General features: G+C 35.5%; 2 protein-coding genes across 3 annotated transcripts; both read left to right on the top strand.

Annotated features, from left to right (window-relative positions):
- Window positions 1-64,030: 64,030 nt before the first annotated feature.
- LOC138693231 (uncharacterized) lies at window positions 64,031-107,541 on the top strand. 2 transcript variants are annotated; one of them, XM_069817029.1, is made up of 6 exons: window positions 64,031-64,103; window positions 70,264-70,425; window positions 77,544-77,724; window positions 82,833-83,516; window positions 91,161-91,367; window positions 97,508-107,541. In XM_069817029.1, exons 1-5 carry the CDS (start codon window positions 64,064-64,066, stop codon window positions 91,357-91,359), a joined length of 1,266 nt encoding a protein of 421 aa, XP_069673130.1. In that variant the 5' UTR covers window positions 64,031-64,063; the 3' UTR covers window positions 91,360-91,367; window positions 97,508-107,541. The 2 variants fall into 2 exon arrangements, with proteins under 2 accessions (XP_069673130.1, XP_069673129.1); XM_069817028.1 differs by lacking the exon at window positions 97,508-107,541 and having other exon boundaries at window positions 91,161-94,219.
- A 9,514-nt stretch (window positions 107,542-117,055) lies between these two features.
- LOC138693409 (uncharacterized) lies at window positions 117,056-137,728 on the top strand. The gene is made up of 5 exons (XM_069817356.1): window positions 117,056-117,120; window positions 122,665-122,807; window positions 128,760-128,937; window positions 130,897-131,589; window positions 137,389-137,728. Exons 2-5 carry the CDS (start codon window positions 122,666-122,668, stop codon window positions 137,582-137,584), a joined length of 1,209 nt encoding a protein of 402 aa, XP_069673457.1. The 5' UTR covers window positions 117,056-117,120; window position 122,665; the 3' UTR covers window positions 137,585-137,728.
- Window positions 137,729-144,179: the final 6,451 nt, after the last annotated feature.

The following is a 144,179-nucleotide window of genomic DNA, read 5'->3' as shown; positions in this document are numbered from 1 at the left end:
TCGTGCAAATGTTTATGAGGTATCAGAAACTTTACAGATACAAGCAGTGCATTTGTTTAGGGACAATTGTAGTACAAGAACAGATATGGGCAACTGTTTAAGACATTTGCATATTTTTTTGCGGGAATTTGTTTGTAGGTGTGGACTGGGTCTTACGAAAAGAAAAAGTAGTCTATAATCAGTAGGCTAAACTTAGCATGGTCTGTCGGTGATATAACTGAACCTCGAACTCAAAGACTCTCTTGCCTTAGTTCCGATACTCGGACGAGGAGAAGGGATTTTTTCGATAACTGTGATCAGATTGTGACGTCAGAGCACTTCCTGTTGAGAGACTTGAAGAACATCTCCGCGAGGTGGGAGGGGGTGCGCTGAAGTGACCGACATGATCCCATCCCCTGCGTCGTATTGAATTGCTTCCAGAATGCTGGGTGCCCGGACGTTGTGGGGCTCGTCTCGTGGACTTCGGCTCCATTTCATGTGTCGCTACAGTAGGCCAGCGTTTGTCAACTTTCTTCATAAAGTTTCTTTTGCTTATGGCAATTTAATACTTGGTATTTTTACATCAGTTTCATTGAAACATTTCTCTTCTTTGCTTCCTTTCTTCCTTTCAATGAACAATGCGTGATTAGTTTAGACGTTGCAATTAATTGCTGGAATCATCTTTGACTACTTACCCCATCATCATCATCATCATCATCATCATCATCAGCAGCAGCAGCAGCATCATTGGCATCACGGCCCTTGAAGTTTAGCCTTAGCCTCTCTCAGAACATCCGACCAATCACTCCTGTCCAATGCTCATGCTCTCCATCTTCTAATTCCAACTTTCGTTAGGTCAGCCTGAACATCATCCACCCATCTCATTTTATGTCGTCCGACTTTCCTTCTTCCTACTGGCAATGCATCTACAGGGACATCATTTTATTTTTACTAACATTTTTAATATTAACCTGTCTATACCTTTAGAGAACCGGAAACACCGCTTGATCCCCCCTCCAAGACTGGAGTTCGATGATACTGGCGTAAAACACAAATCACTCTACTAGGTATAGGAAGGAAGAAAAGTAGTTCATCCATTTACGTAAACTAGGATTTGAGTTTGATAATTTTCATTAGGTTTTTCTTTAATCAAAGTACAGTACTGTATTAAGAATAAGTGTTTTTACTCACGAAGTAAGTTATCCATGCGAACGTATTCATTATGCAGTGTATATTATACTGTCTACAGCACATTAGCGTACAATATAGAGAAAGAAGTTAAATTGAAAAATAATCATAATATGAATATTTAAACACAATTTTGAAAATGGTGGCCGTTCATTTCGATACAGGCTTCAGTTCTTTTGTGCATATTATCGCACTATAGACTATTGCATCTAATTCCAATTACCAGTTTCGTCCTTAGTACTAGTAACTCATGTTGAAATAATTCTGTACCTACTCTACGTACTGTAAATTCAATCTTCACTTCTGCCCGACCCGAAAATATAAAATTACTCAGACATGCTATCTACTGTCCGTCCAAGTGGTTATGCCGCAGGATTGTAGAAAGGGAGGAAATCACGTGACAGTTAATTACTTAACGAGGCCCTTTTATTTAAGTTAAATTAAACAGCTGTATAATATTACGTAAACTTCCAATTCCTAAGAGAAATTAATGTTTTCAGAAAAGAGCTAAGACAGCCCAGCTATTACAGAGGGGCGAGCAGAAGCAGGTGGGGGAAATCGGGATGCGACGTAGGCAAACGGACAGTACCTGTGCGAAAATATGATTCAATATTGAAAGCTCTTTCGTCACTGGAAAACGCGAACATATTTCTAGAACGTACTATACTCAGTAACTCAGTACTGCTTACTATCTGCGGTCTTGGTTCTGTGTGGAGTTGGAACTTCCTTAGTAGAAGGGGTGGGAGTGAAGTACATTCAAAAACTCAGGTACAATAAAAATTGAAGTAAAAATAAAATGATGTCCCTGTAGTAGAGCTTTGGGTGTGCGATTGTTCTCCATCCTGGCTACGTGTCCCAGCCACTCTAACCTTCTGAGTTTTATATCAACAATGTTAATATCTTTATACAATTCATATAACTCAGCATTTGTTCTGATTCGCCAAAACCCTTGCCCATAAGCAGGCCCAAAGATTTTTCGTAATACTTTCCTTTCCCAGGCATTTAAGATCTTTATTGCCCTTTCAGGTAGGGTCCAGGTTTCACTTCCATATACTACTATTGGTTTAATAATAGTTTTATATATTCTTATTTTGGCTTTTCTTGAAATACACTTGGACTTCATAGTTTTATTCACTGCCCAAAGACCTCGACTCCCAGCTGCAATCTTCTCTTTTATATCAGTCATAACATCATTATTGTCTTTCACCATGGAACCCAGATACTTAAAACAGGAAACTCTATCAAAATTAGTATCATTTAAATTAATCTTATTAGTATTGTCATTATTCATATTATACATGTATTTAGTTTTATCATTGTTAATTTCCAGACCGGATTTGATTACTTCAGCTTCTATTGGTTTGAGTATTTCATCCATTGTATTTATATTGCGTGATAAGATAACAATATTGTCCGCATATGCCATATATTGTGCCATTCTATTGATGATTGTACCTCCTGGGTTTATGGTTATCTTTTGAACAATTCTATGTAATCCAACATTAAACAACATAGGCTAGTTGATAAGGCATCACCTTGTCTAATGCCATTAAACGTTATAAAGCTTTCACTGCTTGCCGCATTAGAGTGCAATTGCTCCAAGACAGCAACGTGCATCATGAAGAACGTAGCAGTGCAGCGTGCACCATTATTTATGTTGCAAGTATTTGCTGCTTGCGACAAAAATTCGTTTGTAGCACATATTCCCAAGCCAGGAGGAGGAGCGAAGAATATGTCATGCTTCACAAAATGCGGAAATTACTATTTTTTTATATTGCATGCAACAACATTATTAGAACACACAATGCCGCTTGCGGTATTTAAGTAAGGCAAACTTGGGTAATTTCGCAGTACGCCTAATTTCGCAGTATCTCATATATTAATTAGTTGCGGAGTTGTCTGCGTTCGTTTGAGCTTACAAAAATTACAGATAAATGTCAGAACCTGTCGGGGATGTTTCATGCAGGAAGATCCCATTGAAACATATTCTGGCGAATGTTACATAACTATCTGCTTTAGTAGGTGTGTGTTTGCTGAGATATCGTGAGTGAATTTGCAGTGTTGTGTTTCTGGCCATTAGGGGAAAGTAGCCTAAATCGTACAGGCGCCGAAATCGTACCACTATTAATATGGAGGAAAGTATTGCTTGCAGGGACCATCTGAGGAATTTTCCATGAAATACAAATAGAAACTGATGCTCGTTAGGTTTTCCGCCTTTCACCCAAGACAACAGCTGTATTAAATCGTGTTTAATAGTAAGTTCTGATTTCTCATATAAGATTTTGTTACCCTTCCGTAAGCTTTTGTTAAAACATTGAGTAGTTTAATGAATGTGTTTTATTACACCTAGTATGTTAGATTGTTTGCATTATTTAAACGGTAAAAATGGTCACTGTAACAGCTTTGTTTAGGTTATAATCTGAAATAGTTTGTTTTGAGTGCTAGTTTCCTAAATTGTACCTCTGAAAGGTTGCTCATATCGTACCAGTACGATTTTGGCAACGTGAACAAATAACGTTAGGTGCATACTATTTTCAAATTCCAGAATAGGTAATGACCAAACGAGAATATAGATAATCGAAACCAAGTGCTTTACTTAAGGCAGTGGATGAATTTCGATCCAGAGCAGTGGGGTTGAATGAATGTTGCCGTAAGTACAAAATCCCAAAATCGATTTTCAAGCGATATTTGATGGGCAAAATGAAGAGAGGTCTGGATCGTCCTGCAAATGAATCCGTCAACGGGAGGAATACAGCTATATCAGGGAAATAGAAGAGGAATTGGTCTAACATATTCTGATGTTTGGAGAATATCTTTCTCAACTTACTACAAAAGACGTTAGGAAGTTTGGCTTCGACGTGTTAGAAGCACACCTTCCAAATCTGTTCAATAAATAATACGACTGGCGAAAAAGAAGTGCTATTATGGGTTCATCAGGAGGCATTCAAATTTAATATTTTAGGAGAAAAATATTACAGATAAATTCTGTAAGGTAAATTAACGTAAGCTTATCTATAATATTCAAATTTAAGTTTTCGGCAACTGGAAACTGTATCTGAATCGTTCTAAAGGGTTTAATAAAGTTAATGTTAAAGGGTCTTTTTATTGTTTGGAGAAGGTAGTCGACGAGTACTTCATATGCGCTTGATACATATTTAACGTTGACGAAACGGGTTTCTCCCTAAACCAAAGATTTCAGTTCAAACGAGAACGAGCAAAAGTGCTCAGTAAGTTGTTGTGCTAACTTCAAATCCCTATAAAAATCAATTGCAGCAGAAGAAACCGAAAGGAAAAACTTCAAGGAAACAAATAAAAAAAAGCAAATCAGCTATCAAGAAGAACGAAAAAATCATCTAAAATGATTGATTTTGATGTAAAAGAAGAGGACTGGTTTTATTTTATCTGTAAAGAAGCTGTCATTGAAGATATGATTCCTTGCTGTGTGCAATCAATGGGTGCATGAGACGAGCAGGAGTTTCTACGGCACAAGAAAGTTCTCATTTTGCCTGTGACATGTGTAACGACAGAATCTGACAAGTAGGTGTCTTTCATAATTGTGTTAAATATGATGTAATCTTGAGTGACCCTTCGTGTTTTCGTTTTATTAGATCTTGATAATAGCCTATTTAAGATTTATATATTACAAAAATCTTTGTACCTTAAAACATCTTTGTTTCTCATTTGTATTAATAAATGGTCATAGTAAATGACAATAATATAATTAAATAAGTTATTTTTTGAAGTGCTTATTTTGAAAATTGTGTATTTTACAAGTGGGTACGATTTAAGCAACCTCTAGGTACGATTTAGGAAACTAGGCGCACAAATCGTACCAATTGCAGAGTTTTAAATAATGTCTTTTAAAATAATTGATAATTAATTAAAAATGCTGAAAAAAATTTATTTTGTGTCCCAAAGTCCTGTCTCAATGTTTAACAGTATATGCAATTAAAATGCCTTCCCATTTAGAAATAACTAAAGAAAAACTGAAAAATTGTACGATATAGGCAACTTTCCCCTATATCGTCGAAATATTCAGAACTGTAAATATCACACTATGATTAATGAATTCTCCACATTCTTATGGTTAATTCAAACCCTTGATTGCTGTTTTATGTAATACTGTTTCTTTGTAATATGCTTTTGCCAGTACTTAATTTCTTAACTAGTTTCCACTAATTGTCGACAGAGCAGTTCGAGTGGCAAGCAGATCCTAACTTCCTTTAAGAAGCGCTATGAGTATGTGCCAGCGAAAAAATCTGTCCTATCATAGAGCAGCTGCCTCAACTCACTCGAATTTGAACGATTTTTTTATGATGTGCTAGGAAGTGTGTATGAGAAAGCAGAACCGAGTACCAAGCCTAATCTCATTTGGCATTTAAATGAAACAAGGTTTTAATTGGTTACCAAACCTAACAAAATTGTGTCTCCAAAAGGAGCAAAGTCTGTGTACCTTCAAACAATGACAGAGAAACGAGAAACAACAATTCTCTTGCCAGACGAAGCGGATTCGGATTAGGCCTAAATAGTTCTCATAATGATTTTTCTATCTTTGGCATAATATTTAATGCAGATATGTGTTAGGTAAATTTATTAATTTACAATTAATATGCAAGCCTTTTCCTGCTATTAGTGTTAATAATTGAAGCCCAGTTGTTCTACATTTATTGACTAGTTTGTTAATGTGTGTTCACTTCATATGTGTAAACATGTACTGATGTTTAGATTACATTAAAACATGTTTTGAACTAAAAAGAGTATTCTTGAAAATTGTACAAGTGTTACTGCGAAATTGTCCGAGCAGTACTGCGAAGTTACACGAGTTCCTGAAACACACACACATATCTTCTCATATTTTAGATAGAGATAATTCCCTGTTGAGATACACTTAAAAAGAAAATTTTAAAACCAACCAATAAAATGATGTCTAGTGATTGACTGCCACATGAAGGAGGTTTTTTTTAAGCATTTTTGGGTATAACTATAGACAGGAAACCTTAATACTGCGAAATTAGCCGAGTTTGCCTTACAGGTTAGTGAGTTGCAACACGTACGAAAGCAGCTAAAGAAAACATGGTGTGGTTAAATGAGAAAATTAAGAATTGTAATGACGATTACAGAAATAACATACTGTATTGTGAGATTTACGAAATGTTAATTACAGAAACTTCTTCTTTTCTTCTTTCTTTGTCGGTTTAACCTCTCCCTTTCCGTCTTTCACGTCACTGCGGGTAAGGGAGGAAGAATCACTGAATCACACACTAGACATGTCACAAGTGCGGGCCTCCTTAGTCATGTGATTAGTATGGAACAGGGCCACCGCAGAGACATCACAGAACAATCAAAGGACAAAGGACAAATATCCAGTCCCATGGACAGAAATAAATTTGTTTCATTGACCACGCCGGAAATCGAACCTCGGGCCGCTTGATGTTACAGAAACAGTAAATGAAAAGAGACGTGCTGACGTTTAGCAGCAAAATATGACTGTAGTATTAAAGAGGTTAAAATTAGAATTATAGTTCTTCGCAATTCATTTCATTTCCAGCGCAAAAATATTATGGAGAAACTTTCTGCTTCTGGGTGTCAAACCGTAAGAAAATTATATGTTTATGAAGCTTATTTCTGTAAACAACTAATTGGTTCCTTGGTGTAAACAATAACGTTGTATACTGTTTAGGTCAGACAATGTTGCAAAGAAGAAAATATTTAATATCATCGTTGTTCCTGCAATAACTCCTAAGTGACATATTTATCGATTTTCAGATTTTTGTTCTATTAAATAGCTTAAATAGTGATACAGCAAATAATAAAATCTCCTATACGTAGGGGAGAGTCGGGTAGTATCGGACATCGGGTAGTATCGGACAGTGCGTTTCTTTCATCTGCCACCATATGGTAGTACCTGAATGACATGACTACGTTTCTCTATGCGACATCACAGAAACATAACCATATCAATCAGGTACTATCATCGTGTGGTAGATGAAAGAAACTCACTGTCCGATATTACCCGATGTCCGATACTACCCGACTCTCCCCTAATTATATTTCTTTCTTTCGAAAACGTAAGAATTCACAGTCCCCTATGCACGGCTGCCATAGGATGAATAAATGTGTTTTTTCTTCCTACTGAAAAATTGTATATTTTGCATATAGGAGTTTTTGCAGGAACAACCACGAAATGCATCATCATAGGAAGCCTTGCATGAGTAACGCATCACGTATGTGAGTGTGTGCATTAATATACTACAAGCTAGCAATCCGATTGTTTCTTGTCATTTTCACTACACAAAGACAGTGTCACAAAAATTACACGTACTTTCCTGCCATTTGTATTGCGTGTTTCGTAACAATCCGGTTCTTTTATCATGTTGCGAATGGTATTTCTATTTCTGCAGTGCTTGGGAAAAGTGACGTAAGTCAGTTTTCACAATCCTTTTTTGATAATTTATTGACAACTTACACTGGTTTATGTCGATTTGATTTTTTTCTGTATGAATTATTGTAATGGGAGGAATACCTAGGTATTTTTTTATTCAAGCGAACAGTTGTTCCGTAAGTTGTCAATAAATTATCAAAAAAGGTTTGTGGAAACTGGCTTGTGTCACTTTTCCCGCGCACTACAGATTTATAATTCATTGTCTGTAATAATAATAATAATAATAATAATAATAATAATAATAATAATAATAATAATAATAATATGTGGATGCATAAGTAGGGTAAAATATAATATTGCAAGCAGGTACGCATGGAATCATTAAGTAACAATGATGTAACGTATTATATATACCCTCTGTGACATCATATAAAGTAGAAAGAACATTCTCTTAGTTTAAACAAATTTCATGTGGTCGTAAAAGATTTGCATTTCATAACCTCAGAATATATGTTTTCGTTCACTGCATCGGGATAGGTTTTGCTAATGAATTATTTGAGTGTATATATATAGTCTCTGTAACATCATGTGATGAAGGAAGAACATTTTCTTAGCTTAAACAAAATTTTATAGTAAAATATATGAATTTCATAATTTCAGAATGTATGTTTTTGTTCACTGTAACGGAGTCGATTTCGTTAAATGAATTAATTGCATATATTGTATATAAAGTATTTACAGTTAATATGTATCATATTTAGGCCTACTATTGTGTTCTAATAATAATAAATTTATTTTCCCTTATGAAAAGGTTGACAGATTTGGCAAAGCGTATTACATATAATTTGGAAACACACCTAAAAGGTAAAATGATATACATTTGAAACGATTAGGGAATCGAATATACAAAATGTCAGAAAAAATTACACCTAAGTAGCGTTTGCGCTCATTTACAGTTAAGAAAGGGGGGGAAATATCATCAGATAGGTTAGAATGATTTGAATGCCATAAGTTATACCGCGAGAAAAATAATAGTACGGATTTATTGGCATTGATATCTAAACCAATCAACAGCCATCGGTTAAGATAACTTGAAATTTCCATTATCACTCCCCTACAAATGATTTCTCAATATCTGAACCGATCCTTTGAGGGCACTAATGGCTATTTCCTTCAAAATGCTGTGTGTTAGCCCCAGATTTTTACATTTGTTGTCAATACTAGTTCAGTATTATTATCGATCTAATTATATTTTCTGTTATATGTAGAATTAATATTTTGTACAGGGCTAGTTTCGCAGTGTTGGTGCGTTGATATGGTTAACCCTTAAATTGGCAATGTATCCTATAGGATACAACAGGTTAATAGGCTATATGTCATGATTTTTATAGAACAATAGAAAAAAAATTGATAGGAAAATTAAAATTTCGCAATACTATAATATTGCACAACATATAAAATATGAACATTGCAATAGTTGTTTTCTTTACAGTCCGACACGGTTTAATAAACTAGTGTGAGAAATGAAGTTTTGCCAATTTAAGGGTTAAAATATATTTGGACTATACGCATGAAGAGAGATCTAAACCAAGCTCATCAGGTTGATCAGGAAAAGAGGGCCATTTATGAACCTTGTATTCCCTACCTTAGTGCCAAGTATAACATCAATTGGTCAGTGACAGGTTTATCTTTTGGTGCTCGGAGTTCTTTACCAAAATTTACATATAATTTTTTTAAACAATTATCAATATCATCTTTTGAAATTCAAAAAATCATCTCGCAAATTCTTAAAGATTCCCTGCAGATTATACAGTTTCATTTATACCACTCAGGAGGCCTTAATTAAGGATATGCTAATTTTAAATAAAATCTTTTATTTATAAGTATAATTTTATAGTCATCTTCTAAGATTTTATTTTATAATTGATAATCAATATTGCTTAATTATTACATTTTATTTTTATAACAATATTCATATTTAAATTACTGTTTGGGGTGGAAGTACAAAAATTAATCTTAGTCCGTTAAATTTACTACAAAAACGAATAATTAAAATTTGTTTGAAGAAACGTTTCGATTATCCAACTAAATTAATTTATTCTGAATTTAATGTATTTAATATTGAACAAATTTATAAGTAAACGCTGTTAAAATTTTATCATAAAAATCGTAATAAGTTTGTATTACAGACACACAATTATGACACAAGACGAAATATTAATTCAACATTAGTAGAACCTAAATGTCTCACATCTGCTGGTCTAAAGCATAGCATAAATTTTGGCCCTCGGTTGTACAATGCTTTAACTAAATTACACCCAGAACTTCTAACATGTAACCCACTAACATATAACAAGAAAATTAGAAACGTGTTAATATCTTCAATTTGATTAAATAAAGTTATAGCATATGTGTATGAATTAATGAACCTATATTATATTTGTATTCTATAATTTTGAAATATATATTAGTCCTACTTTTCACGTGCGATATTATTCTTCTCTAGTGTTAATATTATATTATATAATTCCATTGCTGCTGTAATTATATTTTAGTTCCTATTTTATTTTACTTATTTATTATTATTATTATTATTATTATTATTATTAATTTTAATATTATATCTGAACTGCGACCGAGCACGAGCGCTGCTCATCCGGTCTCAAATTTTGTTAATACTACTGTATCTTTTTTTTATATTGCTTGTATTATTTTATTTCTATCTCTCTTGTTTGTTTTGTAATTATATTCTTTATTCTGTATATTTAAATCCAAATAAAAAAAATATATATTTATTTGCTATTAATTTCCGGATCCTCGTCGTAATCCTTAATTAAGACCGGACGAGTTATTTCTCTCTATTATTATTATTATTATTATTATGTACCGAACCAGGTTATACTTTTCGTAGCATTTAGGGTCAGAGTTTGTTCCCTAAAACTCCAGGATATACTTTCCTAACTTGTTTGGGAACGAAAATGCGCTGCCTGATTATTATTACTTAAATATATAAGTTTACAATAGCACCTTTACGGGTATTCACATTGTGTAAATATTGTTACAAGAAATAAAATGGTTATGCTATGTTTAGCATTATTTTTGAAGCATCAGTTTCGTAGTACAGTGTCTTGTTTAGAAATTATGAACAAAATTAAGTAATATATTTGAAAATAAAGCCAAAGCGAAACTCAGATTCTTAGTCTACTTTTGTGGCAGCATGATCCATGGTAGTCTTTGAAGTCTCAACCTGCACAGAGCATCGTTTCACTTTAACCAGAGAGGCGATGTAAATCTGTCTGTACGGGCGCCGTCAGGGCAGGCTGTCGGCCACCAGTTTTTGTCCCATCTCAAGCACACGTGTTACACGTGTCACAAATCGCAGTTTTATTAAACTCGTCGATGTGCCATGGATCTCCAAAGTTTCGGCAGGCTAATAATTCTGCAATCATCTCCAGCGACTTACTGCCCAGCTTCTACATGTATAAGAGCACCGTTATATTCTGTGACATTTGTAATATTACGGAACTATATGAAGTATAGCTTTGTGAGTAGCCCAGTGTACCACTTTTACTCTCCATTGTGGATAAGTTTTCTCAGAACACTTTGTTGTTGAGTCAGTTCGTTCAAACGCCATGCAAGTCTTGACATTTTTGTAAGGAATCTGTCATTTTGCATCCGAGTTCTGTCAATTTATTGTAGATCATTCGGAATTAATGATTTGGGAATTGGGAGAAGAAACATTAACCCTCCGGCTGGCGCGGCGGCGCAGCACGGTGCACACCTTGCCGTGATTTTCCGATTGTATGTGGAGGGGATAAGTTCCTATTTCTTCTGCGAGCGCCTATTTTTCCATTCGAGTGTTCGCTTTGTATTAAAATATGTTGTTGTTGTTTTCTAATGCCAGGCATTTGACAATAAAGTCATTTGACCTCTTGCACTCCAATATTTTTCAAAGATATGTGAAAATGGCAAGTTGTAGCCGATTTAAGTGAACACCATATTTTAACGTTTTGGTGGCTACTTCATTCACACTCAACCCCCAGAATGTCTGGAGGACCACACCTGCTGTTGGTCCACGGGTCCATTGGACCTAGCTGGGACATCTTGTTGATCACCAGCTTTCCCTCCTTAAGCCACTGGAGGACGATTTTAGTGCCATAGCAGGTCAGCACTAGGAACAGAAAAGTAGAAAGTGGAGGAAGGAAAGGGAAATGAACCCCTAGGCCTCGAATGCTCTAATACTGTCGGGGTCGAAGAAAGGAAAGAAAGGAAAGGGTAAAGAGGGAATTAGGTATTGAATAGAGAAAAAATTATACCAAATTCGGTCATTAACTCATCAAGCTGACCAGTGCTAATTGATGAGTAGCCCCTCCCTTGTAAAATTATGCTTACTAACAGCTGCACCACGGGAAGGTAGGGATGGGACATTGGGTATTTGTCCAGGTTGGTTCCTTAAAGCCTTCAATGGGAAGGATTAATGGCTGTTCTTTGTAAGTGGAGTCCAGCCTTGTGTCTAGAGAGAAATCTAAACGGGCTTGGAGTAAACCCTGCTAGGAAAGCAAAAATCCCCTGGATATTACTGTTGTGACCCAGGGTATAACTTTCTCTGTAGGTCTGTGGTCTATGATAATTTTAGGAGATATTTATAAATATTGTAATGCGTTATAAAAGCCTCGAGAAGGAAGTTAATAAGTTGCAAAGAATGTATTGTCTGGCACAAAGGGAATTCGCTGACATAGATATAAACTCTGGTCAGATGTCAGAAGACGTTGACATGCACGTGGATAAGAATCACAGTCTTCAATAAATGTATTAAAATATAAAAATAATAATAAAGTATATAAGAACACTCCTAAAATATTCAGTTAACATTATAGAAAAGGCCGTTTTTAATGAAAAATTGTGTGGCGCAAAGTGTGTTCCGCGCGCCTGGTCGTGTTACCAGAAAAGACGCGCCCGCCGAAGGGTTAAAAAGCTACGCGAAAACGCGTTCTTTTGGAAGAGAGTTAGGACTGAGAAAAACTGAACATCTCGCCTCCAAGGCAGTTGGCCACTTATTTTCAGAGTTTCGTTGTTTCACTGAAGAACTCTAGTAGAGAAGTTTGAAATGTAAAACAGAAAACTGATGTAACTTAATAAAGTAATAACTACCATAAGGGATGGCGAAGAGGAAGATTTAAAAAGCCTTGCACACTGAAATGTACCGGGCTCTTTCACTTCGCGAGTGGAACTCGAGTAAACTCTCCCATGTATCGAAGATAAAATGTGAAATCCAAGGCTCCTCTTTCGAAGGCTTTAATTTGGAAATATGACGAAACTTTTGTGGGGAGGAGGATGTAGGTCTGAGGCCCAGTTTTTTTAGGCTCATCCCGACATTTACCTTAGCGCCTTACGAAAACCACGGAAAAACCATGACAGAATGAGTAGTATCAATTTAGGAAACTAGCCAATTGACTCCTTGGTGTGTGTATTAAAATAAGGCTCCATCGATCCTAAGGATATTATTTGGGAAGGGAAAGTGTTATTGTTGTTTGCCATGTTTGTGACGTAAACAGGAATGCGAGGTTCTGAAATTTGGTAAGTATTACAGGTCTGCAGCATATTTAACTGTTAAGGCGCAGCTTTGACTGTGTATGAAGATCGCGATTCGAACGCCATAGTCATTGAGATGATTTGTGTTTTATTAGGTGAAAATATAAAATCGTGCTCATGCCATGCCAAGTAGTTAAGTTATACGTATTTAACGTGATAGGTCGAAGTTTAGGGGGCGGAAAGGCCAGCTGTAAGAAACAATAAGGTGAAAAAATCATTGATAACTAAAAAAAAAAAAGTAGTGTTTTCCTTAGGCTATCTGTTCGACTGGCATTTGCCTACTATGCAAAGCTGAAATTGTTCGTATGTAAATCATAATTTTAATCTGTTATAACAGACTTTCTTAATTGCAAGCAATTTTGAACTTCATTGCATTTGTTTTTAAAATTATAATATACATGGAAAGAAGTGTCAAAGGATACAAATATTTGTAAATTATACAAATTTAAGTTTTAATGAAAATGCATTATTCACGTGTATACTTTTCTTTTGAAGAGGAGGATTAGGTCCGCTAACTTTATGTGTTCATGTATTAACAATTTTTATGGAGGTGCGAGATAACATTGTGGTGGTGTTTCTCGTGCAAATTCTAGTAAGGCTTCCATTCGTATTCATGCTGTCATTGTAGATTTTCGAAAACATCCATAAAGCTGTTCGTTTATAAGTTGCTCATTGAAATGTCGCTTTGCCTTAACATGTGACTTAACTTGGATGTTATTCGTAAATCCAGTGCTGACAGGTGGGCCATCCTGCCCAGCCCCGACAGAATCAGGTTTCAAGATAGGAGAAATGAGACAAAGATGGAGTGTGTTGGTGGAACGATAGAGGGAAACAGGAATGTCTCGAGATAAATTTTTGCAACATCTAATTTGTCCATCACAAATTCTATCAATCGATAATAGAATACTAGCGCTGTAGCTCCTAAGTCACAAATGCGGAGAGCTTGTATGTTTCTTTATGGGTCATTTCAATGTCGGGGAAAATGTCATCTTTGTCTGCTTTCCACCATTGGGCCTGTTTGTCTGTTATAAGCTCACTTTTATGACGATTATGAACTTGGCATTAAAAACTGATTTATTGGCCATGCTCAACTCCACCTTTTAAGAGGTTACATACACCTATGAGGGCAAAGAAAGTTATTTTATGCTCGACCATGCCGAAATGTAGTAATTACACACCTGGTAGCAGCCCTTTAATGGACCTCATTAAAGTACACCTATTCATTAAAGTTCAGGTGTTCCACCAATCAGAAAATACTATTGTAGCAATATGAAAGCGCAAGTATCGATTATTCTCGGATATGCAATCGAAATACAACTATTTTCGCAGCAGTTCTGCGACAATTTTAGTAGAAGCTGGCGGCGACATCACAACATTGAAACGTCACGGAGGCTGGAAATCCAATACTATCGCAGAAGGTAATGTTGAAGAAATAAAATTGAAATCTCAAATACAATATTAAACTCAGTCGAAAAAAACAACACACAAATTAACATCAATTCACCGTCATATTCCAGCCTTTCACGAAGCACATTCCCGCAAATTCATTTCACCAATTGCACAATAAATCACCTATATTTGAAATAAAGTCAGTTTTGTTACTATAATAATTAGCGTTAATTGTAAATAATATTCAAATAAATTCAATTTGTGATCTCGTTTTTCAATGTTTAATTCAATTTCAAGGTTATATCAAGATTAATGTTTATTTTACTCTCTAGATTCTATCAAGGTCAATGTCGACATTTGTTTCTCGGAAAAAATCAATACTTTCGCGTCTGCGCACATTTCACAATTTACGAGGTATTGCACAAGATCAGTTCCGCTCCTCAGTCAGATAAGAATAACATGAATACTTTCAAGTTAGAAATATGGTCGAGCATAAAAAGTCGTATGAAACTTGACTATAATGGTAATTAAGACGCTCGTATTAAAATTATGAAACTCGCTTGCGCTCGTTTCATAAACATACTCGCGTCTTAATTACTACCATTATACCCATAGGCTCGTTGCATAATGTACTATTTCATTATTTCTTATAGTAGTTTAACATAAACTTTCAGCTTTACATCTATGAAAGAAATTTTAAGATATCTATAATATTGATCAAGTAAAGCATTGAAATGTTCTGCCATGCAAACATAATACCAATTAGCAAATAAGTTCATCGCTCATTTCTTCAATATTGTATTTATCAAGACTTTTTAAAACATATCTTCCACCATTTTTTAGATAATTGCATGCCATTGTGCATTACCATTTTGTTTAGTAAGATCAAGAAACTGTAGGTCAGTGGTTGTCAGCACTCGCTGAAATGTGCAAAGGGTACGCGGTGCCGTCCCGTGCGCACCGTCGCACAACAGGGAGAGACAGAGAGCATACCCGCCAGCAGCTACGAGAGCACTATAGTGCACTGCGTTTTCCGCGGGTAAGAGAGGCTAGCCCCAGCGTGCTCTGTGCTGATGATCTCTGCTGTAGGTCAATCTCTATCCTATCTTATCATCCCAGAAATTTATATAAAAAAAACAAGAATAATTTCTTAAAAATTTAAATATAAGAATAAAAAAATATATTCCTCTTACAGTGTAGATATCTGGATCTTTTTAATGTGAATTTTACCTTTAAGCCAAAAACTAAAATATCAAAGCTCTTGGGAATAATTTTTCAAAAAGGAGTTTGGCGCAAACCGTAAAATGAAAATTTTGAAAATTCACAGTCCGAAAACTTTTTATGTAAGCAAACATTTTTTATTTTAATTGAAGCGCAATTTTCAGACACTAAGCGCATAGAATTGTATGAAAATAGGACTTACGGATGTGGAGGAAAACATTAAATTAAACGTATACATTTTTAATGGCGAACAAACGTAAAAAAGGTACACACACATTCATAAAGAAAGACGAATCAATATCTTTATCCTTGCTCAAAATCGAACCCAAGTCTTACTGGTTCATAATTAAAGACTTTAGCAAGATAAAATAAGTAATGATGTTGTTATTTTTAATATAAATACATAGTCGGTCGTACGCTAAAGACAACAAAAATGAGCACACATAAGAGAGAAAACATTTGTTGACATTACGTTAATGAAATGTTCTTCAATTGAAGAACTAACTACGTCGAAGAGCGGGTTTCAGCCTAGAATTTACTCGTAAGTAGACTTGTAGCGGTCGTTTCACGTCTCTGAGAAACGCTTATACGGAGTTAATATCGTAAACCTGCCCGTCGTTATAGTACGGTAAATCGCGATGACACAGCACGTACAGTCTGCTGCATTACACCTGGCGTAGTCATTTGGCCTCCGAACCAAACTGTGAAACTTGCTGGTTTGGTATCATCACAGCTCCAGATCAACTTTTACACATCACAACACAACATGACGCAAGTCATACGTACATTTGACCTATGCGTAGAATGCATTATTTGTATGTAATATCTCATATCTTGGGTAAAAGATGGTCACAAGTGAAATAACAGTGTTATCGAGATGAAACATAGTTCCTAATTTTATTTCACACTACATTGAATTTCATGTGTTTACGTTCTTCAAAATAATGCAGAAAATGAAACATTTTGCTACTGTAATTACTTACGACACTCACTTTATACTAACATAATATATACGTTCTAAATGTGTGTAAAACCAGGTGCAAATTAACGGGAGGGGGACGTGGGGGATTCCTCCCTATTGGAAATTTATTTCTTCTCTCATAAATTCCTATTAACATCCCTGCCCAGGGATAATTCTATCCCTCTCACAAAATACACTAAAATACACTATCTACCAAAAAGTAATTGGGCACCCAGGATTTTACGTGTTAGATGCCATGTTTCGGCGGCCACTATGCAATGGTATGCAGACAATAATGTTCACCGGTTGGACTGGCTTGCACAGAGTCCTGATCTCAATCCCATTGAGCATCTTTGAGACGAATTGGACCGGCGATTGAAGTTTCGGGAAATTCGGCCAACTTCCATTGTCCAGCTGAGTGCCATATTGCGAGAGGAATGGCGTCGCATTCCAGTGGATGTCCTACACAAACTAGTGGAGAACATGCCTGACGGGGTGGCTGCTGTTATAGCGACAAGAGGTGGAACCACGAGGTTCTAAAGGGGCAAAAAACAGTGCCCAGTTACTTTTTGGTAGATAATATATAATAATTGTTTTAATACGAGTATACTTTATAAAGTATAAAGAAAGCAAAGATAATAATATTGGTGTATTATCATCACCGGCAAGCTGAGAACAACTTAGAAATTTTACATCTTATCTTAAGCCTGCTCATGGGTATAATTATTTATTTATTTATTTATTTATTTAATCTGGCGGAGTTAAGATCATCAGGCCTTCTCTACCACACCACCAGAATACAAATAGACATATACAAGAAACAAATGCAGAGAGAAGAAGGAAATAAGAAATAGTAGTAAAATTGCAGATACAGATACAAAAAACATAACTGCAAAAAGAAGATAAAAGGATAAAATTACAATTGGTACAAAAGGTACTAATACAGAACATTGTTTACCTAATATATTAGTGATTAATAAAAAATTATTAAATATCTAGAAGTAAGTAGCTGAGTGTGTAAATGTAAAGCGGAACAGAACAGTAACAATTTCGAAACATTTGCAATGAGTTAGTATACTCAGTTACTGCATGGCACTCTACCCAGTAAGAAAATGCTTAATGGATTTGTTTTTGAACACTGTTTAATTCCGACAGTCTCTGATGTCACTGGGTAGGGTATTCCACAAGCGCGATAGCGAGATTGTATGTGATGATGAATAAGATTATGTCTTATGTATTGGTATGGATAGTATGCGGCTATTTTGCGTGCGTGTGAAGAGATTGTGATACGATGACAGATAACTGAAACGGGAGGCAAGGTAGGTAGGTATAGAGGTGTGAAGGACTTGGAAAAGGAGAACAAGGAAATGAAATTTATGATCAAGATACGAGACAAGCAACTCAGTGCAACCAAGCGTTGAGCCGTAATAATAATAATAATAATAATAATAATAATAATAATAATAATAATAATAATAATAATATGCATGATATTCTCTTTCTAGGATTCTATCCCCCTTCATCAGAAATCTTAATTCGTACCCTGCGTAAAACGGTTACTTAAATACGTACTCTAGGTGAGCGATATGCACTAGCTCTCCCACTAGCAGGACCTGGGAGTATCACCTTAATACCCCTTAAAATCAAGTGTACTGGCTCGGGCCCGCTACATTATTACCAAAGCCACAGTTTTTGGCGTGTGAAATAAATAATGAGAACGATAAGAGCGAAAATCTTATATTTGCCGCAGTCTGTGGGCGAGAAAGCTGACAACTTTGATTAGCAGATAGCTGACGTGTTTAGGAGGTGATATCACTCTCAGCCGAAGTGACAACCGATGCCACTGACTGGGCACTATACTAAAGGACACCCTAGAAACGGAGAGTGCGAGTATCTTGCCTTCGCTGCAGTCAGTGGGCAATAAGATTGACAACAGTGATTAGAAGATTGCTGACGCAACGTATATTTGGGTGATTCCATTCTCAGCTGCACTGGCAACAAATGCTTACTAACTGGGCAATGTACTCAAGGACACGCGCTAGAAACGCTAGCGCTGGCTGTACAAATGACGGCTCGGATTTACCTTCATCTTCATAATCTGTGCATTTTAAGTCTAGTTTAAGTTATATTGTCTTTATGCCTCCAACCAAATCTTTTAGGCAGAACTTTCATTGCTTTACATCTTTAAGAATTAAGGCTGGTTCACAATAAAACGGGGACGGAAATGACAACGAGAACGAGAACGGTAATAATGTTAAAATAAATGTTTTTAAATGTAACCATTCACAATAGTTAATTGTGAATGCTCACATTTAAATACATTTATTTTAATAATATTTTCGTTCTCGTTCTCGTTGCCGTTTCCGTTTCCGATTTATTGTGAACCAGCCTTTACTTTGAAAAAGTAATGATTTCCATAAAAGAAAAAGTCCAGTTGTTCTATATCAGACACTCAAGTGAAACTTGATGTCTCTCTTAAATGAGCATGTAATTACATTTTTCCTGGTAAAAATTTGAGGAATTATATTATATTCGATTAATTAACGATAAATCAATTCAAAGATGTTCCAGGAAATAAAGATTAAAATAATGTTTAAATTCCTTCATTCGTTATGGAACACAATATACTTCGTAAAAACAATGTTATAAAAGAAACAGTATCACTTATACAGTGAGCAGCAGCAGTAGTACAGGTAGTGGTATTGGTTATGGAGTGATTGTGGTAATATTTTATTTAACCAGTGTTTCAACTTAAGAAGTTATTCAACGTGGATATGTCATGGCCGACAAATTTTACTTACACCCCTCTATCAGAAGATAGTATACTGCGGTACTAGGTTGATAAGTGCTCTGTAATAGAGGCGAGGAAAATTTTGAAAAAACGAGGCACTTGCGCCGAGTTCGGTTAGTTCCCGAGACTGTTATGCACTTAACGCCCGTGCATTGCATATTATTTTTTGCACAATTATAATTTATATCTTTATTTTATTTATTATGTATTTTAGTTATGTATGAATTTTGAACTGAATGTTTGTCATTTTGTCAATAGCAATGTGTAATTATCCAGGTGACTGTGTTTTTATATTCTTTAGTTTTATTTGTTCGTTACGACCACAGTCTAGTATATACAGTCACGAAACTCAATACGTAGGAAATATGCATCCATAGATAGTTGCTAACCACTAGGATCGCTACTATCGTCTCATCACAGACAATGTGAAATAGTACCGACGCAGTCTATTGTTCCTAGTACCCTCAACAACTCAAGCTTCGTGACTGTATATACTAGATTGTGGTTACGACTGTCTTTTATGTATATGCATTGTTCAAATAAATAAAAAGGTATTGCAATATACGAAATTGAAGTGCCTGAATCTTTTGCTATAAATAAAGAGAATGACGGTCTTTATCCCATAACATATTTTAGTAGTTGTTCAAAATTAATGTTCAATTTTAATGTTAATAAATAAAGTTACAGCTTGTTCTGCCATAGCTCTTGTTCTTTTTTTAATTTACAATTGACTGTAAGTGAAGTTTGTAGAGAATTTACTTATAACACTGTGCTGTAAATAATTTACTTACTACACTATTACTTCCAGCGTTTCCGTAGTAACCATTGAAGGTGTTGTATTTTAAAGTTACAGGGCATGCAACAATGATGGTAAGTATGCAAAAAGAGGAGAATCGTAAACGTACTAGGCCTGCATAGGTCTCGCAGTTTTATTTTTCCGGAAGTCGGTCTTTAACATCTATAGTCCTCGATTGGATTTGAACCGCGAATCTCGGCTCCGATGGCGTACATTGTAGCTGGAAAACAAACTCAGATAGTGACAAAAAAGTGTATTGGTGATAAAGCATTACTCTGATTTACTAACACTTGTCAACGGGAAACGATTTGTGGCATCCAGACATGTGGCATATATGTGTGTGTGACAATGGGTTACTTTTTAAATTGGATCATCAATAATTTAATTCTATTAAAGCAAAACAGAAAATCGTGGTACTACTGGGTACAGTGTGTCCCCGGGCACTGCAACTTATTTGGCAATGAGCAGGCCGATGCTTTGGCAAAAAAGGTGCTAAAATTTTACAAACATCTCCTAAACCAACACCCTTCCAGACAATAAAATTGTACGTCAAAGAAGTTGCCCACAACATGCACTCCCATGAAATTGCAGAAAAAATATATGGCAAACACTGGAGAAGGGACCTTCTATCAATACCTAACAGTCCAAGAAGATGGCAGTCACACATTTTCGCCTTGCTTGGCGCAGCATCTCCACCGTTTCGGTATTTATCAAAATCCAACCTGTATCCTTTGTGACCTTCAAGAAGCGAGGAATAGGGATCATCTCCAACGCTGCCCAGCTCTAAAATCACTGACAGAATGTGCCAGATACTGGGAAGCGAGATTTTGTTTAGTTCCTTTATTAGATTTAATTTTAAGTTGTATCAAGTTATATTGTTTTAATTTTGAGGTTGTGTTTAGGTCAAAGATAAGTTATCTGTGTACCTGTCATTCGAATAGATAGATAGATAGATAGATAGATAGATAGATAGATAGATAGATAGATAGATAGATAGATAGATAGATAGATAGATAGATTAGATTAGATTAGATTAGATTAGATTAGATTAGATTAGATTAGGATAGATTAGATTAGATTAGGATAGATTAGATTAGATTAGGATAGATTAGATTAGATTAGGATAGATTAGATTAGATTAGGATAGATTAGATTAGATTAGGATAGATTAGATTAGATTAGGATAGATTAGATTAGGATAGATAGATAGATAGATAGATAGATAGATAGATAGATAGATAGATAGATAGATAGATAGATAGATAGATAGATAGATAGATAGATTAGATTAGATTAGATTAGATTAGATTAGATTAGATTAGATTAGATTAGATTAGATTAGATTAGATAGATTAGATTAGATAGATTAGATAGATTAGATTAGGATAGATTAGATTAGGATAGATTAGATTAGGATAGATTAGATAGATAGATAGATAGATAGATAGATAGATAGATAGATAGATAGATAGATAGATAGATAGATAGATAGATAGATAGATAGATAGATAGATAGATAGATAGATAGATAGATAGATAGATAGATAAATTCTTAACTACTTTAAATCATGCAACATTGTATAAATCTAAGTCTCCCCTCTCCAAGATCAAAAAAGTATTTCGGGTGTGATCACACCTCACACAGTGCTCCTCGTTAGCTTTTACGACACAGGAACAGAAAAGTTAATCCGAATGGAGTATCATTTGCGACTTGTGTATCTATTTTCTCGTCGTCGCAGAGAGAGGGAGGCTGTGTCGACATGTAGGCCTGAAGTGCACGGGCGTAGCCTAACAACGACATGTTCATAGCATCGAACCTCCCCCCTCCCCCATTTCTCGCACGAGATCAAGTGCCTGTGTTACCAACTTCTCCTTGCTTTACCGACTTTTAAAGTATGCGTGTAAACAAAGGCCCAGAAGCTGTAATTAAAGCGGTGCAGGCAAAATTAAAACATCGGGCGTGCCGCAGCTGTTTTATTTATTTAATTAATTCTTTTCCGTCCCTCTGATAAGAGCGTATAAACGCCCGGCTGGGACGGCCACACGCTGGCTAAGGTTTTAGAAAGACGAGTTTCGACTCTTCAGTTTTAAATACAAGAATTTCGCAATTATTCTGTTATAAAAAGAAAATGTAGTATACAACGGCGAAAAAAAGTCATTCACTTTATTATTATCATTATCATCTTCATTATCATCGTCATCTCCATTATAGTTATTATTACTGTAATTATCTGTAGTAATGTCACGAGAGATCTGAGATCTGCTGATAAATTCACGAGCGAAGCGAGTGGATTTATCTGGGAAATCTCAGACCTCGAGTGACATTTATTAGGACTATTTCGTGAATAAAATAAAAATGTAAATAATATATCCCTAAAATTCGATCACAAAATATTAATAATTGTATATTTACGAATACTTAACCTATTCAGACATTGTGACGTTGAAATAGATGAATATCGATTACTGCAATAAAGAAATTCGATGTTACTATTCAGTAATGCCAATTACGAAAAGCGAAATACAGGTTTAACAATGTTAATTACATGTACTGCACTTTTGACTTATTATTATAACATAAATACATTTTCATTATCTGCTGAAATCATGATTTATTTTAAAATTTTATAATATAATTACAGTAACCTGATTAATTCATTAATTAAATAATCAATTGTTGAAAACGCAGTTATCTAATCTGAATGAAGGAATGTAATTTTTTTCAGATAGCCTACAATGGACATGGAATTAGAAGATGAAGATGTATTTTATAGGCTACAATATAGGTTAGGTTACCTGTGTGTGAGCAGGACTAGTGTCAGCTGTGCCTTATTTCGACCGTTACTACGTGCTACAGGAAAACATTTTTATAGCTCGACAAACGCATTCTCGCTGTAGTGTGTAACGGAACTAAAGCTGCATCTACACAGTTCAATATTCCAATCGCGTATGCATGCAATCTGGGAAGAATATTGAAAGAATCAAGTTTAAAACGTACGTTAAATTAAGATGCATGAAGATTTTGTGTCTACATGTTGCGCCGTTTTGAGCGTCGTCTTCACTGCGTAAATATATGAATCTTGCATTCATTGCTTTAAAGTTGAAAGAAAAGTTTAACCGTGTAGTTGCATCTTAATGTATTCATGATCATCGATTTACGGGGGAACAGTTGGCGACAATGACTAAACAAAAGAACGACCATGCGATAAATTGATAGCGATAAATCTAGCTGCAAAAAGTATCGCAAAATGTGACTGTGATTGGTTGGAATTCAAAATTTCATTACACTTCATTGGTAGAAAATGGAATGACGTCCTATAAATGAAATAGTCGATATAATTAATACAATTTTTAACGCCATGGTTATTCGAATTGGTTTCTTCATACGTCATTACCAAAATTGAATTCTCATGATTGGAGAACTTTCGGATCACTAGCAAGCATTTTGAAAGATTTCTATTTGTGACAAACCACCACAAATTAATTAGGAATAAGCATGAAGTAATTATTTATGCAAAGATCATATTATAATGATAGCTATTGAGACACGAGTTCCGGACTCAATTTCGACGCGTCGCAGTGTGCAAAAACGCAAATCTAGCTGGACAAAACCGACGTTGCGGAGGGTTTTTCGGGGTACTCCCGTTTCCCTTTATCATTCCATCACTCTCCACCTCTCCCTCACTTTTTCATCTGCAATAGTAAATATAGGCTCCCTGTATCATCAAATTATTGGCTATCGGCGACCAGGACTGCGAGAGGAAATAGTGCGCCAACGTTGTCTTAGCATGTGGATTTAAATGTATTTTCAGCTATTTACCAGGTTTCCTTCTTTATAGATTTACTCCAAACTATGTGCAGAATTTCAGTTATGTCGTATGGAGCTTCGGACTCATTTCGCCAAAATGCCATTTCCCTAACACAAGTTTGATTTAAATTCAACAACCAACGTAGTTGATAGACCTACATCGTTGTTAAATAATATACTGTATTTTAAATTTATAATTTTACGTATAATTGTTTATTCTGTTTTTTATTGATTTATGAATCCAAATCATTACTCTGGCCTGTGCTCTTGTCTTCTTATTAACACCATTATATTCCAAATTTGCTATTACAAAATATAATAGAAATCTACACAGACAGCAAAATAAGTGTCAAAATAAATAACTGTATATCCGAAAGAAAATTAATTAATAATGGAGTTCGACAAGGTTGTCCACTATCACCAACTTTATTTAATATCTGTATAAATGAAATTATTTTAAAATGGAACAGGAATCAAAATAACCAGTGCTCTAACATTAAATACCTTACTCTATGCCGATGATCAAGTCATAATTTCCAATTCAGAGGATAATTTACAAAGAGGATTGTATACATTAAATAAAATATTAAAAGATTTTGGGATGGAAATTTCAGCACAAAAATCAAAAGTAATGGCATTTTTAGGACAAGACCCAGTCAGAAGTAAGATAATACACAATAACCAATGCCTCGAACAAGTGCAAAATTTCAATTATCTGGGTTCTGAAATATCATATCAAAATGAAAAAGATGTGAACAAGAAAATTACCAAATTTACACAAATTCTAGGAATAATAAACAATACATTAAAAGCTAAATTAGTACAAAAATCTACAAGAATAAAAATATATAATACACTAGCATTACCCTCCCTTTTATACGGAAGCGAGATTTGGACATTAAAGAAAAAAGACATGAACAGAATCAAAGCAACGGAAATGAAATTTTTCAGGAGGACAGCAGGATATACTCTTTTAGACCGAAAAAGGAATGAAGAAATTTTAGAACAATTAGAAGTAGAGTCAGTAGAAGAAAAAACCAGCAGATACAAATTGAATTGACTAGATCATGTAAGAAGAATGGAAAATTCAAGAATCCCAAAAATTATGATGCAGTATAAACCTAGAGGACATCGTCGACCAGGAAGACCTTTAAGAAGACTGCTAGATGGGACCGAAACAGGTCTACAGAGGCCTAATTCGTGAAGGATGATGATGATGATAATTTTACGTAAAAGATTATTGGATCGGCTCATTAAAATGACGCGAAAATTGAAATCCTTTTAACTTATTTAACGACGCTGTATCAGCTACTAAGTTATTTAGCGTCGGTGAGATTGGTGACAGCGAGATCGTAATTGGCGAGTTGAGGCTGAGAAACACCATAGATTACCTGACATTTGTTACATTGTTGCAACTTCAGTTTTTATTGCGATCTGGATTGTTTCTATGTACTTGTAGGCCTACTTATGAATATAACAACATACAGAGCTCTCGTTTTTTTTATTTAGCCGCTTTCTGCTGTAGAGGAACCTCTTTTCTAAGACATACAGTCAAAAATGTTTGTCTATTGGACCACATGGTCGGCCATGGTCTGTTTGGCTCAACGCTGGACAATCATAAAACGAGGAACTCAAAAATAAAAGGAAAATACAGAATAATATCTCCTCTTTTCTCTCGTCTTTTCCCGTCAGAAATCGAGCTTGGCTTCTAAGCACACAACCCAGTAGGCAGAGTTAATACAAGGGCTACATATTATGCGTGGATTCTTCAATATACAAGACATTTCTGAAGAAAGGGGCTGCCTACTGAACACGGGTAATTTAAAATTGAAATTCGGGATTACAGGGGCTTGTGCTTGGCTCGGAGCGTGTTAAGTGCACAAGGATTTTCCTCTATGGCCATTCACGATGCAAGAATTATCTCAGAAGTCGTGGGAAGATGCCCAATGCACATACCGAGTGTTTCAAAATACTGGATATCGCTGGTTGGTGCGTTTATAACGTTAGAATTTTTATTACTATGCTAAACGCCTTCCTAAGCTGACTTTCTAAAGTGTAGCCCACTAAACTTGTTAGTTCATAGTCCTGTGTGTTTAACTTTTATTATGACCAGAGATGAATATTTAGATTCTTGCCTACTATGATCATTAGAGATATCTGTAGAATAGATTATTTATCAGCAAATAACATACGATATAAGCAAGTATATAGACCAGTAATTGATAATTAATATTAATTGTTGTGGTATTTTAGAATTGAAATGTACCACATAATGTTTGTCGGTGTGTAAGTGAAAGCATAATGTCCTACATAGTGGCCACTGATCGATTCGAATAAACTCAATCAAAGAACCAAAGAAGAGAAATATTTTCATTGTGTACGGAATATTTCCGCCAGTTCTCTGTCGACAGATGTTCGACAACTGTTAGACTGTGTAAAATTAGTCTTCTTCTTCCCGGCAAGTATTAATTCCCCTGAGAACTTCTAAGGTCGGAACAAAAGATTTGGATCCTGAGCTGCGCTCGGGAGTGGGTTCGATTCCTGTTTGGGTTCATTATCTGGTTGGGTTTTTTCCGAGGTTTTCCCCAAACGTAAAACTCATTTTTTGCTAGTACGTACGAAACGTCCAACCATATCTAGTCAGACACCGCAAAGGTTATATCTGATAGATGGAAAAGCAAACAAGCCCTAATCTATTACCCCAACTCCGCTCAATACTCTGCTATCAGTTAACCTGTATCTCCCCGGTCGGGACCTGAACTTCCAAGTCTAAAAATAACAGTACTTATATACTTACTTATGGCTTTAAAGGAACCCGCAGGTTCATTGCCGCCCTCACATAAGCCCGCCATCTGTCCCTATCATATGCAACATTAATCCAGTCTCTATCATCATATCCCACCTCCCTCAAATCCATTTTAATATTATCCTCCCATCTAAGTCTCGGCCTCTGCAAAGATCTTTTTCTCCTCCAGCCTTCCAACTAACACTCTATATGCATTTCAGGATTCGCACATACTTGCTACATGTCCTGGCCATCTCTAACGTCTGGATTTAATGTTCCTAATTATGTCGGGTGAAGAATACAATACGTGCAGTTCTAGGTTGTGTAACTTTATCCATTCCCCTGTAACTTGTATGTATTTATTCACACTGCAATGGGTATATACCCGGTGGCAGTGGTAACTAATTATACTCAATAATGACAATAATAAACACAATTAATAAAAAACACAATTATTAATAATACTAATAATTAATACTAACAATAATTTATAATAATAATAATAATAATAATAATAATAATAATAATAATAATAATAATAACAGGGAACATCCTAAATTAAATGAAGCACGATCACTTAAAATAACATTTAAAGTAAATCTAATTTGTATCTTAAACCTAAGTTCGAACTAAAACCCACGAGTATGATATGTTCATATCTGCACAAGTACCTTTCAAAATTATACTCATTTCGCTGTCAACTCACTCACTGCACTGGAACTACGACACATTTCACTGATTCAATCCTGATTTCACTAACACTTCAAAAACATTTCACTGTTCAAATACTTAGCACTGCCACTATAAACTATAAAGCTTCACTGACAGGAACACGTTTCACTTACACAATACACTTCACTGATACAACATACTTCACTGACACAACATAATTCTTCACTTATACAACACTTCAATAACAAATTATCAGTTACACCCTTTAAATACTGTGTATAATTACCGTCTATTAGTAAAGTCCTTAAGCCTATTTTTAAATACATTTTTGGTTGTGGGTAAAACCTATAGTAAGTCTGCAGGGAAGGCATTCCAGTCCCTGATAGTTCATCCCTCTTAGCCCCAAATATTTTCCTAAGAACCTTATTCTCAAACACCCTTAATCTCTGTTTATCTCTCAAATTGAGAGTCCAAGTTTCACAACCAGTAATATCAATAATAATAATAATAATAATAATAATAATAATAATAGTAATAATAATAATAAAAATAATAATAATAATAAAAATAATAATAATAGGCCTAGTAATAATAATAGTAGTAGAAATAAAAATAGAAATAAAATTAGGAACCAGCATTCTATGAACAAGTCGCTACGGAAATATCTTCGTAGTAGCTGTCAGTTCAATGGGGCACTTCATCTGAACACGTTAAAAAGTGCTAAAATACTTGTTAATGACAGTGTAGTCTTTCTGCCTCGTCTCGCTACGACGCTGAGACAACTTGTGAATCTGTCCCAGGACGAGATGCAAATAGCAGAACTCTACTACACTAACGCCTTTGAATGAACTTGCATTCAGAGTCTCAAATAGCCTACTTTAATACCACCACTCTTCATCGGTATAGCTTAGAAGCTAACGAGCTCGTCTTGTGCTTTGAGGATGCGCTCGGCATGGTTTCAAATCCCGCTTGTGCTCGTTACCTTATTGGACGGGATATTTTACTGAGGTTTTCTCAAGCTGTTAGGGGAATGTCGTACAATCTGACGGAAAATCCTTGGTCTCATATCATCAAATACCATTTAACTCCTACCATTGCTACCGACGGTAAATAATCGCGTAATTCATACAGTGAGTCGCGTCTTGTCGTCGACGAGGCCTGGGTTCGATCTACGGCAGGTATGCTCAAAATTGTAAAAGCTCCGATTACACGGATAATGCTGCACTGCATAACACACACAGTGTACGGACTGGGCTCCGCAACTACATTGCAGCACCGCCTGTGGCATCGCTCTCATACTCTTACAAATACGGATAATAAACTGAATTTGAAAAAGGAAAGAATATACACTGTAATATTCAGTTATTATATTGTGTATTATATTTAATATAGTTATGATATCATTATATCATAGATAATGTTATTTTCATATTCCACCATATATTGTGGTCTGTTCAACATGTGGATTCTTTTCTGCAAGTAATCGGAAATCTATTTCCAACGAATTTACTGCAATGCGCAGCTGGCTCAAAAGATTCTCATCTGTTAACCGGGATCTATGTTTGGATTTAGCAACCTTCATTCTCGAAAATAATTGTTCGCACACACATGTCGAGGCGAAAGTAGCTAACATAGTGGCAGCGAATAAGCTCATCTTGGGATATTTCGTTTTGTTAATTGTTTAATACTTCTATGCTTGTCAAGTCATATTCTCTGCATTTGGTTCTGAATTCTAAGTTACTTTGTAAATCAATTAACTCGTCCTGGAACTGCACTCTCACGGATTGTACTAAATTTACTATGAAAGGATTAACAAAAAGATTAATATCATTCTCCATACGTCTAAAATCACAAAATCTATGTTCTGTGAATTCAAATTTGACTTGTTCTAGTACAGAGATATAATTAACTATATTTTGTTCAGGCACCATACATCTCTTTACAAGTTCACCATCCGTGAAGGGGTTTAGTGCCTTAGCTAATTCCCAACACATTACATAACTTGCTCCTAAACATAGACTCTAAATTCTTCGACTGTCTTCAATGTTTGGCCTTTCATTAAGTGCTTTCAATTCTTGAAACTGTAGTGCTTCTGAAAAATTATTTTATCATAACATGTATTTCTGTTGGAATAAAATCACCACAATAATAATAATAATAATAATAATAATAATAATAATAGACCCAACAATAGTAATAACACTACTACTACTACTACTACTACTACTACTACTACTACTACTACTAATAATAATAATAATAATAATAATAATAATAATAATAATAATAATAATAATAATAATAACAGTAACAATAATAATAACAACGTTGGTATATGAATACATATTACAGAAAACAGCTTCCCTGTCATTTCGGCATGTTCTGAATGGCAGAGCGTATAATGTCATTTTATGTTGCTCAGTAGTATTCCTGACAATACCTTACAACATAGTAAACACTTTGCCGAACGCAAAACAATTAATAGTCTTCCTCCCACACTGTACGGAATGATCGTTTGCTTACAGAAGGTTTTGACTCTGCCATTGTCCCGCACTGTTCGTACGTTACTAAGTACTTGAACTGCCTTCCGTAATCATCCGTTGAGCTTCGAACGAGGAACAGCAGGCTCTACATTCGAAGGTTGTGATTACAGAACGTAATCGGGAGTCAGAGAATGAGCATACCTGATCTACGGTATGGTCATAATGGCATTTTTGGTGGACAAACCTGACGTTGTGAGATGGTTTCCTTGTGGTATTGCCGTTTTCCTTTTTCACTTCACCAATAATCCTCACCTCCTCATTTCACCCATTGTCTGCAATAACTAAGAATATACTGGAATAAAATATTTGTGATAAGAGCCTACTGATCTCCGATGCTGATGTAGGCTTTGGTTTTCCTTTCCGAGAACTGGATCCGTTACGGATCCATGCACTTAGGCTTATATTGACCCATTAGCCCATTGACAGGGGTGGGGAGATGTCTTGCTTGCAGTAGTAATGTCCGCAAGCTTTTCGTCCACACGAACATTTCGGACACACTCTCCTGTCGTCCGCACCACCATTTGGTCAACAGAAATTTCTGTTGTATGCACATTGTCAATATTCAGTATTCCTCAATAGACACATTGTCAATAATGTTTTGCCCATAACTTTGCTATGGTTTTCGGTATGGAAAATTAAAAAGTTCTGACCAAGGAAATTGACTTTAAATTAATACAAAGTGAGACTAGTGAAAATTAAAAAGGCAAATTGGTAAGATGTACAGGGACATCATTTTATTTTTACTTCAATTTTTATTGTACCTGAGTTTTGGAATGTACTTCACCCCATCCCTTCTACTAGTAAACTTCCAACCGTTGACGACACAGAGCCGAGGGCGCGTAAGCAGTACTGAGTTACTGAGTATAGTATGTTTCAGAAATATGTTCGCGTTTTCCAGTGACGAAAGAGCTTTCAATATTGAATCATATTTTCGTACGGGTACTGTCGTCCGTTTCCTATGTCGCATCCCGGTTTCCCCCACCTGCTTCTGTTCGCTCCTTTGTAAAGTCTAGTAGCTGGGCTATCTTAGCTCTTTTCTGAAAACATTAATTTCTGTTAGGAATTGGACGTCTACGTAATATTATTCAAGTATTTAAAATAACTTAAATAAAAGGGCCTCCTTAAGTAATTAACTGTCACGTGATTCCCCCCCCCTTTCTACAACTCTGCGACAAAACCACTTGAACGGACAGTAGATAGCATTTCTGAGTAATTTTATCTTTTCGGATCGGGCAGAAGTGAAGATTGAATTTACAGTACGTAAGGTACTCTTTTATAGAGTAGGTACAGAATAATTTCAACATGAGTTACTCGTACGAAGGACGAAACTGGTGATTGGAATTAGGTACAATAGTCTATAGTGCGATAATATGCACAAAAGAACTGAAGCCTGTATCGAAATGAATGGCCACCATTTTCTAAAATGTGTTTAAATATCCATATTATGATTATTTTTCAATTTAACTTCATTCTCTATATAGTACGCTAATGTGCTGTAACAGTACAATATATACTGCATAATTAATACTTCCGAATGGATAGCTCAATTCGTGTGTAAAACACTGAGTGTTAATACAGTACTGTATTTTGATTAAACAAAAACCTAATGAAAATTATCAAACTCAAAATTGCGATATTTCCTAGTTTACATAAATGGATGAACCACTTTTCTTCCCTCCTATACCTAGTAAAGTGATTTGTATTTTACGCCAGTATCATCGAACTCCGTCGTGGAAGGGGTAGCAAACGGTGTTTCCTGTTTCAACCGTTAATAGAAAGGTATAGCCAGGTTAATATTAAAAATGTTAGTAAAAATAAAATGATGTCCCTGTACTTAAAACTAAAGGAAAATAAATTTTAGAAAACAATATTTACAGGTACCATTTTCATTCCTCAAATAAGTTAAGAACTAAGAAGTATTGGCATTGCGAGAAGCGAAACATTTGTAGTGGATCCTGTATAATCAACTATGACAGTTACAGCTATCTTTGAAAAACCGTATACACACAAGGCGGACAGAATTGAGGTACCTGTACAGAACGTGTCAATGCATTTCTAACGGCGATGTACAGGGAAGTATTGGAAGGGGCTGGCAGCCGCAAATGAAGCGGTGCAAATATTCCTACCTGAAAGAAATTCAGTACTGAGGACTATCAACCGCTTTCAGTACAAGAACCACCCCATAGTACCCCTCAGGCCCAATTGTATAAAACTCCGTGACTAAAGATCAATTTTGATCGAAGATCGGAAAGTGAACCGAGTTCAGACACTTCTTCTGTTGTATAAAACTTTTCTGCGATCAAATTACCTAGGTTCAAATGCAATCTAAGTTCACGTGAGAAGGACTTGGCAACATCGCATAAACAGGTGAAGTATGTGATGCGCGGGCCATGTTGTACAGGTTTGTTCAGTATAGCCAATTTAGCGACTTTAACTCTTTTTCAACGACAATTTCTTTTAACTTTTATATTGCTTAAATAGGGATTTAGTGACCTTTTTAGCACCTCATAGTGACAAAATTTAATATTTCTTTGTTGATAATAAGAAATCTAGCGACTTTCCAACTACTTTTTGGCGACTTTCCGCACACTCTGTTGGAGACACTGGTTTGTTTTGTGCATTGTAAATAATGACGGACAATAAGAAGATTGACCGTTCTCCAAATTGTTATATTATGGTGTTTGATACTGCTAAACATAATAAAGCTTTATAAAACGACAATTTTCGTTTAATAATACAGTTAATTGAAAATTTATGAATGTACCTATCATATCCATGAATAATTAATGGTTGTTATAAACATAATATAATTATAGGTTATGTCATTTGATACTGCTGAAGAAGATAAAGCCTTATAAATTATAAGAATGTTTGTATGTTAAGGCAAGAAATTGAATATATAAATGTATCTACCATAAATTAATAACGGGCGGGAGTAGCTATCATGCTGCATAAATCTTGGAAAAATAGATTAACAAGTTACAGTTGGATTAATGAAAGAATATGTACTGCAAGGTTCAAAATAGCAAGAGGATATCTATCATGTATAGCAATATATGCCCCGGAAGAGGGAAGAAAAGAGGATAATGAAAAATTTTACAACGATGTACAAAATATATTAGACAGAATAAATAAGAATGATTATATTATAATAGGAGGCGACTATAACGCAAGAATTGGGAAGGAAGCTATCCAAGATATAATAGGACATTCAGGAGAACAAGTTATAAACAGTAACGGACGTCTTTTGAGAGATTTTGCGTTGTATAACAACTTTAGGATAATGAATACATTCTTCCAACATAAGGAGATACATAAATACACATGGGCCGCAAGAGAGACAAGAACAATTATTGACTATTTCTTAGCTAATCATAAAACAGCAAAACTGTTCAAGGACGTTAGAGTATATAGAGGGTATGAAATAAATACAGATCATTATCTGTTGCAGGCAAAAGTGAACTTTAAAACTAGGTGGTATAAGCCTAGTAGGAAACAGAATTCTGAACAAAAGGAAGCATATAAAATATATTTACTAAAACAACAATCTATCAAAGAATTATACCAGAGACGGTTAGAAGAGAAAACAAAGGAGGTACCAAAAAAGAATGACATCGAAGACGAATGGAAACAATTGAAATTAATATTAAACACAGCAGCACATGAAGCCTTGGGAAAGAAAAAAATAATGAAGAGGAGAAATAAAGGACCAATTATATGGACAGAAGAACTTAAAACAGAAGTAAATAATAAAAAGAGATTATACTTAAAGTATTTACAACAACAGACAAATGACAGCTTAATTGAATATAAAAGACAAGCAGCAGTTGTTAAAAGGTTAAGTCGGAAGATGCATAAAGATAGATGGGATAATTTTATAACGGAAATAGAAAATGATGTACATGGAAAGCAAGAACTATCTTATAAAATAATTAGGCATCTGAATTGTACTGAAAGAGATGTAGCAAATATTAAAATAATCAAACATCAACAATGGCTGGAATATTATAAACAACTGCTAACGTTAGAAGATAAAGACAATATTAATGAAAAGGAAGAGATAAATAACAGATCTGGAACAAATGTAGATGAAATAGAACTAGAGGAATTGGAGATAGCTTTGCGAAATACAAAAAATAGGAAGGCAACGGGAAGTGATAAACTGAACAGTGAATTATTTAAATATGCATCCAAAAATTTTAAAATAAGATTTCTGGAATTTTTGAATAAATGTTGGATACAGAGACAAATACCTGAAGAATGGAAAATGACAATTATACAACCAATATTCAAAAAAGGAGACAAATCTAAATGCGAAAACTATAGAGGAATATCTCTACTAAATGCAGCATATAAAATTTACTCCAAAATAATAACAGAAAGGCTAAAACCTATAAGTGAAGCGATAATAATGGAAGAACAAGCAGGCTTTCGGAAAGGAAGAAGCTGTATAGATAACATATTTGTATTACAACAAATAATAGAAAAGCATAAAGAATTTAATAGAGAAACGCATTTAACATTTATTGATTATATTAAGGCGTTTGATAGAATAAATAGAAATGAATTATGGAGAATATTATATAATAGAGGTATTCCATTGCATCTAGTTGAAGTGATTAGAAACATATATAATAATTCTAAAATACAAATAGCTGGTGATACACAGATAAGAGTAGAGGAAGTTAACTTAGGTTTGAGACAAGGCTGCAGTATGTCGCCGATTCTATTCAATATATATATGGACGAAATATTAAGAAAATGGAAAATAAAAATAAAGAACTATACACAGAATTTTAATGAAGATAATTTCATAATGACGATGTTATTCGCTGACGATCAGGTAGTAATAGCAAATAATGAAAATAACCTACAGAGAGCAGTACATGAGTTATGGAAAATAAATAAGAACTATAATATGGAGATATCTGTACATAAGACTAAAACTATGGCATTTTGTGGTAAATCTCCTATAAGATCTAAAATAGTAATAGGAAACAATATCATAGAACAGGTAAATAAATTTAAATTTTTGGGTGTTACCTTATCTTATAAAGGAGACTATGATCAAAAAGAAAAAATAGAAAAATTTAATTACATAAATGGAACAATAAGAAGAACCCTGAAATCAAAAGCTAGAAAAGATACATTGTTAAAATTTTATAAGGTGATGTCAGTGCCCAGTTTACTATATGGAAGCGAAACATGGGTTATGAAAAAGAGAGATGCCTCTAGATTACAAACAAATGAGATGAAATTTTTGAGAAGCGTAGCAGGTTACAGGAAAATAGAACATAAAAGAAACGAAGAAATAAGAGAAGAACTTGAGATATATGAATTAAACAACAAAATAGAAGAATATAGAAATACATGGATGTCTCACATTTCAAGGATGCAGGAGGACAGGATACCATATAAGTTTTGGAAATATAAACCTCGGGGAAGAAGAGATATTGGAAGACCAGCCAAAAGATGGATGGACCAATTTCAGTAGCTGCTACAGGAATCAATTTCCTAATGCATGAAGGATGATGATGATGGTTATTATTTTGCACAATCTACCACTCGTATACTTCAAACAGAAAAGAAATAATTGAACTTCGATCATCTAACTTAATCGGAGAAATTTCTTCAGTCAAAGTTGACTTTAGTTTAAGAAAAATTAATCTCAGATTAGACTTTATACAACACAAAATTCCAAGTTCAGCTAGAACGAGGATCAATTTAACCTCTGAGCTAAGATTAAATGGTTTATACAATCGGCCCTTACTCTTGCAGAAGCTGAGATTAGACATCCATATGATGTTACATCAGAAAATCAACGATTTCTCCTTTTCGACTCTGGCGCAGAAAATCAAAACAGATTCATAATATTTTGCATAGATTTTGCACTCGAGTAGCTTTGTACAAGCAGTGCTCTATTTGCAGACGGTACTTTCAGGACTGTTCCTAATATTTTTGGATATACTACAGTATATGAAATGATGTATGATTACGTCTTCCATGTAGTAGGAAAGATCAAGTTACATGCACACGAATTTTCGAAGAGCTGAAGGCGCAAGTTCAACGGAGGAATTTGTAACAGTAACTAGATACTGTGAACAAAAAATACCTCACAAACCAAACACAAATAGAGGCAATTCTGCGTAGATATGGGAAGTACAAACATAATGGAAATGTACAGCAATATCTCCGTGCTATTAGTTACAAATTAAAAGTACAGTATGAAGAATCAGAAGTGCACTTTAAATCGCTAGTATAAAAATCTAACCGGTGTAACATAAGGTAGATATGTTTTATGTTTAATGTTTGGTCTGGCGTTGTCAGTTTTGTTAGTTGTTAAATTTATTGTTTCATTTTCTATAAATGTTTCCTGTGTCGGGACATAGTTTGTGATTATTTTGCCCATTTGGCTCTGGGCACCGTATGAACTGGCCTCCGGTTAGGACATTGGCGTATTTACGTTGAAAGATATTACGGTTCGAGGATATCATAGGCTGATTGTCGTCGTAACTAAAGTTTCATAGCCTGTAGTAACTAACAACGACGGAATGTGTTATTTTATTATCCTCCTGACCGTTCTGACTACATTATTTACTTTATACCTGGATTGGCTCCCTAATTTTAACGTGTTATCGATCGTATGGTACCATAATTAATAATGACTCCACCAGCTGTGAGGAATTTCTATCAGAGGATTGAAAATGTATACAGTATGTTCATTAACTTAATGCAGTGGTTTCAAGCACAATTTTACTGTGTAATCCATTACTGTATAAAATATATGTAACTCACTAGGACTGTCGGTTAAAAGCTAATCTTTTGTCATTTTTTCGTTTGCATTTCATGAAAATTTATCTTATTATTTCATTTATTTGTATCGTGTAAATTTGACGTTCAAGTTTTTATGTTTCCAAGTTCTATTCGTGAATTTCATGCACCTAGCCGCGATGTATAGGCCTATTAATCGTTAAATGTGATGGCCGTCAGAATTCTTCATAAAGAAAATGTGACTTGGACATATTGTCTGCGATTTATTCTAAGCTGCTGGTAGAAATTCGTTCATATTCAGTATATGCGACACATTTATCCTGAAATAGTGCACAATAAACATAATAGCCCTATAGGTATTAGGTATTTGCTTTAAATAAACTACAGACTGACAATGAACTTGAAATGTATTGAAACGGTTGTTTCTTAAATTTTGTACCTTGTGTAAGATGATGATGATGATGATGATGATGATGATGATGATGAAATGAACTTGGTATTATGTACCTAGACCTCTACCATTATAAAATAATTTCTACTTTTCGTTGTGAATTTTTTTTTATAGTTTGTAACAGTCCGAACAACACAAATTGCTTTAAGTAAATTAGTGCTTCATTGTTATGAGCCGAGCTCGACGCGTCAGTCATCCAGCTAGTACACCATTTCGCCCGATAGAGTTCACTCCGACAGCATATCATAGATAGCGCCAATTATCCTTTCATTTCTGTACCTAATTTTCCCATTGGCCGGTTGGTTTTGTTAAACAAAAGAGAGAGGGAGGCGAGGTTTCTTGGTTACGCTCAGTTATATTTGACTTCACTCAGGAACCAGGACTCGCATAGACAAGTACACTCAGGAACCAGGGCTTGTATAGATAACTACACTCAGGAACCAGGGCTCGTATAGATAAGTACACTCAGGAACCAGGGCTCGTATAGATAACTTCACTCTTAGGAAGCAGGCCTCGAATAGTAAACTACACTTTGAAACTTAAGTTCGATGTGTAAGGTTGTTCCGAGAATTGTGCATTATTAACTTTACTTAGGAATCTACGGGCTATATGAAAGATTGTTTGGAATCTACTTTTGGATTCAGTGCTGTGTGATGAGGTTGTATTAGATTAGGTTTAATAATTTAACAAAAATAAGGAACACCTTTTATATCATTGGAGTAGTTAAATTAAACTTGTGATATTATTTTGATATTTGCTTGTATGTGTTTGCGATATATTGGTGGATCGTGTATGGAAATCACTCGCTGATGATAGGTCTTGGTTTATGTATTTGGGATTGTGTGAGGATTTATAGTTGTGGTGAGTGCCGTTGAATTGAAATTTCAAGACAGTTTGGTGAAATCGCGGTGATTACGATCTCTATTGCTTATATCGTAATAGGCGGTGTAATGAACTAGAATAGTATGGGTTTCGTAATTATTCTAGTATTTACTATTCCAAATTGGTTATCATTACTTTCTACGCGGTGGTATTTATGAATCCGAGTGTATTGAGTTCCCGTTGGTATTTAAACGAGTACACGTATTTGAAGCTATCGCCGGGCATGTATATTATTTACCATTTCTCTCTCTCTCTTTTGGGCATCAGGTTTGTTGAAATAGTACAGAGATTATTACTATATGTAGATTCTATGTGAGATTAATGTTTAATTAGTTATGTGTACATTGATCAGCCGTGTGACAGCTTTATATTGGGTTATTTCCTTATGCTATACTGAGTCAACATATATTTAATTTGTTAGTTGCATTTTCATGATAATTGTAATCTAATGGGGCACGTGTTAAGAGTTATGATACTGGCTGAGTATTCATGTTAAAGTCTCATATGTTGTTGGATATATATTGTGAGAATGTTCCAGCGGGCAAACGTTTAATAGGTCAGGAACCTACTACGTGGAATTTGTTAAGTAGACTGTATCATGACTGGCAGGTATGTTGGCCCAGCTTGCTTAAAGTCTCGACGGTTCAGTGATTTCTTTATTGTATATTTGAGATTAATTTGTAATATCTTTTCCTTTCATTCATTTAACTTCATACTTAGATGTTACTTCCATTCAATCGTTCATGTATTTGTTATTCATTATTTGTTAATTATATTTGTTACTGAAAATTCACACTATTTATTTTGTAAGTCTTCCACTGCGCATATCCCAATCATCCAATACACCATCCACCTGGCGAATAACACCCCGGTACAATAATTATTGGTTTTGAGAATAGAGATGTTTAGAGAGAGTCATTGAGGATGCTTAATTCCTCTCAGTTACAAGATTATGTTCTTTGTCATACTTAATTTGTTAGACATGAGTGAATCACTTCGAATACCGAGTTTTATAAATAGAAAGTATTATTAGAAATGATTATAGTATACACACAGTCTAGTATATACAGTCACGAAGCTTGAGTTGTGAGTGTGCTAGGAACAATAGACTGTGCCGGTACTATTTCGCATTGTCTTTAATGAGGCGATATTAGCGATCCTGGTGGTTAGCAACTGTCTATGGATGCATATTTACTACGTATTGAGCTTCGTGACTATATGCTAGACTGTGGTATACATTCAGCTATTTTGTATGAAATTGTGCACAATTAATTGCATATTATATACTTGGTACTACGTTTCCAGCGTCTACATTTAAAAGTATGTACAAAGAAAATGAAAATACTAAAATTCTATAGTCATCGAGTTTCGTTTTATGCCAGAGCGATGAAGATATGAATGAATCTTATCTGGATTTATGCCTTGGCACAGAAGTCATGTATTTTTGTAAAATACTGGAAAGCAAAATTGATTATAATTTCGAAGTACAACGCAGAATACTGAACTACAACAGCGAACAGTTTATATTTGAATTTTTATTGTAGTTTGTACAATGTAATAACTGTTCTAAAATATACATTGGTCAAACTCGCCGCAATTTCAAAATAAGATATAAGGAACATGCCACAGACTTCAAATACAACAGGAACAAATCAAAATTTGCTTATCATCTTATTGAGGAAGGTCATGAGTTACATAATATAAAAGACACACTAAAGATTATAAAAGCCACCAATAGCCCCGCAATAGATACAATAGAACAGTACCACATTGAAAAAAGTTTTAACCAAGGAAACAAATTACTAAGTGAACAAATAATCAATCCTAATAACCCGTTATTTAATCTATTCAAATTAATATCAAACAATCGAACCATACCACCTCTGCTTCCGACCGCAGGTCCCCCCACCCCTGTGTCATTTCCCGTTCCGCCGAACACACATTAGGTTAAGAGCTAATGTACACCTTGAGCGCTTCTCAGTCATAACCAAGCCATTGGAAAACAAACATCATACCCAGACCATACACGTAAGTCATCAACTCTATCTTTGCATTTCAACATCAGTATTTATTACACGTAAATTACAATATCAAATTTAATGTTCGCAGTGCACAATGGCTAGACTGAAAACCGCACGAGGTCACTAAGAATTCTGTACCTGTTTCAACAACTCTCCCACCAAGCTACAACCAGGTAATACAAAATCTACATTACGTACGACATATCTAATGGGAAATAGTGCAACATATAGCATATATGAACATAAATGAACATTAATATTACTCAACAAGACTACAATGTTTTATAGTGATTACCAGTGCAAGCTAATTTTAACATTTACCATTCTATTGGATATTTTATAATATTTAACCACTATGATCCATATTAAGAGAAGACTACTCTAACAATATTTCATTGAAATGATCACGTGAACTATTTTTAACATATGTATTTTATATATTTTATCTTTAAGTAGTGTTTTATGTAGTTTTATTAACAGCATCCACAATGTTCATGAATGTTCCAATCCCACAGTTATGAAGACCTATTTAAATGTAACAGGCATTCGCTTTTGAAAATGGTACACATGTACTGAAAACGTTAATGCTATAAATGTAATACTAGATGAGCACAGACTGTTTAATTTATTCAATATACTTAAGATTAAAACTGAATTTAGTTTGGGGGTAATTTCTTTATTATGATTTTTCCAATTTAAGGGAACGCATAGGTGAAATTACTAAATCTTACAGTTTTCATTTTTTTTCTCAAAGACCAAGAACACCAGAATAAAATTATGTGACACGTTTCCTCATTAAGATGAAATAAAAGGCAGGCATTTAATTAATTAATATATAAGTGGTTCCACACGTCGAAAATTAAAGAAAATCACGTTGAAAAAAATTCCGGCCATTTATTTTATCTTAATAAGGGAACGTGTCACATAATTTTATTCCAGTGTCCTTGGTATTTGAGAAAAAAAATGAAAACTGTAAGATTTAGTAATTTCACCTATGCATTCCCTTAACACATTATCGATTTTTAAGCCAAGAAATTTTGTTGTTGTTGTTGTTTCTAATAGGGATCTATTGTTAATTATTGCGCTAGAAATTTGAAACGTTGAATTTGGACAGGATTTAAGTTTAATTATGTTATTTCATTTTTGTTTTATTTACCGATAGGCTACTATGATATAAATGTATAATACGTTTTTTAATTGGCCACCTATGCTTATCTTTTGTACAATTGTGATTCATGTAATTAGAATCACAATTGTACAAAAGATAAGCATAGGTGGCCAATTAAAAACTTATTATACATTTAATTATGTTAGTTTTGTTACAATTTAATACCAATTTATTGACTGAGAACCAGTCACATATTTTGAAGAGAATTTCCTCTGTTGAAGATTAAAATGTGTTGGAGTTATTGGCTGTTATAGTCGGTCACAAGATGTTTAAGTCTATGTTTGTTACTGTATGTCTTCGCCAAATTTTACTGAAGCAAAACTTTTGTATAGCCTAACGGTAGAAGCATTATAAAAAGTGTGAAAGGAAATGGAATGATCTGATAATTTTATGTATTTCAATACTGTAACTACATTATCATAGAAAAGGAACAAATGTTTTAAGAAAGTAGTCGAGTTGTCACAAAAAAAAAAAAACTAAATAAATTCGGTGTCTTGAGAAATCCCGTAAGTCAAATTAAAAAAAAACTGAGTTTATTGCTAATTCCTGTTCCATAGGGATAGATATACCATTTTGTATAAAAATACCACAAGTCGAACGGTATTTCTATTCTGACACGTGCGCTTAAAATTAGGTTTCGTGGAGAAGGCCCATAAGTCAGAGATAAGGCTGACACGGAATGAACATTGACTATAGCCTAAGCTGTTGTGTTTGGTAAATTAATTATTTTGCGTTTGAAATTTGGATTTAGAATAATGTTGCCGTCTTGTGTAACGTAGTATTGTATTAGATTATTTCATACGGAACTTTATTATTTATGGCACTAGTGACATTTCATACAGGTTAGACTAACATTTCTTCACATGAAGCAAAACTTATGAAGTCAGCTTCTAAATACTGGTTTTGAGAATCAAATTCGTACTATTTTTTAAATAAATTTTCAATTATGTCATGAAATAAAGCTATTGTTTTTTATCTTTGCTAGATTTTGGGAAACCCCATAAATCCAACATTTTCGAATACGAATATTGAGTCGTATTCTATTTAAAAATTCTTATTTTGCATACAGAAATATTCATTGTTTCTACCAACATTTCTCATTTAAAATATACCTGTTCTTAACTCATGCATTTCTTTTAAACAACTTTTTTGTGTTTCCCCAAAAACTTTGTATTTCGTGACGTAAAGGGTTTCTCAAAAAACCGATTCAAATGTCGGTGACTGATTGATATTGTTTTCTGATATATGAACTACAATTCTTACCGTTCCTGAAATAAGATTGTCGTATACTGTTTATATTTTAGTGTAGAATTGTGAAATACACAAAAACGTTAATCGATTAGCATAATTAATAATCACTTATATTCTTTATAAAATGTAATTTGTCTTGTAGCCTAAATCGTTTGTTGCATTTCCAATAAATTTCTCAATGATAGCCTATCTAACTAGGGTTTCTATTAAAGAAAAAAATTGAATTAAATATAAATATTCATTTAGAATTGATTAGGAGGGCGATTATTAAACCCTGGTTGGGACGGCTATCAACTGTCTATCTTAAATTGTGTTATCATATTTACGGTAACGAATAAATGTCAATATTTTATTATTTAATTTACCAAATGTATAAGTTCCGTTTTATGTAGTTCAAGTGATCACATGATTTACTTACGTAATATAGTTACATGACAAAATAATTGCAAAACAACACTAAATAAGAGAAGATTGATAAATAGGCAACTTACTAGTATTATATATTTAAGCACGTGGGCTTACAGCTGTTTCGACATATACACCATCGTCAGAGCCTACTGGATCATAGTGTCATCTTGATATCGCTGCCTGTTGTAAGGGTGTGTTTGTGTGCTGTAATGTGGAGGCAGCGATATTAAGATGCCGATATGATCCAGTAGGCTCTGACGATGGTGTTCATACCGAAACAGCTGTAAGCCAACATGCTTAAATATACAACACTAGTAAGTTGCCCATTTATCAATCTTTTGTAATAAAGTGTTAAAAGTAGTGTACGCAAGACTCAATATAAATAATATTAATATTTGTGTAATATGATGAAGAGCAGGAGCAATTATAGTGATAATAGTGAGACAAAGGATTTATTTTGACAACTTAGAATTTTCAGTAACATAATTGTTAATCAACTTATAATTTTAATAATTCAGTGTTGAAGAAAATTTTGTGTAAGTAAAACATCAATTGAATATATATTAGGAAAATGGTGTAATTTCGCTATTTCTTCAAATTTCTGTACCTTCATTCCACGTATTAGAATAGAACTAAATTTTTGAAACACACTTGAATTTAATAATGCAATATTTTTGTTGTTTATCTTTCTCAATAATACGGCAAGATCAACCAATCATTTTCCGATTTTAAATAAATTTATATCAAATTGTCTATAATTTTCCTTTGGTCAACGTTCTTAATATATGTGAAAAGTCCGCAGTCGTAGGATCTAGAAGAGAGCGCTTTAATCCTAGTCCATTGCGCGACTTTCTATTAATCTGGGAACAGTGATTTGTGCTAACTATTCGTAGAATTTTCTTATGTCCAATGAATTATTTTCATCTGAATTATTTCTTCTCATGTAATACAATATTCCATTGCAAATGACAGTATCTTTTCATATTTATAACAATATATTTTAAATATTGATTTTAGCAGAAAGCAAATTAATATTGTGAGTCAATACACGCGAAGACACAGACCTATCACGCTAAAAATTAAGAACTTTATTTAAACCATATAGTTTATATATAAGTCAAATATCTTAAGTTTTTAAATTGTAAATAATACATTTTATGTCCAAACCAGAAAACTAAAAATACATAAACTTGTTTCAATACATAGCAAATGACTTCATTTCTATATCCTTTCAAATGAAATTCAAGAAAGTAAACTATAAATAATAACACTAACAACATGGTGGAAGAATCTAATTATTTCTATACCTTTGTCACAATTACTTTTCCTATTGTACACAAAGAATGACAACGTTGATAAAATCAAGATATTAGGTAATATTATAATTTTTATTTTAGTTCGTTGCTCACTGACTTCATGCGACATAATACTGTTTCTGCAGACGAATTTATACTCGTATCTCTTCTTACTCCATAGGGATGATGCAACACTACCCGAAATATCGAAACAAACGATGTTATATGAATGCCTGATGGTTCAGTATATGGCCGTTTCATTTTGTATGGCGCTGTAGATCGTCATATTGCGTTGAGAACGATATAAACAAAAGACATCACACGCAAAGTAACAACTGCTTTCATTACATCGTTTCCTAGCTTTAGATCTCACATTTAAGTTTTATCTTGTGTTTTTATTGGCATATAGAAAGCCATAAATCCCGCTATAAACGACTGTCTGCCTTCTCAGATGTATACGTTTTCACACAATCCATCCATGTAACGCCAAGATTCATGCTTGCATCATTTTTGTCAAGATTTACAACCAAAAGCGGGCGCTTAATGAAAGAAAATGTAATTTCTCACGCAATTATCTTGTGTACGTATTTATATATCGTTTATCTTCTGGATAATTTGAATTATAGCTTCTAATACTTCATAACTACTGTTATCTAATCTAAAATCCTCTTCTATTTCATATTTTATTCTGCACGCCAGTTTATACTCTATTGTCTGTATATACTGTATTTTTTGTTTTATATTGTGTTCCATTTTTTTTCACATTCTATTCGCCGTTATATAGGTACAGTTGATTCTGTGACTTTGTTACAAACTTTTAGGGATGATAGAGGAGATCATATGAATAACTTCCATGCAGGAACCCGTATCCGGAAATGTTTAGTTTGGTAATTACAAAACTGAGTAAAGTGTTGTCAGAAAGATTTCTCTAACTAGTCTACAGTTTTTTTAATATAAGATCTTGGTAAATCATTTGTTTTGCCTTTATTGTAGGCTTTGATGTTACCACGGTGATATAATGTAGACAGTACAAAGTTTATGTGGCTACAGAACCGTGTTTACAGCGTAGGTACAGCCTTTGACACGGAAAATGGTCGCTCTCCTGTAGAGTGAATTTTTTTGTGTTGTTCACATTAACGCGTGATTCATACCGGTAAGTATTTTTTTATTTCAGTAGGTTATTTTGCGACGCTTTATCAACATCTGAGGTTATTTAGCGTCTGAATGAGATGAAGGTGATAATGCCAGTGAAAGGAGTCCGGGGTCCAGCACCAGAAGTTACCCAGCATTTGCTCATATTTGGGTTGAGGGAAAACCCCGGAAAAAACCTCAACCAGGTAACTTGCCCCAACCGGGAATCGAACTCGGGGCCAGACGCGCTAACCGTTACTCCACAGGTGTGGACCGGGGAAATATTAAGTATCTGTGTCCGAGGATGAAGTCAAGTCGCAGCAGCGACGTACTGTTCTCCAACCAGGAGATTAACCGTGAAAGGAATGTGCGTCATCTATTGGAGCGAAGTAGATAGATAATATTACCGTTATAATGTCAGTTTAAAAAAAACATGCGCTCTCTTGTATATTTTATTTTCTGTATGGAAGATTGAGACCAGGAGATTAACTGTGATCTAATTTTGTAACTAGGGCAGTTTTTTTAGTTGGTTATTTAACGACGTTGTATCAAATACGAGGTTATTTAGCGTCTATTAGATTGGTGACAGCGAGATGGTATTTGACGAGATGAGGCCGAGGATTCGCCGTAGATTACCTGGCATTCACCTTACGGTTGGGGAAAACCTCGGCAAAAAGCCCAACCAGGTAATCAGCCCAAGCGGGGATCGAACCCGCGCCCGATCGCAACTTCAGACCGGCTGGCAAACGCCTTAACCGACTGAGCCACACCGGTTGTCTACTAGGGTAGTATTAGTATGTATTTATCAGTGTTATCGTTTGTGCATTGATAGTTAGCCAATGGAGATGCGTGTACCCACGTGTGTGACCTTATGACATCTTATGACATCAACATTTATTCACAGCATTACCCCGCTGCGTCTCATTCCGCTAAGACTTTCTCCTGGTTGGAGTACAGTATGTGTAGGCATGTCACAAAACTAGATATTCCATACGAAGCCTTTATGCCTTAGAGCTCTTTCTTCTCGTTCCACAGACCGGACTTTGAATCTCCTATGTATAGGCCATTCGGTATCTCTACCTATTTGAGCGTGAGGGGAAGGAAAAAGTGGACTGAGAATCTTCCCTCCCTCTCTACGCTTCGACTTGCAAACTAGGTAGCTCGCTTACCCCTTGTGGTTTTTGCAGAAGAGTATTCAGGAACCCCATTTGGAAGTATTTCGTATTGTGTTGTTTTCTGATGAATCTGTGTATTTAACAGCACTTCTATTTGCAGGCATAATATCATAATAAATAATGATAAAGTCATGTCATAATACATTCATGAACCTGAAGTTAATTACTAAAACAGTCATGCAAGAGACAAGAACAATTATATTCTCTCTCTCTCTCTCTCTGAAAAAAAAAAACATAAAAAGCACTAGGTTGTGTTTGAACGCACGACCTCACGAGTAGGAGTCCGAACCCTACCATTACACTATACCAGTAAGCCGGAGAATACTTTAATTATAACTGTAGATATCGGGCAACGTGGTCCAACAACATGTAACATCGCCTGTCTCCGAATTGTAGCGGAGTTTCCCGAAGGGAACTTTGTTCCTAGAGAGCGGCCACTTTTTCTTTTGACAGCTGTACAATGAAAACAACAAAGAAAGTCGAAGTGTTCGGGACACTATTCTAAAAATGTTTTTAATAAAAAGATCCTCAGAAATCGAAGCTGACTTTTTGCTAAGTAACTTTTATCTGCTAAATGTTTGTTACATTAACTTGTGTAGAGCTAAAGTGACTTATCAGTTGTCATAATAGGATTGCGTTTCAGCTGTTGCGTTGTTTCGAAAATGTTAATATTTTTTCATGTGCCGTTATTACCAAGGCAGTTAAACGATGGAATTGAAAACGGGGGCAAGTAGAGGAAATATGCTAATACATTACCTTTGTGCATAATATATTCCATTTTGCACTATGCTACTGAAATGGCCCGTGGAAGAATGATTGCACGCGTGTATATGGTTTACTTGGTTATTTAACAACACTGTATGAACTACTGGGTTATTTAGCGTTAATGGAATTGATAACGGGATGGTATTTGGCGAGATGAGGTCCAGAATTTACCATAGATTACCTGTAGTGCTGTAGCATTTAATCGATTAATCTAACCGATTAATAGATCAATTTCTATTATAAGATTAATCGATAAAATATTTAATCGGATAATCGAGTCGATTAAAATTAATCGGTTGTAGTTCATATTATCATTATTTTGTTAATACAAACTCATACTAAAAATTTTGACAATATTCCTCTCTCGGAAATTGCTTACTTAAAAGCACAATAGTACTGTTATTTTCTAACTACCTTGCAGGTAGCGTAGGGAAAATCTTTGCACAAACACTTCAGAAAGAGATGGAAATATGAGGACAGTGACCTCTATTGAAAGTTGAAACACAATGCGAAACCCTTATTAAGTTTTATGGTTCTCCAAAAAAACTGCCACATTGTTGTCAGCTCATCTTCCTAGGATATGAAATATATATTTTTCTGGGATTCGTCCCCCTTATCCCTTATAAAATAGCCATGTCTTCATTGTGTGCAAGTGAGAGCGTAACTATCTTCTTCTCTTTCTAAAATCTGGTAATTCGATTACAATAGGGGCCAGTCTTCTGTTTCGACCGCTGTACTTTTGCAGTTACAGTTTCTGTGCTGAGTTTATGTATGAAGATTGTGTGTTTAGTCTGATAAAAAAATCAGAGTTCTGTGGTCTGTGAAAAGTGTAAACTCTATTATGTAATATGAGAATTTGAGCAGTAAACTCGGTGAAACGTTTGGATATAATTGAACGATCGTGGAGAAGTGCTTGATAGAAAAAAGTTTTTTCGTGTTTAGTGATGCAGGAAACATTGTTACTAAACGTAGAGCGGTATTTAATTCGGAGCATGTGAATGCACTCACATGTTTAAAATCATGGATGAAGCAGTATTAGCTAGGTGAGTCTACATACTTATTGTTATTTATGTTTGTCTCAAAAATTCCCGGAGAAATTGACACAATAAATTATAATCCTCATAATAAATATGTCAGTAAATAATTAAAATAGTTGTTTTGTAATATAACGATACAATATATACAGATATACAACATTTGAGACGTTCAGAGCAGAAGTGGTGTAAGTCAAAAATGGTTAGTGAGGGTTGAAGTAAACATTCTGTAAAATACAGCGCAAAGCAGCAATTAATATTCAATTTATTTAAACTATTGGTAGTCAGTGAATAGCAAGAAGAACATATTAATTGCTACTTTGCTCTGTACTGTACAGAATTTTTACTTTGAACCTCATTACCCAATTTTGACTTACACCACTTTTGCTCTGAGCGGCTCATTTAATACTTATGCTTATCACTAAAGATAAGTTAAATTTAACAATAATTGTGCTTTATAGTATATCATAACATTTTTCACATCGATCAAAACTCGATTAACCTGTCAATTAATCGATTAAATTCAAATAGTTAATCGATTAAATATTTTGATCGATCAACAGCACTAATTACCTTACATTTGCCTTACGGTTAGGGAAAACCTCGGAAAAAACCCAACCCGGTAATCGTTCTAAGTGGGTATCGAACCCATTCCCGAGCGAAACTTCAGATCACCAGGCAAACGCACTACTGGCTGAGCTATGGTGGTGGCTGATTATATTTTAAGCAGAACACAGATATCACAAACCAACCTGTATACCTAAGTTCAGATCTGTTTCCAGTATTCATTATTAATTATTGTGGCAGTTCCATTTTCGTTGCTGTCGCTACATGGTGGGTCGCCAGGGAGGCCATGCAGTCGGTATGAGTTGATACCTGGGAGTCCCTTGAAATTACGTGTAAACGAACAGCGTAACCAACGCAATATCGTGTCCGCTCAACTGGAAAGCTGCGCCTGGAATATGTGTCTCATTTGTATTGCCAGACTTCAGGCGTGGAGGTCATATCATGGTCACTGAACTCTTAAAACCATCATTTATAATTCTGCTGTATTCAGTGGGGTATTAAACACTACAACTCGCAGCGTGTATATTCATCAACTGACATGTCCTGAATAATCAGGTGGTAATCATATTTGTCACTGGACCGGAGGTTTATGGGTTCACAAAATGATAAAGAATTATGGATTTTTAAGGAAAATTCATTAACATGAATTCTTTCGGAAAGGACGCAATGAAAGAGACCTGTGACACAGATTTACCGCATGTTAAAGAAACCCTTTATCGAATGAGAGGATATCAGTCGCAATTTATAAGCTAGTTTCTCGCCAAAATTTTTTAGTCTACAGACAGGAGTCTGTTACTCAAGAAAATAGAAGTAATCCTATATCGTTTCTTAGCACTGTTACTGAAGTTCTCAAATTCGTAATCACTAAAACTTGTTCTTAAAGTGTCGAGGAAAAGCCCCGGAGAAACCTCAACCACGTAACTTGTCTCAACCAGGATTTGAATCAGGACCCGCTCGTTGCACGGTCAGACGTGCTAACCGTTACTTCACAGCGGTGGACCTGAGAATTATTCACTTAAAATACACAGAAATATTAATTCTGTCAGGAAATCTATGGCGAATCCTCGGCCTCATCTCGCCAAATATCATCTCGCTATCACCAATCCCATCGACGCTAAATAACCTCGTAGTTGATATAGCGTCGTTAAATAACCAAGTAAAAAAAGAAAAAAATATTAATTCAAAATACTGCATTAATCATAAAATAAACATACCTCAGTTTGCAAGCAGATTTTCAAACATTCCTCTTTCCATTTCAATGCACGTGGCCGCACGGATGTGAATGGCGCTTAGGGTTACATACCTCATCACGATTGTTCCTGATAAGCGCAGCTGATAATAACGAGACTTATCGTCTCCTTCTGCTCCGTACATCACGCCACAGTGGAACCCACTGTTTAGTTTACGTTCCAATGTTGACATTAAGATGCAAGCAACTTCAAAGCCTAATTTACAGTATGGCGTTTGCATTTTTATGAATAACTTTCAAACTATTGATTTTCGGACCCATGTTCATATTACATTTTATGCTCAAGATGGCCTGTAGAACTGATTCCTAAAGCGCGGGTAATGAGAAATGAATCGCCCTCTACATAAAGTAGATTACCATCGTGTGTTTTCGATTTCAAATACATACGCATTCATTATTATTATTTTTCTTTTGCAAGATATATTGTATTTCATGTTTATAATTCCTTGGTAAGTCGAATAATACCTATATAATAAATATGAGAAAACATCATCCTTAGTTTACGAGAAATCGTTGCTTGACCAAAATCACATTTTTGTCTCCAGAATCTTTCAAACGAGCATATACGTGAAAATCTCTAATTCGATTTTTTTGCATTATTATAATATTTACTCTCCATACTTCGTGCGATGAAATAGTAAAATAGTCAATTTTTCGTCTTCGAAATCTGACGGGCAATTTTCTGTAGTTAAAACTTGTTGAGATTCGTGGCGGTGTGTCCAGTCTCTAGCTTCAAACCGCCTCTTATACTCCTCGTATAATGCGACTGAGAACAGATCTTGGGAGTTGACATGTAGCTATAACGACAGACTACGTTTCAAAGCATATTGAAAGTATCAATACATTTAAACAACTGAAAAAGTGCGTGGAACATGTGTGGCATGCTTCGCTCTTTTGTTCTTGATTATAGATCAAGCCACGAGTGACCGTGTGAAAATTTCATCCTCTGTGAAATATGGGTTTTGAAATTCGATTTCAAATGGGTTGTACTTGTTGTGTCTATTCATAACCAGTGATATCACATCTGTGATACGAGGGCCTGTGAACCGAGAGAACGGGGTTATGCCGATTCGAAAACTGATTGAGAGCCATGGCAACGGCGCGAAACAGATGAAGCGGTGAGCGCGACATACACGAATAAAATTCAAGGATGATAATATAATATCGCAGAGAGCAGGTCACGCTTTTCCATTACCTAGATTAATATTTATTTTATATCAGAGACAGATATGTTTAACGTATGCTTGCTGAATTAATGAAACACATCAAATACATACAAACATGATCAAATGAAGCACGTATATTCTCGTGTTTAGAATGTTGATTATTATAACAGAAAACTGTGCTGCGACTTGCTAATGTGTTGGTTGACCCCATTTCATGAAAATTCAAATTACAAATTACAGGAGGGAAAAGTTACAAATTTAGAAATTCACAATGTTTGTGTTTAAGAGAGATACTCTTGTAAATTCCTAAGTGGAGTAGAAATAACAGGTTCCAGACCATGATATTACAAATTCAGTCGTCATTTGTTTAATATTATACAGGGACATCATTTTATTTTTACTTCAATTTTTATTGTACCTGAGGTTTTGAATGTACTTCACTCCCACCCCCTCTACTAGTAAACTTCCAACCGTTCTCCACACAGAACCAAGGCCGCGTATGGAGTCAAAATCTCCTTATGGTCTAGTAAACAGTACTGAGTTAGTGAGTACAGTACGTTCCAGAAATATGTTCGCATTTTCCAGTGACGAAAGAGCTTTCATATTGAATCGTATATTTCCCACAGGTAGTGTCGTCCGTTTGCCTATGTCGCATCCCGGTTTCCTCCACTCGCTTCTGTTCGCACCTCTATGAAGGCTAGTGGCTGGGCTGTTTTAGGTCTTTTTTGAAAACCGTAATTTCTGTTAGGTATTGGACATCTACGTAATATTATACAACTGTTTAAAATAACTTAAATAAAAGGGCCTCGTTAAGTAATTAACTGTCACACGATTTCCCCCCTTTCTACGATCATGCGACAATACCACTTGGACGGACAGTAGATAGCATGTCTGAGTATTTTTATCTTTTCGGATCGGGCAAAAGTGAAGATTGAATTTACAGTTCATAACGTACTCTTTTATAGAGAAGGTACAGAATTATTTCAACATGAGTTACTAGTAAGAAAGAAGAAACTGGTATTTAGAATTAGGTACAATAGTCTATATTGCGATAATATGCACAAAAGAACTGAAGCTTGTATCGAAATGAACGGCCACCATTTTAAAAAATGTGTTTACATATCTATATTATGATTATTTGTCAATTTAACTTCATTCCCTATATTGTACGCTAATGTGCTGTAGACAGTATAATATACACTGCATAATGAATACGTTCGAATAAATAGCTCAGTTCGTGAGTAAAAACCCTTATTGTTAACACAGTACTGTATTTTGATTAAACAAAAGCCTAATGAAAATTATCAAACTCAAAATCGCGATATTTCCTAGTTTACGTATATGAATGAACTACTTTTCTTCCCTCCTATACGTAGTAAAGTGATTTGTTTGTATTTTACGCCAGTATCATCGAACTCCAGTCGTGGAAAGGGGTAGCAAATATGTTTCCGGTTCCCAACCGTTAATCCAAAGGTATAGCCAGGTTAATATTAGAAACGTCAGTAAAAATAAAATGATTTCCCTGTACAAATTGTATGTTAAAAATTTTGTAACAAATTATTACTCTAATCTTCCTGTAGATAAACGACAGAAGTGGAGGTAATTATATTTTATATTGTAAAATTGGCTGAGGTGTTTTTAAGGAAAAAAAACGCATCCTTCTTCTGATGATGAAGAACTTGAATTTTTTTTTAAAATAAACGTCGTAGAATAACATTTCGGGAAATAGTTAATGTTCAATTTGAAAGTTTGTTTATTGGAATTTAATCAGAACTTCAGCATGAATCATGAGAAACTTAACTTGCTACTAAATGATTAGGGCTGAAGAAAAGTATTGGTGTCAGGGTAGTAAATAATTTCTATATACATTGTTTACAAACATTCATCCCGTTGCCGGGTGTCTCTGCTGTCTGTAAGGAGCAGAGCATTCTGAATAGTAGACCTGCTTAAGTGACATGAGGTTGTATCAGAATGCCGAAACAAAAATCCAACAAAAAACAGATAATAAGGCGACTGAATTCATAACATGGGGAATATGTGTTTGACTTAAATGATAAGAATGATATTTTTTGTAGATGTAATGTTTGTTTCGAGTTAATTAATTCGGAACAGAAGTAATGCTGTAAATGCAAATTCTATTATGAGTTCATTCATACGGAGCGGACTGTACAAACAGCCGCTACCGTAACCAGTCGAGCGTGCACACAAGCAGTTTGTAAACACAAAGCTATACGTACGATGCAGCGTAGCATATAACCAGTACCTTTTTCAGCTCTATAAATTTTTTAGGTACTATATTTATTACTCGTATGTGAATCAGTTATTAACTGAGGATTATTTCAAAGTATAAAGATTGTACATAGGCATATAAAAATATCAATTTACATTACATATTAATATACTGGTAGATTTAAAGACGGGGAGATGTATAAGCTACTTGGAAAAATCAGTAGCTATTCTTATTACTACGTACATCACATTTAGTTGTAGTTACTTACTTACTGGCTTTTAAGGAACCCGGAGGTTCATTGCCGCCCTCACATAAGCCCGCCATTGGTCCCTATCCTGAGATAGATTAGTCCGTTCTCTATCATCATATGCCACCTCCCTCAAATCCATTATAATATTATCTTCCCATCTACGTCTCGGCCTCCCTAAAGGTCTTTTTCCCTCCGGCCTCCCAACTAACACTCTATATGCATTTCTGGATTAGCCCATACGTGCTACATGCCCTTCCCATCTCAAACGTCTGGATTTAATGTTCCTATTTATGTCAGGTGAAGAATACAATGTGTGCAGTTCTGTGTTGTGTAACTTTCTCCATTCGCCTGTAACTTCATCCCTCTTAGCCCCAAATATTTTCCTAAGCACTTTATTCCCAAACACCCTTAACCTATGTTCCTCTCTCAAAGTGAGAGTCTAAGTTTCACAACCCTAAAGGACAGCCGGTAATATAACTGTTTTATAAATTCTAACTTTCAGATTTTTTGACAGCAGACTGGATGATAAAAGCTTCTCAACCGAATAATAACAGGCATTTCCCATATTTATTCTGCGTTTAATTTCCTCCCGAGTATCATTTATATTTGTTACTGTTGCTCCAAGATATTTGAACTTCTCCAGCTCTTCAAAAGATAAATTTCCAAGATTTATATTTCCATTTCGTACAATATTCTCGTCACGAGACATAATCATATACATGGGCGGGCAACTCGTACTCCCAATGCGCTAAAAACCTTGGCACAAAAAAGCACACACCGAGGCAGCCGCTGCAGTTACCAGCAGCCAATCACTGTAGACGCAAGCGAACCAACAACCACTCGTGTTGCAAGGCCCTCGTACACTGCAGCTAGCACAGAGTTCGTTCTACCTGACTGAGTTTGTTCACAGTTTGAGAGCGCGAGTTGCCCACCCATGTTCATATACTTTGTAGTATTGTAACAAATAGCCTAAATGATGATAAAAATAACCTTCATTTGACTGTCTATTTATTGGGAATCATTCAATAAGTGAATAGCTGTAAAAACAAGTAGTGGCTACAAGTACTTTCGCCTTCTCCGGCATCATCAGGTAGCATAAGAAATTAAATTCTAAATGAACGTAAAAATAGCAAGTGCACCAAATAGGCATCGTAATAGTAATATACGTTACAAGAGCGGTATGAAAACAAACATACCGCTCGTGTATCGCACATTATTTTGTGCGAAGATCGTTTATTACATATCTGAAAGACAAATTTCTAATTATTTGCAATGAAATCTCCATGTTGGTTTCTGTTCAATGACGGCAACTTCGGAAAACCAAAATTTCTTTCTTCAACATTGTTGCTATAAAATGTTTTCTGTGTTTACTATACTCCAGCAGGCCGTGATATAAGTCTGTCTTTTTTTTCCCCCCAGTCTATAAATGTGAACTTAAAACAAACGGTAAGGTTATGTAATGATTTATTTTTCATTTTAATATTTTAACAATATTATTTATATAACATATTGCAGTAATAACATCGGCATCTGGAATCTTGTTGATTTTCTCACGGCTTCCTTAATGTTACTTGTATCAGGAATGCAATAAGTTTCGTGGAGTAGTAGACTTTACTTAATTTTTGCAAATATTTAAAAACAATAATTAACATTGCAATTTAGGTGAAATTGCAGTGGTAAGTTTGCAATTTATAATTATTACTATGTTAAACGTCTCTAAAAATAATATGTTAAAAGCCTAAAGCAGTAAAATGAATGTCGCGCTTAAGCGGTAAGAAGAGGGAAATTGTTATGTTTGTTACGTTGGGAATACTGAATGTGGTATTTCACACTTACCGCGTATTGGTTCTGTGCGGAAAACAAGCACTCATTCCCGACACTACACTTACACGAATACTTACACATACACTCACCCTAGTACACGACATAATTCTTCACAGATACACATGTATAGCGTGACCCGCCGAAGTGGTGTACAACTAGAAAATGAGTCACAGTTCTGCCATCTATCCGCAGCATGCGGAACCCGAATCACGCAAGTGAAGTGGGTGGGCAATGGATACACACACACACATAATTTTATTAATTTTTGTCGCCTTGTGCTATTTATATGAATAAATTCAACTGAAATCATTAAAGCATGCAATATGTTTCAAAACTTTCGTGTCCTCTTCTTCAAAATCCATGATTATCTAATACTTAAATATTGTATAAAATCATTAACTCATACCACGAAATTGGATTATCGTAGGGAATAATGGTAGCCATATTTGTGAGGTGCACATTGCATAAGAATCAAGGACATGGACTTCCAAGTGTTATTTCTCACATGGCCCTTATTTGTCTTCCTTCCTGTCGTGTTAGATGTCTTGAACACTGACTCCATGAGGAGACCTCCGTGGTTAACAATTCCCGTCGTCACACGTAACTGAGGCCTCTGGGAACGTCATTAGTCAAGTGTAACATCGCTGTGCACTGGAGATGTCAGCCAGTTTTCTGCTTGCTTGCCTTGCGTAACTTCCTCATATTTTAATCGCCTTACTCGCTAATAGAGGAGGACGCAATTGAATCGTTATCCGAAGGACTAGGCCTATTCTACTCTCTTCCCTTCCCGTGCTCCTCCTCTTTCTCTCTTTCACCAGACTGTTTAGGCTGCAGGTTGTTCCAATTCCAGTCATTCCATTTTCCTTTTAAGGCTTTTCTTGATGGCTTCGTTTCTTCGATTTATATTGCATTACATATGCTCATATTTTTCATTCCTTGTGTATTCTATATATAATTAATCCATTTATTTATATTATTATGTATTTTGTGTTGGAATTAATCCATTTATAATTATTGTCTGATAGAGTGGATTGGAATAAACTGATGGGGGTCCTAAAGAAAATAGGTGTGGATAGGAAAAAGGGAAGGCTGTTGAGTAATCTTTATATGAAACAACGAGTCAAAGTCAGGATAGGATAAGAAGTGCCAGAAGAAAGTGAAATAGGGAGAGGAGTACGTCAAGGAAGCCCTTTATCACTTGCCCTATTCAACATCTACCTAGAGGATTTAGTGAAGAACTGTTTTCAGATCATGGGAGGAGTGACAGTAGGAGGAAGAAGAATAAAGTGCATAAGATTTGCTGAGGATATGGATAGCAGAAGAGGAGATGATACTAAGGAGTATGCTACTGGAGTTAAATGACAGCTGTGAGCAGTATGGGATGAAGATAAATGCAAATAAGACAAAAACCATGGTCATAGGAAGAAAAATAAAAAAGGTAAACTTGCGAATTCTAAATGAAGCAGTATAACAAGTGAACAGCTTGCAATACTTGGGGTGTACTATAATCAGTAATATGAGCTGCTGCCAGGAAGTTAGAAGTAGGATAACAATGGCCAAAGAAGCTTTGAAAAGAAAAAGGAGTATCTTCTGCGGACCCTTTGAAAAAAACTAAGAAAGAGACTAGTGAAGTGCTTTGTATGGAGTGTGGTATTATATGGAGTAGAAAGATGAACATTACGACGAAGTGAAGAGAGCGAATAGAAGCATTTGAAATGTGGATATGGAGAAGAATGAAATGTGTGAAGTGGACAGAATAAGAAATGAAGCTGTGTTGGAAAGAGTGGATGAAGAAAGAATGATGCTGAAACTGATCAGAAAGAGGAAAAGGAATTGGCTGGGTCACTGGTTGAGAAGAAACTGCCTACTGAAGGATGCGCTGGAAGGAATGGTGAACGAAATAAGAGTTCGAAGCAGAAGAAGATATCAGATGATAGACGACATTCAGAGATATGAGACAAAGAAGAAGGCAGAAAACAGGAAAGATTGAAGAAAGTTGAGTTTGAAGTGAATGATCTGCCCTTGGGCAGAATGAATGAATGAATGAATGAATGAATGAATGAATGAATGAATGAATGAATGAATGAATAGTCGAAAGATAGGAGAATGCTGGATTTGTAGTGGAAGACCTGCTCTTGGGCAGGAAACTATGAATAATTTAAGAATTATTTATTATTTATTTATTTAGTTATTAATTAATTAATTTATTTATTTATTTATTTATTCTGGTGTAGTTAAGGCCACCAGGCCTTCTCTTCCACAACGCCAGGAATACAAATATAATAATAGAAATAAACAGAAAAAAATACACCATATACAAAATAAAGCTACACAAGAAATAAAGAGGGAGAGAGAAAAAAACACTATAAACAAAGTAAAGCCACACAAAAATATGCACAGGTTGCAGTCGCACAAACTTTAAATGAGTGATTAAGTATCATAATTAATTATATCCTAACTAATTAACTAACATAAACAAGAAACTTGGAATTTTAATCTAGATTAAAAAAGAAAAAGAAAAAAAAACGCAAATCAATACTTCTAGCAATACCTAAAAACATTAACTAAGACAAAGTTTTCCAATTTAATTTTGAATTGTGATAAAGTCCGGCAGTCCCTGACGTCATTAGGTAACGAATTCCAGAGACGAGGTATTTCTACAGTATAGGAAGATGAGTATAAAGACGTTCTATGATGAGGGATAGAAAGAAGTGCATGATGTCGGTTTCGAAGAGTTATAAGAAATTGAAAGCGCGATAACAGATAATTCGGAGTAGAAGTATGCATAATTCTAAACAGAAGAGACAGTGAATGTATTGTTCTTCGTTCCTTCAGACGCACCCATGAAAGTAACTGGAGGGAAGGTGTTATATGGTCAAATTTACGAGTATTGCAGATGAATCGTATGCACACATTATGAACACGTTGTAGTCTCTCAGCTAAGAGTGAACTTACATTAGTTAGCAAGGAATCGCAATAATCAAAATGGGGCATTACAAGCGTCTGAATAATAGCAATCGTTCAATAGTGAACGTTCTTTTGTAAATCTTAAGTATCTCATTTATACTGATAGATTTTATTTCTATCGCTTGTTTTAGTTATATATGTTCCACTTTCATAAAAGAATGACAGTGATGCCGCAGTTCATGAAATTTTATTTATAGTTATATTCTAACTTATCAATTTTAAGGGCTAAGTGTCTGAAATAGAGAATAAAGTTGAGTTCTGCTTACAAGATGCGTACCCTCCGGTCAGGGGCCCGAGTCCTCACGAATTATGCACCGCGGTACCCGGCCTGGGCACGACGAGCAGACCCTGGGAATACACGCGCAGGTCAGAGGTCACGCCTCACCCTCTAAATGATTCAACCCTTGTATGTAGAGTGCGCCGCCCTACTTCTTTCTGCTACGGGTCTTGATTGTTGTCCTGAATAATGCAGCGGCCGACCGGTGACGTCACACTATTTTCTTGAAAGTCATGCCGATTTGCTTCGGTAAACATTGCGACAGTATATGGCGTTCTGATTGGTTTATAACCGACTAATGTCTTAAAGATTATCGCAAGTGAAGTAGAGTGGTGAGGCTATCTCTTCATTCATTATGCATTACCGTTCCTGTCAGACTTCACATAAGGAAAAAATACCTCCAAGGCATACGCTGTCACATTCTATGTCATCGGATACTAGAATCATTCCTCTGAATTGGAAGTTAAATTGGTATTTTCATCCAAGTCTGAGACCATTTCTTGCCGAAGTTTCTTATTTTGAGTGTATTATGTCTTATATTTTAACGGTGAAAATATTAGTCAGATTCAAGCATTATTTTGAGTAATCCGTATGATGTTAATCCGTATATGTAATGAAATTGTCGAAAACCGTAGGTATCTGGCTACATATTGTGGTAAATAATGATACTAATTAATTAAAAACGATTGAAGTTACGTCAAAATTATTGTGTCTTAATCAAAATACATTCTAGTATCTTCGTTACAATGAGTGACATGATGAACTAAGAATTGGAAAAAGTTCCGAAGGGCTTATTTTGCAATGTCTCGCAGAGAGTGCACCACAGCATCTCGAATGGAACTGATGAAGCCATCTTTCTTTCAGTGACAAATTTAGTACAAGAAAAAAGTAATCTCAGGATACCAAATCTGGAGAATAAGAACATTATGAATGAATTATTATTATTATTGTTATTATTATTATTATTATTATTATTATTATTATATCTACTAAAATAACTTGTACAAGGAGTTCTTGAATAATTAAATACATCCATTCCATACGAGCACATTGGAACTGAAGTACCCAGAATTACCCCCCGACGTCATTTTTTGGAGCACAATCTGAGACCAGCGTTGCGAAGAAAGCGCCCACACGTTTTGCAGAATCCTCCCATCATTTTGCAGGATAACGAAAGGGTGCATACGGCACACCCTGTAGCTGATTTATACCGTCGCTGGGGGTGGGAAGTGCTTTTCCATCCACCACATTCACCAGACTTAAGCTCCTGTGATTATGACTTAATCCCAAAGATGAAGGAACCAATTCGTGACGTTCGATTCCGGACTGTTCCCGATATTTTGCAGGCAGTAGGGCTGTGCATCAGAATCATCAACAGAACAGGAGCTACGACTTCCACATCGCTGGCAACGAGTTGTAGTTAATGCTGGTTACTACACTGGAGAACTGTAGAAGTTTCACAGATGTATCACTTGTATGTTCTTAATAAATAAATAGTTGCCATTATTAAAGTTACAACCTGTGTATTCTATCATAGCCTATGTAAATCAGTGTTTAAACGTTGTGAATTGTGTATCGAGAAACAGGACTTCCATTTTGAACAAAATCTGTAGAGGAATGTGTAGTCAAATGTAAATTGAATGTAATAAAATGTAAGGCAGTGTTTGGGGAAAGCGACTTTTGACCCACCTTGTATAATCGCGAACCTTTTATTTTTTTTAATGAGACCGAAGTGTTCAACCTTTTAGGCCGCTGCTTGCTCACGTCACATTTCAACCCTTGTATTAATGATCCCCATTTACGTTCTTCTTCTTCTTCTTCTTCTTCTTCTTCTTCTTATTATTATTATTATTATTATTATTATTATTATTATTATTATTATTATTATTATTATCATTATGTATGATTAACTACTATATATTCTTCTTTATAAAGTAAATGCACACCCAAGAAATGAGATAAACACTTCTAGTCATTGTTTACGCTTGTCATCATGTTACTGCAGATAATGTAATCCGCAATACAATTGCCCCATCTAAGAAATAAGCGAAGTCAATTCCGTTGATCGTCATATTATTGATGGTAATGTACTCCGCAATAACATAAATTAACTTCGCTTGGTAATTGTACTGTTATTGAAGGTAATTATTCCGATTTGCGAATGTCCTCAAACAATAAAATATAAAAGAAGTCGACCCGCTAGTATTGTCCGCGCTTGTCATTATTGAAGGTAATGTATTTCTCTTTGAAAGGTTCTTACCTATAAAACAAAAGAAATTGACTGCTAGTTATTGTCCTCGCTTACCATCCTTTTATTGGGATAATATATTCCGCCTTCGAAGTTCCCGAACCTAGGAAACGAGAGAAATGAGCTCCTATAAATCATTGTCCTTGTTTGCCATCCTATTATTGGAATATTCAATTTCAGCATACAGGCTAGTATTAACTGGAAAAAGGCGTTACTTCTAAAACAAACTTAGAAAAATTCTTTATAGTTTATTGCCATTAAACTATGGTAAAATCAATTTCATAAACAAGTGAAATTATTTGATATTTGTTATCAAAATTTTAAAAGCAAAAGTATAGTTAGAAGTTATTTGAATCTTTCATTAAAAGTGCACTAAAGCGTTCTATAGTCAGCTTATTTTTAAATCTTTAGTGCATAGTTACAAGTATATTTATTTATGTATTCATTCATTCATTGTTCTGTCCAAGGGCAGGTCTCTTTCACTGCAAACACAGCTTTCTCCAATCTTTCCTATTTTCTACCTTCCTCTTCGTTTCCTCATATGATCCATATATCTTAATGTCGTCTATGATCTGATATCTTCTTCTACCTCGAACTCTTCTCCCGTTCACCATGCCTTATAGTGCAGTGGTCGTCAGCACTCGCTGAAATGTGCAAATAGTAAGCGGTGCCGTCCCGTGTGCACCGTCGTGCAGCAGGAAGAGGTAGAGAGCATACCCGCTAGCAGCTACGAGTGCACCATGGTGCACCGCGTTTTCTTCGGGTAAGAGACGCTAGCCCCAGGGTGCTCTGTTCTGACGACCCCTGTTCTAGTGCATCCTTCAGTAGGTAGTTTCTTATCTGTGCCAGCTTTATTTTTCTCTAAAAATGTAGCAATCGCACAATCGTCTGAAAAGATTATGTCTGGAATAGGTAAATCTTGTAGTACTGGGCAATGAGTATTTATATTGATAATATTATTTAAAAATATCCTGGACCTTTTCTTTATCTTGCTAAATATATTTAAAATAATTTCTAGTCATCCCTCATTTCTACTCATTTCTTTCCACCTCATAACAAAAACTCCATCCATAATAATACAGTAGCTCATTTCTTAGTTTCCAATACACTCATTGTAATTCTAAGCTCCTCAAGTTCAAAATCACTATCCAATACATCATTTATCTCCAATTTAGATCCGAACTTCTTAACTCGATAGACTAGTTTTCACTAAATTTCTTCTTTAATCTATTAAAGTGGTCCACCCATATTTCTTCCACAGTTTCATTACTATTGTCCTTCCATTTCCATACCCTATTTATTTCCTTCCACGTTGCTACCATATGATTTATTATTATTATTATTATTATTATTATTATTATTACTAATAATTATTTTAAAGTATTCTACTGTCCCCTTCAAAATACACAGTTACATCACTTCACTCTGTATAGAAATAGAACATGTAATTACATAAAATCCGGGCTCTACTAATAACATAAATAAGTTTTATTCTAGCTGTGATGAATTAAAAACGTTTTTTTTCAATGCTATGCTTATACAAGGTGTTTCCGAGATGGTGTTACAAACTTTCAGGGATGATGGCGAAGGGCACATGTATCAATTTGAGATAAGGAACCCAGGTCCGGAAATGACTGAGTCGAAAGTTATAAGCAAAAATAGTTTTGTGGAAATGGAATTGTAATTTGACACCACGTGTCCTCCTTCCCTTAACCTTTGGAACAGTCGTGGAAAGATGGTATGGGCCCGATGTCTCCTACGTGGGTACTTGCTCCGAAACAATCTGTGAGCTTGTCTACTGTTCCCATTGGCTCAACCGTATTCGAAAATCAGGTCTGCATATTGCGCTCTCGTGTACTCCTCCATTTCACTAGGACTGATCGACTGGACACTGCAACTTGTGCACATACACTGCTGTCTACAGACGTGCATAGCAGGACCGACCATGTCCGTTACACATTATGCTATCTGCATTGCTTTAGTGTAGTTTCCTGTTGCCATCCCTCAGAGAGCGCACTAAATGGAATACTGTAAGTAGATAACGTAAACAACGTCAGATGAATACAGTATGTGTAAGATGTACAGATAAATATCCATAAATAAGGTGTACAGAGGAATAAAATTATTTCATTTCCGCAGAACTATTTTTTCTTGTAACTTTCGACTCGGTCATTTCCGACCAGGGTTCCTTATCTGAAATTGATACATGTGCCCTTCGTCATCATCCCTAAAAGTTTGTAACACCACCTCGGAAACACTCTGTATAGCGTCTGATTGGAATGGTGATAATGCCAGCGAAACGAATCCAGGGTCTAGCCCCGAAAGTTATCCAGCATTTACTCTTTTTGGGTTGAGGGAGAACTCCGGAAAAAACCTCAACCAGGTAACTTGTCTCAACCAAGATTTGAACCCGGACCCGCTCGTTTCACGGTCAGGTATGCTAACCGTTATTCCACAGCGGTGGACATGAAAAATGTTTTCTGTGTAAGAAAATAAAAAATATAAGTTAATTTGTTTAAGTAATCCAGCACATGAATTTCGTTGTTGTCATTATTAACTGTAAAACTGGTCATTCTGGTCTATCGAACCCACAAAATTGTTTATTTAGAATTCAGAAGTCATTCTTCTGTGAAATGTTTGCTTAGTTGAATCCGAGAGAGGTTAGGTGTTATTACCACACACTATTTCATAAGCGAAAACGAAGACTGGTCAAGATAAGGCTAATGGAATGTTTTGTTGACCAGGTTACTCACGCTGCCTGCACTTTCGATAAATATAACCTTGTGTGTCGTGTTTTTCAATACTGTCAGGAAGCAGCTTTCACGAATGTCCCTCAGTCGTTCGAAAACCGTGTGGAAGTGCAGAGGTGAGTTATTGACGTCAACCGAGCGCGTGTTGTCAGCAGTATTAATTTTGTAACACAATAGTACGTTTATAACAATACGTATTTTTTTAAGAGTCCACAGGTTGTTTGCGGATATTTTTAGAATCAACAGGTTGAACGAATTAAAAATGTGAAAATATTTTTATTTCTGATAATGTCCATTAGTTGCCCTCGCTTAAGGGGTTAGGTACATCTTACAGCAGTAAAATTTTTGGAAATATTCAACTTTTTTTTCTCTATTACTGTATCTTGTACAATAATGAGAATTGGTATGTATGAAACACTGTTCTACTGCTATAAGAAAAAAATATATTTTTTACGATTAAAAAAATTATATATCGTCGTTGTTCCTGCAATAACTCCTATGTGACATATTTATCGATTTTCAGATATTTTCTCTATTAAATAACTTAAATAGTGATACAGCAAATAATAAAATCTCCTGTATGTAATTACATTTCTTTGTTTCGAAAATGTAAGAATTCACAGTCTCCTATGTACGGCAGCCATAGGATGAATATTTTTTTCTTCCTACTGAAAAATGTTATATTTGCCACATAGGAGTTATTACAGGAACAACGACGATATATATATTTTTAATTAAAAATGGTTGCAGTTTACTGTGCAGTGATGAAGCGTTTCCCTCATAACTCATAAACGTGCTAACGTTTTCATGTTTTCTCTCTTTTATTTTATTGCTGAAACTCATCTTTGAACTACATTTCTTAATAAATAATATTTTTTTAAATTTGTGTTAGAATAAAATACTGTTATTTGACCATTTTTAAATGAATTTATTTTTTTATCAGACAATCTATCAAAGGCAGGGAAGTGATCTTGCATCATATTGTAGATATGACATGCATAAATACACACAAACAATTTCATCACAGAATTTTATTTTATTTATTCATTTGTTGTTGAAAATAACAGGCAAAGCCCAATTACAATGTTCATGACCAACAAATAAATTTATGAAACATAAACAAGAAAAGGAAACATGCACTTATTAAAAACTGAAACAAAATAGAAATAAGAGAAAGAAAAAAAAAGAGAAATTGAAATAAGGTGTGAAAGTAGCTTCAAATTAACTAACAATATTCTGTAAAATATGATAGCAAATAATTCTGTATCTAGAGATATTCATATTGAAAATATCAACATTCGGATGAGGATGTAATTTATTGTATAACTGTAACATTTGGAAAACTGGAGAATTTTTGTGGGATTCAGTATTTGTCCTTGGTATGTAAAATAAATTTCGAAATTTCGTTTTAAGCTTAGGTGCATATAATGTTATATAATAAAATAAACTAATACAGTCCAACTTATTGTTAATAATTTTATAAAGAAAGTTTAAATATTGACAATTTCGTCGAATTTGCAAACTAGTAAAATGGATAGTGTCAGTGACTCTGTTTTAAACATGTAGGCCTATTATATTGTGAATTTTGTATGTAAAAAAATGGAAAGTTCGATTGATACATCCAAGAGGCTATGTGAACAAGCCGAACAATTTTTATTATGTAAGTGGGTGTTACGTCATGAAGCAGCAAAAAGAAAAACATTACCCTATTGATCAAGAGTTTGTATCTGGTCTATTTTAAAATGCTATTATGGAATCGTGACATAAATTTTGCTCTATATGTAGTGTTTAAAACTTACGCAGAAAATGTAAGATAGTGACACTACGAAGTTCATCCATCTATAACTTATCAGGATCAATGGGATGTCTCTGTCATGACTGACTACTATTAGTGTTTAATAAGAGAGAATCCTCATTAGAACCATGAACACTTGTCAACTCAGCGTTCGTTTTCAACGAAGAAGAGGAGAAAATAGTTTTCCTAAGGAACATTTGATATTTCCTCATTCACTTTAAACTGATGTATCCGTAAAATTGAAGCTTTATCATGTATTGCAGTTTTTCGCGTATTTTAGAGGTATCGGCACTTAAAAATTATAAATTGAAAAATATTCTGTTTTCAAATTGTATTGTATTTGATATTTTAATTCATTTCGAAATTTTTTATCACACATTTATTCATAGATTTCTACCAATGAGCAGGTATTTCACTGAAAACGCAGCATATGCCACCTATATACCTAAATTGCTTTACTCCTTCAAATGCGATATCGCCTAAGGTTATATTTTGGGGAGTGCTTTTAGTTTTGGTTGTAGATATTATCATATATTTGGTTTTTCTTTAGTTTACCATTAGTCCCATCTTTTGGACTATTCTGGATGGCCTAGTTCTAAAGTCAGTTGCTTGAGAGTGGGGAGATTTATAGCAATTATATTACATCATCTGCATGTGCACATATTTGACTAGATTTGGGGAAGGTTATGCCTATTTTTATAAACTTTCTCAATTATCTGATGTGTATTACGTGTAGATCTACATCCCTTCATTGAACTTTCCCATAATTTGTCTAATGGTGAATATTTGGAATGTAGTACTTCTTTGCTCACGGAATCCACATTCCTATTCTCCTCGGAGTGTGCAATTTACTAATGAAATACCGTCACATGGGGCAACTTTAGCCCTTTCGGTATAACTTTGGCACAGATAAAGTATAAGTTTTGAATTTTTATATCTGCCACCCGACTTCAGATAATAAAATGTTTGTTTAATTGGCTTATTGATGGTAGTATTATGCACATATTCAGTGCATTTTAAATTTATCAGATTTGTCGCAAGAGCGCAGCACACTCATTAGTACATCAGCTGTAAGATCATATCAATTTACTCTCTGCAAACTTCTTTGGGCCGTATTCAGAGACATTTTCAGCGCGGGCTTCCGGTGGATGATCAGCGTTTTTCTTATTCATAAACCAGTGTTAGCGATAGGATATGATTTGAATTCTGTACAAGTAACCAGTGGATAGCCGGGGCTAGCTTAGTACGCTCGTAGCGCGTGCTGCGAAATGTCTATGAATAGCACCCTGTGTGTCCAAACCACAACTTAAGTGATAAAAATCAGGTAAGTGTCTTAACTTACATATAAATATGTGCGGAATAAGTAGAAAACTGTTTGGATGTTATGTGTTTACTTGTTGGTGTAATTTCATTACAAACAAAGTGATGTCTTTTCAGTTGATTTCTGGGATATCGTTTAGCTCTAGGCTAAAGTTATCACAGAAATTTTAACGTGTTTGTATTAGTTAAAATATTAATCCGCAATGTAATTTATTGCTTATTTTGTTCTTTTTATGCCACTTGTTATGTAAGAAGAATGCCAAGAACAATTATTAAGGCATTAGGAGCCCGCGCTTACGTAAATTACACAGAGGAGGATCTTGAACAATGTTTGCAGGACTAAGAACACGGAGGGCGGCTTCACAATATTACGGAATTCCCGGAAGTACGATTAAGCTAAAATTGTAAGATGAAAGAGTAGTGGAACACAGAAAAATTCTCTCCGGCACCGGGATTTGAACCCGGGTTTTCAGTTCTACGTGCTGACGCTCTATCCACTAAGCCACACCGGATTCCCATCCCGATGTTGGATGGAATCGTCTCAGTTTAAGTCCCACCTCTTAGGTTCCCTCTAGTGGCCTGCCCTCTGCATTACGTCTTAGAAGTCTATGAACGTAGGACAATGTCCACACATTTGCGGAGGTGCACTCGTTATGAGTGACTGGTTGGCCGGGATCAGACGGAATAAGCGCCGTCTTAAATCACTAATGATCTACGCTTATCATATATATTATTTTAATGTACAGAAGTACATATGAACTTTCCATGCAGATATTCCGCGTCATCGTACGATAAAAGAGGCATACATCAAAATAGTCCTGGACGTCCAACAATATTCAACACAGAAGAAGAAAATGTGATTGCTGTACATTTGCTGAAAATGACAGAGATCAATATACACGTTGACAACACTGAGGATTTTCAACTGGACATCAGTTCAGGAACTGATGTAAGAGATCATTATTCATCTAACAATCTAAAAGAGACACTGAAAAAAAGGGATTTTGTCATAGTACAATATGACGTGGAATTGTATCCTGGACGTGTGGTAAAACTCCCGTAAAACGAAGAATTAGGCGTAAGTGTGGACTGCATGATGACGACGAAATCGTGGAAGTGGCCAAACGAAAAAGACATTTTAACTTACAATTGATGCGAAATAAAAGAAAAAATTGAACCGCCAAAAATGATTGGAAAAAGGGTTTTTTTTTTGTCTCTCTGTTGATACAGTAATCTGTTTCTTTCTTAAATGGGTATGCCAGCCAGATAACTTATAAATCTCATCTTTTTCATAATATTATTTATAATATATTTTTTTAGTAGATTATTTTATGACGCTTTATCAATATCTTCGGTTATTTAGCGTCTGAATGAGATTAAGGTGATAATGCCGGTGAAATGAATCCGGGGTCCAACACCGAAAGTTACCCAGCATTTGCTCACATTGGGTTGAGGGAAAACCCGGAAAAAACCTCAACCAGGTAACTTGTCCCGACCGGGCCAGATGTGCTAGCCGTTACTTCACAGGTGTGGACTTATAATTTCTCTAAATAATTATTTTTCATTACATAAATAAGAAACTATGTCATCGTAATATTCTTATCTTTTATTTAGTCTTTCTGTGACATGAGGTACACAAAATTGGGTTACTTTGACGCAAGACGTGTTAGAGCCTTGATTACTATGTTATATTATGTTGAATGGGTCAAGGTTGCCCCATTTCAGGGCATCATTAGCCCAATTATTAAAACGATTATAACAACAATTGAAATTTAGTAACATGTCTATAATTACAGTATATTACTGACTGATATCTTAAGAACCTCAGCGGTGAAAGTGAACAATTTCAAATTAACTTCATAAAAATTGCTGCATTTTAAACTGTACAGCTCATGCATTTGTTCAAGACACTCGCGATGTGCAGTACGGGAACAGCAATTCCGTGGAGGAGGTAGGAATAGAAGGGAAGGTCGGGCGTGTGTCTACCAGTTCAAGGCAAAGACTAACCCATTCCCCTATAATTCGTAAGTAGACTCATCCCATCTCGTGCGCAGCTCTATAGGAAGAGTGGGGGAGTGTCTGGACATAATGCATGAGCTGTACTGCACGGTAAAAGTGGGATAATTTTGACCCACTTGACAGTACATTATGTTACTTTTGGGATTGTAAGGCATGTTTTTGTGTAAAATCAAGAGAACTAGAGTGTCTTCTTACTTTAGTGCATTGTAAATGACTTCATTTATGTAAATCTTTTGAGTAAGAGTTGAAATAACTTAAATAAAATTCAAACATTAACGCAGTTCACAAGGAGGAAATTATTCTTGAGACATGTGTAACACGTATAATGAGGAAGTATTTGTGTTACCTTTATGACACTCGTTGATTGTACAGTAGTGACAGAAAAAACTGGACCGACCCTTGTAGCTGATTTCAGAGCCGAGTTCACAGTGACACCACGATAGACTGGTAACTAAGACTTTCGTGGTTCAAATCCTGCCTGGGAAGGAAACTTTTTTTGTTCCTTATTCAAATTTATTCCCAATACTTTTCGATTGCAGCGATATTTTACTATTTAATTAACTTATTATTCCCAGAACATGAATTTTACCAGCTTATTTTCTAATGGCTTTCGAAATGGGCTACGTCAGCAGTCGAAACGACAACAATTTCAATAGATTACTCGCTATCTTGTGAATGCGGGCGTGGCATACGCAATGGCTCATTTCGGGGACTTAATTATTCCAGCGGTCCGGTTTTTTTACCACTACTGTTCAGTAATACCCTAGATCATATATGTAACAGATATGTCGGGCTTATAGGCTTTGAGGTTAACAACTTTTGTCAGGTTTACTACGCTGCCATCTAGTTGTTACATAAGGAGTCACGTCATAATTCCCATTTGAATTGCATTAGCGACTGTGCTGCCATCTCGTGTTCGTTTACGGCGGACGGGTGGCGATCCTGGCGGTTATTCTCTTCAAAGTGCTGCCGATTTTAACGTAGCGAGGAGTTATCTGTTACATAATATATGATCTAGGGTAATACTCATCAGCGATAGAGAGTTTAGACTACATAATTGTTGAAAATTCCTTCTAACTTTAATGTTCTGGAATGTAAGATTACCTTCGAAATGCACTGAATAAGAAACTTCACTGCACTAGGAGGACATTTCTATCTCAGCATGAAGGACAAACGACTGGAAGAGGCAATGGTAAGAGTACTACAGCAGCTGGGACTCGATCCCGAGACTCCTTATCACGTAGAGCCTTTCAATGCAAAGTTGTGGATCTCGTCCATGTACCGCGTTACAGTGGAGAATAAAGGTATGTAGTATGGTTTTATTACGTACTTATATTAACGACTTTTGCTGCAGATAATTCTCAGGGTCAGTGAATTGGCAAGTAGTAAAAGTAAAGGATAGAGTATTAAGCACGGATATTTGCGAATAATAAAGCGAAGATTTTCAGAAGTGCACTGGTCAATTTTATGTCCATCTACAAAGCAATGACATTTTCTAAGAAATGAAGAGTGAAAAATGCAGTATGTTTGTCATAGGAAGATCTGTACTCCAATATGTTGTAGCGTGTCATGTTTATTTTCTGTGTCCTTATCTCGCTTGTCGTAAACAAGTTATTTTCTGTTGCATACAAGTGACGAATGTTGTGAAATATTTTTGTTCGTGTCAGGTAGCGTAAATACTTTACGAGTACGATGGTATTGTTCTTATTCTTAAACATACAATCATTATTAGTCTTATTATCAGACATCGGATTTTAGGGCAAATGCCTATTTTGTTTCTTTAGAAGAAAGTGAAAAATTATGATTAATAGAGTAAACCTTGGTAATTTCGTGGCAGTGGTTATTTCGTGATATTTTTTCCTGGCTCTTTCGTGAACTAACCAATTGTCTACGAGATTCAAATTTCCGCCAAGGGATTGCATATGTTGTCCGGTTTCCAGAAACATACAGTTACATTATAGTCTAATATATACAGTCACGAAGCTCAATACTTACTAAATATGCAAACATAGATAGTTGCTCACCACCAGGATCGCTACTATCGCTTCATCACAGACTCTTCCCCTAGCAGACTATAAAATGTATTGTACTTTCGATATCGTGTTCTTTTGAAAAAATTAACACCTTCCTTCCACTATTGAAATATGAAATAAATAAGGTTTATATATTATTTTCATAAAATATATATTATATTCTATAAATTCACCTTCCTGGATCTTTCGGAAGAAGGATAACTCTAACCTATTTTTCTTACGATTTATAGTACTACAAACGTCTCCTTGTCTCATATTATTATTCCAATTATTTTATTTTAGCCATTTACAGTTATTACAACCGATAATGAACATTTCACAGTTTACATAGTTTTTCACAAAAATGCGAAATACGGCACAGTCAATGCCTTTTCGATCTAGACGAGGCCGTAATGTTTGTTTGGGTTTTCTATTTCAGTGTATGGAGCTCAGTGAAATATTATATTATAACTTTATTGCGTATCATTGCTAAGCTTTATTTAGTGTAATGTGTCCATAAGTTCCGTTTACTTCTTGTTGCATAATATGTTGCAGAAATAATTACAAAACTGTGTTATTTTAATGTTGAGAGAATTTTACATGTTAACATAACCTGTTCGCGTCAACATTTTAAGTTTGGAATTGAAGCTATTTTGAGGTTTAATAAAAAAGAATTTATACTGTGATTTCAATTTAACACATCTACCTTCCTTAATTTTAGACAAAACATTTACCATACCACTCCTATGACATTAGTGTACGTACAATTGTGTTACTTCGTCTCTTAAGTAGTAGATAAATACAGTAATTCATTATTTAATTGCAGTATTAAAATACAGACAAATTGAATGTCCGGGGTATCATACATGACATTATGCTTAATTATAATGTATGATTGCGAATTTAGGAATATAAGTTAAATGTAGTAAACATAACCTGTAATTTTCACATGAATGGCAAGGCATTGGAGATCACTAAATTTAGACAGAAAGGGGCGACTGGTACAGTAAACATAACCTATAATTTCAATATATCTAAATATCCGTGCGGTGCAATTGAAAATTACTGAATCGTGCATAAATGAATGTACAAGAATTTCGCAATATTTAATCGAAGTAAAGGCAGGTATTACACATACGAACAACGTAATTTTCACACCATAAATAATATTATACCTTAACTCACAAGTGAATTATGTCTGAAGTGTCTTATCATTGTTTTAAATTTTATTAATAGAATTACACTACATTTTAGAGAAACATATGTTACTGTTTATGCATTCCAACTAATTTATATGGTTGAAACGCCGACCTTCGTGATCGGGTTAAGCGAGTTACATGATCTGCCTTACGGCCTGTATTAGATCACGGTGGCTGTGGCACAGTCTATTGTTCCTAGTACTCACAGCGCTCCAAGCGGCTAGCAACTATCGCGAGAATTGCAAAAAATCATCCCAAGCTTTGTGATTGTATATAGTAAACTGTGGTTACGCTTTGTGAGTCAGCTACAATAGTTCACTAAAGAGCCAGGAATAACTATCACGAAATAACCATTGCCACGAAATTACCAAGGTTTACCAATTTGTAGTGTTAATAAATACATGCATACTACTACGACTGCTACTAGTAGTACTGCTACTGCTACTACTACTAGTATTGCTACTACTACTACTACTACTAGTAGTAGTACTGCTACTGCTTCTACTACTGGTACTGCTACTACTACTACTACTACTACTAGTACTGCTACTGCTACTACTACTGGTACTGTTACTACTACTACTACTACTAGTACTGCTACTGCTACTACTACTGGTACTGCTACTACTACTACTACTAGGCCTACTACTACTACTATTACCAATTTGTAGTATTAATAAATACATGCATACTACTACTACTACTACTACTAGTACTGCTGCTGCTGCTACTACTACTACTACTACCAATTTGTAGTGTTAATAAATACATGCATACTACTACTACTATTACTAGTAGTAGTACTGCTACTGCTACTACTACTGGTACTGCTACTACTACTACCAATTTGTAGTGTTAATAAATACATGCATACTACTACTACTACTAGTAGTAGTGCTGCTACTGCTACTACTACTAGTAGTACTGCTACTGCTACTACTACTAGTAGTACTGCTACTGCCACTACTACTGGTACTGCTACTACTACTACTACTACTGCTATTACTACTACTACTACTACTACTACTAGGCCTACTACTACTACTACTACTACTACTACTACCACCAATTTGTAGTGTTAATAAATACATGCATACTACTACTACCACCAATTTGTAGTGTTAATAAATACATACATACATACTACTACTACTACTAGTACTACATACTATTACTACTACTACTACTACTACTACTACGAATGCATTAGTAATACGAAGCAGATGAGAATGAATGCGGCGAGAGCGACGAAGGTAGTTGTTCTGCTGCTTCTGTCCCTACTAATGATGTAATACTATTAGTAGTTATGGAAGTTTTTCTGGTAAATTCTGAGTATTTAAATATATAATTAAAATTGGATAATATCATAGACCACAAAAATATATTCGTCGCCAGGGATCAAAATATCGTCTTAAAAATATGTGTTAACAGAAGGAATATCGTGCTCTACAGAGTAAGGATAATTTCAGAGTCTGTCTGTAATAACATATTTGGAAACTAACTGAACTGGAGCCTAGCGGTACATTCACTTACGACTCAATTCCGAGAAATAATCGCATTGTGACTAATATCAAGTGTTTAAATATAGTAATATAGTAAAAAAACATGTATTGGTTAGATCCACTTTTGATGTGGTAATGTAGACTGTATGAAACTGATAGAAGGATCTAGTTTATGCGTAGGCTCGTATATGCTTACAAAACAGAAGCTTGGATGGCAACAAAGCCAATTTGTCTGAGCATCTACTAATGAGACTGTGGACGTAAGTTCGTTAAATGAGATAATCGCGTTATTGCAAGAAGATCTTAATAACCTGAGGCTGGAAAATGAGCAACTTGTCAACTCTGCGTTCAGAATCCATCAACTTCTACAGATAGGCCTATCCTTAATTAGCAGATGTGAGTCGGTGGTACATGCCAACAAGAATCGAAAACCAATGACGTTTCAAGAAACAACTTCGTGGTTCCAAGCTATAATATATATTTTTTCAATATGGATAAACTCATCATTTCGAATAAGAATGCTCTAGTTTTCCGAGTACGCCTAACTTCAATACTAGGACTAAACAATGCAAAAGGAAGATCAGACTATACACTGTTGGTTATAGTTGTAGTGGATGAAAACTTTTTTGCACGATTGTGTTTTTTGCTTTATTTACAGCTATTGTTGTAAGGCCTTGAAAGTTAGAATTCCCATACAGAAACTTGTTGCTAGGGAAACCATTCTTCATAACACAAAACTGTATTGAAATAGACTCATTACAGTGCACTTATTGTTACTTAGGTACCATTACAGTGCAGTTTTGAGAAGGCTTTGGTACAATATTGCTCTAAATTTTCAATGCAAAATATATTGCATTTGCAATTTAAACAATATGATCGTGCAAAAAATGTTATACAATACAAGTTTGTGAAGTGCATTACAAAATCTCGGAAATTGAAAAACGAACAGAGTACTCTGAACTGGCAAGGAAGTGAAAACAATTCAAATTTATACAACGTAGTTACCTCACTAGTGAAATAGTGTGACGACCTAACTTTCAATAATTTCGCAGTGTTATGAGCGATGCACGCACCAACAAGAACTAGACTCTAGAATATTAACAAAATGTTGAAGGAAACTTGTGCGGTTTGACGCGCATAGCTGTTGTTGTGAGTGAGCTTTATCGAATGACTTGCCAGAGTTTATAACTCGACTGAGGCGAGTGGAGACCCGGGCGTAATGTGAACTATCGCGATGACGCTATACGAACGCATGAGAAGTACAAGTGGCGCTCCGCGCTGCAGGACACCAGTGGCCTTGGTCGAGTAGTGCATATGCAAGCTTTTATTCGATATAAAAACTTTCGTAAACATTAAAATAACGCTGTAATTAATACTAGTCTTCATGACCACTCGTGTCATATTAGGCATGGTCATCATTTCCATATGTCCGGCAAGCAATCACTGATAAAGGTAATAATTGCTAATAAACAATGTAAGGAGTAAGTTAAATTCACGGATAAATGTTTTCTGTGCTTTAAAATTAATAAAATGCAGAAAACCAGAAAAACTAGTTAAGTAACAATAATTCTGGTGGTAGCAAGACTTCGTCCCACTTATTTATCAAAGAGAAAGCCATCTTAGAGAGTCGGACTTAACTGGTCCTATCAACAGAAACTGTGTTGAAAATATTTAATACATTGATATCCATACTACGTACAAAATAATAACTGAATTTGAAATATTTTAATATAACTCTTCTTACATCATTAGCGTAAATGAGCATTGGCTGGATATGACTTGATTTTCATGATTACGGTCCAACCAAATTTTTTAGAAGTAAGATGTCACTTGGCCAATCCAATTCGTGGTGCGAACAGCCATGAAGAGTCAAGGTCGATCAGCAGGCTGTTGTCCTCACATTCGCATGCTTCAATAGAGGTGAACGATCATCTTTAGTTGCCTTAGACGATAATTGTAATCTTCTGATAAATTAATTTACTTTTGTAACCATACATTTGACAAAAATAACGAAAAATATGTGAATTATTGCAATGCACGACATATTTCAGTTTAGGAAATAAATCTGTGAAAGATGGCTTAATTTTATACAAATAATATTAAGAAATTATTTAGAAAACATATATTATAGTGTCAGTGTATTTAATTGTAACCGAAGAGAATATAGCATCTATCATACTTATGTTGTTTAGTCAACTGTCCGAAGACAGGTCTGAACAGTGGCGTAGCATGAAATTTTGAGCAGGGGAAGCTAACTCAAGTTGTCTTTCATGCAATATGAGAAAACGTATTACAAAAATATAATCTTGAAATAAATAGTAGTCAATGTCAAGTCAGCAGTCAAAGATTGGTTGGAATCTCGTAACACAAATAAGGCATGACCTCAAATGGTACATAGTAAAATATGATTTCACGGTTTACACATATCTCTAACAAATAGACACGTATACGTATAACATTCGCTCATTCAATGTCATACTTAGATAAATCACAATATTAACGGCCAATAGATACAGTATTAGTATCATTACGTAAGTATGCGTCTGTATTTTGAGTGTGTCCTTCATTGACAGCAAGGGAGTCGGTCATTTGTTTTTTAGATCACACTTTTGTTCGTAAGTCAGTCTTGATAATAGAATTGTCCTAAAAATTCAAGTAAATTGGTGTCAGGAACTGTTATTTCACTCATTATTTATTATATCAGCCACAGTGCACACTAACACTTCAACTGAACACAACTCACGAAAGGGATAAATATTTATTTTCAATGTAAAAGCTAGCTTCTTGCGAGCCTTGCGACCAGTGTTGTTTAGTTAGAAAGGGATGGAAAATCTGCGGGGTGGGTTACACAGAAGAATAATTGTAAGAAACCAGTCTGCTTGGAAGCTGGTGTGTGCAGGCTTCTTGTTTACTGCTGCATCACAAATCATCCTGACCTGCCGCATCACAATATTTAACGCGTAAATATACATTCTATTAAAATTAATAAATAATTTTGTCCATAAACTGCAGGTTTATTATCAAATTATTATTAACTGGGGAAGCTGAGCTTTTTAGCTTACATTGACGCTACGCCACTGGGTCTGCACCTCACAAATGATACTAAGAAGTCACCACTTATGAGGCAACTAGATCAGGAGATAATGAGTTAGGGTAATCAGTTCCTTTCCCCCTCCATTGCATACAATATTAACCAAAATTTACAAAAGTACCTATTTAGTGAACTTTATCTACTAATCTTTAATTTTTTATCCGTTAAACCTCCTCCTTTCTAGGTCTTACAAGCCTTTGTCCGTAGGGGAGGGATAATTCTTTAGGATTACACACGAAACATGGACACTGGAGTGGCTTCTCTGAAGAGGGATCTGTTCAACGTAAGGATCATCTCCTAAAGACAACGGACAGAACGTTCGGGGCAGATAGTGAATTCCAATCCTGTATTCACCTTTGCGAGTGAGGAAAACCCCGAAAAAAATCCACTCTCAGATTGGCCGCCATTGGTATTAGAACCCAGGCCTCCCGAATGAGAGTCCGAGACGATATCTCCTCGACCACTCCGCTCAGTATCTAACAATAATAATAATAATAAAAATGAAAGTCAGTATATTAATCTTAATATGCGTATTTGGCAATCAAAACGTTATGAATTCTATTTTCGCTATCACATTTAAATTGTTTTATATTTAACTTTTAATTTTACTTTTATCAGGAAGTGATGCGGATATATCCTTGTTCGTGAAGCGCTTCCCTCAAGACCTCCAACGTCGAGAATTCTTTGAATCCCACATGTTCTTCAGGAACGAAATGGTTGCTTACACCAAGATATTGGACGCCTTTATAGAGTTTCAGAGAGAACGGGGTATCACCGAGCCTGTCCAGTTTACACCCAGGTACAGTTGCTGCTATAGTTTCTCATCCATAATGTTTTTTTCTCTCACCACTTCCGTTCTCTCTGTTCAAATTTTCCGAAATACATATTCAACAATGCATCAATTTTCTGATTTTATTTTATAATTAACTAGCTGGAAACACCCGACATTGCCCGGGTTTTCATTTTTTCTTTCATTTTCAATTAAACTGGTTGTTAGACTTTTCGGAAATCTCGGGAACTCAATTATAGACAACCTCGTTCATGAAGATGATTCTTTACATAGCGTCAGTGCCTACCAGGGTTAACTCAATTTAAAACAGCTGTAGATCAGGCACCGAGAATTGCATCATGAGCCTTGCGTTTAATTGTTTTTAAAATTTAATTAGGGCCTATATAGGCTTTTTTATTTTCATTTATTTAATCTGGTGTGGTTAAGGTCACTAGATCATCTCTTCTACGCCACCAGAAATAAAATAGTACTATTACTCTCCATGTATTGTGGGTCCCTATCACCAATGCATGGCGCGTCCTCAGGTTGCGGATAGAGGAGACGGCCTCCAGATATGGAGGGTAACTGTGAATATACTGTATGAGCAGTCGTGGACCGTGGTCCTCCAGCTTGGGGGTTGGGCGAAGGGTTAACAACCCATCACCGTAAAAACACTTGTTACGAATCCATACAATATGCCTCGGAATGGGACTGATTCTCTTGCATGACCACAGCAAAGGAATAAGGTTAATTATGCACAAGATAGGGACCGATGACGGGCTTATGTGAGGGCGGCAATGAACCTGCGGGTTCTTACTTATAACTACTATTATTACTGCTAACTACTACTATTACTGCTAACTACTACTATTACTGCTAACAACAACTACTACCACTACTACTTACTACTACTTCTACTGTGAACTACTACTAACTATTAACTAATACTACTACTAACTACTACTACTATTATTACTGCTAACTACTACTACTACTACTACTACTACTAATACTACTGTTAACTACTACTATTAACTATTAACTAATACTACTACTAACTACTACTACTATTATTACTGCTAACTACTACTACTATTACTACTACTACTACTAATACTACTACTTCCACTGTGAACTACTACTATTAACTATTAACTAATACTACTACTAACTACTACTATTACTGTTATTACTGCTAACTACTATTACTGCTAACAACAACAACAACAACTACTACTACTTACTACTACTTCTGCTGTGAACTACTACTACTAACTATTAAATAATACTACTACTACTAACTACTACTACTGTTAACTACTACTATTATTACTACTACTACTACTACTGTTAACTACTACTATTAACTATTAACTAATACTAACTACTACTATTACTATTATTACTGCTAACTACTATTACTGCTAACAACAACTACTACTACTACTTACTACTACTTCTACTGTGAACTACTACTTCTACTGTGAACTACTACTACTAACTATTAAATAATACTACTACTACTAACTACTACTACTGTTAACTACTACTATTATTACTGCTAACTACTACTAATACTACTACTGTTAACTACTACTATTAACTATTAACTAATACTACTACTAACTACTACTATTACTATTATTACTGCTTACTACTATTACTGCTAACTACTACTACCAACTACTACGACTACTACTACTATTACTGTTAACTATTACTACTAGTACTACTATTATTACTGCTAACTACTACTATTACTACTACTAACTACTACTACTACTACTTACTAAAGTTGCTGCTCCTAGTCAGTACTACTACTTCTATTTCTTTTAATACTTTTGTTGCTTCACTTGGTGCTTTTCCTAGCATTATGACGACTACTAATTCTACTCCAACTAATACTGCTGATATGGTTATTACTACAGAGTGAGGAAGACTTTGCTATACCATTGTGCGTAATTTTTCCATAAACAGGCTTATTATCACAAAAAGCGTACAACCACAAATGATAAATTTACTTACAGATAATGGTCAGCAAGAAATACATGCGGATTTTACGTTTCTTATTATTATTCGCCTGTCAATAGAAAGATTTTCCCTAGTGGTATTGCGAATATTTGATCACTTTGTGAAAAAAGCTTAATTGAACACTGGAGATAACGGTACAGATAAGAACAAAGCGGATATTAGGTCACATTCCTGTACTATTCATACTGTAAAATCTGACATGGAGAGATGGCAAACTATTTGAAAAAAATGTAAGAAACTGTTCGTGGCGGGTTCTTTAGATAGATTTTTTTTTACAAACAGAAAAGTGTCTCACAATTTTTTTTAAATTTAATTTATTATATTGCATAGATCTTACATTAGCAATGAAGCTTTAAGATGTGGAACAAGTCAGAATTTTACAAGAATACAATTAGGCTACAATTTTTTGAAATTCCAATTTCAATTTTTTTTTTATTTTTACATTGTTTTTTACAATTTTTTCGACATGTAGTGAGTTGAGGTGAGGTGAGGCCAAGGATTCGCCAAAAGATTACCTGGCATTTGCCTTATGGTTAGGGAAAACCTCAACCAGGTAATCAGACCAACGGGGGTGAAGTGAAATGAGGCTGAGGACTCGTCATAGACCACCCGGCATCAGTCCCACGGCTGGAGAAAACCTCGGAAGAAACAAACCAGTCAGACCAAACGGGAGTTGCAAACCAAGCTCGAGCGCAGCTCCGGATCAGCAGGCCAGCGAGTCTGCCGACTGAGCTACATCGATGGCTCTAATAAAAATATATAGTACATAGCCAGTCAGATTATTAAATTTATAAACCCAAACGATTATTTATCAGATAAGGTATAAAATATAACACATAGCAAGCAAATTAATTCAATTTAAAAGCACAAACAGTTCATCAGTTGAGCTATACAGATTACTATTCAATTTAAAGCATGTACAATTCATCATCCAAACTATATAAACATATATATTATATATATATATATATATATATATATATACATAAAAACATATATATATAGGCCTATACATAAGAATCGAAATAATTTTAAATTGTATTCTCATAGTTATGAAACAAAAGGTATGAATTCTTTAAGATTGTTTGAACCAAAATGAAACACTGCTACAGTATTTAATCATAGTACTAATTTAGGCCCAAGAATATATAACAAATTTATATTTAAATATCCTAACCTTGCCAATTCTAATAGGTGTATTAAATTAAAAAAAGTTATGTACGGATTTTATAAAAATTGAAAAATTGTAAATTTAAATGTATATATTCTTATTGCGTAGTAGACATAAGGCAAAGTGTATTATATACTTCTTAATTTCAATTCAGGAATCCGTCCCTGAGCATGAGTTCTACTCTTTCAGGGGCGAGCTAAAGTTTTTCTGTTTATATTATATTTTATGTTACAATTATTAGCAAAATAAATAAATAAATAAATAAATAAATAAATAAATAAATAAATAAATAAATAAATAAATAAATAAATAAATAAATAAATAAATAAATAAATACAGTAAAACCTGGGAAGTTGACCACCCCTGTAACATGACCACCTTCCTTAAATGACCACCTTTTTAAGGAACCGGAAGGTTCCTATTTATACAGTGCAAGAAATAGACTACGTAAGTTGACCACCTGTCTAACTTGAATCTTGACCTCAATTTCATGTGCTTGGAGCTTTTTTTACCCCCTATGTAACATGACCATGAAGTTTTGTGTCATGCTGTATAACGCACAAAATTTTGTGTGGTGCTGTACAAAAATTACTCTTAATGTAGCAAATCTATTTTTATGAATAGCGGTGGCTATTGGCACGTCTTCTGAAGGTCATTCTCATTCCCTAATGGTCTCCAGGAAGCCTGGGCTGGTGGAAGGTTAACGGTTTTTTTCTTTTACGTGAGTTCTTCAGGTTTTCTTAATATTTCAGTTATTCTTTGAGCATTTCAAGGGTACACTACAGTACAAATTGTAACCAGTAAACAAGTGCATATTACAGACTTCTTTCAGTTAACAGGTGTAGTTTAAAAGAACAATCAATTTTGGTCTTGTTTTAACACTTATGTAAACGTATACAGTACTGTAGGTACAGTACATAGTCTGAATAATAATACTGTACAATAGAATACTGTACTGAACTTACTTTACTGTACATACTGTACATTATTTATTTGTACAACTGTGCCTACTGTACAATTTTGTCCAGTGCCGCTAGTTTCCGTGTACAGTACATAATTACGTATACATTTCTGAAGTGTTAATTACGTAGATAACCATCACATATAACATAACAGTAATTTCTGTAAGTTGACCATCTATGTATGTTGACCAGGTGTGGTCGGAACCAGACACGGTCAACTTACACAGCTTTTACTGCATACAATACATAGTAAATAGATTTATTCAATTTACAAGCATACTTTCGTTAAGCTATACAAAATAGTACAATTCATATCAAGTAGACTAATTCAATTTATATTCATAAACAATTCATCAGTTGAGCTATATAGATTACTATTCAATTTACAACATATATACAATTCATCAATAAATTGAGCTATACAGACTACTGTTCATTTAATTGAAGACATTATTACAAAAACATTCCTAGTTATTTTTAATGAAATTGAGTTAAGGACACATTTGTTACTATTTTAAATGTTTATAGACTCCAAAACTGCCCAGGTCAAGTGCAATAGAGACAAGGATAAAACACCAGTTAACGGAAATAGCTGACACGTGTTATTCTTTTATTTTTTATTGTTCTCCTGAAAAATATCAATTTTGACAAGCGTTGTTTTTGTAATAATGTCTTCAATTTCTCTCTTATTTCATAGAAACACACACATTTTGTATTTTATACTCAATTACGTATTTTATCGTGAATTACTACACTAATACACTTAATAATTAATTACTTAAATTACTTATTCTGAGAGCATTTGGGCACATTTCGCATTTATCGTGACCGTGAAAATCTAGCATCTGTAATAATAATGCAAAATTGATGGGACGCCAAGTATGATCGTAATTAAGTAGAATAATGTAATTGTTCAGGAGGTATTTGAAGTAGCATTATGTCCCTTTTTATAATCTTTTCGTTATATTTTATAGGTGTTACTTGGTGGAGTGTGACGGAAAGGACGACATAATGGTGTTGGAGGATCTGAGCACTCAAGGTTTCTCAGTGCCTTCTTGTAAGAAGCCTCTGACGCTGCAGGATCTTCATCTTCTTATGCATGTACTGGGGCAGTTCCACGCTCTGTCTCTGGCCATAAAGACTCTGCAGCCACAGCGCTTCAGGGACATAAAATCAGCCGTCAACGAAACTATTTGGACAGATGGACATATAGAAAAAGCCTCAGGTCCGATCTTCTCACAAGCGGCTGAGGAAATATACACGATATCAATGCAAGAGAAAGATCTCGATAGCAAGTATGTTGTGAAGCTGAAGGATCTCGCCAAAAACGTCGTGCGCCGCTTGCAGCACGTTTGTCGGAGCGACCCGGGAAATGAACCCTGGAATGTGGTGACGCACGGAGACTTGTGGAGCAACAATCTGCTCTTGAAAGCCAACGGACAAGCACGGTTCATAGACCTACAGCAGTGTCGCTACGGCTCACCCGCCCTGGACCTCTCTAGTGTGCTATTCATGAGCATGGACGGACCAATGAGGGCGGAGCACGGTGACGCATTGCTGGAACTATACTACCAGAGTCTGAGCCAGTTCCTACAGCGCCTTGGAGTGGATCCAGAGCAAGTATTTCCCTTCTATGTCATCGAGGAACAGTTGAGAAAGTAAGTATGTTTAAGGGAAGACTCCACTGAAAATCATGAACATTTTTCCAAATTTTTTTAGCCATTTCACTTATTCAGAATTTATATTTTCATACCCCAAATGGATTCAGCTCAATTCTGATTACAAATACTCGTATGTTTACACTTTTTTTTTTAAATTAAGACTGGAAGGGGGCGTGGAATTTAAAGAGCTGTCAAAATTGTTTTTCATCGAAGAATTCTTTTTTAAAATTTATGATTACAAATCTAGTAACTTTTTGTTGGCTCCCTGAAATTACTAGATGAATGTAGCAGAGGAGAATATTAATTTACATAAATATTCATTTTATTTTCAAATCTATTTTTCTGTGTTCATTTTTGTTGATTCAACACCAACTTTCTTATGCCAAATTTTAATCAATCTGGATTAAATTTTTACTGCAAGTATTTATGAGGTAGCTGCATTTTTCTATGCAATTATTTTGTGAGAAATGCTGCTAGTTCATTTTATTAATATTTTTCTTAATGCTGCTAGTTTATTTTATTAATATTTTGTGAGAAATGCTGCTAGTTCATTTTATTAATATTTTTCTTAATGCTGCTAGTTTATTTTATTAATATTTTTCTTAAGAAAAATATTAATAAAAGAAACTAGCAGCATTTCTCACAAAATAAATGCATAGAAACATGCAGCTACCTCATAAATACTTGCAGTAAAAATTTCATCCAGATTTATTAATATTTGGCATAAGAAAGTTGGTGTTGAATCAACAAAAATGAACACAGAAAAATAGATTTGAAAATAAAATGAATATTTATGTAAATTAATATTCTCCTCCGCTACATTCATCTAGTAACTTCAGGGAGCCAACAAAAAGTTACTAGATTTGTAATCATAAATTTTAAAAAAGAATTCTTCGATGAAAAACAATTTTGACAGCTCATTAAATTCCACGCCCCCTTCCAGTCTTAATTTAAAAAGTGTAAACATACGAGTATTTGTAATCAGAATTGAGCTGAATCCGTTTGGGGTATGAAAATATAAATTCTGAATAAGTGAAATAGCTAAAAAAAATTTGGAAAAATTTTCATGATTTTCAGTGGAGTCTTCCCTTAAGTCATCCGTTATTTGAAATATTTTCGCCTCTTATGTCCTTATACACATAAGCATTATGCTACTTCAAATAGTTGCAAATTATACAATTCTGAGTGTTAGAGAGTTGTGTGGATTTAAATAATTGACCTGTTACGACCGTAAGTTGTTTGAGCTTGAGTGTATTTGAATATTTTGAGTTAAGAGACTATAAATGTTCAAATGTTTTGAATTTTTATTAATTTAAAGGTTCGAGTTCTTGCGTGTTTCCAAACATTTTAATATTGTACGTAAAGATTAATTTTTTGGTCCTACAGAATATATCTGTTATGGTAACAATGGTTATTAAAGGAGAAAAATTGGCTCCGGCGCGGTGCCGGGGATGTAACTCAAGTCCTTGGTTCTACGTACCAAGCGCTGTAACCACTGAGCTACGCCGAAGTTCAATCCACAGCACCGGATCGAATCCCTCTCATCTAAAATTTTTCCCTTTGTAGCCTGACTCCAAGTTCGACATATATATTGACCTATATTAAGTCCACTGCCATTATACAAGGAGCGCACTCAATTGAGTGACTGATTTTAAAACTAGAGGCATTATGTTGTTTTAATATTTAGACTTAACACTGTTTTCAGTTTTGTATGGGTGCAAGCATTTGGACACTGTTTAGTTAAAATATTTTATTATTATTTTATAGGCAGATTTAATATTCGTGTCTTCTGTGATTTAAAATACTTCGTCAATGAATATTTAAAATAATAGTCTTGTGTGATTTTTTTTAGACATTTAGACCTTGTGTAGTTTTGCATATTTGAGATTTATGTGGTTTTGAAATAGTCTGAAATATTAAAACCTTTCGTGTTGTTGAATATTTGTGATATATGTGGTTTTAGATGTTTGAGCTCTCTGTCTTTAAAATACAACTTACGTGTTTTTCGTAGTATTTATTACTGAAGTATTAAGTACCTAGTCACACTCTCTAACCTTATAAGTATTAGTGTTTTGTGTGGATTTCAATGTATGATCTCGTTTTCAAAGCTAGAAGATCAATTTTCGCCACGAGTCTCGTTTTCACATTTCTAATCTTGTAAGCAGTAATTTATTAATTTACTTGTAACGTTCAGGACTTCCACCTGACATTGAGCAGTAGGGCCTATATGTAGGAGGAAGCCATCTCAGATGTCGAGTATCGTGGCCGTGGGCTAGGTGTGTTTTGTTTTATAGTTCTACTTCCTTCTCCTTCCTTGTCGCGGTATGACTGCTTTAAGACTATACTTAGACAAGTACTATATGGAGATTTCCCACCCATCGAACATGTGATTTTGATACAATATAGTCAATGATTCCATAAATATTGATACAATACACCGAATCATAACCTAAAAAAACGCGATGTGAAGTGTCCTACAAATTTAATATGAACAGATTGAAATTTAAGAAAGGTATAATCTTTCTAAGGACAATGTAGAGCTGATCATTATGAATGTCCATATTATTTTTCCCCCTAGTACTTGCATTTCATTCTTAATTGCTTATTACCAGGGAACGGATTTATATGGACTAAAAATATATGAAATATGTAAATATATATGTAGTTATTTTTACCAAAATATGGAATTAAATATGGATTTTTACCAAAATATGGAATTAAATATGGACTTAAAATTATAAAAAAATGACTATGTACGTTAAATATTGGTACATTTTAATCAAACTAAACAAAAAATATAATGGACGTACCTTATCTTCCAATGTTGTTTCAACAAAACACAATTTTTATTGTCTGTTACCATAACAATAGGTTACAAACATTTCTTTCAAGTGCTGAAAAGTGAATCTTCTTCTATTGTCTCTGAGGATAGATTTATACTGACTAAAAGAGCGTTCGACGTCACAAGAAGTAACTGGTACATAATTCAATTTCACAATGTCTGCTGGGGATAAGTCCAAGTTAATCTTCACTGTTGATTCACCACTCATCACAGCAACAACCTTTTGTAGTTCTTCATATCCAGGGTTTTTTGAAAGTACAGTGTCCACCTTAGCTCTTACTGCATCTGCAACTTTACCTCTACCACGATTCAGTTGTTCCACAGTACTATTTATAATTTCAAAACTTTCAGATAGTGAAAGGTGCCTATTTTGGAGACTTTTGAGCGTTTTTATGATGCATGAAAATGTATGCTGAATGTGAGCTAAGTCATTCTTCACACTTATGTCACAGGTAACTGTTTTCGCAGTATCAATTGAGACTGCATCTTCAGAGTCCAATGCAAGGAGAACATTGTTAATAGAGTCTATATGTTCGGCATAATATTCAACTGCTTCTAGCCATGTACCCCATCTAGTTAAAATTGGCTTTGGTGGCAATGGAATTTCAGGGTACATTTCTTTCAACACGTTAACTCTACTGGGAGCTTTGAGAAATACTTTTTTCACTGATGAAATCAACAAATCTACTTTAGGGAAATTGTCTCTGACCACTTCTGCCACACGATGAAATGCATGCGGCACACAAGTAAAATGAGTCAATTTAGGATATACAACAGATAATGCTTGTCCAGCTTTGACCATATAAGGGGCAGCATCGCTAATAAAGAATAACACATTATCGTACATAATACCCTTTGGCCACAGGATACCCATAGCTTCGTTGAACAGTTTAACTATAGTTTTGTTATTGCACTTTTCTAGAACATCACAATGTAAAAGAATTCGTTCAGAATATTGTTCACTTAACAAACCGATAACTACATTACCAACAAGTCTACCTTCTTTGTCGGGAGTCTCATCAATGGAAACCCAAATTGAACTATCTTTAATTTCATCTCTTATCTTCTGTATTGTCTCATCGTAGATGGATGGAGCATACGTCTTCCTAAGTGTTGACTCATCCGGGATTGTATGTTGAGTATATTTTTCAAGGAATTCCCTGAAGACCTTATTCTTTAGTTTGTAGAGAGGAATATCAGCAGAGATGAGAGAACGGCACAGGTCGATGTTAAACTCAGATCTTACATTCGATGTTGTTGGTTGTGTTAAAAACAATTGTCTCTGCTTGGAATTTAGTTGTTTGTTGGCCTGATGTTTACTAGTTGTAATGTGTTGTTGCACCAGGAACATTTGTGTAGATGATACTGCACACTGACACAAATTACAAAATAATATTTTATTGTCAGTTGATAAACCATCTTCTTTAAATTCTGAAATGTAACTTGTTAGTTTTGATTTTAAATTGACTGAATGACGTACTTTTGGCATATTTACCGTCTTTATAGTATGATTTACAAAACTGAACCTATGTGTACTCTGACTGGCATTTAACTGTTGAGCTGCACAACTGAAGTCTGTTAAAAATTTTAAATTAAATTAATACAGTTTTGTAACTTACTTTCCCATTGTTGATAGGACTGCTAATTTTCAAATAACTCTGATGTTAAAGGGATTACTGAACATGTGTTTAAATCTCTATTGTTGAAATGTATTTTTAAAAGTTAATGGAATTTTGTTTTGTTTTATTGTTAAACCTAATATAATATGGACTGTTTTATATGAAATATGGAAAATATATGGAAATTAACGAAAATATGTACTAAACTCTAAAATATGGAAAAATATGGAAAATAAAAGTAGGATTTTTCAACCCTACACATTGTGAAACATAAAGATAATGCAAAATATAAATTATATTAGCTTTATAAGTAAATATGTATTTACATATAAATCCTTTCCCTGCTTATTACCAAGTTAAATTTCTAAGGAAATTATAGTTAAATCCACTCAATTTCAGAAGGTTTAACGACATTGCTATTGTATAAGTTAAACTCACATAAAACCTTTTAATTTATTGAAGTCCAAGGTTGATAAAATATTATATTTGTACTTACCGCCTTGAGATTATGTATCACATCATTATGAAACATAACTGTGTACTCTACATCAGTGTTACAGGCTCACATTTAGCCAAACATCTATATCGTCGGCTTTCCACGCTGGTAATCCGGGTGGGTCCATGTGGAATTTGTGAGGTACAAAAAAAACGGTATTTTGTGGTAGGCTTTTTATGGGTCGCTTCCGTTTTCCATACCACCATTTCTCCACTAATCATAATCCTCATGTCCACACCTGTGGAGTAACGGTCAGCGCGTCTGGCTGCGAAACCAGGTGGCCCGGGTTCGAATCCCGGTCGGGGCAAGTTACCTGGTTGAGGTTTTTTCCAGGGTTTTCCCTCAACCCAATACGAGCAAATGCTGGGTAACTTTCGGTGCTGGACCCCGGACTCATTTCACCGGCATTATCACCTTCATATCATTCAGACCCTAAATAACCTAGGTGTTGATACAGCGTCGTAAAATAACCCAATAAAATAAAATAAAAAATAATCCTCATACGGTGTATGCTGTTCCCATCCCGCATGGTGTACTGAGGCAACGTTCATGACTGCGAACTTCGGTGTGTATTCTTAGATAAGAACGCTTTGGCGAAGTACTCACCATTGGACGAAAAAAATGTCAGTGTTACATAAGCCTACCTTAAAGTCAAATGACGTCCACTTTCATTGAAGTTACGACGGGCTTGGCGGCCTAAATTACGTTCCTTGATGATGACTTGTTTTGTAAACACTTTAGCATCTCTTAGTGCTTACTGGTTGAGCTCACAGATGTCGTTACTTTGCCAACATTGTGATGTTGAAACTTGTGTTCAGGTTACTGCCCAACGATAGTCCTGAGTTATATATACAAGGTATTAAAAAATATCCAATATTTTGGGAGGTGATAGTATGCATCAAAACAAGGAAAAAATGTATAATAAACATGGATACTACAACAGGTACTTTCTGAGATCTGAACACTTGTCCATAGGAGGTGCTCAATGTGACGTCCATTCATGGCAATGTATTTTTCTCCCATATAATACAGCAGATTACCAGATAATCATACTGTAGTTGACACCCCTGGCATGGAATAATGATACGTCGTAAGGAATACTGAAAACAAGAGTTTTGTTGCGGATATGAGCGGGGTTCAGCAGAGTTGGTGTTGTGAATTTTCGTAACAACCATGTCGGGGCTGATGAAAATTCCCATGCAGTTGAAAAAAAAAGGCATCAGCACTGATTCTCAATCAACGTATGGGCAGGCGTTCTTGGCGATAGATTAAGGGCCATACGTGCTACCACAGAGATTAACTGTTATCAGGACTTTTTTATTAACGTATTGCCTGCCTTGCTGGAGTATGTGCCATGTTAGCGAAGACTACAGATATGATTCATGTATGATGGCACACCAGCAATGAGCATGAACACCTGACGCTGACATTTCAGGACCGCTGGATTGATCGAGGAGGCCCCCACCTAGGCCTGCTAGTTCCTCAAACCTAAATCCCCTAGACTTTTGGTTATCAAGACAAACAGGTCAGTTTCAAAGAATGCGTGATCCCTTACGCCGAAGGGCAGGGGAATGCATTGCCATGAATGGACGTCACATTGAGCACCTCCTATGAACAAGTCTTCAGATCTCAGAAAGTATGTGTTGTAGAACCGATGTTCATTAGACATTTTTTTCTTGTTTTGATGCATACTAACACCTCCTAAAATACTGGATACTTTTTTAACACTCTGTGTATATGTATGTTTATTTTAAATGATTTCGAGGGAAAAATTGTTCCGGGGCCGGGTATCGAACCCGAGGCCTTTGGTTAAACGTACCAACGCTCTCCCAACTGAGCTACCCGGCAACTCTACCAGACACTGATCCAATTTTTCCCTCTATATCCACAGACCTCAAAGTGGGCTGACAACCGTCAAGCAACCAACAATGAGTGCACACTAACTCTGTGTGACTTAAATTGTGGTTTTCTGTTAACGAACAGTGACGTGTATTATGCAAATCAAGCTTTCAGGTATAACTCCCTGTAAAGTTGATTTAAATAATTTCGAGGGAAAAATTGTTCCGGGGCCGGGTATCGAACCCTCGAAATTATTCAAATCAACTGTACAGGGAGTTATACCTGAAAGCTTGATTTGCATGTTTATTTTAAGTTTGGTTAATTAGGCTTTATAATCAGGAACACTTTCAATCATACAAATTTCCAGACTCTAGACACCTATGGAGCTTTTCTTGTTCAAGGAAAATTTTTCGAGAGCCGAGTCCGGAAACCCGAGGCTTCCAGATCTGGTAGCCAGCATGCTGACCCTAGACCAAGTAGGCAGTCATGATGAGGGAGATGTGTTGTGGTTGTTTCAGATAATGACAATATCATTATTTTATTATCTGAAACCATGAAACAAGTACAGTATATTGCACTTCACAATAACATTGAATACTGTATTACGATTAAGGAATGTGTTTTCATCCATATTTTACCGTAAAAGACGTTGTTACAATCCATATGGTTAAATGAATGATACATTTTATGGAAGAAGTGGCTGTTGGAAAGGACTTAAAGAATCTGTCAAATAATGGAGAGACAAAATTTAACAAAATTGAACAAAGTCATCTGCGTGGTATAAAAACAAGGAAACTAATACATATTATACTGGATGTTATGAAATAGAAACTATGCCTTTACAGGTACGGATTCTTCGGCATGGGAATTGGGATCGTGAACATTCCTCATGCCATGCAGGGTAGTTCCGACGATCTTCAGGCGGAGGGCGATTCGACTATGACTGAAGCTGTTAACAAAGAACGAGGAGAAATAAGCGAGCAATGTAGACAGCGAATGTGGGACAATCTCAGAGATGCCTGTGACAAAGGATACCTCGACTAAGCTCTCTGGTAAAACGTTCCATCTTCCGAACCCATTATTGTGAATGTACATTATACAGCGTATTGACCACACCTGTGGAGTAACGGTCAGCGTGTCTGGCCGCGAAACCAGGTGGCCCGGGGTCGAATCCCGGTCGGGGCAAGTTACCTGGTTGAGGTTTTTTTCCGGGGTTTTTCCTCAACCCAATACGAGCAAATGCTGGATAACTTTCGGTGCTGGACCCCGGACTCATTTCACCGGCATTATCACCTTCATTTCATTCAGACGCTAAATAACCTAGATGTTGATAAAGCGTCGTAAAATAACCCAATAAAATAAATAAAATACAGCGTGTTTCCGGGCTAGTGTTGCAAATTTTCAGGGATGATGGGGAAGGGCATATGTATGAATTTGAGATAAGGAACCCTGGTCCGGAAATGACTGAGTCGAAAGTTACAAGCAAAAATAGTTGTGTGGAAATGAAATCATTTTATTCCTCTGTACACCTTATTTATGTGTATTTATCTGTACATCTTACACATACTGTATTCATCTGACGTTGTTTACGTTGCCTACTTACAGTATTTCATTTAGTGCGCTGTCTGAGGGGTGGGGACAGGAAACTACACTAAAGCAATGCAGATGGCGTAATGTGTAGACAGCAGTGTATGTGTACATGTCGCAGTGTCCAGTCGATCAATCCTAGTGAATGGAGGAGTAAGTACACGAGAGCGGAATATGCAGACATGATTTTCGAATATGGATGAGCCAATGGGAACAGTAGACAAGCTCACAGATTGTATCCGGCCAAGTATCCACGTAGGAGACATCCGACCCATACCATCTTTCCACGACTGTTCCAAAGGTTAAGGGAAGGAGGGCACGTGGTGCGAAATTACAATTCCATTTCCACTCAACTATTTTTGCTTATAACTTTCGACTCAGTCATTTCCGGACCAGGGTTCCTTATCTCTAATTGATACATGTCCCCTTCCCCATCATCCCTGAAAGTTTGTAACACTAGCCCGGAAACACCCTGTATATTTTCTCATCAAAACGAAATGTTACTGTGTAATTCCAAAGTAGAGTTCAACTTTTGTTTCCCAAAATCTTCTTCAACCTCCGATTCATACTTCAACCTCTCGGAGATCTGAGTAACATCGAAAATTTAAGAAAATTCTTGCGGAAGTGTGAGATCATGTAAATAACATATCCGAATACTACGGTGTTGAAGTCAACTTTATGGATTTTCTGGATAACGATGGGATACTGTTTTTTTACATGGGTTAGCCTACTCATAAGTGATAAGAATGACTATCAGTTAAGAAGAAATAATAGATGATGGATAAGGAAATGCAGTATCTTAACAAATCTACTCCTATCGGATCATCATCATCATCATCATCATCATCATCATCATCAGCAGCAGCAGCAGCAGCAGCAGCAGCATCATGGATTAAGCCTTATAAGGCTCGTTCCGGTCTCATTTTATTAACACTGGTGAACCCATCTTGTTTTCGGCCTACCAACATTTCTTCTACCTATTGGGTTATAGTTCATCATCAGTTTTGGTATGCGGTCTGCTTGCATTCTTTGTATTTGTTGTTTACAATCGTTTCTATATTGTTTTAAAATATTAATTTAAAAATTCTTAGTTCCCCCCTTATATCTTCACTTCTTTTCCTGTCAAATAAGGTATAACCTGCAACAGATTTCAGAAATTTCATCTCCGCTGCTTCTATTCTCCTTTCTTCTTTTTTAGTCAGGATCCAAAATTCAGACCCATTAAGCAACATTGGCACTGCCATTACCTTATAAAATTTAATTTTCGTTTCTTTTCTAATACTTTTTAGGGATATATTAATGACACCGCATACATAGGTGAATTTAGTAATATTGTTTTGAATATCTTAATTCTTCATATAAGAAATGTTGCACCCAAGATAATTGAAACAATTTATCTGTTCAATAATGTTTCCTTACAAGGCAATTTTATAATGTATCTGTTCCTCTAAATGCTAAAATTCTTGTTTTGTTAATTGAAATATTTAAGCTAAAACGTTTACTTATATTATTTAACTGGAATAGAGCCCTCTGTGCCCCGTTTTCAGAACTGGATATTAAAACTTGGTCGTCAGCAAAGAACAATGTATCTAAGAATATATATTTTTTTAATTTTAAAATTTTCATTTAAATCCATCTGCCATTCCCATCCACTCGGATCTTTTCCGCCATAAATTCGACTTCGATTCTCCGTGATTAGAAGTCAGGTCTACAGCATCTAAAACCAACGCTCTAGCCATTAGGAGAAAGGTATGTTTTATCTCGGTATATTTTACGAGGGATTATGAACTGCAATGGTTATGTTTGAGTGAAATGAAGGTGATAATGCCAGAGAAATGACTCCAGAATCCAGCGCCGAAATTTACCCAGCATTTGTTCTTAATGGGTTGAGGGAAAGCTGGAAGAAACGTCAACATGTCCCGAGGATTTGAACTCGGGCCCACTCGTTTCACGGGCTAACATATTAACTATTACTCCACAGCGATGAACGAAAGGTATGTTGTAGTAAAGAATAATGTCAGTTAAAACTGGTCAGAAGAATTATTATCACATAAATTTACTGTAAGAGCACAATGAGATATTGGACCTCAGATACTCGATTTCAAATCCAGGTTGAGAACGATGGATGTATAAGACATAAAATATCTAAGCATGAGTAGGCCTACTTTAGAACATTAGTAAAATGCAGTGTCGTGTATATTAGATTTATGATACAAAAAGTTATAAGGTCGTTCCTTGCCGGAGTAAAATTTCAATTCTTGTTGCCACCATCTTCATCTGTTATTTTCATCGAAGAATAAATTTTGTCTTACCTTTATTCTTAATGTGTTAAATGTTCATTCTGCCCTTGAATAATAATAATAATAATAATAATAATAATAATAATAATAATACTAATAATAATAATAATAATAATAATAATACTAATAATAATAATAATAATAATAATAATAATAATAATAATAATAATAATAATAATAATAATAATTGTTTTGCCACCCATTTACTCTCCCCGGTCAAATATTTCATATTGAGCAGATTATCTGAATGGAAAGCGAGAATGTGCTACTTGACTCCCCTTAAAAAGTAAACACCAATAAATTATTGGAAAAAAGATCAGCGATAAATTGTACAGCTGGGTTTGCATACTAGAAACTTGAGCTTAAACGCTTGTGAATCATAAATTGGATTTATGAAAGAAGAAAGACAATGTTGGCACAGTATTTCTCGGAATACTACTCTGTTTCTCTTGTCAGACTTTTACTATTTATTAATTTCAAGTAATTCCCAACAACGCTGTGAAAACCAGTGGTGAACTACTGGAACTCATCACTTATCCTGAACTTCAGTATCCTGAATTTTATGGTAAACTTCATCTTATAAGATGTCCGCCGTGTTAGCTCTGTGGTAGCGTGTCTGTCTCCAGACTAGCCGTCCCGGGTTCGATTTCCAGCGGAGTTAGAAATTTTCGTGTAAAATTTCTACCTCGGGTCTAGGAGAGATGGCGGTGCGCAACTTCTAATCACTAGATTGTGCACCAATATGCTGAGGTGAATCCCAAATCTCTCCGCAGTGCATATGAAAACAAGGCATATGTCACTGTTGACAGTGATTCGTCCGTCGGATGTGGATGTTAAGCCTGGCGGCCCACTTGGTGCTATTCGACAGGTGTAGGCCGGCATCGGGTTTTCCTTCTCCCTTCCTCATCTTCATCATCATCATCATCATCATCATCATCATCATCATCATCACTCATTCCAGACTATACACTTACACATACACATACACTGACCCTAGTACACGACAAACTCTTCACAGATAGACATCATGTGCAGTGTGGCCCGCCGAAGTGGTTTACAACGAGAAAATGGGTCACAGTCCTGCCATCTATCCGAAATATGCAGAACCCGAATCACATAAAGTGAAGTGAGTAGACATTGGGTAATACATACATACATACATACATACATACATACATACATACATACATACATACATACATACATCTTATAAGATAGAAATCGGCAGAACTTCTGACATTTGTCCAACTTCTGAAGTGAATAAGAAGAAATTAAGAGAAAGTGGAAGGATAAAAACAGTCTTTCATGAACTGCCCGGTATGTACTCACTTACTAAAAATTATAATTTCATAACCATTTAGTTTTACTTTTGCAGTAAACACATCTTTTACGTTTCTGGCCCACAACACGAGAAACAATGGGCTCTAATTCTACAGTACTGGAACGATTAATTGTAGCTAATGACTGTTTTTCTAAAGTCACATCAGTTCCTCCATCGGTCCCTACAGAGGAGGCCCTGGGAGATAGTCGTATTTATACCACGTTTTCATTTTCGCAATCTTTGTTATGAACAATTTCATTGCAATCTGCTGACTCCTTATTGATAAAAAGTTCAGCTGGATCCTCAAGTTGGCGACGGCAGAGAGATTGTTACAATCCTCGTCACCCGAATCGCCACCAGTTTCATTAGCGTCATCTTCAGGAGGTTGTAGAACCACACCAATATTTGAAACATTTTCTTGAGAAGATACGGTCTCAAGTTCTTCCAGTATTTCGAAAGTGGTAAGATTCTTTTTGTGAGATTTGTCGTAATTATCCATAACATTAGGGAAAACAAACGTCTTAGCTGTGTTAGCGGGATAGTAATTTTCCTAAAAAAATATTTCACGTATTTATAAATCGTAAATGTTTCGTAAGTTTTCATAGAAAATATGAAAGTAAAGAAAATCTGCTCCTAATTGTCAGTAATAATATTATTAGAAAATTTATCACAATGTACGAAAGATTCCTTATGTGCCCATAGGGTCGAAAACGACCCACACCAAATTTCTTACACTATTACGCTCCTACTGAATACAATTCAAGACTCCATCTCGTGTAATCATATTGCTTACTGCTTGCCCTATGTAATAAACAGACATCGGATTCTAGGGCAAATGCCTATTTTGTTTCTTTAGGAGAAAAGTAAAAATAATTATTAATATTTGTGTTTCATGGAAATTGAAAGGTATTCAAATAGTTTTATAGTGCCCTAAAATGCCCTAAAACGGTTATTAGAGCCTAATTTGTTAATATTCGCCTAAAAATGCCTAACTCACTGTAAAGTTTCGCATTTTACTCTTACTTTTTATAATTTATACATGCATTCACTGCGAAATTTAAGGCATTTAAAAAGTGGAAAGTTTGCTTCACACCGGCCATGAAACCATTGATAAAGGAAACAAAATGTTTTGAATCTCACGACACTCGCAATAGATTTCACCGAATTTAACATGTTTGGAGGCATAAATGCCGACATAGAACCAACCTTAGTTTTGAAGCAGGCAACAATCACAACATGTGCTGCTACCGATTCAGAGATATACTATACTATAAAAATGACTGTTTTCGGTCTGAAACCGATTAGCTGTACTGCCCTTCAGAGTGTCATAAAATCACAATTTTTGGAGAAAGAGTGTTTTTGAAATATTTATGAAAAGTCGTAAAACTGCGAATTAGTTGGGTAAACCGTTACAAAATATTTAAAAGAATGGCCCTCCTAGTGTTAACACTACCAGGAAATGCAACAATAAGTGGAACTTTGTATTTTTGTCCAATTGAATCTCAATAACAACGGTTCATTTGAATGCTCGTTAACAGTTGCTCTTTCCCTCACCTTATTTGTGTTGAGAAGTTTTAAGCGGTAGGACGTTTTCCTGTGAAGTTTAACGCGATAATGCCGAAAAATATAAGTGCAAAATCTACATTGATCCGGCAATGGCTAACAGAATATTCAGAATTCACTTATGATGGAAAAATAATATTCTGCAAGATTTGTATCAAACAGGTATGTAACAATAGTTGAAATATATAAATTCTAGCTATTAATTTTAATGAGTAGGCCTATAATATTTATACATTGACTGAGCTATCCTGAGGTATAATTCTTTTTAAGACCACTACACTTTAACCTTTTAAATTCCGATAGTTAAAGTATTTGCAGGTCATTAAAATTTTGATTGTTCGAACCCACTAACTTTGTAATATAAATACGGCAATACAACAATTAGGATTTTATTTTAATTCAGTTTAATTTACATTTTTAGATTTCGCAAGAAAAGAAGTGCCACCTAAAGCAGCATGTGCAAGGAGCGGCTCATAAGGCTAAAGCTCAGCAGAAAAATCAACTGCAACAAACTTTACTAACACAGCCTACTTCATCCAATCTCAGCAGCAATTTCTATGCTGATTTAACCAGAGCGTTTGTTGCTGCTAACATTCCCTGGAATGCAATTGAAAATCCGCTTTTAAGACAGTTTTTACAAAAATACTGCAAACAAAATATCCCATCTGAGTCGACCCTAAGAAAAAATTACTTAGACAGAATATACAATGAAACTTTAGCTTCCATTCGGGAGGATATAGGTGATTCTTACATATGGGTCTCTGTGGATGAAACCTCAGATCCTATGAATAGGTATATAGCAAATATGGTAGTAGGTCCTGATGGACCTTCGATTCCACACCTCGTATGTGTTAAGGAACTTTGGAAAGTGAATAGCCAAGCCATTGCTTATTTTTGTAAATAAAGGCCTACAGTCTTTATACTCAGGTAATATAGACGATTCTAAAGTTCTGTTGTTTTGTACTGATGCTGCCTCATACATGGTTGCTGCAGCTCCACTTCTTAAAACATTTTATCCTAACCTCACGCATGTAACCTGTCTAGCACATGGCCTTCACAGGGTTTCTGAAACAATCCGGAATGAATTTCCTCTTGTCAATTCGTTTATTTCTAACACAAAAAAATGTTTTTGTAAAGCCCCATCCAGGATTTCAATATTCAGAGAGAACTTTCCAGATATCCCACTCCCACCTCAGCCGGTTGTTACACGATGGGGAACCTGGATTCAGTCAGTGGTGTATTATTCTAAGTATTTTAAAGAAGTGGTCACAGTTATTGATAAATTACCTGAAACTGATAGTGCAGCGTGTGTGAAAGCAGTGAAAGATTGTCTGAATGACTCACGAGTGAAAAACGATATTGCCTACATAACATCAAACTTTTCTTTCATACCTGCAAGCATTGAACAATTAGAACGTGAAAAACAATCTCTTTGTATCCAAATAGCAATAGTAAAGGAAGCTCAAGTGAACATACATTCTGCTTTGGGCGAAACTGGGAAAAAAGTTAAAAATAAGTGGGACAACGTATTAAATAAGAATGTAGGATTTTCATTGTTGGAAAAAGTATCAAGAGTGATATCGGGGGAAAGTGTAAATGTTCCAGTAAGTATTGATGTTTCTATTGTACCTAATTTAAAATTTGCGCCTCTCACATCAGTTTCGGTTGAAAGAAGTTTTTCTGCTTTCAAAATGATTCTCAGTGACAAAAGGCAAAGGTTAACTGTGGAGAATTTAGAAAAAATTCTGGTGGTGTACTGTGCAGATAATTATAATAAAGTCTGAGCATGGAACTGAATTTCAATAACTCAAAATGAGTAATCTTGATATCAATAATCATTATTTCATTAGTTTCAGTATATTAAATTTGTGCAGCTCTGTTTATAAATATAATATAGTATTCTTTTTTAATGTTTAAACATACTTTTTTGTGCGTATTTTAGTGTATAACTAAAACTTTCAGTGAAAGAAATAAGTATGATACCTTGATGTGCCTAAAATGCCTATTTTCATTAAAATAGAGCCTAATTTTACAAATTTTAAGCTTATTTTAGGCGCCTAAAACTGCAATTTTTAGTGCCTAAAAATCCGATGTCTAGTAATAAAACACTAACAGAACAAAAATATTTAACGATGAAGTGCCTACTTACATTTCTTTGTTGACCTGCATTATAATGAAACTGAAGTGTTACACATTTCCAGTTAAAATGCAATGCAGAGAGGTACAACGTAACAATAACACAATCAACAGTGTTGCCAATATATTATGGGACATATAATGATGTTTTCCAACCGAAAATTTTAAGAAAGATTAAAGGGACTAATATAAAACGAAGTGAGTCATTAACGACCTTATGGACATATATGGGCTTTAAATAGTGCTGTAGCATTGATCAAAATATTTAAACGATTAATTATTTGAGTTTTGATCGAGTAGAAAACATGTTTTAATGTACTGTAATACACAATTATAGTTAAATTTAACTTTTGTTCGGTGATAAGCATAAGTATTAAATTAAAGTTGTATATCTGTATATTATATTGTATCGTTATGTTACAAAACAATTTTAATTACTTACTAACATATTTATTATGAGGTTTATAATTTATTGCATCAATTTCTCCGGGAATTTTTGAGACAAACATAAATAACAAAAAGTATGAAGGCTCGTCTAGTTAATACTGCTTCATCCATGATTTTAAACATGTGACTGTATTCACATTCTCCGAATTAAGTGCCGCTCTACGTTTAGTAACAATGTTTCCTGCATCACTAAACACGAAAAAACTTTTTTTTCTGTCGAGCACTTCTCCACGATCGTTCAATTTAAATCCAAACGTTTCACCAAGTTTACCGCTCAAATTCTCATATTACATAATAGAGTTTACACTTTTCACAGACCACAGAAAACTGATTTTTTTTCTTTATCAAACTAAACACACAACCGTCACATACAAACTCAGTACAGAAACTGCAAGCACCTGCAAAAGTACAGCGGTCGAAACAGAAGACTGGCCCCTATTGTAATACGAATTACCAGATTTTAGAAAAAGAAGAAGATAGTTATACTCTCACTTGCACACAGTGTAGACATGGCTATTTCATAAGGAATGAGGGGGACGAATCCCAGAAAAGTATGTATATCATATGCTAGCAAGATGAGCTGACAACAAGGTGGAAGTTTTCTTGGAAAACCATAAAACTTAATAAGGGTTTCGCATTGTTTCAACTTTCAATAGAGGTAGACTAGGTCAATGTCTTCATATCTCCATCTCTTTCTGAATGGTGCAAAGTTTTGTGCAAAGATTTTCTCTACTCTACCTGGTTTACAGTTAGAAAATAACAGTACTGTACTATTACGGTTTTAAGTAAGCAATTTCCGAGAGAGAAATATTGTCGGAATTTTTAGTATGAGTTTGTATTAACAAAATAATAATTAATATCAACTACAACCGATTAATTTTAATAGACTCGATTATTCGATTAAATATTTTTGATCGATTAATCTTACAACATAAATTGATCGATTAATCGATTACATTAATCTATTAAATCCTACAACACTAGTTTTAAATACACACTACAATAATGCAAAATCCCCGTCATTATGTCCTACCGACGGACGTCAAGCTACGGTCGTGTGTTCTGCTCCATTACGAATAGGGAAATGCTATAACGTTCGTTACAAGCGCACAATGGACATTGTAGCCCGAGCACGCAAGCCAAAAATGTGACGGAAGTTGTAACGCATGTTAAATTTAACGGCGGACATTATCCATATTTCTTGTTTCATAACTCCTGCGTCCTGAGACAGTTGTTGTTCTGTTTTTAAAGTGCAGTGTAATTTATAATTTAAAAAAAAAGTGATATGAGGAAAAATAATGAAAAAAATTCTGCAGGTTGCAGTTAGGGCACAAATGCAAGTATATTAAACTATACTTCGGTTTCTGCATATACATCTTATATCATAATCGTGTATGAAGTATGGTATAGTATAGTATACTCTGAGGACTCAGTAGGATCAAGTGTCTAATTAAGCTATAACGCACGTTGCGATGTAAGTTATAACGTCCGTAAAATCAACCCTCGTGTGTTCCAGGCCTAAAATACGTTCAACATTGATCTGCAAGGGGTAGGAAAGATAATTGAAGCGTTGGGCCGAATAACGGTCTATGTTACAATCTTCAGGAGGAACAAAAATGTTACATCTTATTTCCGCTCATAAATTTACTATCGGACGGGCAAGAGACCGTTATTCCATCAATATGTTTTGTACACTAAGCGAAATATACGATTGTATGTTATTGAAAGTCATATTGCACATCATAGGATGTTTGTGACATTTTTAACTCCAAAGAAATTCTATTGGGGAATACAGACAATAAAACGTTTTATACAATCAGAATACTATGAAATATAGAAAATCAATAAAAAGATTAAATTATGAACAAAATTATTGACATTTATATTTATTCATTCATTTAATTCATTTAGTATTCTTCTCAAGGCCAGGTGTTTCACTGTAAACCCAGCTTTCACCAATCTTTCCTATTTTCTGCCTTCCTCTTTGTCTCCTCATATGATCCATATATCTTAATGTCGTCTATCATTTGATATCTTCTTCTGCCCCGAACCCTTCTCCCGTTCACCATTCCTTTCAGTGCATCCTTCAGTAGGTGGTTTCTTCTCAGCCAATGACCCAAACAATTCCTTTATGCTATACATTAATATGAATTAACACCATGTAGTATGTTAAAGTTACACTCAATGTTATAATTATGAACAAACATATAATATTGATCAAATAACACTATTATTAGAAAATAACTGCAATATTGAGATGTAGGGACACCATTAAATTAATGAAAGTTGTAACAATAACAAATGAATAAAGAAAATTAAATAATACAATTGAGAAATTGTTGGGGGATGGAATTTGAACCCCTGTCCCGAATATTCAGTAACATCCAACAGATGGCTTATCTGTGAAGTATAAATGCTATTATTAATGAAGACAGTAATCACAGATTTAAATGCTGACTGTAAGAAAGTAATATATTTTAAACAGCTCCTTTCTGACATCAAGAGCTAGCTGTGAGCACATCACCTTACAAGAATTTCCACAAATCTGTTCCTGAAACGAAATACCGTGATAAAATTCTACTACAAACTATATTGGCAAAACACAACATAGACCAACTAACACTAGGTAAAGTGTAAGTTAACATACAACTAATAAATTACTTCAAAAATAACAAACAGGAACTTACATTACTTGAGGGATCTTTCGCACTAACTTGCGACTTTGTCTTCCTTGTTGTATACTCCAAACCACTATCTCTCACCGACTTTCGTGACACATCTTTTCACTTATTAATATTAATTTGTATGGATCCTTTTTTTTTTTAGATTTATTTAGCCGTTCAATGTCTACCGTAAAAATGGTCATTGTCTTGCAGTCGTCCATTTTACGCAATAGATCAACCAAAAGCTGATACACAGAGTTCAAGTATCCAGTATTCGTAAAGAGAATAAACTCCCGTGCAATAACTTCCGATACGATGTAAATAACTGGATACGCTAGAAGTGACTAATGACATTGACCGAGAAATTCATGGTTGTAGCTCGTGTAGAAGTGCCTCTGATACAGATATTGAAAAACAATTTTTGTGACAACTGTGTAAGATTATATAGAGCATTATTCCATTAAAAGCTCGATTTTTTAAAAATTGTATCATAGACCATTATTCGGCCCAACGCTCCAATTATAGATTCAATGCGCTTCATTAATGTTTTAGAATCAAAACTACGTCCTCTAAAATCTGAATTTGGTGAAATAAATTTTTCAATTTGGAAAATACAACATACCAAATTTATTGCAGTTTTGGCTAATAATATATTGCTGAAATATAAGTTCTGGTAAGAGAATTTCACAGAGGTTTCAGAGACCTGAATAACTTCCAGCCAATTTTGAGCTTTGTATTTCCTCTCGGACGAATATGATGGAACATTTCCTCTTCGGTGCTCCAGATTTAGAATCAGAAATTGTGAAAGTTTAATCCGACATAGTACTGAAGGCAAGAGTGTCAAATAACACATTTTGGACTGCACTGCAGGAAGAAAAATATCCCTGCTTGAGAGCTGTTTTTCGCAGCTGTTTTCTTTGGATCTAAGTCTGTCAAGGAGCCCTAATAATAAAGTCTAACTACATGATCTGCCTAACTGATATTCCGACTGTGTCTCATTGAACAGATCTATCTACATGTCAGATTTTCCTAAACTCAATAAGAGCATGCTGTGTCATCCATCCTCGTGATTAAGTACTAAATATGTCAATGATGAACCTGTAAGTGAAATGATAATATATTATGAATCGCGTCTATAATGGCAATAATTAAGACGCAAGTATGTTTATGAAACGAGCGTAAGAGTTTTATAATTTTCATACGAGTGTCTTAATTACCATTATAGGCAAGATACATACGACTGTTTTTAGACCATAATTAAATGTCTAAATGTCTAGTTTTTACAAATATATTACCTTGTTACTTCAGTGATTATGAAATTGTGACGATGCATTATTTTCAGCGTGTTCTTGACTATTGCAACAGATGGCACGAGTGTGTGTTTGTCTTTTCAGCGTGTTCCCGAGTAGTGCAACAGATGGCAGGCGTGTATGTCATATTTATTGATTATTATTTTTTAAATAGATGTCGTTGATTGTGCAGTTTGTGAAATTTATCTGGGAAATGGCTCCCAGTGGAATCTTTGAAGTTGGGTTTATGTTTAGTTACATGATTCGATCAATGTCACTTTAAAAACTCGCGCCTGCCATTTTGGATTGGTGCTCTCAAGGCTTGCGGGATGTTGCGCGTACGATACTAATCAATATCGGATATGCTTAGTTGGAAATCGATAGTTAAAATAACATAATGAATATGAAAAGCCTGAAATCCCATGGGCAACGGCCTCCTTTAATAGGGTAGGGTGAGCTGAAGATCTACTACACCTGGGAAGCCATTCCATACACATACAAACCAAACACATAAACAAACTATACAAACTAAACACGAAAACTATACAGACTAAACACAAAAATTATAAAAACTAAACGCACTCAAAAAACTAAACAAACTGAACACATAAATTATATAGTCTAAACACAAAAAAATTACAAGCTGAACACATGAATTATACAGTCTTATGACACACACACACACACACACAAACTATCCAAACTAAGCACACAAACACTATACAAATTGAACTCATAAATTATACAGTCTTAACACACAAAACTATACTGACTGAACACACAAATTACAGAATCTAAACACAAACTATCCAAACTAAACACAAAAAATTATACCAACCAAACACATAGGCCTAAATTATGCCAACTAAACACACAAACTATCCAAAACTATACACATAAATAAACTATCAAAAAACACACAAACAAACTATCCAAACTAAAAATACAAAACTACGCAATTAAACACATCCTACCAACTAAAATACATTAATTATACCAACTAAACACGGAAACGAACTATCCAACTAACACAAAAAGAACTATATATATATAATATACAACTATACACAGTTTACATAGTGTTCGTAATTTCTTCCAGTATTTTCCATGCCTGCCTGTCCCTTGTTGTTCTTGTCCACTGCGCTCCTGTTTCTCTCCGGAAAGCTTCCGACCCCCTTTTCCTTGGTCGTCTTCTGCTTCTTTTCCCAATGCGTGGGTCCCACATGGTTGAGGCATAGGTCCACCTGCTACATTCCATCCTTCTCACGTGTCCGCCCCATTTCTATTTGAGACGTTGCGCCAGCATTACTGCATCCTGCACACAACTTCTTCTTCTTCTTCTCCTTCTTCTTCTTCTTCTTCTTCTTCTTCTTCTTCTTCTTCTTCTTCGGATGTCGATGTTTCATATCCTGTCTTACTGTCTCAACATAATAAATAGCAGTCCTACTTTACTGTATGTCATTAAGATACAGTTACGTCACATGTAATGAGCCTATTATAGTAGGGTCGAGCAAAAAATGATTTAAATAATATAGCTCTATATTGTTTCTAAACTTACAAAATACCTATTAACAAACAGTGTGACAAGCTTATTCCTATTTAAATATTTGTGTCATTGCGATGAACTATAGTAGGTCGCAGTAGGGAATACAGTAATAGTATTAAAGTAGGTCCTGAGTACCAAGTGTTTGGTCACCCCTCTTGTACATCATGATGCGTTCTACTTTATCATCATTCATCACAACGTTTGCCGAACACTGAGATTCCAGGTAACGATTATACGCAGTTGCTTGACGCTGAAGTAGGGGACGTAACAGTCATTTCATCATAATAGAACATCATAACATAAAAAAGAACTATTAGAAAAAACAACTGACTCATTAGCCGTGACGAGACTGAGATACGAACTAAAATATTATAAAGAAAATGGTTGGGTATGAAACTATGTGTATTATTAGATAGGCCGTTACGCGATAGCCCAAAGATGGCCAAGACTTAACCAGCAGACTACTAGCCTCATGTCCACATATCTCAGCAGGAGTGAACAATCGTTCAGACAGAAGGGGTTAACATGTGGTTAGCACGATATTTCCCCAGGCGTTATAACCGGCCTGTGAAATGAATTTAGCTATTCGCTATAGCTCCCCAAATTCATCGTGATTCTGGGTGAGACTGGTCTTATACACTGGCTGAAACTTCATGAGGAAATTACTTACCACATGAAGACTCGAAGGAGCTATCATATCTCTTTCTCCGGTATGAACCAGTCACTTTATGTATTGTCAAAAAACGTATTTCACTACATAACTACTACCTTAGTGATAACAGGAGACTTTTTCGATTGATATACACTGGGTGAACGGATTATCTGTGAAACGGGAGAGCTGCATGGATTTCACGGGCAACGGAACTTATGCTTTTTGACGGCCGGGAATGACTGCCTAAAATTCTACAAATTTTTATTGAATACAGTGTTCTTCAAGTACGGCTGATTTTTAATTCTGGAAATTTTAAGAAATGTTCTGGAATTATCGCCGATGGTGCCGAAGAAATGATCGGCCTTGACAATACTGGGTAGACTATTTTAACACTTAAAGGCGCTAAGAGAAATTTGCAAATTTCTGCATTGTATTATACATCATGCAGCATTTTGTCGCAAAATTCTAACACAATCTGTGACGGCTGTGAACATTGTTAGAGGTGAAAATAAAGGGCAGAAGCATAAATCATTTGTTTCTTACCTAGAGAAAATAAATGCGAAATATTAAGATATTCCTCTGCATTCTGAAATGAGTTGGTTGAGTGCAGAGAAATATCTGCAGCGTGTTTTCGGTTTACGAACAAATTTCTCCAGAACTTCAGATGGAGCTGTGTAAACTTCAGTCGGACTTACTTTTCACATCCAAAACAGACGAATCCCCAGAAGAATTCTGGAAAGTTATCAAAAAGTAGTACCCTGAACTTGGAAGTTTTGTCTATAGGTGTTGCTTTTATTTGGCAGTACGTATTTGTGTATGTAGAATCGTATAAAAAGAAAATAATCATATTGTGTTATAAATATTTCCAAGAAATAAAAATTTAAGTTTGCAAAAATGTAATGCAAATAAATAACTATGTAAGTGTATGTAAAAAGCTGTATTATTGTTAATAGAAGAAGGTGTATGCTCAATTTTGAGAGTGTAAGTTGTATGACTTTATTTCTGCAACAAATTTCGTAATTCATTTCTTTTGGAGAATAACAATACTTCCAATGGCAGACATCACATTCCAGGCTTATCCTGAAGTCGGGCGGAGAAAGAACGCTCCAGGCCGTCTAACTTCAGGTCCATGGAGTGGTGTGTGGATACTAAACTTACTGTACGTGGTGGACCGAAGTAAATAATGACGGCCTACTACCATTTCCAAAAACATCAGAGTCACGGAGAACATTTTTCTTCTAGGGAAACCACAAAAGTTGCAGAAAAATAATTGTATTAGACTATTTTGTTATGTATATATAGTTTCCTCATTACCTTTTATATAATTTCTGTGATGACCGTGAAAACATGTAGCTATGTCTCATTGGACGTCTCTACATCTGTGGCAATGTGTAAATACCCAAAATCCTCGCATCAATAATATAGCATATTGTTATTCATTTTTATTATAGTTTTAAGAATATTAATTATTATTATTATTATTATTATTATTATTATTATTATTATTATTATTATTATATTTCGTTTTTGTTTTCATTATTATGTGAATTACTTTGTACACTCAGCTTGTAGATTTATTATTGACAATGTTTGAAAAGTTGGGTGGTTGGTTTTCAATGCTGAGCACTTCACAACACAACAAAATAACTTTATATACTCAAAAATTACCTACGCTTAACCAATAATCTACTTCAAGTAGTGAGGTTAATAATGTTCAATAAGTGCTTCTGGTATAAGTACGTGAACGAGTATCATTTTAAGAACAAGACAGAAGACCATTGAAATTACTATACGAATTATTCCCACTCCTCTCTGAAGTGTTCACTGTTATTGGTAGTTCACGCAGCTTATTGTAATTGCGGATAATGTTATCAATTGGATAATGTTATGACTTTTATGAAATCCCGTACGAAAAGATACTAAAACATTGCAGGAAAGTTGTTTATTGTAATCAGTGATTCGGTTTACGTTATCACTTCTTTGCCGATTTATGAATTTTTTTTTCTCAATACGCATTCGAAATACTGTAGAGTAAAATGTGTTCCTGGTCATATTATAATCTGTCAACGATCATCACCAGTTGAAGAGAAGGTTTTCCCTCTCAAGAAATAAAATTCAGCAGTGCAGTTACAAACTTTACCGAGATAGTATTCTAAGAGAGGCAAAGGAAAACGAAAACTTAAAATGTAAGTTGAATCGTGGTCGGAAAGACAGTCAGGTGGAGTCAGCTTTAAGACTGTGGTTTATCAATTTTGGTGAACAAGATGCTCTTATTGATGGATCCCCTCAAACGACAAAAGCGAAGGAACTTGCTAAGAAAATTGAAAAATACGATTTTGTAACAACAGAAGTATGGAAGAAAGAGGAAAACATTAGAGTAAAATGTGTTTCTGGTTATATTACAATCTGTCAACGATCATCACCAGTTGAAGAGAAGGTTTGCCCTCTCAAGAAATAAAATTCACGAGTGCAGTTACAGATTTTACCGAGACAATATCGATTAATAGCTACAATAAAAACGAGTATGATGATGTTCACTGGGAGAATATGGATAGTATTGAGGAGTGTTGTGATCGTGTGTTTAGATTATGGTGGGTGGATAAATTTTGAAAACGGGAGGCGAGATAGACAGGAGCGGATAAATGCACTATATGAAAGAGTAGGGAAAGACAGTGGATTTTTTTTTTTTAGTATCTTCTAGACGGAGCCAGAACATCATTTCGATGTATGGTGTTAGAGTTCTAGTTTGAATAAACTGACATTATTAGCCTTTAAAAGAGGTGCAAGCTGGCTTAAAAGATATTCTACGTCACTGTAGCATCTCGTTCAAAGGCTAGAAATTCCCGCGCTGAACATCTCTGTGTTACATGATCAGCCCGGCGAGCATTCCAAACGAAACGGACTACATATTATAAACATGTTGCAGTTTCTGCGCCAAAGTATCTCGTAGGTCAATAAATAGAATATCACAGTAATCGAAGTGGGGCGTCACTCGTGTTTGCGCTGAAATCTTTTTCAGGGAAAAGGGTAGAAAACTTTTTAATCGCCTAAACGAGTGGATTAATGAGAAATATTTCACTTTTTGGATTATAAATTTTTTGCGTGCAATACAGAAAACTAAAGTTTATTTTGTTATTTAGATGCATAGTAAGTTATATGGTGTCATTCATATATGCTTCTTCTAATGACAATTTTGTTTCTTTCTTTAGTCAACTGTCCGAAGACAGGTCTGAATCTCACAAATGATACCAACAAGACACCACTCATGAGGAAACTAAACCAGGAGATACTGTGGTAGGATGACCAGTGCCTTTTTCCTCCGTTGCAAACATCGCCGACTAGCTACATATTACACTAATCAGACTTCAGATGCATACAAACAGTTGTTCTAAGGTGAATTTACTTTCATGAGACCACAAAATTTTATCCCGAAACTCAGTAGTTTTGTTTATGTAGTAATTTGCAAACTGAAAGCGTTTCTTTTGATTCACCTTAGAAACAAATGGTTTCCGTCTGGGAATTATTGTACCCAGCCGTATTCAGGACCCTCCGAACAGTTGTAACATGAACATCCTTACCTACATTTTCCTTCAGCTGCGCTGTAATCTCCACTGCAAAAACCATTGGAGTCTTGTATACTATTTTCCTCTGTTCCCTTGAGCTTAGCTTCGATGGTCTGCCAGTTCCTGATTGATTCTGCACCGTTTTGAACTTTTTGTATCGTTTAACAATGTTGAACACTGTTGTTCGACACCTTTGTATTGATTCTGCGATCTCTGCATAAGTCTTTCCCCCGTTTGAATAGCTTTAGTACTATATTTATAATTTCCATAGGGCTGTTCCCCATTACTTTACGTCCCACGTTCACTGTAATCGTTACTAATCGAGTAATGACGAAGCACACTTTGTCTCTATGAAGAGGAGAATAAGTACTGAACAACACGACACCTACCAAGTATTTTATGTATTAATTTAAGGGGTTTGTTTACCAAGTCAATGGGTGCTTTTCAATACTTTTGTCCTAGCAGAAAGCAATCATGTGAAAAGGATAATAATTTTCTGTGCTATACGAAGGGAGTTTTAGAATATCCTTTTAGATTAATGTACAACAGGAAGAGAAGAATTCACTTGATAATCAAACAAACCAATACCTCTCAATTTGTGTAAATATAAGCATAACTCATTGTCAAAACCCTCTGTTCCAATATTTATGTCCGCGACTGTACGTGTTTTTCTCCTATTACTGTGTGTTACATAATTTTCATTACGATCTGAAATAGGAAGTATATTACATTTCTCTTTGTTAGTGTTTCTGCAGCTAGGGGAACATAAACTCTAAAGTCAAGTAACAATTTATGCACGTCATACCACAGTACTTAAAGGAACGAAAAGGTCGTAAAGCAGTGATTTTTATTGTACTAAAAATACATTATGGACGATTGCAAAGGCTATAGTGTTGCTGGCAGGGTTGCAAAATAGATCAGGGCAGAAGTCAGGGGCAGGGGGTATAAATATCTTTCGACATCTGAGTAATGGATTATTCAATGAAAAATAAATTAATATACCGGTACAATCTAATATCGTTTATAATTACTTTCAATGAGCACATTTCAGTTCTGTGCATATTTTCACATTAATTTGTATTTTACATTTTAAAATTGGCGGATAAACTTCAAAATTTGTATAAACAATTCCATATTTCCTCAATACGTTCTTATCTAACAGTACTTTGCAAGACATATTAGAAAATTATATTAAAGTCCACAACACAAAGTAAACAATTGTTTATTTTTACACAGTGTGCTAATTAAGTATGGAATATTGCTAATAACTCTTTATATATTCATTTTATGAAAAAATACCGGAAACAAAAGTTGTTGGAGATATCTAACTAAAACTTATGGCTTACATATTTGTATGTAAAATTGAATGGAGATTTCAAATATGTAAAATTTAACAAGTGTTATTTTTTTGCCACATTCTGTACAGTTGTCAAAAGAAAAAGTGGCCGCTCTCAGAAACAAAGTTCCCTTCGGGTATCTTCGCTTCAATTCGGAGACAGGCGATGTTACATATTGTTGGACCACGTTGCCTGATATCTACAGTTATAATTAAAGTATTCCGTGTGTTACTTGATGGTGTAAAGGTAGCTTTCCGGCCTGGTATTCGTGAGGTTCTGCGTTCGAATACAACCTAGCGCTTCTTATGTTGTTTTTTGTTTTATTTTTAAGATAAAGAGACAAAATATACATAATTGCTCCTTTCTCTTTTATGATTATTTTAGTAATTAACATCAGGTTCATGAATGTATTATGCCATGACTTCATCATTATTTATTATGACATTATGGCTGCAATTGGAAAGAAAAAAAGATTTTACTCTCAATAAGAATACCTTTCGTGGCATAAACAAAACAAACTTACTGGCGTCTGTCTTACAACATTCACACAATTTTAAGCGTTCAAAAAACAAAACAAAACGCCACGATTCAATATTTAGTCTATCTTCCCCACATCTCGATCACATCTTGCAGTCGAGTGGGCATGAAATCGACTAGAGTTTTTTCAAATAGCGACTGTGTTCAGCCACGACATTCAAAGCATCCTGGACATACATAAGTGTTCTGCCCATGGCAGGTCTTTCACTGCAAGCCCCAGGATTCTCCAATCTTTCCTATTTTCTGATTTCCTCTTAGTCTCAGCACATGATCCACAAATCTTAATATCTTCTATTATTTGATATCTTCTTCTGCCCCGAACTCTTCTCCCGTTCACCATTCCTTCCAGCGTATCCTTCAGTAGGCAGTTTCTTCTCAACCAGTGACCCACCCAATTCCTTTTTCTCTTTCTAATCAATTGCAGCATCATTATTTCTTCATCAACTTTTTCCAAGACTTCATTTCTTATTCTGTCTGTCCACTTCACATGCTCCATTCTTCTCCACATCCACATTTCAAATGCTTCTATTTGTTTCTCTTTATTTCGTCGTAATGTCCATGTTTCTCCCCTATACAATGTCACACTCCACACAAAGCACTTCACTGGTCTCTTCCTTAGTTCTTTTTCCAGCGTTCCGCTGAAGATGCTCCTTTTTCTATTAAAAGCTTCCTTTACTCATGTTTGCAGTATTCCTTGCAAAGGATAAATGCGGTAACTTCCCGTTGTTTTCCGCACACCACTGTCTCTTTTGCATCTTAATAGATCCCAGGGGGCCCAAGCGTGGAGTTGAAGAGAGCGGATTTGACTAATTGAGCCCTCCGGACTTCACCGAAATTCACCGCAAGGATTAAATATCATTTCTATCAGGATTTTTGATCCGATCAGATACCGGGAAATCCCAATTACCCTTTGCCCCCCGAATCCTGTACGAACTTCTGCAAATCATCAGAAAATCTTAGACGGGGATTAGACGAATTTTTCCGCAAATGTTTCCACACTTGTGCTCTCGTAGTTCAGTCGGAAGAACTTCGGAATTTAGATGTCAACGTCTCACGTTCAATTCCTCGTCACTCTTTTTCATTTTATTGTGTTTCAAGATAATGCAAATTAAAGTAATAATATAAAAAAACGCTAGTATTATGCAACTATTGTTCCAAACCTAATGTTAAATTCATGTTATTTATATCGCTACAGAACGATAACAGAATATAAATAATAACTTGACGGTAACAGAATACAAATGGTGACTTGAATATTATTTATATCGCAAAATAACGATAACAATATAAAAAATTACAGCTTTATTATTTATACCGCTAAAAGAACGATAACAAAATATAAATAACTTGAATATTATTTATATCGATAAAGAACGATAACAGAATACAAATGGTAGCGTAAATATTATTTATAACGTTAAAGAACGATAACAGAATATAAATTATAAATTGAATATTATTTATATCGCTAAAGAACGATTAAAAAATGAAATGAAAGCTTAAGCAAGGCCCGAACTCTCAACCTTCCAGTCATTAAGCGAGCACTCTAGCGCTGGTCTACGAGACGCAGATATGGAACAGTTCTATACTTCCGGAATTGCTTCTACAAGCACATGCATCGTGTAACTTCGTCGTGACTCGAAGTAGACTTAGAAAATATTCGCTGTTCACGAGTGCGGCCACTTTTTTTTTTGACAACTGTATATGAATAATTTTGTGAGACCACAGCCATAAGTTATCGTCAGATATCTCCAACAACTTTTGTGTTTGGTATTTTTTTCATAAAATGAATATATAAAGAGTTATTAAAGCAATATTCCATACTTAATTAACATACTGTATGCATAATAATCCACCGCTGTGGAGTAACAGCATGTTTGACCGTGACAAGCGGGCTTGAGTTCAAATCCTGATTGGGACAAGTAACCTGGTTGGGGTTTTTCCGGGTTTTCCCTCAACTAATTGAAGTAAAATTGCTAGGTAATTTTCGTCGTTGGACCTCAGACTCATTTCGCCATCATTAATTCACATAGCATCGTCACCATCCATACCATACCTGGGAATAAGTTCACTACAGGGCCGTTCCGCAACAAGTATCACAGAACAGGAGTGGTAAGCACAATAAGCCTCAGGATGCAGTGTAAGTCTTAGGGTCCTCCTCTGTAAAAAAAAAAGAGTGATTTAAGTAACACCCTTTCTGAACATGAATTTGAAGTTGACGGGCTTTAAAAATGTTATTTTTTGTATAAATTTGTTGCTCTCTTCCTATTCTCGAAAAAAATGCCACTTTTTTTACTATCATTATCAACTAGAACATATTTTACAATAATTTAGGAAGAGTGTTCACAGAAACAAGCAGCTTAAATTCTGGAAGTCGTCAAAGAACACCATTTGGGGGCATTGTGTAAACTCTATGGGAACACAGAAAGAGTGTCTATACTACAGTGCGTTCGTAACTCAGCAGGACCGTTCCGCGGCGGCCTTGGACTGGGTGAAGATTGGCGCGCCTGCCGCCAGAGTTACACGTAAACGACAGGCAAGTCATGGGTACGGAACACTAACTACTCTACTAACATTAGGCTTACCTGCATCACAAGAAATGTTAAAAGTGATGACCTTCAACTCGAACACATTCCCTATATCTCCGAAAACAATTCTGGTTCACTCGCAAAAGTTCATGTTGACTGATTGCCTGTATTTCTCTCGTGATGTTGTCCTTCAATTCATGTAACGTGTGCGGATTTGATGCGTACACTTTATTCTTTAACGTTCCCCATAAATAAAAATCGCATGGAGATAGGTCAGGGGAACGAGTTGGCCACAATCCTCGACTAATTATTCTGTCACCAAACACACTTCGCAATTCGTACATAGAATTCGCAGCGGTGTGCGCTGTAGCTGAATCCTGCTGAAACCAGCCACTCAATCGTTCATTTCTTGTTAGTTGCGGAAAAAAAATTATTTAAAATTGAAGTTACATAAACGTGTGAATCAACTGTTGTGTCGGAAAATATGGTACTGATAACTCTACTCGCACTCACTGCGCACCAAACCCCAACCTTTGCAGCGTGGTGAGGAACTTCATGAATAATATGGGGATTTTCGGTAGCCCAGTATCTATTGTTTTGAGTAGAAACGTGACCGTGAAGATGAAACCACGCTTCATCAGTGAAGAACGTTAAAAGTGGGTCCACGTCGCCATTATGAACGGAATGCACAAACCAATCGCAATAATTAACCCTACTTACAGGACCTTCTGGATATAAAGCATGAACTACAGTTACCCTGTACGACTTAAGTTCCAGAAGTTTCGTTGCCACAAAAGCTGACGTCTTGGAAATGTTAACCTCTTGTGCTAATCATCGCAGTGATTTGCGGGGTGAGTGCTCTAACCGGGCCCCTACTTCATCAAGCTTCTCTTCTGTCAGTACACCGCGTTGTTGAACACGTTTATTGTTAAAAAAAGATCCTGTACGTCTGACTTTATTGACAAGGTCATAAATAGTTGACCTGCTAGGAATTCCAACATCTACAAACCGATGTACAAATTCTCTTCGACACCTTCTTGCAGAAGAGTATTTCACATACTCATCATAGAGAAAATACGTTGTTCTAAAGTGTACTCAACCATTATTAGTAGACACTTTATCACCACGAGACAACACAATTTTACTCACAACACGCGCACAGACGTCTTTCCCACACGACAGATCCAACTCGACTGACTGGCGCGTCAGCGGTAGCTACAGCGCTACTCTGGCGGCAAGCGCGCCAATCTTCACCCAGTCCAAGGCCGCCGCAGAACGTTTCGGCCGAGCTACGAACGCATTGTACGTTTCTGGAATCTGTAGAGTATAGGAGACGAAACAAGACGAGTGGGATTGCCTGCTCGAAAACTGGGTACGCAGCGAACCTTAGTGTAATCACCCAGTGTGGGTTTGGGCATGCACCTAGCTTGAGAGTTAGTGCAATAGATGTTGAAAGGTAGCAGTTCTGGATTATAATGCCCCCTTCCGAGAATCAATTCTTTTCCATTATACGAAACGTTGCCACTGTTTCCTCCTTAAATGTATAGTTATCGTGGTAGCATTACTTTGCGAGTACAACAGAACTTCAATCAGCCAAAGAAGGAAACATCTACTCTAGGTATAAAATAGACCACCAGGGTTCTATTTCTCCATTACTAATTAACTCTATCCGGCCTCACTCTAGTCAGTTAATACGAAAACAGAGTTCTTTCTATACTTCGTTCCATAATGTCTGACAGGAGGAGTAAACATTACCAGCAGAGGAGGAGAGAAGTGTAATTGCTATTCAACCAATTGTAGAGATCTTATTCCATGGTTATCTTGAAGTTAGGCGTGAGTAAAACGCTTTAGACCAGCGTTTCTCAAACTATGGTCCGCGGATCACTTGTGGTCCTCGAGGCCTGCCCTTGTGGTCCTTCATAAAAGGCAGAAGAAAAATAAAATTCAGACGAATTGCGTATCACTCTACAGCTGAAAATCTGAGAGTTTGGAAATGACACATGGCAATCGCCTTTCACTTTTTCTCCCAGTACTGACATTTTATGAAATTTATTACCCTATCCGTCTACCGACTTCCCACTCTACTCTCAATAACAAGAGAAGAATTTAAAGCACTATGAACGTGGTATTTCTCGCCATCTTTTCCCTGCACATCTGGCGCCGCGCCTGTAACCCAGTCAGGGACCACCCGAATTCATAACAAAGGACCGAAAATTTTCATGTTTCATCTTAACAGTTTTGCCGACACCCAGTCTGCACATTGAAATGGTCACGTACTGTACATCGAACACCAATAATACAACTCTGAGGTCACAATTTATTTTCCAAGTAAATATGACGAATTTTCATGGGTTCGTGATCACTTTCTTTGCGATATTGAAACTAACAAACATTCATTGAGTGAAAGAGAACAGTCGAATGAGAACGGACTTAAAATGAAATTCCAAGCGGAAGAAATGGTTAATTTCTGGACCTCATCACAAGTCAAAAGAGAATACAGTGAACTGAACAATGGTGCTTTAGAGATTATGAATCAGTTTGTTTCTACGTATCTGTATGAGAAAAGGTTTTCATCACTAACTCTAATAAAAAAACAAAGTAGGCTACCGAAATCGACTCGAAGTATGTGACGATCTCCGACTTAAACTTACTACCATAGTCCAAATATAAAACAACTGTGCAAGAGTCGGCAGGCTCATCCATCTCATTAAGTTGAGTACAAACATTTGTTTTATTTTTAGTTAATAAGTTAAAGATTATCCAAACTCTAATAGCCTTGAATTATTAAAGAAACAAAAATGTTTTTTTCTATTAACATTAACTTAATTAGTTAATACTGATATAAAATAAATTTAATTTAATTAATTAATTCAATTTTAAAATATAAGTAGAACTATACTGGTATTAAAATATGCTACAATAATGATGATTAAATTTGCTTTCAAAGGGGACAAGAGTAAGGTGGTCCGCGGAACTGTTCTGACATAAAAAGTGGTCCCCACTTCAAAAAAGTTTGAGAAAAGATGCTTTAGGCCGTTCAACTTCAAGACAAGGATGGAATTGCAATAATAAGGCAGAGTGAGATCTCTGCCATTGGTTGAATAGCAATTATACTTCTCTCCTCCTCTTCTGGCAATGTTTATTTCTTCTGTCACACATTATGGAGTGTAGTATAGTATCGCCGCTCAGTATGCTGTCTTGATAGCATTATCAACGACCTTGTACGCTAATATATTTATCATTATATTTTACGACGTTCGGTCATGCGAATGGGTTTTCCTTTGCTATAAAGCGTGTGTGTGTTTTACTGAACAACATCATTCTTGCGAATTGGAAGTAAGTTCTCAATATCTAGGTATGTACAGTAGTTCCTTATATTTTTTCAATAATCCACGCTGGATCCCTAATTAAAATAAGGTAGAGTGAAAGTTAAGTGTGTGGTGAGCGAAAACCGAGTATACACTAAAATTAGGGGGAAGGGGTGTTCAGTAAGAAAAGAAGCTATGGCACTTCAGAAAGAAACTGAAACACTTTGCTTGTAAAAAAGTGTGTTTAATTGAATATTTGTACAAAAGTGTATTTGATTGATTATTTGTACAGGGAGCACATAAGTTTCATTTTAAACTAAATGTAAACTAAATTATGTGCATGATTATATGCAATTTTTTACTGCACTGAATATTATTTATATGCTCAATGATTTAAGATTACTTATTATTGTATCTAGGCACATTTACTGATTGACTCATAGACACAGCTATTGTACAGTCCCTTCCGACTGGGGTCTGGAGTGGAAAGTCTGGATGAGAGAAGTTTGTATTAACATAACACATGCGTTTTATACCACTTACACTGCATATATAACTTATTGTTTTCTGTGTACACTGTAGTCAAAGCGACACTGGGTCAGATTTTATAAGTGCACAGTATGTGTTTAAATGCAATACTTGTTGCTTACAATAGTTACAATTGTACACGTGTATAGTGATAATTATTGTAAGAAACTACAGCAGCGGTGACCAAAACTCGAGCTGCAGTAATTACATGCGACAGCCTATGAAGTTAGGAGACGGAGGAAAGGTACTTGGTATGAAAACTACAACCAGTGGTGGTTCCTGTACTAACATTTTGATCAATCCCGCGGATAAAAATCTAAAGCTTTGCTGTATCAGTAATGTCACTGCTGTCTTCAAGACCCAGTGAATAATACATGATTTTTGTTGCTTCTTTTTTTAACCTTCCTCTTGAATATAATCAGGAATTTTCTAAATTCTTCTCTCGATACTTGGTCGAGAAATTCGTAGTTTTTCAAAATTAAAAACTTCTTATGTACAAGTTATTTAAGCTATTTTAATCATTATTCTTTTGAGAAATTCTGTTCTATTAAAATACTTTAGAGCACGAGATATTTCAAATCCCGTTAGGTAGCTGACTTCCTTACATTTATTTATGTCATCTTTCTCTTCCTGGCTATGATTTAAGACATGCCAATTTCTGGCGTTTAACAGTTCGTTGGCACATAATATTGAATCAGTTTTTCTGCAATATTATTATTAAATGAATACCTAATAAATAGTTATCCTTACCTAAAGATTAAGAAGATTAAAATTGAGATAAAACCTAATAATTTTATCCTTATAGGGAGAAGATCTAAAAATATTAATATTCATGCTTGTACAGAAGAATTATAGAAACATATACTTAGTGGTTAGTAATAATAGTAATAATAATAATAATAATAATAATAATAATAATAATAATAATAGTAATACATTATTCAGCGTGGCAATTAATGTTTCTATATATTCCTAATTGACCCGTTGAGCAAAGTAAACGTATTACATTTTGTCCGACAGAACAACAAAAAAGTTCTCGTCATTCTTTACGAAACTCTTCTTACTACTTGTAGAGACAGAATCTGTAGAACGACATGATACCGCCACTGCTTGCCTTCAGTACGTGAATGAAACACACAGCATTGTACACTCCTCGTAAACTCCTCGTACCCGTTTGAATGTCTGTGATTACACGATGTAATCACGACACCCGATTTGGTCACCGCTGAACTACAGTAGCCTATACGCAGAAAAATTACTACCAGTCGAATTTCATTATTTTTTTTTTTTGTTAAGTGATGACCAACAACGGTGAAAATGACGCAATACTGTATATTCTCTGTGTTTTATGTAATATTCCAAAAAGCAATAGTTCAAATTAAAATGTTAAAACTTAATAGTTTTACTTGGGTAAATATTCATTCAAGTAACAACGAATAACGATAGGCAACATATATATATATATATATATATATATATATATATAACTAAACTAGTGAATGAGACAAACTGGTCTATTTAACTGTCTTTAAGAAATACGGGTATTATGACAATGATAAACATTCCTTTTACTACTGTGTAGTCCACACCTGTGGAGTAACGGTTAGCGCGTCTGGCCGCAAAACCAGGTGACCCGGGTTCGATTCCCGGTTGGGGTAAGTTATCTGGTTGAGGTTTTTTCCGGGGTTTTCCCTCAATAAATATGAGCAAATGCTGGGTAACTTTCGGTGCTGGACCCCGGACTCATTTCACCGTTATTATCACCTTCATCTCATTCAGACGCTAAATAAACTAAAATGTTCATAGAGCGAAGTAAAATAACCTACTACTGTGTAACACGGTCACCAAAGGATCAAGTCATACAAAAAGAGCTAAATTGTATACATATTGTAAATTAGCTAGAATAAAGTAAGTATGCGTAGCTAAAACAAGTTTTAAAATGAGGTGCCCAGTGGAAAAGGGACCCATACCACATTCCTGTTGATTTTTAGTTTCTTCCATAACCGACAGATCTTGCTATCTAGGACTCTTTTATGAACTTCCAGTCTTGTGACATGTGTCTACCGGACATGGTACGCATTTATAAATGCTTCTTCTTCACTTGAAGGGAGAGAATCTCAGTGGAATAAATGCTTCTCCTACAAAATTTAGTTTTTGTGACATAGGCCCCTTTTCCACTCAGCCCCTCAAATATGTCAGTAAAAATGTTATAATCAGACTGCGTTCTAGTGTCACCGATTCGCGAGACAAGTTCGGAACACACGGAGTATACGTGACGTCATGAATATTTCCTTGTTAAAGGAAGAAAACACACTGCAAACTGTTAAAAAAGTATAAGACAGATGGAACTCGATTCTTTCAGAAACAGTGTAATACTTAATTTTGCAATCAAAACTATCCTTCAACATAAAATCAGACATAGAGCATCAAAAAGGATTTCATAGAGATTTGTGTATAATGTTGGTACATGGCAGCATCCCTTTGAACAATATTTCAAAGCGTTTCTTGAAAAAAATTATTTTGAGTGAAAGTAGGAGATACTTTTCTTTTGATACGTTGCGAATATAATTAGGTGCTGTGAATTGTGAAGAAATGTATTTTATGTAAGTACTGTATATATTTTTTTTCTTTTCTGCTCACACACAAATGATTATTCCATATTGTTAAAACTTGTACAGTATAATGTAAATTGAAACATGTAATGTTAGACAATTATTTTTGCACTGGAAATGCACTGTATATATTATATTTGTAAACGTGAACATTTATTTTGTGTTCTACTATGACTGAATGTTAACATGTTGAGGCAAGGAGTAACTACACTTTCAATCTCATATATAACATTTCCAAATGGCGGATATGTCTTTATAACGGACATCTTAAAAAGTCCCTGCAGAAACACACACACACACACACAAAATATTCCCAATAGCGAAATTCTTAATAACGGGCGCGAACAGCCTCAAAATGTAATTTTTGGTACGATTAGGGGAGAGTTGGGTAGTATCGGACATCGGGTAATATCGGACAGTGAGTTTCTTTCATCTACCACCAGATAAAAGTACCTGAATGACATGGTTACTTTTCTGTGCTGTCGCATACAGAAACGTAACCATGTCATTCAGGTACTATCATCTATTGCAGATGAAAGAAACGCACTGTCCGATATTACCCGATGTCCGATACTACCCAACTCTCCCCTACCTTTCGCACAGCGAGCAGGCAAAGCGAGTGACTCAAACTTTTAAGAGATACATATTGAAATTCAAATGTACAATTAAAAAAAAAAAACATGCACAATACCTCTAATCAACCTACACAGCATTATCCTGGAGATTGCTCTGTGGACTTGAGGTGGATGCATCACTAGTTATTGCGTCAAGGACATTTTCAGTAAGAAATGTCTTAATATCAAAATTAAGCAAAGTCCTTGTCTTTCATCCTTATTAATATTTAAACATGTATGCCTATTATTTAAAAAAAAAATCACGACACTAGGTTTTCAAACAAGTATTTAAGCACTACAATTCGAACATGCAAAGAGAGACTATTCACTGTGATTATTCATTATCAAAAACCGGATATACACTGCCTTAATCTTCAGCTTAAGTGAAAAAAATAATACTTTCAACTTCCAGCTAATTGGTCACTGACATCTGCAACGCAAATATTATTTCGTTCAGTTTTGAGAACAGAGGACTCACCGCCTATTGTTGTAATCCGCTTGTAGGCAATTTTTATGGCCGGTCATAAACAGCGGTATTCCCGGTATGTTGAAAGATTTCTAAGTCTGAAAAATTCTCGATCATTAAAAAGTAATTGGCTTTGTCACTGATAATTGCTACACAGATGTTATTTAGTTAGATTTTAGAATTTAGAGTTTAGAGACGATTTGGATCTGCGTTTTTCGACACAATCGCGAAAATTATTCTTCTTTCTCCTAAGAATATTTCCACTATAAAATATTTACTCGTGAAAAATGCTAAGAAGAATAAACTGACAAATTCCAGGAGAATATCTCGCGGCTCCGTATAATTGATGCCAGACCCCGGTACCGGGCCGCGGCCAGGCGGTTGAGAAACACTGCTCTAGTAATATATTAACTGGAGACTTAACTCTGCTCAAACATATGGCAGTCACCAAATACATTACTTTTAGCGCGCTTAGTCATAGTGACATAGATTGACTAACGACTACTGGGTGTTCAGTTCAATGTGTGTCATGGCTCGCTGTATGCCGTCACGTGGCTAGTCGATGAGCCTAGAGAATTCAATCTTCCTACACTTCCGCAAAGGCGAATTACTTATCTGCCAGAGAAGTTGTCTAGCAAGTACGGCGTTCATTCAGAAGAGTACTTACCGATACGTACGGTAACGCCGGTAGTGGCAGGAATGTGAACTGTTTCGAAACATGTACTGAGGTGAGTTTTTTCTTACTGTCGGGATATGGAGAGAGGGTTAAGACGATTACTTACGTATTTGTTGACATTAACTTCGACGGTCAACATGGACACGGAGCATTTGATTTGTATTGTGGAATGTTGCCGTACGCAACCGATGATAACAAATACCCTGCGTACGACTTGGCCGCGCAAAACACAGTTCGAAAGAGGTTATGGTACCACACAGACCGTACAGACCGCCATCTGTTGCTACGACGTTCAAGTTATACTGTACACGTTCTCAAGTTCAGATTGAACGCCTTGATTAAGAGGCAGACACAAAACTGAAACTCGCTTCAAATCGCTGACTCAAAACAGTGACGTCATGACACACTTTGAAATGAACACCCAGTATATACTGTACATGCGAATATGAAGAATGTTATATTTATTTTTCGCATTCAAGTTAACAATTAAGGCATTCCAAGAAGTAGGCCTACTATGTGGAATTTAGATTATAAGATGAAATACGAGAGTGATTTAAAATCTAAAAGGAAGACCATGGTAATCTTCTTTCGATATTTTGGCGTCGTTAAATTCTAACGGTAATGTTACTGTACTTTCTTTAATAGCAGTGCTCCAAGTATTTAATTTGTATTCTAGTATGAAGGACGAACACCTGGAGCGTGCGATGGTGGCTGTCCTGAAGAAGCTTGGATTCGATCCGAAGACCCAGTATAGAATGGAAACATATATCGAAAAAGTCTGGATTTCATGCATCAGTCGTATCGTAGTGGAAGAACAAGGTACCAACCTAACAACTTAGTTTCGTTCCCTATTTGTTTTCTATTATTTCTCGAACTAGGAGACCTAAGATCTTACAGGAAGACTAGATGACTAGAAACTTTATTACGACCGATTTTTTGTTCGACCTCTTTATATTATTTATTCTGCAGTTCTGTATCAAATAATTTGCTTTCATAAAACAATGCACAATTTATGCTGAAACAATTACAAAATTAAAATAGTACAATACTACAAGAGTAATATAGTTTTATTAGGCCTATTATTAACGCTGGTAAAGGTGGCAGTAAATTTCCATTAGGAGTGGTGTCAGCAACAACTGTGGAAGAACAATAGTATTTAAAATGTAGCAGTAGTAGACCTAATAGGATGTTGATAGTGGTGTTTATTATGGTTCTTGTTGTGGTTGTTCTGGTTTTTGCAGTTGTTATGGTGGTGTTGGTAATGGTAGTGCAAAAAACTTCACTTTACCGTTTCGCGTCAATTTTGTATTGGCGATTTCTTTGCTAAGCACCGGCAATTAAATCGAAAATAAAATGTTATGCAATATATTTTAAATGTAAAAATTAAAATTGTCATATTAAGCAGAAGAGATGTTGATACTGTATATGTTCTTTGTATTTCTATATATTTATAGATTTAAATTATAGACATCAGCTCAAAGAATTTGAGTGACCACAAAGGTCCTGAATACAATAAACATGTACAATATAATGTGATGTGATACATTAAAGAAAAAAGAAAGTTAATTGTTGAAGGCAAATATAAGTGGATTAATTGAAATAGAGATGATGATGTGATATTTGAAGAGAATCCTTGATAATATTTATAAGGACAGACATTACATAATCAAAAGGAATGTGAAGTTCCTTAAGATAATTCCATGTGAATTTTGAAATAGAACCTCTACTGCCAAACAGCAAACCAATGACAGACCATTGTTTAAGAAGGACGTTGTACTTTTGAGAAAGATAAGGCAGACAAGGTTCATATATTGACTTCTCAATATCAACTTCGGTGGCCTGATTTAGGTTTCTTTCGAAACGGATAGTAGGGTCAAGAACAAGAGCCCGTTTTAAGCGTCCGTTAATAGCAATAATGTATGCCCGTCTAAAAGAACCATCTGATGATACACAATGTACTTCCTCATTAATCTTCCAATTTGAAGTTTTGAAAAATGTCGCCGAAGCATGTCGTACACGATGATGCCTAGCATTGATCAGCAGCTCGCCTTTAGGGCATTGTCCAAGCACGTGTCCAAGTGTTTCAAGCTCGCTACAGTCTGGATGAGGGCAGCGGGTTATGCTTAGAGTTCTGCCCGGTATTGCGCGAACCGCCGAAATATTGCTTGTTCTATTTTCTTTCTATTTCGAAATTTTATTTATTTATTTTGATAAAGTAAAGCAATTCAACTTTGTTCTATCGTTTATATAAATCGTCGTTGATTTTGTGAAACCTCCTATGTGACAATACAGAGTACAATTTTTCAGAAAGAAGAAAAAAGTAATTAAATATCATTAGGCTTACACTGATCCTCCATGATGTCATCATATTCACCAACGTTTTATATGGAATTATGTAATATTGTTCTGTAGGCCTATTGATATTTATTTACTTTTTTCTTCCTTCTGAAAAAATTATGCTCTGTACTGTTACATAGAAGATTTCATAAAATCAACGACAAATTAACTTGCTTGTTTCAAATATTATAGCGTTTTAGTTCGTTTTATTCCTAAAATAAGGTATATCTTGAGATATCATTCATAATATTGGAACAATAAGTACTTCCATTTACTTATGTAAGAATATTAGCGTTATGTTTTACGTATAGGTATGTGGCATTCTCCATTTTATAAGAACACATAATTTTTGTTCTCTGTTTATTTTATTAGTGAAATATTCAACTTTCAGGTAAGGGCGTGGCAATCTTTATGACAAGAAGAATAATGACATTGTTCTTATATATTCCATTCAACATTTTACAGCAAATCAAGCACCTCATATTTTCGCCACCAGTACTAAAGAAAAACTGTTCTTCCCATGCTTCTTGAAATTTACGTTTTTGCATATTTGTTTTCTGTTTTAAAAGATACATTTCGAAACGCAGTATCCAACACATTATTACAGATGTACGTCAGCTGCAATACTTCGCACGAAAACATGACGACCTTCCCTCATCCCCTTCACCAGTTAACTGCAGGCACGCGCAAGGGATAAACCCTTAGCCGAGTTGCCAATTCTTGAAGTCATTGTGATTTGCGAACGTTTTTCAAACTGTGTTCCGTGAAACCGCGATTTTCAGAAAGACTATATTATCTTTGTAAATATACCTTAATTTATAATTACTAAAACAAAATTGGTATAAAAATGAACAAACTTATTTTAAAAACACTTTATATTTATATTTACACTAACATGTTTTGCCTAAATAAACAAAAAAATGCAGACTTCTATAATAAGTGTTAAATTCTCATGTTATTGAAGTTCCAGAATTTTATACTTAATTAAGAATGTTGCGCTGGTAAAATTTTCTGAAACTGTGATCATTGAATAGTTATAGAATTTATAGTACAAAAGAGTAAAGTTAGATTTTATCAGCTTCGCCTTGGGTGATAATTTCCACGAACGCATAAAATCTGTTTACTCTAGTGTGCTATACAATATTTTATTCATTACTGGCATGTAAATTTAATTTTAAATTGTAGGGCTTTTCTTTGTACTGTGTTGTTGGCGAAGAAGTTCATATATATTCATTTTACTATTGCTAATATGTTGGTTGTCATGTAGAGTGATTTAAAAACATTTAATTCACTGCTGTAAGTTAGAAACTTTTAAGCACTGCTGTGAATAATGTCATTATTTAGGTTGCTAAGGACGGTGTTGCTGTTGGCGATATCTCTTTCGCGTACAGTTCACATACTCTTCGGCGAAGTAAATCACGTATAAAATCGTCTATCTTACCGAATTCTGTTTTAATTTGTTTATTTTCTCTTTAGTTGGTGAACCGTAATTCTTAATTTATATGCCCATATATCCAACTCCGCCGGTTGCGTCCGATGTTAAGTGATTAAGATTTATACTTATTAAACTGCCTGAACTTTCGATTACTTTATGGATAGAATTTCTAACGTTAGACACAATTTTAACACTTTGTTTTCTTAGCTACGCTCCTCTGCAAATAAGATATTCTGTTTTCTTCGACGGTGTTATTTGTTGTTCTTGTCGTGATGGTCCTGGATCTTCAGGTGTATCAGGAGGCCTGGCTGCGGATCATCTGCTCCAACACTCATTAATCATGGCCGGAATAAATTAGACATATTGAAGCGCACAACGGCATAAAACAACACGTCGACAAAGACACTGAGAACGGGTGAAACCCAACAGGTAGAGGCAATGACTACTAGATTTGGCAATACTGGGATCTACTTTATTTCTGCCACGCGGCTAGGGGTTGAGTAGAGGATGGGGGTTTATGAGAGATTACCAATTCCAAGAAGAGAGGCCGTCATGTTTCCGAGCCAAGTATATCTGCCTATTTGTAACACAGTGAAGGGGGTATGAATAGGGTCGAGGCACGATACCATCGCTAGGCTGGCCGCATATTGAAGGCAGCCCAGCGCAGTGCACCACAAACCAGTCTAGCCAAGAAATCTGTGAACAGTAGGGTGGAATGTGGCACCGCAGTTGGACCCAGCGCAGGTACAGAATAGGGGGATGCAGCCAGGAACCTGGGTCTGGTTGTGGGAGGAACACAGTTTCCTCTGCGGAGTCGGTGTGAAGACATTTAAGTATAAAAGTTGTGAGAGAATACCCAGCGTTACATGACACCGCCCATAGAGATTATATAAGAAAGTAGCTAAATGATGAGATATGGAACAAAACAGCCAGTGAAATTCATTTTCCTAAAGGCAAGTTTTAAAGAAATTTATTTAAAAAAAGGTTATTTGCCATCAGACTTTCCATTTGACACAACACTGTAAATCAAACAAACAATGTGCATTATTTATTTTCTCTCCAGTTATCAAACACATTAGAATGCTGACTAATTATCACCATTTTGAACAAACAAATTAGTTTTTCTTCATCTTACTCACTGGTCGGCATTTCTCAAAATGTGTTCCGCGGAATCCCAGGAAGGGGTGTTTTAAATTTTATTATGTGGGAGCACTTAAAATTTACTATAAATGTAGGTCTGTAGGCTACAAAAATTAAGAAAACTTGAATAAAAAATATGAAGCTTCACCAATGATTATAATGATAGTATGAAAACTAACAATTATTATTATTATTATTATTATTATTATTATTATTATTATTATTATTAGTATCATCATTGAACATATAACACGTAAATAACAGACCTACACCGTGTATCACTTTTATCGCCAGATTTTCTACTATGTGTCCAATAAATATCAAATACAGAAACGGACTAAATTCAGAAGGAGAAATGGGGCCACAATCTTCCGCCTTAAAATCAGACATAAAAATAATTTGCAGGCTTAAGAAACAAGCACATTTATCCTACTGAACGAACTTTTGAGCTACTAGCTTTCATATTTGTTAATTATTGAATACTAATAAAATTACAATAAATTTTGTATCAAAAAGATTTTTTTTTTAATTCGTATACAATTTTGTAGTACCGGTACTGCGTATACTAAATCTGTAAATTCAAAGAAAATGCAAGATTTTGACAGTGGATATGAATTATTAACCCAGTTCCAATTTCGTTGTTACACCCACTTTAATAAATTAATAATAATAATAATAATCTTGCACAGGTTAGGGACCGATGGCGGGCTTATGTGAGGACGGCAATGAACCTCTGGGTTCCTCTAAGTATATACTAATAATAATAATAATAATAATAATAATAATAATAATAATAATCTTGCACAGGTTAGGAAGCGATAGCGGGATTATGTGAGGGCGGCAATGAACCTCCGGGTTCCTTTAAGTATATAATAATAATAATAATAATAATAATAATAATAATAATAATAGTAATAATAATAGTAATAATATCAAAACAAAGTTGTTTTATAAATTTAATTTGTACTCACTTTGCTAGTTAAATAAATAAAATTAAAAAAGAATAAAGAAAATGGGTTACACTATGCACCAGCGCTCCTCAGCACACTGCACCCTCGGAGTAGCAGTCCCTACCCGCGGAGAAGACACTGCACTACGGTGTATTCGTAGCTGCTGGCGGACTCTAACTCTTCCTGCTGCACGACGGGTCACAACACGTCGCTCCGCTTACCCTTTACCCACATCAGCGAGTGCTGACGACCACTGCTCTACACCATTACACTATAGGAAAGGTAGAGAAAGTTTGAAAAACACTGCACTAGATTAATAATGTCCTCGTTCTTTTTCTTTTGTCTCAATAGACTACTGAGCATTGCATCCACTTCCTTTGATATGCCCATAGCTTTCAATGAAATTGTGAATTTAATCGAATTGAGGTTTATTTAAACGAAATTATGCCTTAAATTCTGCATTAGAAAATACATTACTTAAAACGAACTCGCCATGAGTATCCCTTTTTGTTAAAAAAATTACTTCTCGCTCGAGTTTCTCTTTTCTTTGGCCACTAATTAAAGTCATAACATTTACCCAGTCGTCATCTGATTCGGACTCCAATTCCAAGCAGCGAGAATGGATAGCTGTCATCCCTCTTGAAGGCTCTGTCTGGACTGGCGTCAATATGGGGTCGTTGCTCCCAGCCCTATTCCTCTGCTCGTAAAGATCTGTACCTCCAACTATGTTGTGCTACCCTACGCTACCTTCAATATGCGGCCGGCCTTAGACTTGAGTAGAAACTATGGCATGTGCCGTCAGAGCTTTCGGCGATATGCCAATCTACAAGATAGTATTTAATTACATAAACTATAATATGACCATTTTAATTACATACAACTATAATATGACCTTTTGCTTCACAATAGGGGACGAGGGCGCTGTCACCCTCTTCGTGAAGACATTGCCAGATCTGAAACGTCAAGAGTTCTTTGGTTCCCGCCTGTGTTTTTCAAACGAAATCTCTTTATACACGAAAGTTTTCACAGTCTTCAGCGATTTTCAGCGAGAGAAGGGCATCGCAGAACCGATTCAGTTCGTACCCCGGTAAGAAAATTAAAGATCCCGCAGTGAAAGAAGCAACTTGTGACAGCTTCGTAACGTATATTTTTTAACTCACTCTCATCCGCTCTCCGGATCCCTCAGCCAATGGGAACTGGATACGTCACTCGCCTTTCTGGCAACGCACAGAAGTGGACACGACGTTATCATATAGATATATTCTCTAAATTTCCTTCTCCACTGTTCTGTCTGTCCGTCCACCTGCTCGCCATTCAATTGACTGTCTGACTTCGGGGTGAAGGAACAGGGTTTGCTATTTAGATGCAACGTCGCGCTTTGGCTCTGTACATTTCATGTGCTTTATTATAGACATCAGAAGTTGCATCTTTCTCTGCGACCATTGTATTATAAATATTATCCCATTATAAACTTAATTTAATACTACATCTGATTATCTTCTGCTTAAACTGTCAATTAGTGTGAACAAATTGAAGTGTCGACTAAATTCATTGTATCTAAAGTCATTTAACAAAATATTCCACGGAATTGTTAACGCTAATTTATCTGATTTAGAAATATTTTACAGACAATGATTTTGCAGTATGTGAGCATATTTTAAAGAATAAGGAACTTTTCCAACTTAATTTTAATTTTATATTAATTTTGCATTGGTTCGTCAACTATAGGCTACTTTATGTTTATGGCTGTAACTAATTGCAATTAAAGTCGAACTCAACATTGGAAAGAAAGTAACAGGTCTGAATTAGAGAACTGAATCTTTTAGGTGGCGAGTTTTGTTTATATAGATCCTACAGGGATATACAAGAATACAGAAATTGTGACTTCTAAATCTGTAAAATGTACAGAAGCCCATTTACAAGACTGTCTTGATTCTCATAGTTTCGTCTGAGATCATTTTGGGTATGAAATAAATAATAGCTCACAAATATTTTGTGTAGGGCTGTATACTGTAGTTACTTATTAACCATACGTGTATTAAAAAAAAGAACGCATGAAAAGGTTAATGTAAATCGAGTTATATTAACTTGCTTACATACATACATACATACATACATACAGCCGGCCTCGGTAGCATAGTCGGTATAGCGCTGGCCTTCTGTGCTCGAGGTTGCGGGTTCGATTCCGACCGAGGCCGGTGGCATTTAAGTGTGTTAAAATATGACAGCCTCATTTCAGTAGATTTACTGGCATGCAAAAGAACTCCTGCGGAACAAAATTCCGCGACACCGGTGACTCTGATATAACCTCTGCAGTTGCGAACGTCCTTAAATACACCATAATTTTTTTTCACATACATACATACATACATACATACATACGTGTTCTGCCCATTGACAGGTCCTTCACTGCAAACCCAGCATTCTACAACTATTACTATTTTCTGTCCTCCTCTTAGTCTCTGCATATGATCCACATATCTTAATGTCGTCTATCATCTGATAATTTCTTCTGCCCCGAACATTTCTCCCGTTCACCATTCCTTCCAGTGCATCCTTCAATAGGCAGTTTCTTCTCAGCCAGTAACCCAACCAATTCCTTTTTCTCTTTCTGGTCAGGTTCAGCATCATTCTTTCTTCATCCACTCTTTCCAACACAACTTCATTTCTTATTCTGTCTGTCCACTTCACACGCTCCATTCTTCTCCATATTCACATTTCAAATCCTTCTATTCGCTCCTCTTCATTTCGTCGTAATATCCATATTTCTACCCCATACAATGCCACACTCCAAACAAAGCACTTCACTAGTCTCTTCTTTAGTTCGTTTTCCAGAGGTCCGCAGAAGTGTACTTCTTTTTCTATTAAAAACTTCCTTTGTCATTGCTATCCTCCTTTTGACTTCCTGGCTGCAGCTCATGTTACTGCTTGTAGATGTTGAACAGAGTAGATGATAATGTTATTTATAGTCCTCGTATATTTCAAGGAAATTTTAAAGATAAATGTCGTTTTATTTCCTATTTAATTCTTCTTTGGGGATTTACAGATGTTATTTTGCGGAGTGTGACGGAGTGAACGACATCCTGATTCTTGAGGATCTGAGCCCTCAAGGTTTCTCAGTCCCTTCCTATAAGCAGCCACTGGGATTGCAGAACTTGCGTCTTCTGATGCAGACTCTGGGAAAGTTTCACGCCCTGTCCCTGGCTATTAAGTCTGTACAGCCCCAACGCTTCAGGGATATTAGAGCCGCAGTGATGGAGGTAATGTGGATTAGTGAGGTGACAGAAGGTTCTGCGAATAAGTATTTCAATAAAATCGGCTCCGATATATTCGAACTACTAGTGCAGGAAGAGGGCCCCGACAGCGAGTACGCCCTCAAACTGAGGGACTTCACAGCGCACGTCCCGCAGAACATGCAGCAGTTGACGCAGACCGACCCGAGCAACGAGCCCTGGAACGTCATCACGCACGGAGACCTGTGGGCCAGCAATTTACTTTATCGCCAGCTCCCAGGAAGTACAGAGTTGAGGTTCATAGACCTGCAACACTCCCGCTACGGCTCACCAGCACTGGACCTCTCCAGTGTGCTGTTTTTGAGCATGGATGGGCCCATGAGGGCGGAGCATGGGGACACGCTGCTGCAGCTGTATCACAGCACCTTGTGCCAGTTCTTGACGCATCTTGGGGTAGACCCGGAGCAAGTGTTCCCGTTCTGTAAGGTTGAGGAGCAACTCAAGAAGTGAGTACATTTGATTCTTACTTGTATACTGGCGTTCAAAGATATCTTACCCAGAATTTACTGATCGTTTAAGCGAATTTAACCACGGGATAAGTGAAAACCAAAGTTCATAATTATAAAACAGGACAAACTTTGGAATAATTCCGCTACGATGGATGGATGGATGGATGGATGGATAGATAGATAAAAAAAGAAATGAAAAAAGAAAGAAAGACGGAAAGAAAATTAAAGAGTTAGAACGCATCCTTGAAAGTATATATTTCTGCATCTCTAAAATATTTAAATACATAAAATAATAAAGAGTGAAAAAACATGAAGTTGCATTATTTATTTATTCATTCATTCATTCATTTTTTACTTGGCTATTTAACGACGCTGTATCAACTACGAGGTTATTTAGCGTCGATGGGATTGGTGATCACGAGATGGTTTTTGGCGAGATGAGGCCGAGGATTCGCCATAGATTACCTGACATTTCTCTTACGGTTGGGGAAAACCTCGGAAAAAACCCAACTAGGTAATCAGCCCAAGTGAGAGTCGAACCCGCGCCCGAACGCAACTCCGGATCGGCAGACAAGCGCCTTAGCCGGCAGAGATACGCCGGTGGGTTTCATTAATTCATTCATTCATTCATTCATTCATTCATTCATTCATTCACATATTTTGTTCATATGTATATAGTATATGTATATTTTTCACTGGATAACTACTGACCTCTAGAGTTGTAATGGTGAAGCGATTTGGAAGCCATGATCTTCCCCTAACGTTCCAGTTGAGTTATCGATGAAATCATGACAGATAAGTGGAATTAAGTAAAAGGACAATGAGACTGACGTTGAAATGTGTTACTTATGTTTCCTTAAATTAATCCTAGAAATTATTGCCCAGCCTTTATTTCAAAAGACCTCCTTATATTTAAAGTATTAAATTTCATAACCTAAGTATCATACTTAGATGACACCTGGCGAGAACAAATTAAATTCCTTGTATGACGCACACGTAATTGCAAACATGTTTATTTTCTCCTACATTGTCTTATGATTATATAAAAAAAAATACTTAGTAATTTGAGCCCGTTTGATGTTTTCATTTCCTTTTAAATCTTCTTACGATATACATCATTCCCCTAGATAATTTCAGCGGTGTTCCCCTAAATGTAGTGTTTTTTATAATCATGACAGTCGGATGAAATTTAGAATTCTACAGTGCTGGTATAAGCTTTTAGTGATTTAAAAATACATCTGTGTAATTTAATTCCGTCGTTTTCTATTGTTAGTTTAAAATTACAATTTTTTTCAAGTTGTTTTCGACATATTTATTTTACATATCACTGTTGGCTGTAATGACTGCTATCTCCACCATCTACTCCTGCAAGTAATAACCAATGAAGCCACACTTACACGAGCAAATTATCAGGTAGTAACTAATTAATAGGAATCAGGTGTCTTTGAACGCCAGTGTACAAGATGTCGTACTATTTTCTTTCTGCCAGCGACTAGTTCCATAATGCATGGTAAGCAATTTCCGTAACAGATAATAATAGGCAACTTTTTGCGCAACGTTTTCACCTTCTACTTTTTTCTCTATCTCAGACTCACTAACGTTCGCACATTTCCTTCCAAACACTGTATAGTAAATAAAGACAACTATTTTGCCGGGACCAAAAGTACAATCAGATTCATGTAAACAAAGACGATTATTTTCCCTGGACCAAAAGGGCAGGAGACGAAGACTGTGACAAGGTTATTGTGGGTTACATGAGGGGATAGTTAAGTGACAGGAGGCGAGATTTCTCTCCATCAACAATGCTACAACTTTTTAAACGCTGGTAACATCGCTTCTTCGAATTCGTTTAGAGACCGCTCATATAGAATGCAGATCATTTCTTAGCAAAAAAGAAATTTTTGTATTTAGATAGTTTGGCCGGTCAGAACATTATGCGCAGTAAACCAGGCAAGTCTATTTGATACTGACCAGGAAAAAAAAATGAATAGGTTAGTCGCTGTGGAGCTCCTGTAGATTTCATTCACTTCTTTTCCTCGTGCAAATGCATAGTATACTAACTATTGTAAAAACATTAGAACAGCAATGGAACCAGTAAAGATGTTATAATGTATTTTATTGTGGGTGGAAGAGTGAAAAGAGTGGAAGGTGTGTTAAGTACGAGTGTTTGGGTGGCAGTGAGTGAAAGAACTATGATCATCCATGGAGTGAAGGTACGTGAGAAATGTTTTCCATTATAGCTATAACTTATCTCAGCACGCATGCAGTTTTCCTCCGTTCCAAATCGGCCAAGCTACCTAAACACAACAGTATATGTTTGTCGTTTATTTCAATAATGAATTGTTTTCTGCTTACTGTAATAACCATACTCTTATCATCGTATTTTAAGTGTATACAGACAAGCTCTCACTTTCCAGTTTTTATATTATTATTCTCTGGATATAACAAGCATGAAGGCAAAACGTATTGAGAGCTGAAACAATCAATTTAGAGATTTTGCACAATACGAATACACGCTTTCAGCACTATTCATATCGAAAAAGTGGCTTTGGGCAAATCCTATACCTATTTATCTGCCTGTGTACTTACAGCGATTTCTTCTAACCTATTACACGGACAACGCACTTGCAAATTTTCCTTCGGTATTCTATTTTACATGTCATATTGCACGTATATCTTATTTTTCTGTTTCTATGCGTTTCTTACAAGTCGGGTGTTGTGTTCTGGTATGGGTCGTAGTGTTGGCCTAGTATGCAGACGATAGCTGTGATAGCATTCCACACAAAACAATTAGCTTGTACGTCAGTGATGTCAAAGCAAGCGCATATTTCTTACCTTGATGTCGTGCGCGGACATCAAGCGCTAGCTATGGAAGGAGGAAGAATTATGTATATCAAGAAGCAGCCTGTTGGATTAAGAAAACGATTCACAAACTTCAAACGGAGCGTGAAATTTTATGTCGTTATTTTTATATGGCTTCTTTCTGTTTGATATTTTATTTATTGTGTGTAAAACAAAAGCACTAACACCAATTTCTTAATATTGCACTTGTATTTTAAAGGTTAATAACATAATAAAGAGTTAAGAAGGAATATTCACATAAATTCCATAGTAGTACAATTATACTATACTAAGTGAATGAAACACATAATATATAAAAAAAGTGATATTCCAAAAAAAAAGAGACTGAGTATGACATGGTAAGTTGGAATTGATATTGATGGTGTCTTTAGCCTTATAAAAGTAATCAATAAACTAATCAAAACAATATTATAGTACAAAGCAAAGTTATCTAGATAGCCTATATGTTTTAACTGTAACTAATATTACATAACAAAACTCTTATCGCATTATGCTTTTAAGGTAATATTGGTGCGCAACTTCCTATCATCAGAACATTAAATTATTTTCTCGAAATCTGCTGAGAGCTGACGTTTTTACAACACATGGACACATATCTTTTGTTTATGATGTAACAGTAGTTGCTTTGTTAATTAATTTCTTTACAAACATTTTTCACGTGAATATTTTCAAAATTTTCAATACACTTTCTTCAATATTACGTATTTACGATGTATTAGATTTACAAAAAACATTGTTTCGGTACCTGTAAAGCTACTAATTAAACATATCTGAAAAATTCACTTTTCTGTAAAAAAAGTTGAGAAAATATTAATTTTGAATAAAAAAGCACAATTGTGAAAAATGAGCATTAAAATTAAAACTTACATTCTTATAATGTACTTAGGCCCTATACTTCTCAGATAAATGTAAAAATTAACATGGATACAGTTTTAATAAGTTCTCTTATCTCTATCCATTGAATCGGTGCTGGCCATCCCTATATATAGCTCGACCAAGCGGCATATACTACCTCACTCCTCTGTTTCTTTCCTTCCGTTGTAAAGCGCTGAGGCTCTTGTGAGCTCCGAAGCGCGCCTATGGGCATCAGTTGACATGGCTGTTGTACGTCATACTACAATGTAAACAGAGTTGTACAAAGACAGTTCTAACAAGAAAATGAAGTTGTGACACACATTTCAAGGCAGTACGGACATTTCCCCCCCCTTCCCGGTTAATGCTCTAGAACTCGACGCCAACTAAATCTTCACACTCTCAACCCGCTTATAAGAGTAATGCCACTGTTGTGAGGTATTATATATTACTTTGATATAACTGCACTTTGCGCACAATTGAACTTTTCAAAAACTGCAAATTGGGGAGGTGCAGCCTTGTTAAAATCGTTCGAAATAAAGTAAAAGTTGTATTGCATTTTTTAAGTTCAGATGGCGATACAGGCTAAACGGTTGACTTGACATGGGAAAGACTGTCACCACGAGACTCAGCACCCTCAAATTAGTATGGTGTGCCAGATTTCATGTGTTCGAGTGTTCAGACCCAGAGACATCTGTTGTTAAACAAATACACGCTACAAGAATTCGTTCATTTTTTGTGTCTAAAACTGTACTGTCGATGACTCAGGAGAAACGAGAGCAGACTGAGGAGGAAGGGATGTGAATAGATAGCGTACGACACGTGCAATATTTGTACTGTAGTAAGCGGAAACATTAGGTCTCCTTCTGTTCATCTTAGCTTTAATTTCCATACGCATTATTACTCGTGTTTCCTGTACGAGTAATAACCTGGCTACTGGTATGCTTATCTGAGAGATGTTTATAATAATCAACAGCGATAATCAAGAAGGTCACATTCTTTCCGCTCGTCTTCTCCTGAGTAACGGACGGTACGTATGTATGTATTTGAATCATAAATTTGACGCTGTTTCTTTTTATAAAATAATAGATTTATATGATAAACAAATATGATTTTTCTACGTTTTGAAACCTGACAACTTCAAAATGAAAAAATAAGTATATTGTGTCATTTAAAACAACAGACTCCTTGGTACATCCTTTATGAAATTATAAATATAATTTTTGAAAACATATTTAAAATATTCCCTTTTCATGTACGTTTGCATATAGCTTTTCTTCATAAAGTTAAAAAATAGGAAAATTACAAGCAGTGTGCTATATTTTTTTAGCCTATCTGTAACAGATTCACTACAAAAACTAAGTTTACCTCGTGTGGGCAGGTGCCATACTACAGTCTGACAATACTTATTTTTCTTTTTCTGTATTATAAGAGAGCGCCTCAAAGAACTCTATCCTAAATACAGTGGACTCTCAACAAAACAATTGAAAGTTCAGTCCAATAATGGTAGTGGGTAGTGGGTGTGGCAGGTGAAATGAATACAAATTCTTATTGGTTATCAATCAACGAATACAGTACAGTACATGCATTTCCTGCCCGCCCCGAGACTTGTGTATGCGCTTCTAGTACCACAGTGGGTTTCGACAGTTCCGTTTCACAAACGGCACAATTCTCAAATAGAGAAAGAAGAGTTCATTAATTTAAAATCAGTGATCAATATGGGTGTCCTAATCAATAAAATATTCTGTTTTTCTTTAACAAAAGCATCACTACAAGACACAGAACCAAGTCCCATTCAAATGGTAAATCCATTTCTTAGTGCCCGTATAGGGGCGGGTCTAATTCTCCTACGTAAGCAATCGAACTATAGGATGTCGAACTTGATTTCTGTCGAACTTAAGACCTTCACTGTACTTCTTTTTCTTCATGTCTTGAACATTCCGATTAACGATGCCCCTTTCAGACTTCTCTTATAAAACATTTTCAATCTGGATTGGAATAACTGAATGATGCAATAAATATTTCAGTTATTCTGTAGAGAATGGAGTTACATGTTACTTTAAACTGGTCATTGCATTGCAGATTCGGACGATTTGGAGTGGGAGTGAGTTTGTTCAACCTTCCGCACGCACTCTATAAAGGCTCGCAGCAGAAATCACTCGAGTTTGACGAAATCATTACAGTGATGGAAAAGGAACAGAATAATCTGAGCCCGGAGTGCCGGCAGCGAATCCTGGACAATCTGAGGGACTGCGTTGATCGCGGTTATGTGGCCTAACAGAGTACTCTCGCGCAATTCTTCATGTCAGAATAATTCACATAGATCTTCGTACATGCATGCACGATAGAATACATGAGATCCAGAAAGAAAGAACAAACTATCTGTATTTTCAGCGTACTTAAATGTTTTCCCTCCAATAGTGAGGGCATCTTTTACAATGTTATACGGGATGGGCAAAATAAAACTGGCCCGCGGAAAATATATATGAAATATATGCATTTATATGCAGTAAACCGTGATTTCGATGCAACAATAGGTTGCTGTCACATATCCCCGCATGCGCATCTCCTGCATGCTCTGTCCTGAGCTTCGCTGTGTCATTACGTTTGAGTGAGTGAGAGGAGCAGACGTGTTTAGTAGCCAGTTGAATGCAATACAAAATGGTGCTCACGATAAAACAACGCGTGTTCATTGTCGAGTGTTATGCGAAGCACAATTCATGGAAAAGGTGTGCGGAACTGTTTGCGCAAGAGTTTCAGACTGGACGTGTTTTGGCAAAACCTCCAGCAAAGGCTGCAATGCAACACTTAGTGGCAAAATGGCGTGAAGCGGACTATGTAGCGAATAAAAACCGAGGCCTAACTATCCGAAAGGAGTTCGAACACCAAAAACATTGCTCGAGTGCTGGAAAGCCTAGAACGAAATCCGGCGAAATCGCAACGCCGTTTATCTCTGCAAGTGAGAATTAAGAGAACGTCGTGTCGAAACATTATCAAAAAGGGACCTGTATGTGTATCCTTACAAATTTACTGTTGTGCATGCGTTAAAGCGTTCGGGCCAGTTTTATTTTGCCCATTCTGTATTTATCGTGTAAGAGGTGACAGTGCAAGTGTGTTTTAAAATTTAATGCTGCGACTATGTCTGATCAGGATTTTATTTACGTATACAATTTATACAGTCCACAACACAATGTTTAAACGATTTTTTGTCATACTTATATGAGTTTTACAGTTATATATAATATATTCGAATTACACAATGTGAATAATGTCCTTTATAGATATCAACACAAACTGCATTACTTTCTCCGGAATGCTTTCACCCTCGAAAAATGAAGACTTTTTTCTTTCGCGATTCTCAAGTATTTTCGCTCTGTAACAATTGAAAACGCAGTCTATATAAAACGAAAATTAGTTAATAAAGGTATTTCGTTCAGATTCAGTTTGTGAATGCAATTTATATACGAAGAAAATTTCGTAAATGCATAGCCTATGCCTTCATACCTGAGACAAATGTTTCTATAGGTCCTACTAATGACGACATATCTGTCGTCACTATTATTATTATTATTATTATTATTTATCATTGTTATTGTGAAATACATTACTTCGAAAGGAGCACACATATGAGGATACACTTTTAAAGATGGCGGTTGAGAAAAGGGCCCGTTTCTTAACACCCGGACACCCAGCTTATTTTCACGACTTCGTCAAATACACCAGTTGCATGAGCAACCACAATGTACAGATCTTTACAGATGGATCAAAAATATCTAAATAAGGTGCTATTGATCAGGTTCGGTACGCTTTTGTTGTATATTGCAACGGCCAAAATGTGTACACCAGTGATCGCCAAAAGCTGTGTCGCGACACATGCCCCTGTCTCTAACCAAGCGTAACAATGACATCAAACCCCCACCCTCTTCCTACCCCCTTCACTTCGTTAGAAATAAGCAGATAGGTATCAGCAGCGGACGTACAGTACACTTGTAATAGACCTACTGTAAGTGTGTTGATACTGTGTTTCGAAATGTCTCTTTCGGAACAGGAAACTAATAAGCAAAAACGCAAATTTCAAGAAGATGGGAGAAACATTTTTCCTTCGTCCTGATGGGTAAAATGTGAGGTGTTTAATTTATTGTAAAATGTTACATGGAGTATGTAGAGTGTAAGGGGTATAATGCCGTCCTTTTCACAGTCATAGGGTCAAAAATGGCCATACAACATAGGGTCAAAACTCAATAGTTTTTCCACAAAAATATTTATTTCCTTATTTTATTTAAATCAGTAGATATATCTAGCAAAGAGTTAATATTAGTTTATATATATATATATATATATATATATATATATATATATATATTTGTATGTTCTATTACGTTTTCGTGAAATTAAACTTCCCGTGTCTCAGAAAATTCGCTGTGAGAACTGAAGCTATGTTTGATTCAACATACATATGTGAACAATTTTTTTTTCTAAAATGAACACTGTAAAGTCATGTGAAAAATCTCGCTTAACAGATGAAAATCTTCATGTACAAATTACGGTGGTTGCTTATGATGAAACTCCTGATTTCAAATGTCTGCTGGTGTAAAGTGCGTGTTTTCTATCATAACGAATAAGAAAATATATTTTATTTTGATAATTATACAATAATGATGAACAGGAGGGAAAAAAGTTAACATGGATTAAATGTATGTAACTAGTAAGTAGAAGAATATTACTTTGTTTTTGTTTTCCAGTCACAGTCCGTCTATGCACTGAATTACCTGAAGCGATACCCATTCCATTCAACTCTCTGCGACAGTGGTGTGCGGGTTGCATTTCTATTACGTCACCATTTCGTGGTGTTTGGCAACCACTGGTGTACACACAGAGGGATAAACTTTCATCTGAAGGCTCCATTTTGCATGCTGAGCTATTAGCTATTAAGGAAGCACTGATAAGGACTAAGCTTAATAATTAAAATTGTTGCACCTACAGTGATTCACAAACAGCCCTCAAATCTATAGATAATAAGTTTAACTTAAATCCTCTGGCTGTGGAAATCAGAAGGAATTTAATACCTTGCGACAAACACATTTGCTTCTCATGGGTGAGAGGACGCAGTGGAACAGCAGGAAATGAAAGAGCTGATAAACTGGCAAAAGGTGCTGCAGTTTCGAACTTCAATTTGAGCTATAGTCTGTGTCCTTATTCATATGCAAAAAGAAAAATAAATGAGCACATAATGAATAGGTGGAACAGTCAGTGGCTATGTAGTAAAAAGGGTTCAGTTACGAGAGAAATATTTTTTTCCTAGCGTCGACACCCGCTTAAATAGCAACAAAATTATACCGGATTTTATACTAACGCAATTTGTATTGGGTCATGGGAAATTTGGGTCTTATCTAGAATGATTTAAATTACATAAGAAAAATGGCTACCTACATATATGTGAGGAACAGCAAACTGTGGGTCACCTTTTGTTTCATTGTCCAGTATTCGAAAACAAAAGATTTATCTTGGTCGGACATTAAAATTTTTGTAATGTAATATATGACAAACCATTATTCAATGTCTTCAGGAAAACATTGTTAAAACAGTTTTGTAATTTTATATTTAATGTATTTAAGTACTTATAATTAATTCAAATTAATGTAGTAGATATAAGTGTTAATTTTAAGTAGCAAGACTGTATTACCCGTGTCAAATGAATTCTCATTATAATAATATAAACTCAGGCTATAACTGTAACCCTAATGTACTTTCGGGTAAAATTGAGTTCAAGTAAATGTATATTCCAATAAATAAATATTGCAAGTAAACTAAAATAGTTAGAAGAAAATTCCTGTTTGACATAACGGAGCTTAAGCAGTTAGGCACAGCTAACAGCATTAAATTTTTTGGAAATATTCAACATTTTTTTCCTCCATTACTGTACCTTGTATAATAATGAAAAGCGGTATGTGTAAACCACTATCCTTCTGGTATATGAAAAAAAAATATTTTTACGATTAAAAAATATTTATATATTTTTTTCAAAATTTAAATTGGTGGCAGTTCACTGAGTGTTGTATTATGGGGAAGGAAACAATAATCACCAATTAGGAACAGGATTCTTTGTACATAAAAGAATAAAATCAGCAGTAAAAAAGGTCGAATTTATCAGTGACAGGTTATCATATTTAGTACTTAAGGGTAGATGGTGCGACATCATGGTTATAAATGCTCACGCCCCTACAGAAGAGAAAGACGACTATATAAAGGATAGCTTCTATGAAGAATTGGAACATACTTTTGATCAGTTCCCTAGATATCACATGAAAATTTTATTGGGGGATTTCAACGCTAAAGTAGGACGGGAGGAGATTTTTAGACCAACTATTGGAAAAGAGAGCCTACACGCAATTAGTAGTGACAATGGAGTTAGATTAGTCAACTTTGCCACATCGAAAAATTTAATTGTCAAAAGTACAACATTCCCCCATAAGGATAGGCTATACATAAATATACTTGGACTTCTCCAGATGGATTGACACACAACCAAATTGATCACATCTTGATAGATAAACGGAGACATACTAGTATAGTAGATATTCGAACTTTCAGGGGTGCAGACTGTAATTCTGACCATTATTTGGTGATTGGAGAATTAAGAGAAAGATTATCAGTAGCCAAGCGAGTAGAGCAACAAGTTAATATTACTAAATTCAATATTTTGAAATTAAAGGACGAGGAAGCTAAGCAAAATTATCAGGTCGAAATTTCGAATAGGTTTGCCACTTTAGAAAGTTCCGACGAAGTTGAGAAAGAATTAGATGTTAATAGCGTGTGGGAAAATATCAGAGATAGTATCAAAATTGCAGCTGAGCAGAGCATAGGTTATTATGAAACTAAGAAAAAGAAACCGTGGTTTGATGAAGATTGTTGCATGGTAGTAGAAAGAAGGAAACAGGCAAAATTGAAATTCTTACAGGATCCAGTTGAGGAGAAGAGAGATAATTATTTCAATGAAAGACGGGAAGCAAGTCGTACACTTAGGAATAAAAAGAGAGGTTACTTGAAGGAAAAACTGAATGAGGTAGAAACAAATAGTAAGAATAAAAACATTCGAGATTTATATAAGGGTATAAAGGAATTTAAGAACGGATATCAGCCAAGGGTAAACGTGATCAAGGATGAGAATGGTGACTTGCTTGCAGACTCTCCATCAATCCTAAACAGATGGAAAAACTATTTTGCGCAACTACTAAATGTACATAGGCCAAATAGAAATGATCGGGACGAAATTGAAATACAAACTGCTGAGCCATTTATACCCGAACCCACGCTTTCAGAAGTCGAAATTGCGATAGAAAATCTGAAAAAGTACAAGTCTCCAGGTATCGATCAGATTCCAGCAGAATTAATACAAGAGGGTGGAAGTGCATTATATAGCGAAATTTATAAACTTGTACTTGCTATTTGGGAAAAGGAAATTGTACCAGATCAATGGAAGGAGTCCATAATTGTACCTATTTTTAAAAAGGGGGACAAAACCAACTGTGGTAACTTTCGAGGAATATCACTTCTGTTGACGTCGTACAAAATTTTGTCCAATATTCTTTTGAGGAGATTAACTCCGTACGTAGATGAAATTATTGGGGATCATCAGTGCGGTTTTCGGCGTAATAGATCGACTATTGATCAGATTTTTTGTATTCGGCAGATAATGGAGAAAAAATGGGAGTATAAGGGTACAGTACATCAGTTATTCATAGATTTCAAAAAGGCATATGACTCGGTTAAGAGGGAAGTATTATATGATATTCTTATTGAATTTGGTATTCCCAAGAAACTAGTTCGATTAATTAAAATGTGTCTCAGTGAAACATACAGCAGAGTCCGTATAGGTCAGTTTCTATCTGATCCTTTTCCAATTCACTGCGGGCTAAAGCAGGGAGATGCACTATCACCTTTACTTTTTAACTTCGCTATAGAATATGCCATTAGGAAAGTTCAGGATAACAGGCAGGGTTTGGAATTGAACGGGCTACATCAGCTTCTTGTCTATGCGGATGACGTGAATATGTTAGGAGAAAATACACAAACGGTTAGGGAAAACACGGAAATTTTACTTGAAGCAAGTAAAGCGATCGGTTTGGAAGTAAATCCCGAAAAGACAAAGTATATGATTATGTCTCGTGACGGGAATATTGTACGAAATGGAAATATAAATATTGGAGATTTATCCTTCGAAGAGGTGGAAAAATTCAAATATCTTGGAGCAACAGTAACAAATATAAATGACACTCGGGAGGAAATTAAACGCAGAATAAATATGGGAAATGCGTGTTATTATTCGGTTGAGAAGCTCTTATCATCCAGTCTGCTCTCCAAAAATCTGAAAGTTAGAATTTATAAAACAGTTATATTACCGGTTCTTCTATATGGCTGTGAAACTTGGACTCTCACTCTGAGAGAGGAACATAGGTTAAGGGTGGTTGAGAATAAGGTGCTTAGGAAAATATTTGGGGCTAAGCGGGATGAAGTTACAGGAGAATGGAGAAAGTTACACAACACAGAACTGCACACATTGTATTCTTCACCTGACATAATTAGGAACTTGAAATCCAGACGTTTGAGATGGGCAGGGCATGTAGCACGTATGGGCGAATCCAGAAATGCATATAGAGTGTTAGTTGGGAGACCGGAGGGAAAAAGACCTTTAGGGAGGCCGAGACGTAGATGGGAGGATAATATTAAAATGGATTTGAGGGAGGTGGGATATGATGATAGAGACTGGCTTAATCTTGCACAGGATAGGGACCGATGGCGGGCTTATGTGAGGGCGGCAATGAACCTTCGGGTTCCTTAAAAGCCATTTGTAAGTAAGTAAGTAAGGCAGTTCA

This window comes from Periplaneta americana, chromosome 17, assembly GCF_040183065.1.
Source record: "Periplaneta americana isolate PAMFEO1 chromosome 17, P.americana_PAMFEO1_priV1, whole genome shotgun sequence".
Lineage (NCBI taxonomy): Eukaryota > Metazoa > Arthropoda > Insecta > Blattodea > Blattidae > Periplaneta > Periplaneta americana.
Note: the sequence above shows the minus strand (reverse complement) of the source record. Positions and strands in the feature narration are given on the sequence as shown.

Bases quoted from the DNA above. Each gene is read 5' to 3' on its own strand.
- LOC138693231 (XM_069817029.1), top strand. From the start codon at position 64,064: ATGTCCCTCAGTCGTTCGAAAACCGTGTGGAAGTGCAGAG. The intron at 64,104-70,263 runs GTGAGTTATTGA...TCACTGCACTAG, and splicing joins AACCGTGTGGAAGTGCAGAG to GAGGACATTTCTATCTCAGC. The intron at 83,517-91,160 runs GTAAGTATGTTT...ATGCCTTTACAG, and splicing joins ATCGAGGAACAGTTGAGAAA to GTACGGATTCTTCGGCATGG.
- LOC138693409 (XM_069817356.1), top strand. From the start codon at position 122,666: ATGAAGGACGAACACCTGGAGCGTGCGATGGTGGCTGTCCTGAAGAAG. The intron at 122,808-128,759 runs GTACCAACCTAA...GCTTCACAATAG, and splicing joins TATCGTAGTGGAAGAACAAG to GGGACGAGGGCGCTGTCACC. The intron at 131,590-137,388 runs GTGAGTACATTT...ATTGCATTGCAG, and splicing joins GTTGAGGAGCAACTCAAGAA to ATTCGGACGATTTGGAGTGG.